This window comes from Protopterus annectens, chromosome 16.part0 (assembly GCF_019279795.1).
Source record: "Protopterus annectens isolate FY-2018-M chromosome 16.part0, PAN1.0, whole genome shotgun sequence".
Classification (NCBI taxonomy): domain Eukaryota; kingdom Metazoa; phylum Chordata; order Ceratodontiformes; family Protopteridae; genus Protopterus; species Protopterus annectens.
This window is the reverse complement of record NC_056750.1, coordinates 664657794-664801972: the sequence shown is the minus strand read 5'-3', so window position 1 is coordinate 664801972 and position 144179 is coordinate 664657794.

The window sequence follows — 144179 nt, the reverse complement described above, 5'->3', positions numbered from 1 at the left end:
GCAGATTCCTTAGTCAAGCAAACAATGCCTCTCTCCAAAGCTGTTATGGATGTCATTCTGGAGGCCAGAAGGCCTAGTACCAGGAAAGCCTATTCGGATAAATGGAAGAGATTCTGTGCCTGGAACCAGGGTCACAGCCTTGACCCTCTTGGCCCAAATATTCCTCAGATACTACAACTGACTGAGATGCTGGACAAGGGCCTCTCCTTTTCATCCATTAAGATCCATGCCTCTGCCATCTCTGCTCATTACAACACAGATCCACCAATTTTTTCTCATCCTTTGGTAAAACAGTACCTCAGAGGGGCTAAAAACATACGACCACCCCATAGAGCACCAACTCCAACTTGGGACCTCAACTTTGTCCTGGAAAAATTAACTTTACCTCCTTTTGAGCCAGCTAACTCAGCAGACTTAAAATACGTCTCTTGGAAAACTGCTCTGCTCCTGGCAATAAACTCAGCACGAAGAATTTCAGAATTACAGGCACTAAGACAGGGTGTCTTTAAGAACAAACCCTACTTTTATGCCAAAGGTGGTATCAAGTGTAGCTCTAAACCTAACTATTCACTTGCCAACTTTTTATCCAAATCCACAGAATAAAGGGGAGAGACTACTGCATTCCTTGGACATACATGAGGCAGTTACGCTTCTACTTGGACAAAACTAAAGCTTTCAGGAAAACTGAACAATTGTTTGCATCATATGCTGCAGGAACACAGGGAAAAGCCATTTCAAAACAGACCATTTCAAAATGGATAGGGCATTGCATACGTTTCTGCTATACACATCATGGGAAAACTGCACCTACCAGCATTAGGTCTCATTCCACCAGGGCAACAGCCACCTCAACTGCCTACCTCAGAGGAGTACCTGCCAAGGACATTTTGGAAGCAGCAACTTGGAGTTCTGTACATACCTTCACCAAGCATTACCATCTGCCACTTTACTCTAAATCCAGAGCTGGCTTTGCCACTGTAGTTCTGCAGGGCCTTATAGCTACCCCTAATGCCTTATAGAACCAGCCACCCTACCTCTGCTTTGGGATTCTACCCAAGTGTGATGACTGCAGCAGTGTAACATGATGAACATAGTACAGTTTTTTTGTACCTACCATAAATGTAGATGTTCGAGTGTATACACTGCTTCAGTCCACGTTACCCTCCCTCCTTCCCCTCTTACTTGCTGTTACTTACCCTGGTATTCTACCCTTGCTGCCTATGGGAAGTATTTGCTGGTAACAGAAAGTATTTGATTGCTTTTCTTATGTATGTTTTATTAGCAATTTACATTGCTTACCTTTTTGGGGGCACCTGACATCTGGGGCAAGAAAAACTGAAGAAAATGGCGTCGGGTGCATCTTATATACCCCTGGCGCACTGACATCAGGGAAGAAGTGACAGCAACCGATGCCGGACCAAGACTTTGGAACTTGAGCCGACTGCGGGACCGCCTCATGGCAGGATAACCCAAGTGTGATGACTGCAGCAGTGTATACTCTCGAACATCTACATTTATGGTAGGTACAAAACTGTACTTTTATTAACTTCCTTGATGCAGTGCTGAGTTTGGATAGCTGGCTTAGGATGGGAGAGTGAGTTTTTGAGGAGCACTTAATGTAAGCTTTTGAATAAGTATAATGTATTGGTGTTAATAATTACTGAGGTAATTATTGGGTATTTTAGGGGGGGTTGTAGTTGAGGGGCTTTTAATGTAACATTTTAAATCACTATATGTTGGATCAAATATACAAGTGGTATGTTGCTGCGTAACACAGAGTAATTAATGGTATGCTTAGGAGGATTATGGTTACCAGGGTGGGTGTGTTTTGAGACAAAGCTGGGCAGTGTTTAACTGAGTATTGATGAGAGCAGTTTGGTATTAGCAGTAGAAAAAGCATGGCATTATTTTCTTTGTGTAGTAGAGAGAATGGGGGTGATATTTGATTGGCTACTTGTGGTTATGCGTCTAAATATAAGTGTAGCAGTGAGTGGGTATAATTTTGGGGTAGAGAAGGGGAGTGATGCAGGGCTGCCCACTAAGCAGGAAATGCCAGAGGCAACAATTTTCTTGAAAAAAATAATTTGTCACTTTTATAGGGCAAGAACAGTGTTCTTTATATTTTTGTTTTCCTTAGTTCTAGGTGGTGTTTATTTTATACTTCACATAGTATGTTGTTTTTGCTGGCATCCACTAAGACCACTACAGTCTAATTACAGAGTAACTTTTCTGGCTTCCTTTCCTTAATTGCTTCAAACAGGTGAGAGTGTTTACTAAGTTTCAAGTCTTATATTTGGGAGTTATGGAAATAGTTTTTAGTCTTATTTTTACATAAAAAGGTCATGACAGTTTCTGAATGCGTAGTAGTAAGCTTTGGGGATCTAAGAAGTGGCCTGTTGGAGCAGAATGGTGCTGTGGAATAATTTTGTTCAAGGGGCTAAATCTGTGTGTGTGTGTGTGTGGGGGGTCCTCCAGCCATGATGCAGCATAAGCACTTAAGACAGTTCTCTGCCCTGCTAAATTATTACTTCAAATGCCTGCATAGACATATATATATATATATGTATGTGTGTGTGTGTGTGTGTGTGTGTGTGTGTGTGTGTGTGTGTGTGTGTGTGTGCGTATCTATCCATCCATCCATCTATATTTCAATTTGTATGTATACATGGGTTTATGTCAGAAGATTGAGTTTTTGGAAACTTGAACTTCATATGGTTGAGACCATATGTTTAAGTTTCTAAAAACTCAGAAGAAACAAAACAACAAAAATGTACATTTTTGCTGGGGAACAAACCCCCCAGAAATTATTATATACCTAGTTTGAGATCACACTAGAGTGGGGAAAAGGGTAAATTCCTCTATCTCCACTCTAAGCAATCTCCATACAAATGCTTCTAATTTTTTGTAAGTCAAACATATGATGTCTGAGTTTCCAAAAACTCATTCATGTAACATAAACCCATATTCACACAAACACACAGACATGTATATGTGTGTGTGTGTGTATATATATATATATATATATATATGTGTGTGTGTGTGTGCGTGCGGGCGCGCATGTCTATAAATATGGGTGCAGAAGATTTCATCAATGTGGCTTTTTATTAATTGTTGAAAAGTTGGTATAATTAATTTCTATCATTACCAGTGTCCCCTTTTTCTTGACCAGTATACTATCCTGCATGTGACAGTTATTTTGCATCAAGAAATGCCAGAAAACCTGTTTTAATTTGGCATCTCTTTGTTAATTGCTTTGTAGTAGCTATAAAGTGATTGCTGTCAGTTAAAATTTGACCTGTGAGTGGAAACCCTCATTTCTTATTTTGACTGCATCATTATACTCCAGCCTTTCATACTCTATTTTCTACATTCCAGAGAAAATACTAGGATAACCTAACTCTCTTCTTTTATAGAAAATACTTCTCTCCTTACCTATCATCTACCAGCTTTTAGAATCCATCATTGAATCTCCTACTGCCTGCAACTTCCTGTTTCCTTCTTCATTGCTGCTTTCCCACTATTTGACATCTATAAAGTACATATTCTTGTACTTAATTATGCTAATCTTTAGCTTAGCCTCTATTTTTCTTCTCCTCCTACTGTGCCATCTTTCATCCTACCATGATTCAATATCTCTCAGCATCTCTCCAACTCTGTCCCAACCCCCTATCCAGATTTCCTGTTTACACTCTCCACACATTGCAGTAAACCTATTTAATATTGCACCCCATCTTTATTTCACATATAGACTGATTAACTGCACTTCAACTCAAACCAAAACAAAATTAAGTGCAAGAGTCCTCTCCAAAATACAAGTATGCATAATTCTCCAATATATTAAAATCCTTCTAGGAGGAGATATACACCCTAAACCTGGCCCCGCCTATCACATTGAACAGAAAAATAATTTTCTCACGCACACTTCTCTAACCCAAAAACAGCCAGTCGCCAGCCCTGGTGATCTAAATTTTACTGCAATTATTTAGAAGCATAAGAAAACTGCTGAACTTACATGCCTGGATTACCCAACACAAATAAGCCTGATGTTCTCATTGTAACTGAAACTTTGCTTAAACCTAACATAAACTACTCCATAGTTACTGCCTATAATATCATCCATAATAACCATATAAAGAAGAAGTTGGTGATATTGCTTTAATAATTTCTCAACAACTACCACATTTCCCTTTACAGCAAACCAATACCTAAATTCATTTCAGGAGAGCATCTTAACTCTTTCCTCAAAATAATTAGAAACACATATGTATTACTGCCCTTTACAGCCCTCCTGGCAACAATACAGCAATACTGGAAGATATCCTGAATTGGATATCCATAACATTTCCAGAAGAAAAAAATACTACTAGGTGATGTGAATACCAGTTGGATGGACATAATATCTAACTCCCTTACATCTAGCATGAACTTATATGGTTTCACACAAGTAATTAATAGCCCCACACATTATAACAAAACATCAAATTCCTTATTAGATTGGATCCTAATATCAGACTCTAGCAAATACTCCACCACTAGTACAATGTCAGACTCTCTCAGTGGTTATCACCCAGTGAATATGACTAGACATCTCTCACATCCAGTTAAACAGCATCTGTATAAAATAGCATGAAACCTTTCCTAGTTTAACACAACCAATAGCATTGCATATCCTGTCTCAGTCCTTATAAATCAGACAGTCCAGGAATCCCATGTTCAGTCTCTCTGTAAAAAGTCATACATTAACCCTCTGCACAAAGGAAGAACTTCAATAGACATTAATAACTTTAGACCTGTAGCAGTCTCCCCTAGACAAAATACTTGAAAAATGTATTCAAAAACAATTGCAAGACTATCTTCTTCAAGAAAAATGCTATCCCCTACACAGCATGGCTTCTGTCCTTCCCATATTACTAGCATTGCCTTTCTAGACTATATATATTCTGTCAGCAAAGCTAGAGATAATTGCAAACTAGTCCCGTCTTTATTTCTAGACTTGTCTAAAGCCTTCAACACAGTTTGTCACAGCAAACTTCTACTTCATATGTCCTATCTAGGTCTTTCTCAGCCACCCTTCTGTGGTTCAAAAGTTACCTAATAGTTATCAGTCAGTAAAATGGCACCCCATGCGTTCTTCTTACCTCCCACTGGTGTATGACAAATCTCTATCCTTGGTCCCCCTTTTAACATATCAAACAACACCCTCTATATATCCACACATCAGGCCAACCTAATACAATACACAGATGATTCCACCCTCATTTGCACATCTGGCAACATGGTATACCTCTAAAAAAGTACTCAGAAAGCTTTAACAGCCACTGAAACATGGCTTCATAACTCACAACTCATGCTCAACCCAAAAAAGATCAAACTACCTTTTTTTCCCCCAAATCCCTCTCTAATGAAAAAACAAAATTTAAACTCCTCTCTTTTGATAATACAACCATTGAAGTCACTTCTCATAGAAAATTATTAGGGGTGATAGTGAATGATGATCTTACATTTCGACCTGCATATAGAAAATTGCATAAGAAGAACTCATCAAAAACTAGGGATGCGTTATAGATCCAAAAACTTTCTTACCGACGCAACTAAAACTAGACTTGCCACTACTTCTCTCCTCCTCACTCTTCTTTATGGTGTTTCCATCCTTACTAACCTCCAGGCTTTACAAAAATTAAAACTTGCACAATGCTGTAGCAAAGCCGCTAAATTTGCAGCAAATGCCTCTTTCAGAACCCTTAGCTTAAATTAAATTAAAGCTTAAATTGGTTAGAACTGCCTCATCAACTAACATATACACAGCTTCGTACTCCCTATAAAATTATCCAGCCTCCATCTGCCTGTCCAGCACTAAAAAATGTTCTATACAACTATATTCCCAGTCGATCACTGTGATCCAGTGACCAAAAACTCCTGTATGTCTATAAACCTATCAAATCTGCTGGGCATTTTCTGTACTTGTAGAAAGTTGCTAATGTCAGAAACTCCTTACCTGTATCTATCAGTTCAATACCCTCCCTCCCATCTTTCAAAACCACTCTGAAAGACTTCATAGCCAAAATCTGGCTCTGTTGTTGCTTAAAACCAGGATAAACTATATCCCTAAATGTGAACAAGTACCTTTTTATTCCTTATACCTCCTTACTCTCCTTTCACGTAATTCTATGAAATTCACTTCCTTGACTTTTTCTCTAAATATACCATAAGCCTGTTTTTCCCTCACTTCCTATTGCAGTTCCTTCTTGCATTATACTAACTTACCCTTAATTTCTCTACAAACTGTCTAAAATTTCTTTAAAAGATGAAATGATTGTCATGTAACTTATATCGATTCTTAACCAATGTTTTTATATTATATCTAATTTGCTATAATTTAAAACTGCAGATATAGTTTTATTTCTGAAGATTGTAAAATTATTGTTCTTAAAATGTTTTGCAATAATTTGGAGCTTTTCTCACTGGGCCTCTGCTGAAAATGGTCTTCTACCCAGTTGGAGTTTCCCGGTAATTAGATGTCAGTAAATAAATAGGAAATGAGCTAAATAAACATAACAGCTTTTCTACCATGAGGTCATGCTATAGTAGGTAATCGGGGAATATGCCCTTTCCCAAGTGTAGTGCAATCTCTGAGTTGGTATATAAAAGCAGCAGGAGGTGCAAAGGTTTTTCTTTTTTAAATCCTTTTAGAATGAATGTTTTTTGTTTTGATGGTCTCATGTTGATCATTTCCCAATTGACATTTAATGATTTGAGGGTTTGTTAGATTTCCATGTATACATCTAATATGTACAAGGGAGCCTTCTATATGAGTCCTTGCTTTTGGTTTTATATGTCTTGTCAGGAAATGGGGAAAGTAAGCTATGTCCTTGGGATTTTGTTGCTATCAGTCCGCTGTTTTGGGGCTGTTCATGTTGGTGTCCACAGTGTTGCAATATGGAGGTTATCTAAATATGAGCTCTTGTTTCTGGATGTATATTTCTTGTCAGAAAATGTGTGTCTTCATTGTCAGAAATTGAGGAAATTTTGTTCCTTTAAATACAGATATGCTTGTATGATGATGCATACAAATGTTATATATATATATATATATATATATATATATATATATATATATATATATATATATGGGTCTAAATTTGATTGAAAGCTCACTAGACTGAAACTCATTTGAAGGCGCACACTTGACTGAAAGCTCGCTTGACTGAAACTCATTTCTTTGAAAGGTATATGCCCTTTTCCCCATTGTAGTGCAATCCTTGAGTTAGTATATATAGTAAGGTGGGTGTGTGGAGGTGAAGCCCCCCACCTATTTAATACATTTTAAACCATATACATGGATACTTACAACTATAATGAATAACTCTTTTTAGAACACAATATATACCCAAACTATTTAGGGAGCTATGGCCCCCACCCCCCCAATTTGGGGAGCTGTTCCCCCCACAACCCCCCTTACAATATATACTTACTCCAGGATTGCACTACAATGGGGAAAAGGGCATATACCTTTCAACGAAATGAGTTTCAGTGAAGTGAGCTTTCAGTGAAGTGGGCTTTCAGTCAAGTGTGCTCTGTGAAATGAGTTTGTCTAGTGAGCTTTCAATCAAGTGAAGTAGACCCATATAAATATATATATATATATATATATATATATATATATATATATATATACGTTCATAGGTAGATACTAGGCTATTGGCCCTAGGGCCTATATAAGCCTAAACCAAAGTAGCTTCCTGCCTGTACGGCAACTGCACGGCTCAAACCAAAATCCAAAAAAAAAAAAAAAAAACTCAGCCAGCAGATAATGGCAAGCTGTACTCCTTTATTAGCTTATATCAAAGCACAACAAATGTACTGGTTTCGGCTCCATTACATGTTAGCCTTCTTCAGTGTTGAAATAAAATAAAGAATGTAGTGCCTTAAATAGCAAACACATAAATTAATACTAATCCATGATTGGTTCCTTACAAATGTTCATTCAGTCCGGGTGCAAATAATGCACCTAATTTAATTATCCATTTCTTTTAGTTTGAATCCAAAAGGCTATGCCATCCAGCTTTGTTTGCCCTGTTTCCCATGATTTTGTCAATTACTGTAAATCTAAATGTAGCATTGTGATGTTTAGTAGCATGCTTGTACAATGCATTGCTAGTTTTTTTTATTTCTGATCCCACTAAAATGTTCTGAAATCCAGATCCTGAGGGGTCTGGACATCTGTCCAACATAGAAGGCATGACAACTGCAGGTTGCTAAATAAATAAGCCGATATGTCCCCAAAATTTGCAAAAAAGGGAATTTGAAAAACATTACCTGTGTTGCTACTGGAAAAATCCTTGTTTTTTGTTTTGATGGTCTCATGTTGATCATTTCCCAATTGACATTTAATGATTTGAGGGTTTGTTAGATTTCCATGTATACATCTAATATGCATATACATCTAAGTATACATCTATCAATATGCTACTGGAAAAATCCTTGGTTTTATTCATAGCCTTACAGTGGGTACAGTGACCACAAGGTGCACAACCTGTTAATAAGTCCCCAACTGTAGTCTGTTGTCCAGAGGCCCCAAAAAATGGTTGGTATGTTTATAGTGGCTCAGCTGGGACCCAGTGTTTCTCCCCCTACAGAATGAGAACAAGCACCTGTCCCCCAGAAGGGTAGAGAAGTAGTCACCTGTCCCCCAGAAGGGTAGAGAAGTAGTCATCCGCTCTTAATATGTTCCAATGTCTCTGGACAATATTATGTAAAGTCTCCATATTCCTGCCATAAGTTGTCACAAGGCAGATGACAGATGGTTGGTTGGTCCCTTGTTCTTTATATTGTAAAGTATCATGCCTGTCTAGTGACGAGACCATATTGCTAGCACTCAAGACGTAACCCATTGGATACCCTCTGTCCCTAAATCTGTTGATAAGATCATCCCTATAGTGAACATAACTGTCAGGCTTGGAACAAATATAACCCTAGCCAAACAGTAACCTGGCTTTCACCATCCAAGAAATTTATTTTCCTGTGCCTTTGATGAGCAGAGCCACAGAAGTGATCCCCGTGATGAATTTCCTATCTCCTATCCAATCATCTGTTTGATATAGATAGGTAGTTTGTTCCATAGTATGGGAAGTCAGTGGGACAGGAATCTATCCCTCCAGCATGTTCTGTTTATTGTGGTGACAAGGTTTAGGTCCCTGGAGCATGTAGCTCTGAGGGATTGGGATTTCTTTAAGTGGAGCATGTCCAGCAGCTCTGGGTTGGACATAGCTTTGTATGTTAGAGATCGCCTCTGAGTAGGCAATATGCAATGGAGTAAAGCTGGAGTTTATTGAGATGGTCTGCGTAGGGCATCTGTTTGAGGCCAGTAATCCTCTTTGTGAGGTATTTCTGCGGCCTTTCCAGTTGTTTTACATGTCTTGTGAGGTACATACCAAAAGGGGCGTTGTACTCTATAATGGCTCTAATGAGTGATTAGTAGAGGGGAACAATGACCTCTGTTTTCCTGGATGAGAAACCTTTTGTGATGAAGTGTGCCATGTAGAAGGATTTCCTGACTACTGTGGCAATGTAATTATCAAAGGAGAGACTACTGTCCACCTGTGTCCCAAGGTCTCTTATCACACTTTCGGTGTTAAGTAGACTACCGCCTATGCGGTAGTTCATGGGTACAGAGTTTTTACCAAAAGGGATGACAAATGGGTCTACTTTCATTCACTGAAAACTCATTTCACTGAATGTAAGTACTGTTGGGCAAATAAAATGTATATGCCCTTTTCCCCACTGTAGTGCGATATATAGTTATGGGGAGTGTGGGGGGCACAACCTACTTAGCTTTTATATTTATGAATCTCATTTCACTGAAAGCGAACAATATAAAACCAAAGTAGGTGGGGGACTATGCCCCCAATACCCCCCAATGTGGCCCCACCACACCCCCTTAACTATATATACAAACTCTAGGATTGCACTACAGTGGGGAAAAGGGCATATAAGTTTTATTTGCCCAACAGTACTTACATACAGTGAAATGAGTTTTCACTGATTTGAGCTTTCTGCAATTTGATGTGAGAGGTTTTAGATTCAGTGAAATGAGTTTTCAGTGAATGAAAGTAGACCCATATATATATATATATATATATATATATATATATATATAAATATATAGATATATAGATATACGAATACATTGATAAAATGAAGACTATCTATGGGTACTTATAAATAGGTCCAAGTGAAAACAAAGTTCATTTTATTTATTACCCTGGTGCTTTGTATTCTTTTTTTACTACTGCACAAATACTGGAGTTTTACCTGGGGGTTTACATCTAAGGTTATTTGATCTTTAGTGCATTACTATTGTTGATCTTTGCACATGTTGTGTTCATTGGAATTGCCACTCACTTGTTAGATTTGCATTATTACACTACGAGCCACTTCTGTTGGTTATTAGTTCCTTGCCTCCATGTTCACGTGCTGTTTATAGTTTGTGACACATTTATTATCCATTCCACAATTTTCTTCATCCGTCCCCCTCTCCTTGCCTCTATTCCTTTTCTTATTGCTTTCTACCTTTTGCCACAAATATTCATTTATTTGTATTAGTTTATTTATTGCAATTTCTTTTTCACATACCCTACTTCCTAATATTTTATATGAACATAACGACAGTAAATGAACAATATATATAGTTTTTAATTCATTCCCTCTACTTCCACCTTATTATATCCTAGTCATTTTTTAACTGGGGGTCAGCCTTGTGCCGCAAATGAAACAAAAAAAAATTCCCAAAATTTCTTTCTCTGATTCACATGGACATGCCATTACAGAATCCAGATATCCTAATTTACCTGATACATAACTGTTCAACAAATACACTTTCTTTTTATAACTTAAAATACCTCCATAACTTAATCTTATCCTTTAGTTCATTTAAACCATCTTTCCATTGTTCTTTCATGTCTTCACAACTTCCAAACACTAAACCTAAATTTTCTCTCTCCCAAAGCCTTTACTTTTCTTAAAATTTTCTTTCAAACTCACACATGTTGAATTAATCTTGAAAGCAGAGAATTGTTTAATCATCCCTTAATATTCTTTGTAATAAATATATCATCATATGCATATACCATCATTAGTGGTATTTTAATTAACGTTTCATATACATATCACACTTCTTCCATATCTTTATTAACTATATTCATAACTGAATTCATGATTAATGCAAAAAATATACTACTAAAGGGACAACCTTTACACCCTCTTTAATTTTAATTTGTTGTATTATCCATGCATTTACTAAATTGTTAATCATATGCAACACTGATCACTCTTACTAGTTTCTTATTGGATACTAGAATTTCCCAAAATTATTTTTTGATAATATTGTCATGTGCTTTTTCTACATTACTACTTATAATTCTTGCTTTTTTTCTCTTATAAAAGATATTATTTTTTACCAACTTCAGCATTTCATTTATTACTTTCCCTTCTGTCCCATATAACCCACTCCCCCATTTGTTGTTAAAAAAATTCCCAGACTCATTTGTATTATTTTCATTAATATTTTATAATCTATATTCATTAATCTCTCTGCTGTTCTGTAATCTCCATCTTTTTTAGTTTTGTTTCTTTCTTCTCTCTCTTAGCCCCCCCTTCCTCTCACTCTTGTCCCTACAGCATTGGTATCTCACCATCTCCCTATTTTTTTACTTTTATTACTCTCTTGCATTTCCTCCACCTTTCCTAGGCTAACTTAGTTTTTCACCTACTTCTTGCAGTCACTCTGCATGGCCTGTACCTGCTTACTCTATTACCTGCACCCCCCTCCAACTCTATCTTTTATTACTAACTTTTATATCTCGCCAGATATAAACTTATTTTACTCTAACTTCCTGTTGAAATCCCTGTCCTGTCCCATCCAACCCATCTCCTTCCCTAATCTGGTTGTTGTTCTATAGCCATTTCTGCTTTCTGTACCGTGATTCCCCCCTCCCCCATCAAACTGGTGCTTTCCTGACTTACAGTCATTTGTGTTTTGGTAAAACTGTACCTTTCGCTGATTGTTTTTGTAGTTTCCTGGCTGTCTGAGACCTGGTTTTACCCGCTTTATTCACCCTCGCTATATTCAGGCTCACTCCGCTCCCCTACCCTACCCTCATTCCCACTCACCCCCACTTTCATTTGCTTTATACTTGTACCACTTTAGCCATATCCCTGCCTCCCCTCCACTTCCTGCAACACTCTCCAATCAACATTCAGTTCCTTCTTAACCAATTACATTATTTTTTCTGACACTCAATTACTCCCCTGTTCTCTACTGTCAAACATATTCAGTTTGAACCTATTTTTGACATATCTCCAAACATCCCACATCATGTCTCTCCCTAATCCACATGTTACTAACATATTCCTTCTCCTTATCTTAACCACACTCATTCTCTTTCTAGCTACCACTTCTACTTCTTATGAAGGCACTCCCTCTCTTAAAAACTCCATACCTACTATTAGCTCTCCCCAAGCCACCCACTCTGCCTTGCATTTCTTCCCTATTTCCCCATCTGTCTTTCTGCATGCTAACTCTAACTTACACAATTTTAAAATGTTTGTTCTCCCTAAAACTTCTCTCACAACCAAAACAAGAAATTATCCCCAGGTTAACCACTTTACTTATCTCAGAAAACTCATGTTATCCTCCTTCTATCTTGTGATATACATCCAAACCCTGGAACCAACCACTGCTCCTCTCTCTCAGCTCACCCCTCACACCTCTATAACACCCCACCCATTACCTTATCTCACATTCCGTCATCCACATCCTCTAAGAATCTAACTATAATATCTATGAATATTCAAAGTTTCAAGAACAAAATCACCCCTTTCCATGCCTGGGTGTCTTCACACATCCCTGATATTTTTTGTCTCTCTGAAACCTGGCTCAAGCCTCATATATCCAATACCAAAATACTTCCACCAAGTTATAACATCTTATGGCAAGGTCAACTCAAAAAAGGTGGAGATGTTACTATTCACTATTACAACCAGCGCTCGCTACTCCCTCTCTCTATTACTTCCTCAGACTTCTACCCAGCTGAAATTCTCTTGGCCTACTGTCAATTAAATACTCATAAGAAAATAACTATTGCCTCCATTTATATTCCTTCAGGTAACAAGATCCCCATCTTAGAACACTTTCTGTCTTGGATCTCTCAGAAAATCACCTATGAAACTGTTGTCTTGGGAGATGTAAACATTGACTGGAATGCCCTTACCACCGGTTGTCCTACCTCCTCCATTAAACTCTTTGGATTCTCTCAGCTGATCACAAATCCAACCCATTTTAACAAAAACAGCAGCTCTAGCCCCACTTTGGACTGGATCCTCCCCTCCAGTCCCAATCTGTACCACAACCCCTCCACTCTACTTGACACCCTTAGCGATCACCATCCCACCTACATAAATAGACATGCCTTTCAACTACACAAATCCCAACAATACAAAGATTGCCATAAACTCTCCAACTTTAATGCTGACATTTTTAACAGTCTGCTCTCTTCAATTGATTGTTCCTTCCTCCACAACCTCACCCTAGAAAATCCTGTCCAAGCCTTTAACATCTTCCTAGAATACTGAATTCCCTGGCCCCTATCAGAAAAATAAGGATCAAAACTAAATTTGAACCCTAGTTTACACAAACCTCCCAAACCCTTATGAGTAGGAAAGATAGTGCATGGAAAATATGGGAAGGCCAAGTCCATCACTGATCTTCACACCTGCAGAGAGTTGCGTAATTTAACCAAAAGAAAGGTTACCCTTGACAAACAAAACTTTTTTCATTTACTATTCAATAATCTGCACTCCACCCCCTCCCAAAATTCTGGCAATCTGTTAATAAGTTGTTGCATCCCAGATGCCCATCACCCCCCAACCCCTGCCCAAACAGCTCTTCTTCAGATTCTGCTATATTACTAAATTCCTTCTTCATCGACTCTATCTGTAACCTTACTAATAATACTATCACTAACCCTACACCACCTAATTCTATCAATTCTCCCATTTTCTCTCTTAAACCTGTTCCCACATCCTACATCAAATCCCTTTTTTCCAAACTTAAAGCATGTTCTGCATCAGCTGACAGCTTACCTTTACAATTCCTAAAAATGGCTGCTAATCTTATTGCTTATCCCTATCTCTATATTATTCAGTAGATCTAGTAAGGAAAACTCTGGAGCTGATATCTGGAAAATGTTTTATATTATACCCCTGTAATGCTACTGACCTCTCTAATTTCAGACCTACTACCATCCTTTCTTCCCTGTCTAAAATACTTAAAAATGTATCAATAAACAGCTCCTAGATCACCTTCTCCAAGAAAATCTCCTGACCCCCCACACAACATGATTTTCACCCAAAACACAGCACTGCTGCTGCACTAACATCCTTCACAAATAATATCGCAACAGCATGTGATAAATTAGTTTCCTGCCTGTTTCTTGATTTATTCAAAGCCTTTGATACTGTTTCACATAGCATACTTCTATTCAAACTTACTTCTCTTAATCTCTCTAACTCTGCTTATCTCTTGGTTCTCCAGCTATCTCTCAAATAGACTCCAGGCCATAAAATGGCAACCTTTCTACCAGTACAAACTGGGGTTTCCCAAGGCTCCATCCAATGTCCCCTACTTTTTAACATATTTATTAATGATCTACACACTTCTTGTCCACTCTCTTCCATTATTAAATATGCTGATGATTCAGCAATCATCTCCTGCTCTGACAATATCACACAATGTCATACCCTCACCCAAGAATCTTTAGAGTCTGTTGAAAGATTGCTTACTTTCCACCAATTACTACTAATCCCAAAGAAAACTAAACTGCTTCTATTGCTCCCTACTATCCTCCAGCATCACAAAACTTCCTTTACTGTCTCCTCCCTCAACAATACTATCTTCTCTTCTGAACCACACACTAAACTCCTAGGTGTAATTATTGATGACCATCTAAAGTTCAGTCTCCACATTTAATGTTGCATCAATAAGACCCATCAAAAACTAGGCCTCACAAATGCTTCCAGACTCTCCCTCACACAAGCCCGCCTACTCCCTACAATGCTGTATTCTATCCCTGTTCTCACACACCTCCAAACTAATCTTCTCACTAAACTAGAACTCACCTTTAACAAAATTGCCCAATTCACCTCCAGCCTTCCTTACCTCACTCATCACTGCATCACCCTAAGAAACCTAGAGTAGCTTGAATTCTGTCAACAAATCTTAGTATCCTAGTTGATCATGGCACACTCAGTCTTGCATCTACCATCTTCCTGTCCCTCTCTCTCTCTCTCTCTCCATCGTTATCCCAGCCCTATACTCACAATCACTCTCTTTGTAGCTCTCAACAGAACCTTCTGCAAGTATATAAGCTCAAAAAAGACACTGGCAAATTACTATACTTCTATTCCATAGCAAATTCTTGGAATAAACTACCTCATAATATCAGATGTATCACCTACCCTATGACCTTAAAAGTAGCTATAAAAGACTACCTCCATAAAACGTGGTCATGTCCCTGTCATGACCCAACATAAGCTATCTTCCTAATTGGCTGTAGTTATCTCAATCAGCTAATACAGTTGTCCTATCACTGATTTTCCTAACTGGGTCTTTTCTTTTGACTCCACCAGTTTTAGTACCAAGCAGTACTTCAAACCAAAGGGGGCTGCAGGAGACAGCTGAATGGGTGGGGCCAATGGGAAGGGGTGCAGCCAACTAGAAAGGGGAGGAGCTATGCTAAAAAACTACAAAAACTGTAACTTTAATTAAATACGCTGCCCTGGGTGCCAAACCATCATTATGAGAGTCCAATCAAGACAAAATAAAGTGTAGAAGAAAAAAAAATTTCAATGCATTGGCTGCATGACAGCTTGCTTAATATCTAGATGGAAACAAAAAAGTTGCAAGGCAAAAAAAAAATTATTACTTTTTAAATACATGGCTGGAATGCCAGTCAAAGTCAAGTATAATAAAAACAAGCAGCACTCAACTCAAACCACTTCTCCTTGCACTGCAGTTCTAATTATAATTTATATTCAGCTTTATAAAAGTACCAAGTGACATGCTGAATGTAGCAATCTCTGTGATACCACCACTTGTAAAAATGTTTCTTATCCAAAAAAGACCTGCTGCCTGACAACTATCTACTTGTGTCATGGGGAAAATATGATCAAAGTAAAAAATGAACAGCAAACAAGAAACACGCTCAAGATAAACTGCTTAAAGGATTATTGCACAGGTTATGGACCACACATGATAGATTGGGGTTCTGTTTAGTTTACGGGTTAAGCCTGCAAAGATGACTGCAAGTCTCCAACAAAGGTAATAAGCTTCTTAAAATACTGTAATCCTGTCCTTTATTACAAATACTGTCATATGCATTTCAGTGTCCAAGCCTTATACGTTAACTAGTTATGTAACTATTCTCTGCATGGCAAAAACAAAAAGGCTTTCAATGTTGGTAATTCTTTAACAGTATGCTTATTAAAGTTTGCTTGCATCTTACAATCTCAGACAAGCTTACCTGATGGTCATGAAAGCATTGCTACTTAAACACAGAGCAATGGGCACTTTCTGAATAATGAAAAGCATAAATCCAACAGTATAAAAATATTCTGCAAAATCAAGCAAGGACAGATGAAAAGCCACTGTAGTACTTGTGTCTACCTTGGATGGCAGGATACTCTGCACACTTACACTGCATAACTGCCCCTTGCTTTGCTTGGACACATCCAGAGTCACTACATGGGGAGTGAGGTACAACAAGTATGTCACAATTTGAAATATCTCTGGCTGACTGTGATGGCCCTGACACATTTGCCATACCTCTCAACCCCAGAGCAAGACATCTGGACAAAGGCATACATAGAAGTAGGAGAAAGGCCCAAAAATAAGGGCAATATTTAAATATTGCTCTTATAAACTTTCTAATAGAATAGTAGGTCTTGCATTAGTATGAATTTTCTGAAGGGTATGAAATCTGAAACTCAAATGTCTGTCATTATTTTCTAACTTCGGTCTTTAATGATTTGCCTCTAATTTGCCAGAAACCACAATCTTATGAAAAATGGACCAAAAATGTGATGCAGTAATATAAAGTAGCCACACAATACAGCTGGGAATCTATCAAAGAAAGGACACTTTAAAATATTAGTACTGTTAACTTGAGCAGCTGACAAAATAAATTAATCTGCATGCATTTCTGAAATAAAAGTAATCTATAATTCTGATTATTACAGTTATTTATTAATTGTAAACCCTCCACATTTTCTTCCCAAATTGCCATTTTGTGGTGGAAGGATTAGAGGGAGAGCAACATTTTGAGCCAAAATCGGGGACAGTTGAGAGATTTGGATATGCCTAATTCTGTAAAGCAATTTATTTTCACATACCTCTCAACCTGTTAATGCAGACATCTGGACAAGGCCAAATATGTTGCGGGAAACATACAAACAGTACTAAATATTGCTCTTGCATAAACCTAGTTGATAGAATAACAGGTCATGCTTTAGCATGCATTTTTCCGAAGGTAATGAAGTCTGTAACTCAATGTCTGTCATTATTTAGTGACTTAGTTCCTAAATGATTTGCTAGAAAACCATACATTTTATGAGGAACAAACCAAAAATAAGCAAAAATCTATTCATTCTATGAAAATCTGGACAGTTGAGAGGTATAGTTCAGCAAGGGCTGTCTTTGAGTTTGCCACCATTCCCTTTCAAAAAATCATGGTTGAATGGAGCCTCCCCCCTGCAACCATTCCAATGTCCCATTACTTGGCTATTTCACCTCATTTAACATAAACACTATAATGTGCATGCTGCTTTACTTCTATGATGATTTGGATTTCATTTGAAAGTTTTATTTTGCATTTTACAGCACAAACACTAAGACATCTGCTAAACAATGCAATGCAGTCTCACAATGAAAATAGACTTAGAATGCATTAAAATTTCTCTGCCTTTGAAACTCACATTTATTGAAACAGCATTGAAATCCACATTCAAAGAAAATACATTTGGCTAGTATAAAGATTAACTTTGGGCTGTTTTCAAATGAAAGACCCCTTGCACACAAGACATACATGTGTTGTGTGGTACACCTTCCTGATTGTTTTAAATTATATTCCTTGTATAATATATAACAGTTGTTAGAGGGTGTTTTAAATTTATTGTTTTGAACATTTTTCCAGTAAACAATGAAACAAAATGCATGCACCAATAATGACAAAATTGCCCAACTGAGAACATTTCCATCATAAAAGTCTACTCAAACTTCTACAATCCACCAGTATCAGTAAATATGCCAATCACTGCAGAAGTAAAAGTCATCTATAAAATTCCACATTAAAGAAATCTGTAACTAATGAAGAAGTTGCTGGTAGCAAACAACTTTATATTTCATTGTTTTATCTACAAATAAAGTGCTTGTATCTTCTCCAAAGAAGACATTCTCAGTACGGCAGCATCCACCCCCTGTGGGAGTAGAACCCACAACCTTCTGCATCAAAAGCAAGTGCACTACCTTTAGTGCTGTTAACAATGCAAGCAGACTTAGCATAAGCAGCACTAAACATTTCTTCCCCTGCAGCTCCTTGTAAAAACTGTATCTCTCAACTTCGCAGCACAAGAAATCTGGAAAAAGCCAAAATTTATTGGGAGGGGGGGGGGCAAAAGCCCAAAAACCAGGGACACATTTTAAACATTGCTTGTATAATCTTGGAAAGTTGCTAATATAAAATGCTGTGTTACCACCATACATTTCACTGCAAGTCTTGAACCCAGGACCCTGTGCAAAACAGTCAGAGCAACATACCACTATGCCAAATCATCTGTTTTTTGAAAGAGAGGAAGACTGAAACTTAAATGGCTACCATTCAGTGAATTCACTTCTCACCATAGCTGTCAACCTCTTAGCACAAAACACCTGGACAAAGCCAGTAATGGAGGAATGCAGCCCTCAAACATATTTAGTGAATTCAGTTCTCACCATAGCTATCAACCTTAGCACTAAAAACCTGGATGAAGCCAACAATGTGGGGAATACAGTCCCAAAAATAGGGACAAATTTCAAATATTTATCTTATAAACTTAGAAAATTGTTAGAATAAAAGGTTTTGTGTTACTATTTACTTTCTGAAGAATATGAAGTCTGAAATTCAAATGCCTGTCAATGTTGTTTATTTAACATTTGTTAACCAGGAAAGTCTGACTTGGAACAAAAGCCAATTTTCAGCAGAGGCCCAGGGATAAATACTGCAGACACATGCTTTGTAACATGGGAGGACACCAGAGCAAACCCACACACAAACACAGGGAGGACATGCAGACTCCACAGAGAAGGCACCCCAGCCAAGAATCAAACCAGAGAATATCTAGCTGTGAGGCAACAATGCTACCACTGCACCATCAAGGACACCAGAGCCAACCCACACACAAACACAGGGAGGACATGCAGACGCCACACAGAAGGCACCCCAGCCAATAATCAAACCAGAGAACCTCTAGCTGTGAGGCAACAATGCTACCACTGCACCATCAACTATCTAAGGAACTAAAAATTCAGGAACCACAGATTTTATTATGAACAGAAAAAAATATGAGGCAAAAAATATGCAAAAGTTTCACAGATGGTGGTGGGTAGGGAATTCAGGCTCTTGTTACCTGAACCCCAGCAGCAGGTATCCGATAGCCACCAGTTTAAATCAACTGGGGCATTCTACACACACACACACACACACACACACACACACACACACACACACACACACACACACACACACACACACACACACCTACCTGCAATGATACACAGATAATCGGCTTTGCAATAAAATCCATGTACTGCAAAATGAAGTCCAAACAGCTTCATCCTCATCTGCAAAATAAAATCCAAGTGCCTCCAAAGCGGCTCTGCAAAATAAAGTCCAAACAGCTTCACCCTCGTCAGCGGTCGTCGGAATGCACACTTCCGGTTTCCTGGTTCCTGTTTGTGAATGTTCCAGAACTGCTAACCTTGCAGTCTGATCTCCTTCCTGCCTATGCGGTTAGCACCGCATAGCCTTCTGGGGCATCAGCAGTCTGCTGCATTCTTCCTGAATCCGGACTGGTAAGAAAGCAGTCCAGATTCACTTTCTATGTGAGAAGCTATTGGATTGTACCATTGTGGTTCACAGCTGGGGGGGCTGCAGTCCTGAAGTCCGATATCATGAGCCGACACTGGTACCAAGCACTTATTTTCTCCCTTTCTCCTCTTCTCTCTACTAGACTTGCGTTTACACCATATTTTCTTTTTTTCCCTCTGTTTCCCTGTACTTTTTTGCTATTCTTATATTTGTCAGCCTCTTCATGACTGTTCACTATTTTAAGATCTCCCACAATCATCTTCCAAATCTTATTTATAACACTTCTTATTTTAATTATCAACAACATACATTCTACATGTCCGATATACTGATTTGTCCCTGACAATTCCCACTTATTTTCATGTACTGTGTATATATTATGTAGAGACTATTCACAGGTTATAACTGACTAATGAATTCCTCTGTTTTACTTTTATGCATTGTACATATGTATCCTATAACAACTATTGCACTATAAAGGAAATACTGCAAAAACACTCAAACGCCATTCTGGATAACCTTGAACTATAAAAACCCATCAACATACGGGTGTAAAAAACTTTATTGGATTGAGCACCTTCGCCCACATAACCGTGGGCTTCATCAGAATCAAAATTGCTTAATTGTAAACACTGATTTATACTGTGAACTAACCAATAGATTGTTCTCCTACATCACCTAGTTATGCTTACTGGTTTCCTTAAACAACAGTACACCAAAAAGGTACCTGATCAGAATACCTTATAAAATAATCAGTATCACACAAACATATAAATCTAGAAAATGATGTGAATATACTTATGATTATAAAAACATACATAAAACCCTTTAAAACATCTTCACCAAACTGTACTATATAAAAATGAATGCATATAATACTATTTCATGTGAAGCTGAAAAACAACTTCAGTTACTGTAATTTGAAGCTGTAAATTGTAAAACTGGGTTAATAGAGATGTTTTCTTTAATACCTGGATAATTAGTGGCATTTAGTAGCAATTGCCATCTAACTTCTTTCTCTTCTAATAAGATCTTGATATTTCCTCCCCTGGGGTTCAGATTTAAAATCTCTAAAATATCAAATTTAAATATGTTACACACCGGGCTGGCAGCAAGGTGCCTGTACTAGGCATTATTGGTGTTGGATTTTTTTATCTGGTAATTGTGTTCATAAATTCTATTCTTTAAAGCTTGATTTGTTTTTCCCACATAGACTACTGAACACAATGTACACAGCTAGATAGACCACATGTCTTGTACTACAGTTTCCTCTCCTAAAATATATTTTGGTCTTATTTATATTTTCTAGTGTGATGCTTTCAGCTTCCAGTATTGCAAAACATTGATTGCAACTTCCACATTTTTAGTACCATTATGGTTGCTCTGCATATTGAGTTTTTTTATATACTGAGTTGTACTCAAATCTATTTTTCAAATTAGTACCCATTTTAAACACAAAATTTGGTGCGTCTCCCACAAGTTTGAATACTTCACTATCACTCTTTAAAATTTCCAGTTCGTAATCACAATATCTTTAATATAATGAACAGATGGACTGCATTCAAGTACAAGTGTTCTCTTATATTCATTATTAGCCTCAGGATGTTCGGGGGTAAGCCCATTCCTAATAGTGGTTTATATTTTGAACCCCATTGAGATTTCACATAATTAATAGTATCCTCCACTATTCCCTTAGGATATCCTCTGGCTAAAAATATACAGTCTATAGTATCCATCCCATTAACCATATCATCATGACATGATGTCATACATGCTGCCCTAATGCATTGTCCTTTGATAATGCTCTTTTTCTGTGTTACTGGATGTCAGCTAGTATATTCCAAATCATTGTTGCTATGAGTGGGCTTATGATATAGTTTAGATCTAAAACCTTTCTCTGTATGGGATATATAAGTATCCAAGAAGGGTAAGCCTTGCTTTTGTACGTGTATAAACTTCAAATAATCACTTGTATTATTTAAGTATTCAATTAATTCATTTATAGTACTGCTGTTCTCCTTCCATAGAACAAATATATTGTCCACAAGTCGGACGTAACATTTAATGTTCTCTGAAAATTTTCATTTAAAGATAGATTTTGTCTTTCAATCAAGCAAAACTAGATTACCGAATATAGGGGTGCAAGAAGCTCCCATGGCTACTCCCCTTGTTTGTCGATAGTATTCACCTTCAAAATATATAAAATTATAGTTAAGTACCAAGGACATGAATTCAGTAATTAATTGGATTTTCTCCCAATCTTATCCAGAATATTCTGTTACACTATTGGTGAAACTATCTTGTCCCTCATTTCAAGGGATGCACAAAAATAAATCTATAACATCAGTTGTTAAAAATATCAGTTCCTTGTCCCATAATTGAATGGTAAAGTGACTTAAAAAATCCCATGAATCTTTTAAGATGTGATTTACTTTGCTATAAATATGTTTTAGCCACCTGTCCAAAAGAATTCCATAAGGAAAGGTTTTAGATTTGCTACGAGATATAACTGGGCGGGGGGGGGGTCAAAAATATTTTTATGTATTTTAGGAATTCCTACTATAGAAGCTATAACAGGATTATCAACTTTTAAATAATCATATATGTTCTTAGTAATTCTATTGTCTAATAAAAATTCTTCAAGAAATAAATCAATTCTTTTGTGAGCTATATTTATTTCATTTATAGACATGACCTCATAGGTATCAGTGTTATTTAAAATGATGCACATTTTGTTGTAATAGTCTATAGTATTACATAAGACTATACCCTCTCATTTATTGGGCTTCATAATTCGAATAGACTGATTACTACATATTTCTTGCATCACATTCCATTTGGCCTTAATCAAATTAAACTTACTACTCTTATTGTTCACTTTGAATCTTTCATTTAGTTTGTAGAAATCTTCTGTGATGACTTTCTCCAAAGTCATTATAGTCAGGTGTAGGGGAGGGTTAAAACAACTTTTTTCTTTATATTCTATTGTTCATCACATTTCTGTGAATTCTTAAAATAAATAGCTAGGTTTAATTTAAATAAGAAAAGCTTCAATTCCACTAACTTATCTACTAGCTAGTAATAGGGACATACTGTATTCCTTTTAACAGATGTATAATTATAAATATCAAAGTTTTCTTCAGTATAAATAACATTTTGACTGTTGGTTATCTCCTGTGTTCTTTCCATCTGTAATTGTCTCCTGTCCTGAGTCCCTGTATTCATGGTTGTTATGCCAATATCTTTGTGTTCTCATCCAATGAAAATTTTCATGGGGGGATACATGCTTAAAATTCCTAGTACTGGATGCCTTGTATGTGTTGCTTTTATCCCAACTAGGATAATAATTACCATTCTTTGTGTTTTTAACATTTTCTTTTTTCCAAGGATATGCTACCTGCCTTTTATATTGTTCTTCATCTCTTTCCATTTTTTTACACTTGTTCGTATAAATCTTATCACATTTATTATTAATATTACTAAACTCTTTCAAATATACATTTTCCCACTGGGGGAATATTAAATCATTTGTAATTTGTTAATTTAATTTATCAACCTCACATATTAATGCACTTAGTTTTAAATCATTTTATTGTATTAAGAATCAAAAAGTTGTCAAACATAATATTACATTACTTCATCACTACTTCATCTAATTCAATGCCTAGAGGAAGTCTGAAAAATCTTAACCCCTGTTGTACATTTCTACATTCAATGCAACTATTAAAATATGCATTATCCATCTGCAATGTTTTAACTTTCTCAAGTGTTCTCTCCATAGTATAAATCAAGTCTCTTAAAGTTTTTTCACCAGCTTTAATATCAGTTCTTTTTCTTACAGCATCTTTATTATTTTCGTCAGACTCATAGTTATGCGAAAGGAATATTTCAAAGTCTATATTTCTGTTGATGAGCAAGTCATTAGATACAATTCTAAAAGTATTTGTCATAGGCTCATTTATATAAGATTTAACAGTACTTTTTACATTCTCCTGGTTAACAACAGCGGTGTAAGTTTGCTTGGGGGACAGCACATTTAGGTTTGGCCCCACATCGTAGATGTTCTTCCTCTTCTGTTGTTTCTTGAACATCATTTGAATTGGTGTTAATAATAATCTGTGAATTAAGTGATGAATTAACATTCAGTGTGGAATGAGCATTTTGCTGTGAGTCCTTCCTTTCCCCTACTTCTCCGACCATTTGTGTAGGTTCCAGTACAGTTCCGCCTCCTGCTGAACATTGTGAATTGGAAAATGTCTGCGGTGATTGGCTGATCAGTTCTATGAGCCAAGTAAGTTCTACTTTTATCAAAACTTCAGAATGGAGCTGGTTCATCTCCTCCTGATGTACAGGTGAAAAGATAGATGGAATCTCGTGTAAGGAGTCCATACTGCCTATAAACCACTGCTAAAAATCATATGATGATGAGTGTTTTACACATGACAACTGATTCTGGATAACTTTGAACCATAAAGAGCCATCAACATAAGGATGTAAAAAAACTTTATTTGATTGAGTGGTTTGGCCGACATAACCATGGGCTTCATCAGAATCAAAATTGCTTAATTGCAAACACTTATTTATACTGTGAAATAACAAATAGCATGTTCTACATCATCTATTCAGGCTTACTGGTTTCCTTAAACAGTACACAAAAAAGGTACCTAATCACATAAAATACTGAACACAATGTACACTTAGCTAGATAAACCACATGTATTGTACTACAGTTTCCTCTCCTAAAATATATTTTGGGCTTATTTATATTTTCTAGTGTGATGCTATCAGCTTCCAGTATTGCAAAACATTGATTACAACTTCCACATTTTTAGTACCATTATGGTTGCTGTGCATATTGAGTTTTTTATATACTGGGTTGTACTCAAATCTATTTTTTGAATTAGTACCCATTTTAAACACAAACTTTGGCGTGTCTCCCACAAGTTTGAATACTTTACTATCACTCTTTAAAATATTCCAGTTATTAATCACATCATCTTTAATATGTTGAACAGATGGATTCTATTCAAGTACAAGTGCTCTCTTATATTTATTATTAGCCTCAGCATGTTTGGGAGGGGGGTAAGCCCATTCCTAATAGTGGTTTATATTTTGAACCCCGTAGAGATTTCACATAATTAATAGTATCCTCCATTATTCCCTTAGGCTATCCTCTGGCTAAAAACATATTGCCTATAGTATCCCTCTTGTGTAATGTTTAAATTTTATATTTTAGAGATTTTAAATTTGAATCCCATGGGAGGAAATATTAAGCTCTTATTAGAAGAGAAATAAGTTGGATGGCAATTGCTACTAAATGCCACTAACTATCCAGGTATTAATGAAAACATCTCTATTAACCCAGTTTTACAACTTAGAGCTTTAAATTATAGTAACTGAGAGTTGTTTTTCAGCTTCACATGAAATAGTATTATATGCATTAATTTTTATATAGTACAGTTTGGTGAAGATGTTTTAAATGGTTTATGTATGTTTTTATATTCATAAGTATATTCACATAATTTTTTTAGATTTATATATATGTGTGATACTGATTATTTTGTAAGGTATTCTGATCAGGTACCTTTTTGGTGTACTGTTTGTTTAAGGAAACCAGTAAGCATGACTAGGTGATGTAAGAGAACAAGCTATTGGTTATTTCACAGTATAAATAAGTGTTTACAATTAAGCAATTTTGATTTTGATGAAGCCCACGGTTATGTGGGTGAAAGTGCTCAATCCAATAAAGTTTTTTACATCTGTATATTGATAGGTATTTATGGCTCAAGGTTATCCAGAACTGCCTTTGAGTGTTTTTGCAGTATTTCCTTTGTCAATTGTCATGTGTAAAACACTCATCATTATATAATTGTGGAGCTTTTCTCATTGGGTCTCTACTGAAAAAGGGCTTTGCCTAGTCAGACTAACCCAGTTAACAAATGTCAAATAAAATAAATGAATGAAATCGGTCTCCTGTTATCTACATTTTTTCTCATCACTCCTTCACATATTTCATCTTCCTCAAGACCTTGTTCCTTCTACTTATTTAATATTTTTGTAAATATTTTATTTAGATGATACATAACCATAATATTTTCTCCTTTACAAAGCATAGCTAATCCTTCACACTTTTCATCGCTCAGATTCCACACATTTTTCTATCCCATAATATTTCCATCTATTCTCTTTTTGTTGTTTTTCAAAAATCTAGCATTTACTAATCATATTATATAAGTAGGTACTTTTTTTGCATCACTGATATACCATCATTCTTCTTATATGACTGATTATACTGTTTACATTTAAAGTAACTGCTTTAAATTCATTTATTCCTTTTTTCTGCCCTTCAAGTTGATTTCCTTAACATTTCTTTAGCAATAGTATTGTATTCATCCTTTTATCTTTGCACCATCTCATTTCATCCCCTTCATTTCCCTTGTTTATATTATTTTCTTCTTTTTATTTAACTGTCTTATTTCAGTATTTTCTCCCCTTTCTCAATGCAATATATGTTCTTTCTTTACTTATCTGCTGATTCCTTAATCTCTGTAACATTTTCATTGTGTACTTTTTTTCGTTTCATCTATTAATACTTCATCTTTTTTATTTTTTGACAATCCACCCATGAATGTCATATTTCCTCACATGTATAACATCTATGAATACATTTTCTACTGTTGCACCCTTTAACCCCCACAAATTCCACATTTTCTTTTATTAGATTTTTCAATAAGGTCATCTTCAACCTTACAAAGGAAAAAAGCAAGGTTTTGGGCTGACCAAACATACCAAAAAACATTTGTTCCATTCACCATTAATACATTTGATAAATGCTTTATTTTACTATTAATCATTTTCAAAGCAACAGAACATTCATACTCTCCAGTCCACAGTCCTGTATTATTAAAGCTCTTTTGTATGTCCATAACATTCTGACACAGTCCTTTCAAATGTTATGTAGATCTTCTTTTTTAAACATCAGTTCTAACATTTTTTTGTCTCTCTATTGAATGCATTTGTCACATACTCACTCCAAGGAAAAATATCATTTTTTAATATTTACACAAGAACTTTTCTAGACCTTCGCTATTTTCAGATATAATGTCACAAAATGTTTATTTGCAAATTGAAATAAATGCTCTTACCTCAGATGCATGCATTCTCAAAGATACAAACAATGTGTCCCTTATGGGTCTATATTACGACATTGAATGATAAAAAGAGCGAACGCTCTTTTATCGAACACTAAAAGTCAAAAGCACTGAATGCCGAACACACAGAACAGAGATTATTTTCCCCCAGGGAAAAAAATGCTGGGCCATTTTCAGGACTTTGCCATTTGCTCCACTATAGTGCGATCTCGGAGTTGATATATTTAAGTAAGGGGTGTGGGGGGCACAGCCCACTTTATTTTGTGCTTGGATTTTTTTTTTTTTGTGGAGTGTTCCATTTACTGCTTTCGGTTTTTAGTGTTCCATAAAAGAGCGTTCGCTCTTTTTATCATTCAATGTTGTGATATAGACCCTCCCTTACCTCATATTTGTCTAATAACTTTTTTTACTTTACTCTCACCAAATATTTTCTTTTGAGTGCCAATGTATTCCCTTCTTTCTTTTGTACTCTTAACTTCGACATAGTATTAGCATATTTAAGTCCACCTTCGTTTTGCATTTCCTTCTCTCCATTTACTGCTTCTTTCTCTTGGCCATTTTCTTCCTGAGATATTTTTATTATATCTCCCCACAATGCCTCTTCTTCGTTATCTGGTTCTTCCTGCAAAATAAAATCATGTAGTATTCTTGATTAGAGGGTCATAACAATAATTTCTTGCACTTCCACAATCTCCATTTCAGCATCCTCTGAAAATCTTTGCTTAAACAAGCTTTCTGAACTGATTACTTTGTTCATCTCACTCTCAGTAACATCTCCCTTATTACTGTCTGCAATATTTACTATGAGCATTGCTGACAGTAGTACGAAGGGAAATAATGCATACTATGAGCAAACTCCTCACATCCTCCACTGCCTTAGGAATGAGTGTCACTCATAAACATCTGAATGTTCCTACTTGTGATGAGAAGGGGTCCTTTATTTATATACAAAAATAACTCTGATGTCCAAAATATTTACATATTTACAAATACTTACAAATGTACAAATATATAAACATAAAAATCCTTTTACACAATCATACTAAATTTTCATTCCTGCTAGATTCTTATTCCTTTTTCCATAACTACCATCTGATTTTATTTAATATTGCTGCTATAATGCATTTATCATTAAATGTAATTTAATTTATTTCTTTCCATATAACATAAAATAACTGTCTACTGTTTTAACATATTCTTTACATCTGTTCTTATAATATCCATATTTAATCATATCAATGTTATTTTATCCACTTCTTTTATAGCTTCAAAAAAATCTTCTTTAATATTGTTTTCCCCTTAACTTTTTAATCTTTTACATTTCAAAAACACATGCATTGAAGTTTCTTCTTCTTGACAATGTAAACATTTTTCAATTTATCTATTACCAGTCTCCACAAAAAAATATTGACATTCTACTTTCTGATAACACCATTTGCTTTTTATGTTTGTAGCTTTAATTTTTTTCATCTGTTATATTTTCCCATAGTTTTGCATAGTAATGTTTTATCATTATATTCTTATACCATATTTCTTTCTGCCTTTTTTATATAATCAATTATTTTCTACAAAAAATATTTATCATACTTATATTTGTACACTTTTTCTACTAATCTCTCATCTTTTTTGTATTTATCCACTTTCTACTTTGTACAAATTTAATAAAGCAGCATATACCACTGGGTTAATTAGCAACTGTGGTGGTGGTGCTGCGGTAGGGTTGTTGCTTCACAGTAAGATGCTGTCCAGTTAGATTCTCAGCTAGAGGATCTTCTGCGTGGAGACATGCGTGAATGGGTATACTTTTGTTGAAGGTTGTGCGTCAGAGCTGGCAAAAACTCTACTGCCAATCATTAGCGGTCCGGAGTTCCGCTGTGGCGACCCCTAACTGGGAAAAGCTGAAAGGCACAACAACATATCACTGGGTTAATTAACCCTAAACCTCATTCTTTGTTTACATGCAAAGCTCTTTTTTTACTGGCATTAATCTCGAACTCCATATAAATTAAAAAATATCTGTAATAATTCCTTTTCAAATACAGTTGGCAACATAAATACACTTGCTAAGTATGCTGTTTCTCCCTTCAGTACTGAATTTCTCAAACAAGCCTTTTTTATGAATGATAATTTATATGTTCTCCAAAAAAGACAGGTTTGTTTCATTTATGTTGTTTTTCCCATTGAACTCTACTTGCATCTTTATTCACAAATTGTATACCTAACATAGACATTTAATTCTTTGTAAAATATATACCACTGATCTTTACTACATCACTTAAACCATTACTTTTCTTTTTTCTTAAAGACATCCCTATCATCTATAGACACTCATTTGTCAAATTACTTCTTTTACCAAATTTAGTTTTTTGCAATTATTATAATGTCATCTGAATATGTTAACAGAAATGGAATTCTTAACCCTTCAGGTGTTGTATACCCTGTCGCTTTAACTTTGATATTTATTTCACATACTATCACATTCATAACTAATGCAAAGAGTATACAACTCATTGGTCATCCCTGTCTTAAACCACTCTTCATATGTACCTCTTGGCTTACTTTATTTTTATTATATGCTGACATACATGCTTCCTTACATTTCTCATTTATATTATATTCTTTCATTATCACCTAGAAGATTTCATGTCCATTTGTGTCAAATACCTCATTGAGGTCTCCTATCATGATTTTTGCTTCTTTTCTGTTAATATCATCCACCATTTATTTAACTATCATTAATCATTCTTGACAACTGTTCCCCTTTACACTATATATGTTATCTTCCATAATATTTTCCATTTTAGTTTCAAATCTCTTTTTAACTATTTTCACAAAGGTCTTATTATCATTATTATTCACTAATATCAGTCTCCAGTTTTAACTGTCTTCTGTCTTCCTTCTTCCATATGAATATAAGTATTCCACTGCATTATTATTTATACATAAAATCTTCATTTAACCATTCATTCATAATCTTTAAAAATATTTCTTTTTCCAATCCCTTAATTTTTATACATTTCATACCCCATTCCATCTGGTCCTGCAGCCAAATATATATTTACTTGTCCTAATACTTTATCTAGCTCATTTAAAGAAATCTACTTTTTCAACTCTTTTATTCTCATTTGATATTGTTTTACTTTCCATATTTTTTCACTACCTTCTTTTTCTTTAAATATTTCTCATACATGTATTACAATATTTATAGTCTTTTCTTGAGTTCTATTTCTCCTTGAACATTTTTTTATTTTTCTCATTACACTACCATCTTCCTTTACTTACCTATGTATTTTTATTACTATTTTTCCTTAGGTTCATATGTAGGTACTAGGCTATCTGCCCGAAGGTATTTACAAGCCTAGCTGGAATGTGTTGGCTTTCGCCGCCCCCTTAGATTAGTTCCCTGTGCCTCTGTCCATCAGAGCCACTGAACTGATCCTCGGGGTAAACTTTCTGTTTCCCATCCACTCGTCAAGGTTTCTCTTGAAGAGTGTTAGCGAGGAGCTCTGCCTAATGTAGATTGGAATCTTGTTCCAAAGCATGGGAAGTCTCTGGGAAAGGAATCTATCCCTCCAGCACGCCCTATTTATTGTTGTGGTGAGGTTTAGATCCCTAGAGCATGTGGCTTGAGGGGATAAGGTTTTCTTTAGGTGGAGCATGTCCATCAATTCTGGGTTGGACATGGCCTTGTATGTCAGGCAGAGATCACCTCTGAGTAGGCGGTATGCAACCCGAGTACAGCTGGAGTTTCTTCAGTCGAGCTGCATATGGCATCTGTTTGAGGCCAGTGATCCTCTTGGTGAGGTACTTTTGTAGTCTTTCCAGCTGTTGCAGGTGTCTTGTAAGGTACATCCCAAATGGGGCATTGTACTCCATGATGGGTCTGATGAGTGATGAGTAGAGGGGCACAATGACCTCTTTTGATCTGGATGCAAACCCTTTTGTGATTAGGTGGGCCACATAGAAGGATTTTCTAACCATTTTGGCAATGTGATTATCAAAGGAGAGATTACTATCTACTTGGGTCCCTAGAGCCTTTATTATGTTTTCTGTATTTAGGGGACTATCACCTATGTGGTAGTTTGTGGATACTTTGTTTTTTCCAAAAGGGGTGACTATGCACTTTTTGGCATTTAGCTTGAGGCCATGATTTTGACAATAGGTATCTGTCTCAGTGAGACCCTTTTGGAGGATGTCTGTGTCAGCCAGAGAGTCAGTTAAAGCCTCTAGTTTGCAGTCATTTGTGAACTTGGTCAGCCATAGTCCTCCTGTGCTTGCCTGTACCTCTGAGAAGTATATTCTGAACAGGAGGGGTCTTAGGACTGAGCCCTGGGGAACACCACTTGTAACCGGTTTAGAGTCAAACCTAGCTCTCATAACTCTCACCATGTGAGTTCTGTCCATGAGCCAGTTGGCAACCTATCTTGAGACATAGGGGTTTATGTTCAGGCTGATGAGCTTGTCTATAATACCAGAATTGGGAATGGTGTCTAAGGCCTTTGTGAGGTCTAGGTAGGCTGTGTGTACCACCTTTCCCTTGTCTATAGCCTTGGTAACTGTCTCAAAGAAGTCCACTAGGTTTAGGAGGCATGATCTGCCCTTAACAAAGCTGAACTGGGTAGGGCCCACTGTTTGGAGGCTCCCAATGTCTCTGTTAATGAGTTCCATGACGATGTACTCCATAGCCTTGTAGACCAAGCTAGTCAGGCTTATAAGGCAATAGTTTCCGGGGTCTGTTGTGGCTCCACCTTTGTGGAGCAGAATAACCATTGCTGTGCGCCAGTCTATGGGTATGTAGCCTGTGGAGAGACTGAGTTTGAACAGTGTGTTTAGGTGATAGGTTAGTTTATCTTTGAGCTCATGTAGGACACAGCCTGGGACACCGTCCGATCCCATTGATGCTGTGTTTTTGGCTTTGGAGAGGGCTGTTTTAAGCAGAGTGTCTGTTATTTCAGGGGCTCTACATTCTTCTGATATGCTTATGGGCCCTTGAGGGGGGTGAAGTTTTCACTGAACCTGTCTGCCAGGATGTTGGCAATATCAGTTGGTTCAGTGTATTTTGTGGCATTCTGCACTAATTTCGAGCAGATCTGAGCATTGCCACTTAGATTCTTGACATAGCTAAAGAATGCCTTGTGGTTATCTTTGGAGTCCTTAGCAATTTTTCTTTTGATGCTCTCCTTGGATGATTTTATGATGAATCATTGTTTCTTGCTGATACTGATCAGGGATATATCAGCAAGAAACTACGATCCCTCATAAAATCATCCAAGGCGAGCTTCGAAAGAAAAATTGCCAAATTGCTTATAAAAAATATATTTGCTTATACAGCAATTCCTGTATTTTTTCTTGAGTTCTTTCATATAGTTCTTCTTCTTTCTTAAAGTACTTTGTATCATGTTCTAAATCTTCCACTGTATCGTTATATGTTCTTTTATATTTTTCTTTCTCTATTTTTCTCACATCATATTGCCATTGTAAAAAACATTTTTTTATATTTTATACTTTTCCTTAAATTTCATCATCTATTCAGACCATTTTTTATAAAATGTTCTCAAAGTAATATGATCTTTCCATCAGTGCATTACTAATCTATTTCCTTCTTCATTCCATGTTTTTTCAGTTATCCTTTTTGTTCCTCTGCCTATTGTATAGATTCCTTGTTTTTCTTTATCTCTAGCCATATTGCAAGATCAGAAAATCCTTTTTCAACTACCTCCCCTTTCCTAAAACATTAACCTTCTGATACTATAAAATCTATTTCAGTTCCATGCATACCCATTTTGTGAATCCACAAATTTTGTCCCAAAGTTTTAATTTATAACTTCTATTTTTCTTATATCATTTCCTTTCTTTTTACACTTGCCTCTTAAATCACAGTTAAAGTTTCCTGTTATAATATTCATATGTATAATTTACATAATCTAAAATCGGATGAACTAAGCTTTCCCTTTCTTTGCTATTAGTATAAGCATACGATGTTATAATTCTATATACGTGTTCTTTCCATGCAATGGTTAATCTTCTCGTTTTTGCTAAGGTTGTATCTAACATCTTTACTGTTTGTCTATAGAAAATGGCTATTCAGAACATCTCTTATTTCCCAAATTCCAGATTGTCTTTCTTCCCCATAGTTTCTCTGCTTGTAATCTTTCTTCATTTGTTAAACATCTTGTGTCATCTAATATAATTACATCTACATCACATAGGTTCATAGGTGTGTGCTAGGCTAATGGCCCTGGAGCCTTTTACAAGCCTATCGCATAGAAGTGCCCTGGCATTGTGCCACCTGACGTTAGTCCCCAGTGCCTCTATCAAGTGGAGCCACTGGTGTATTTCACCACTCCAAAATTCCTATTCTTCTGACTATATTCTTAATACTGTTCACATTTACAGAAAGCACTCTGAAATTTTCCTTTTCCTTTTCCTTAGACTCATGGTTTCATAAGTTTATAGCTAATTACTATGCTGGGTTTCTTAATAAGCCAATCTAAGGCTATCCACTTTCCTTCCCAAAGGTGAGAATCAAACAGTGTACCTTGTGTCTGTGAGTCTCACACCTTAACCATTATAGCAAGCCCCAATCATTAGCTGTATATATTCTTTTTCCTTTTTTTTTGCACTTAACCTTTTATATTTTATTTTTCTGTCTTTTAAACGTTTACCAATAGAACTCAATTCCCCCATTACTGCCTCCCAATTTGTCTTCATCTCTTATTTTAGAACCACCTTCTGAGTCTATTTTATTATTTTTCTCCTATAATTTTTCTTCTATTTCTACTACTTCTAAAATTTCTTCATCTTGTTCATTTTCTTCTCTTTTTCTCTTGCCTTACTTTTATTTTCATTGTTGCAATCCATCCAAACATGCCGAATTTTGTTACATTTATAACATTTCAATTCATACTTTTTACATAGTGTCCCATTCCCCCACAAGTATAACATTTTCTTTTGTCATAGTTGCTTATTAAATTTCCTTCTTTTCCAACAAAAAAAAACATGTTTTGGGTTGCCCCCCATATATTTCAACACCATTGTTTCCCTCCACATTGATCATGCTTGGTATAGGTACAATTTTTTTCTCTTTCTATTGTTAAAACAATATTATGAATGCAGCCAACAGTCCATATACCCCTTTTATCATAAATAGTTCATAGTTCATAGGTTCATAGTTTAGTACTAAGCTAACTGCCCTTGCAAGCCATTTTCAGCCTAGCCAATTATCCCTTGTGAGACTCAAACTCTGCACCTTGTGTTTGTAAGACAAGCACTTTAGCCATTAAGCCACCCTCCCAGCCACTTTTGCAATGTCCAGTACTACTTTGCATAAAGCTTTCAAAGTCTTTCTTTCTACCACTGTTTGAAATTGTACATGAGTTATTTTGTTTCCCTGTCAAATGGTTTTATAAAATAAAGATTCCATGTGTTAATAGTCTTTCTTTTTTCATATTCTCCAAGAAAAATTTCCATTGAAAAAAGTCTTAAATATAATGTCACAAAATATCTCTTTGTTAATAAGAATGAATTGTCTTACCTCATGTAAAGGAGCTTTTAATTTGTCCCACACTTCATACCTGTCCATTCCATTGTCTTCTCTACTTTGAATCATTACCACATACTTCCGTTTTTCATTTTTGTCTGCCTTCTTTTTTGCTACTGCACTTCTGCATTCTTTTGCTTTGTCTGCATATGTTTTCTTTTCCATCTCATCGCTGTTCTTTAGGATTGTCTCTGCATCCTCCTTTTGTATTTTCTCCATAATGTTCCACCACAAAATATCTCCTTCATTTTCTGTCTCAGTCTATTCCACCATTTCTTTAAGTAAATCATCCAGCAACCCTCCTGATTGGAGGGTTGCAAGTGTACATCCATCATTTACTGAGTCATCTCCATCAAACAGGATTCTCTGAAACATTTCCGCAGAATCCTGCACACATTCTCCCACCTCGATATTTGCTTTCTTCTTCAGTTCTTTCATCACTCCATCATTTCCTCCTCTCTCCATCTGCCTGCATGCTTCTCCAGGCCACCTATGCACTGGGAATGGAAATGGGAAGTGCTTTGCTAAAATGGGTCCTACTCACAACAATGATGAACAGGGGAAGTTCCCCAATGTCCTGGGCAAATTTCAGTTAGTAGTGTAAATAATGATTCTGGTCTCCCCAGAATAGAGATTTTATAGATTCATAGATTAGTACTAGGCTAACTGCTCTTGCAGGCAGTTTTAAACCTAGCCATTTACCCTATGTGAGAATCAAACCTTGCACCTTGTGTCTGTAAGGTAAGCACCTTAACCATTATGTCAACTATCTGCTTAATGACCCTTCCACAAAGTTGTAGCCTAGGGGAACTAACATGGTCAACAGAGGATAAAAAATGAATTGAAGCTGGCAATGATTATAGGAAGAAAAAGTCTATGACATGATCCTGTGGCTTACATGCATCTCTTACCTGCATGGTTTACAGAGATAGTACAGAGGAATCCTTTTACAATTATCTTGCTGTGGAAGTTGTGGGAATGCATACACAGCTCAAGACCATGTCAAACATTTCAAAATTTACATCTGAGATGGTTGGTGATATATCATAGGTCAAATATTTTATTGTTGACTTCTAAAAAGGGAAAAAAAGCTTTAAATGAAAGTGGTAGTGCCTATTTTGTCCTCGACTGTCATTGTGGCCTCTTCTATTGTAGTTATATTGTATTATTGTTATTGTTATGTATGTTTAAGCGATATATTGGACAACATATTCATGAAGTCAAATATCACTCAGATGAGACCGGTCATATAAAACTTTGTATGATTAGAAATGGATCAGCATTAAGGCTCTCCATTGTATTGTGTTATTGTTTAGCATCTCTCGTAATGGCGAATATACCTGACTGTACCTTTTGTTTTGATTCATACCACAACTGATGTCATTACATTGTATCTTACACATTGCTGTTCCTACTGAATAATAATTGTAATATGCAGGAAATCTTCACTTGAACTTGTTGCAAGTTTTGTGACTTGCACTGCATTTCTTCAATGACAATTTTTAAGCAGTCTTTTACCCTTTGCCATCCACCGCTTCCTGTTTATGAATGTGGAGTAGCTCCACCATGGTATATAAGACAGTATTCTGAAAGCCATGAAGCTATGTCTCATAGGTTATTAGCAGATGCATTATTATGGATTTTTATATGCTATGTGCAGTTCTTATTCATATATTTAAAATATTTATGTACACTTTTATGGTGACCCTGTATGATGTGCTGTTTTGGATAAAGCAACAAGTGGAGAATTTCCTTAATGTGGTCACTCTCAGTGGAGACATCAGCTTGCTCTAAGACATAACAACCAAAACTGAAACAGAGTAACTCTTCAACATTTCAAAATGTAGTAAAAATATTTAATATAACATAAAATAGCAAGACATGACAACCCTATTCAGTGTCATCCTTATTTAGCTGCAGTGCTTGTTTGACTTGCTGTTCTCTGCCTATTGTTGATCTCTGCCTGCATTCGATTTTTCTCCACCCGACCACCCACCCACCTTCTCGTACTTTTAAACTTGGTGGGTTTTGTGTTGCCCGCCCCTACTATAACTCTGATTTTGGACACTCCTCCCAGTCTAATCTCATTAGCTCATTATAATGAGCATTGAGAGATCATCCAGGAAGGCCCTCCCCCTTAGTCTCTTAAACTTGAATTATCTTCTGTTTCCTACTCTCCTACATAGTAAAAAATAAAAATAAAAAAATAAACTGCAGTTTATTCAGCTGCTTCTACTGTATTTGTGCTTCTTCCTACTTTATTTAGCTTTTTGCTGCATGTTCTTAAAAGTGTTTAGTTGCATTTAATCTGCTGCATTTATCACTGCTTGTTTAGTAGCCTGATTACACTGTAACTGCTATTCTAAGTTTTGATTTAAGCACTATGGACTTCAGACTAATTATCTTGCATAAGGAAGATTTGTGGTCTACACTCTTGTGACAGGAGAGGAAGCATTCATCCTTCTGAGTTGGGAATTGCTGGTTGAAGGCTTATTGAGTGTGTTGTTCTAAAAGAGTCTTATTTCTGGTTTAAGCACTTGGGCTCCAAATCTGTTATTTTACATTAAGGACATCTGTGGTCTACACTCATAGGAGGAGAGGGTAGCCTCCACCCTTCTGGGCTGGGAATTGCAGGTGAAGCCTTATTGTGCCTGTTATTCTCAATGTCTTTCTTCTGATTTAAGCATTTGGGCTCCAAACCAGTTATTTTACATTAGGAAGGTTTGAGATATGCACGTAAGTGGCATTACTGTCTAGACAGATTTTTTAAAAGTCTAGTTTGAGCATAGCTGAGCATTGCTTTTACAAGTTCCATTTCGTATTGACCTATTCGATATTTAAATTACCCTCATTTCTGTCTAGTAGATCAGTAGCCATTGATATGCAATTCACAGCTCTCTGTGGTCATTCTGGTGGAGACTGGTATTCTGAGGGACTGTAGCAATTGCCTTATGCACCCTAATAACCCAGTTATTCTTAATAAAACAGACAAAATATGTGAGAGGTGTAAATACACTTTAGCACTAGAGGGAAAACTCTCTCATACAACCAAAACTAATCTTATAGATGTTGCTGACACTTGTACCATGCCTACTGCACAGGGTAAAGGCCCTACACATAAAACTACTTATACTGCAGCACTTACAGGTAAGCTTCCTAAAATGCTAAGACCTCCTGCATAGTATAGTCAAAGACATTTTGAAGAAAAAATAACTTCTCAGGCAAAGGACAACGACAAGGCTTTCTACAGCTATGTGTATAACCACAGGGAAAATATGCAACAATGAGCAGAAGTTATTGTAAATGGCATCACCCACACTGAGCCAAAAGCCATTGCCAATGTTTTGGCTGATGAGCTCAGTTCAAATTTCTTCCCTCACTATCCCTTGATATTCCAAAGGAAATACTGCATACCACAATCCCCCCAACCATGACTAGGGGACAGGTCATCAATGCATTTTCCAAAAACAGAAACATGGAATCAATGGGTCCTGATAACATCCCAGAAGGTTTAATAAATAGTATGAGACATGACCTCTCTGAATCACTTTACAACTGGAGTCTTCAGTTACTTTTGTGCCCAAGGAATGGAAGATGGCTATAGTCATTCCCCCACAAAGAGGAGGTCCAAACATTGATCTGGATAACTACTGGTCCATAAGTCTTCCCAGTCTCACATGTAAGGTCATGGAAAGAATCATCATGATATAATAAATGAGGACATAGGTAACCTGCAAACATTGGACCCATCACAGCTTGCCTTTGTTAAAGGAAGGTCATGCCTATTAAACCTGGTGGACATTTTTTGAGAAAGTCACTAAAGCACTGGATGAAGGCAAGACTGTGTACATAGCTTACATCAAGCTGGCTAAGGTTTTTGATACATTGCCCCATGCAGCATTATAGACAAGCTCAGTAATTTAGGTATAAACCCTTTTATCACCCACTGGATAGCCAACTGACTCAAATAGGACCCAGGAGGTCAAAATAGGTGAGGCCAGTTCCACCAAGGGGTCAGTCACTAGTGGAGTCCCTCCAGGACTTGATACTGAGCCAGCTCCTGTTTGAAATCTGTTTCTCTGAAATGGAATCAAATGCTGAAGGTTTATGGCTGACTACGTTTGCAGATGATTGCAAGCTGGGGGTCATCATCGACTCCCCTGCAGACACTAGCATTCTTCAGGAAGGTCCATCTCTGACTAACAAATGATGCTAAAGCCATGGTCTTAAACTACATGCTAAGAAATGCATAGCCGTACCTTTTGAGAAGTCAACCATCCTGGCTAAATACCATGTTGATAATACAGCCCCTCGGAATCAATTCAGTGGTCAGGGATCTGGGTATGCACATAGACAGTAGTCTTATCTTCGACCGCCACATGACCATAGTGGTGAGAGAGACCTTTTATGTTACACAAAAGTATAAGTAAGGGCATGGCATCTAGGTCCAAAGAGGTCATTATCCCACTGTACTCTTCCCTTATCAGTCCAGTCAGGGAATACAATGCTCCCTTTAGTATGTACCTGACCAGGCTTGAGCCACCTCAGAAGTTCCTTACAAAAAGAATACAAGGCATAATAAACCTGCATTATGCAGGCACCTTAAAGCCCTTTTCCTCTACTCAATCTTCTATAGATTGTTGAGGGGTGATCTCTGCTTGGCTTACAAGGCATATGCAAACCCCTCATTTATGAATATCCTACAGATCTGTAAGTCAAGCAGTACCAGAAATACAAGGTCTATGGATCTGAATTTTGTCTGTGACTTTAACAGAACATGCTGGAGTGACAGGTATGTGTATCAGAAAATACCCCTCCTATGAAACAGGCCTCCCATCCATGTGAAGCTGAATTCCTATATTACCCAGTTTAAGTGCAAACTAGACTAGTAGATGAAGAATAGGAAATGTACACTGGGCCTGTCATCCATGTCCCTTATGGACAGAGTTAGATTATAAATCCTTGGCCTTCAATGTCCTATTTGGATACAGGACTTTTGTGAAAACTTGGCTAGGCTTAGAAAGGCCCCCTGGGTCATTAGGTAATAACAATCTATGAATCTATTATTAGTTTTAAAGTGTGGTATGGCAGACCAATAGCACTGAGGTCAAGGAGCAGGATTACCAACTTATAGACCTAGGTCTGAAACCTGGTTGGGGCACAACTGGGCAGCAAAAGTATCTGTGCAGAAGAAAGGCCTGGCAATCTATTTTCATAATATGCCACCAGAACACTATGGGGCCTACCCATAACATCATTATAAGTCTGTTTCAGATCAAGGGCATATAACTGACTGATGGTAGATACAATCTTCTGTATGATAGTTATTACTGGGAGTAGGATTTGCCTATAGGAAAATAGCTTTCAATTTTGTAATCAAATGGATCTTCTACCACATTGTTAATTTAGGTGTCATTTCTAAATCTGCATTTTTAGTGCACATGTACGAATTCATTAAAATAAGAATAATGTTTCTCACTTGATTGCTTTAGTCTATTTCTCCAATTTTCATATCTTTTCTTAGACTGTGATTTGTAATTTTTCAGTTCTACAGTCTTCTGTAAGTTCATCTTTTATTCTGATGATGTCCAAAAACTAGACTACACTCCATTTCTTTTGTCCATCTTAGGAAGAAATCTGCTAAGTTTGGATGTTCGGAATGAGGTTTTGCTTTTTGTGAATCAGTATTTTGTTGATGTAAAACAAGCCTTTTGCTCAAGGTATACTTTACTAAGCTATTATGAAATTTCTACTGCCATGTAAATTCAACCACTCGTAGATCATCCTCTACTCTCTATAAAAACATGAATATTTTGGATCTGATAATTTTAAAACTCTCATCTGCTAATTTGTTAAATACTGTCGTAACTAAATCTCTCAGCTTTCAAAGTGGATAACTGTGGGATGTAACTAAACCATCAATGCTGTCAAAGTTTTCTTTCTTGAATTTCTGATTGGCATTTATGTTCTCATTCAGGAAAGCTCTATATTTATGCATGCTACTGGAAAATTTCACTGCTGATACTAAATTTGATCTTCAGTGCTTTATATTGATGGTTTTGTCATTTGCATATGTTTTCAAAGATCTTTAAACTCAGTCTTGTTTAGAATACATTGTAAAAGTAATTGCGCAAAATGGGAGTTTTGCTATCTAAGCCATTTTCCATGAGGTATTAGTTTGCAAACGGGATGTGCTTTTAATTAAACTGTAATTCACACTTCAGAGCTTCCTTATCATATAAAATTGTAGAACACTAAAACTCTGCAGATATAAAACTGCATAAATAAAACTGGTAAGTATGATTTATATGAACTTATGTACTTTTTAACCAAACAGATGGGATGACACTGCTCCCAGGGGGAGCTCATTTCTCAGAAATGAATTTCTTCCATCACGTTGTCTAAAGCAATCATACAAGTACATGCAAACAAATTCTTGATATGACAGTTAGCTTGATATGCAATAACAACATTCTTGACAAGTTTTAGAACTAATTTCAAAAGCTGGTAATAGTGTTTAAAGTGTCTACATATAAAAAGCTAAAGTATTTTTTGACAGCAATGTAAAGGCGTACATCTAGCTCATGGAAGCATTGCAAATACTTAACTGTATTTTGCTGCCTTCAGTTATTAATTTAAATATATGTTTGTATGCATGCATATATGTTTTGGTAAACAGGATGCCTGATGAGAGTTAGGCTATTTTCAAAACAGACTCATGGTCCAAGCTCCAGGTACAGCAGATAAACATGTGTTGTGTATGAAGTCAGAGATATTAAGTCAGATGCAGCAACTGTAAAATGACAAAGAAGAAGAATTTAAATATTGAAGAGCAAGATTAATTCTTTTTAGCAACATAACAGAAAGAATAAGGAAAGAAAACAATGAATAAAAAAGATATATCGAATGCATCAAAAAATACAGCAAAAGCAGTCTGTATAAAATTGAAGCAATAGGTGCACAGAGTAAGTAAGACATTGCATCAAGAAGAATAAATTATATATTGAAGTATTAATTTCTTCATAGGTTTGCATATAAAGCTTGTGATCTGTTTCTCTGGCTTACTGTGAGACAGAAATACAAACCTGGAAGGTGTTCACATTGCGGTAAGCCTTCAGTCTCTCATTATGTTTTTCCCTAGTGGGGCCAAAGGGAAGGGGAGTGGTCTCACTGGGGAAGCTACATGCTTATTTAACAATCCAGCTGAATGGCTAATGCTAATTGGCCAGGTGATCTGACCAAGAAATGGCAGCAGCTCCACATTATCATGGCAGAGCATTTCAGAGTATCACTCCAACAAGTTAATGTCTTTTACAGGAAGAAAAAGTGAAAGCAATTTTTTGGGAGCAATCATCCCATTCACTCCTGTGGGAGTAGGTGCTGTACAGCTAAGTATAGCCATATCATGGCTTTATGTATATGGAAGAATATGGCTGAATGACTCTGTGTGCATGTGTGTGCATCTGTCTGTCTTGGTGACCAAGCAATAGGTGTTAGGTTGGGGCTGCCATGTGTTTGTGTTGGAGTGATATCTGAGTATATCAGTGAGTCTGTCTGCGAGTATGAGCATGTATGTGGGAACTTGTCTATGGATGCTGAATGTGTGTGCATGTCTAGGAGGGTGTCCATGCTAACGCAATAAGTGGGCTAATAGAGTGAACACTAATGAGGTTAGGACTGACAGTGCAGTGGTTGGGTCAGAAATATGGCAATGAACCCCTAATCGCCTATTTATTTGTGCAGTTACCTTTGTTTCTGAATCGTAAATTTTATCTGTTCCATTAACTGACCAACCTGCATTGTCCACTGGAAGCTTAACTGACATAAACTTATGCCTATATTTTTATTCCTATAAATTTATATCTTGATTTCTTAAAAGTAGACACAAACACACAATGATTAATCAGGAATGTTCAGTAATCTTAAAATCTGTTACAAACTTATGTCTATTTTCCTTCTGCGGATATTCTGTTAGCAATGTAACTTACTTAGCATTAACCCTAGTGCTATGGGGTTTTACTCAGTTTTTCATATAAAGCTGGTAGTCCTCCTGCTTTGAATAACAGAGAACACACTTCAGAAGCTTATATAACACTGAATACAATGAGAAATCTTGTAAACTGTCCACATGACATAAATGTTTGTAGTCCACTACTGTGTCAAATTTTGACGTTTCCTTTGTTGTGCAAGTTGTTTCATTAGTAAAGTTCAAAAAGATGCACTGTACTCTACAACTAGCTGAGCTAGTGTTAGAAACATTTTATAAAAGAAAATACTATTTAAACATACTTCAGAAAGAAGTACTGTGTGTGCGCGTGTGTGTATATATATCTATATATCTGTATATATATATCTATCTGTGTGTGTATGTATATATATATATATATATATATATATATATATATATATATAGATTTGTACGGATCCCCGAATGACAACATCACCGAAACAGATTCAGCTGGGCATAATTGCCCGAAAGTGCTTTTCACTGAAAAAGCACTTTCGCGTAAGTATGCCTGTTGCGGCGATCGCACTACAGTGGGAGTAAGGGAAAATCCCCTTTTCTCCACTGTAGTGCTACCTCGAAGTGAGAATATTAAAGTAGGGTGGGGTGTGGGGGTGCAGGGGGGCCTCCCCCCCCTGAAAAAACGTAAATGTAATGTATTTTTGATTTAGCACACTTTAACGAAAGTGCTTTTTCAGTGAAAGTGCTTTTGTTAAAGTGTGAGTGTGGGTTCGGACTATTGAACTTTCATTCAATAGTCCTCGATCCACATATATATATATATATATATATATATATATATATATATATATATATAAGGTTCTGTGATATTTTCCTATAAATGTACAGCTGTTCATGTACGATAAAATAATTCCATGACAAAGCAATGTGAAATGCATATTGCACTTTGCTGTTGTGCACTTTTCATTACTTAGAACAAGCTGAATGTATGAAGAAGGGCAAGGCTTCTTTTTTGCCACAGCCCTATTGACTATTAAGCCCATCTGTCTGCACTATGACTGTACCTGTTTATTATTCCCCAACCAGTGTGCTGATATAGCAGTGGGACATCCTACCTCTTTCCCCCATGCTGGGTAAACTGACATTGACTGCTTGTTCCCATGCTGCGTAAACTGACATTGACTGCTTGTTCCCATGCTGCGTAAACTGACATTGACTGCTTGTTCCCATGCTGCGTAAACTGACATTGACTGCTTGCTCCCATCCTCTGACAGCTAGTCCTTAGATCATTAGTCAACTGGTCATCTGGGTGAAAGTCAGGGCTTTATACACTTGTGCCATGAAGCCAGCTATGGCTTGCCATTTTCAGTTTTAATTCCTTACGTCATATAATATATTTTTTTAGATGTTTAATTATTTGTTTTATTTATGTATTTGTTGACTGGGAAAGTCGATTGGGCAAAGAATTCCCTTTTCAGAGGAGGGCCAAGGAAAAAAACTCCAAATGATCTCTATTAAAGTGTAGAAATAAAATCATTTTACAAGTGTATACATAGTCTAATGAATAAAGACATTTTGTAAAAGTTTAAACATGGAGTAGAAAAGTCATTCAATAATATTTTGAAAAGTCTGCATAGTAATAGAGACCTCGCAGATAGTACAATATGACTTGTTTTGAGCAAAGGAAGATGAGGAGCACAGTTCAATAAACAGACATAAATTTCAGTGGACCAGTAGCATTTTATACTTCAGTAAGCAGTGTCATAAAATAGACATAAAGGAGACATAAGGTTGAATAAATGTAGCATCCTTTTATACTTCAGTTTTTTTTCTAGTCAGCAACTGGTTTAGTAGACTAAAGATGGATGGAAGAAGGAGAAGGACTAGACGTGACTGAAAATGGGAAGCAGGAGGAGATGGGGGGGGGGATACAGGTCATTGAAAGAAAGATAAACTGAGCTGGAAAGTGGAGGAGTAATGATCAGCTATGACGAGTGAGTGAGACTATAGCGAAGGAGGGTTGTAAGAACGAGATGAGATGGAGGTAGTTGAAGGGTATGAAGAAGTGTGGAATTATTGCTTAATCTAAGGTCACTTCTCCATGGTTAGTTCAGGGGCACAGCCAGAGATTCTGCAGGTATGACTTTAGCTTCCATTTAAATTGTTTGTGATATGCTATTTTTAAAGTGAGAGAGGTATGGTGTTCCATGCTTGGTAACATAGTTTGAGAACAGACTGTTACCAGCTGTATTGCTGGATTTAATAATATAGAGGAACAGCATTTGGGTTAAGCAAAAGGGGGGTCTGTTTGGTTTGTATAGCTGGATTAGAGTTGACAGAGATGGACAGTTTATAGGTTTGCGGATGAGGTTATGAGTAGTCACAAGTTGGGAGTAAGATCATACGTAGGGTAGTTTGAGACAGTTTATTTCTTTTAGTGCTACATAGTGGTGGGATTTTTGTGGGTGATGTACTGCAAACTTTGCTACTTCGTGATAGCTTTGTTTGAGCTTTGAGGGCTGAGAGGCTTATACTTTGGTGAAAATAGGGGCTGCATAGAGAAGCAGTGGGAATAGCAGGATAGGAGCAAAGTATTTTCTGGTTTGGTCAGTAAGGACATTTTTGCCTCTATGTAAGGATCCCAGTTAAAGGTAAGTTTTCTTTATTGTATGTTGGATGTGATAGTCAAATTTTAAGTTTTTATCGATGTAGATGCCAAACAATTTAGTATGTGGGATGATTTCAATTTTAGTGTTATTTGCTGAGAGAATATTAAAGGTCAGTTTTGGGGCTGATAGGTGTCAAGGAGTAGAGAATAAGTTTCCTTTTTAGGGGTAAAGAAAAAGTTGAGTCAGTTAGCCAGTCTTACATAGATAATTGGGAGTTTTGAGTGATTTATTGCAGGTTAAGATTTTAGGCACTACATATGAGGGAGGAGCCATCAGTGTACTGAAATATTATAACTAATTTGGAGGCATCTGGGAGATTATCAATTAAGATTTGGAAATGGGATCAGTAATGGACCCTTTGAGACACCTGTAGAGGTTGGAATGAAAGTAAATAAATCTTTGTGCCATTTTATGGCCATGATCTGTTAGTATTATAGTTGTTCAACCATGTGGTAGAGGTTTCATCAAATCCTAGAGTTGAGAGTTTTTGTAGGAAAATGGGGTTTGAGACTGTGTCGCAGGCTTTGGATAGGTCCAGAAAGAGGGCAGATACTATTCTCTGTTTATTCCATTTGGGTATTTGCAGTATTAGTGAAATGTAGGCAGGCTGTAGTATTGGTACGATGGACTGAAAGCTGTACTGGGAGGGTGAGAGGGGGTTATTTTTTGGTGAGGTTTTGGGAGAGCTGGAACTGAATGCATTTTTCACAAATTTTAGATAAGGGGGACAGGATAGCAATAGCACAGTAGTTACTGTGTTCAGTATTATTTTCTCCTTTATGTTGTTGTAGGATATAACTTTTTTTCCATAGTGTTGAGATATATGCTTCTTTATGCAGTGGTTTATGAGTATGGACATGCGATAGGCTATAGTCTTGGCAGACATTTGTAGATACTTGGTGGTGAGATTGTCAGGTGCTAGGATGATGGGTTTTAGTTTTAAGAGAAGTTTTTTAATTGCTGTGGTGGATACTGATTGCAGTGAGAAAGGGACAGTGTCACGGGTCTTGCTGGGACTGGAGGTGGACTGGACTGGACTGGTGGCAGGGGTGTAGTGTTTGATTAAGGGATGTGACTGAGTTTATGAACTCAGTATTAGAGAGTGACTATTTTTCTGTGTTGTTGGGCACTGTGGGTTTGAATGGAGTGGTATGGCCTGGTTTGAGGATTTTGTTAATAATTGACCAGAATGCCTTTGGGTTTTGAAATGTTTTGTATGGCAGTTTAGTGTAATAATTTTTTAAATCTATTTTGATTTGATATTTAATGTGATTTCAGAGTTGCCAACAGATTTTGGCACCGCTGTTATGTTACTATTTACACAATTCCATCCTGCAGGAGTCTCAAACATTTTGGACTAGCACTTTATATTTTTGTGTAACATGCAATTTGTATATACAATATTTTGTACTAGGCTTTCCTTAAGTTTCATTACTGTAAACTAAATACTGCTGTTTATATTCAAAATAATATATTGTGCTGTTATGGAGCTTTTCTCCCCAGGCCTCTGCTGAAAACGGGCTTTTAGCCCAGTCGGACTTTTCCCAGTTAACAAGTGTAATAAATAAATAAATAAAATAAATTTGTAAGCTGCTTTGTGCTTTATTTTTGATCAAGGTATTCTAGGCCTTGTATCTGAGTTGCACTAGATGTTTTGTGGTTTTGTTCAGCCAAGTGTCGTTATGGCTTTAACATGTTTTGTTCTGATGGAGAGGCTACACTGCTTAGTTTGTTAAAGATGATTCTGGAGAATTCTGTAACACCATTGTCTAAGGATCTATCATTTAGATGTTGTCAGTTGCAAAGTTGTAAATTCTGGAGAAATGTTTCTTTTTGGAAGTGGGAGAGATTGCTTACTTCATTAAGGTGGTGCGCTTTGGAATTGTGTGGTTTTGAGTTCTAATGACAAAGGTAGGAAGGTTGCTACTTAGACCATCAGAGAGAGAGAGAGAGAGAGAGAGAGCCATTGGAGAATATGTTGTTAAAGGAGGAGGTGAGTATCCAATCAAATACTGAATCTTTAGTTGGTGGCGTTTATGTAGTGAGTGGGAGAGAGAATTGTTTGTGTGAGGCCATAAAGATTTATGTTATTTTGAAGATAATCACAATTGACAACCTGCTACTCAGTATTAAAATCTCTAAATAAGTAGTAGAGGAAGAGGATGAGGTGTCAGCTTATATAAGCTATAACCTATATTCATAGTGATATGGCAAAAGGTAACCATGAGCAAGTTATGACACAGAGTGTTCCCCTTTATTATCAGACAATGAGACATTAGTTACAGAGAACAGCACAATTTGTCCACAAACATTGTCTCTTTTTTTTTTAATAGTTGTACATGTTGATAAAATGCCTCATTTTGTTGCCACAAGATCACAATCATAAATTAATTAGAAATTCCACAAAATATTTTTATTTTATTGATTTCTTTTACATTTGTTTACCGAGAAAGTCCAACTGTTGCCAGGAGGGATGTATGTACCAGCTATGACTAAGTGTTTTTTAGAATTAAGTTTAAGTTTGGTGTAGAGAAGCGGTCTCCAGCCTTTTTTGCACGAAGGCCGTTTCATGTAAGAATTTTTTCTATGGACTGGCCATTGTGCATGCATAATAAAATGCATAATATTTATTTATTTATTTATTTGACATTTGTTTAACCGGGAGACCCGACCAGACTAGAAGTCCATTTTCAGCTGGGACCTGGGGAGAAAAGCTCTAAAGTACAATAAAAAGACAACTGGAGATAATTATCAAAGAAAAGTGTACATTGTGCTTAACAGCATAACATTGATCTGCTATGTTCAAGAGGTACGTAAACCTAATGGCAACCTTATTGGCGTTCGAAGTTTATAAGAGCAATATTTAAAATCTGTCTCTGTTATTTAGCTCTGTCCAGCATACCTCTCAACTGTATAGATTTTCGCAGAATGTCCAGAGTTTTGCCTAATTTTTTTGGTCTATTTCTCATAAAATTATTGTTTTCTGGCAAATCACTGGCAGATCATTGAGGTTTGAAGTCAGAAAATAATGACATTTGAGTTTCTGCCTTCATACCCTTCAGAAAATACATTCTAATGCAAAACCTGTATTTCTATCTACTTTCTAAGTTTGTAAGAACACTACTTAAACATGCCCCCCCCCACACTTTTTTCGGTTTCCTTGACTTATTTTACACTTGCTAAACAGCAAAAGTGCTGCTTAGCGAGTGTAAAATAATGGCTCGATCGATCTCACCGCTCACTCTCTCTGATACACACACAGTCTCTTCGTCTTTCACACAGACATACATTCTACTTCCATGCACACATTCACTCACACATGCAGACAGATACATAAACACACTCACGCACATACATAAATACATTAACTCTTTCGTTTTACTGGTGGTACTAAATGGGACCCCATCCACTGGCCCATGGATCATTGGGGTCCGCCCACCAGTGAAACTAAATAGTTAATGTATTTCTACATTGTTAAACTTTGGGGTGGTTTGAGTTCTTGGTTGCAATATGAGGTTATTCTTGTATAATATTGCTATTCCTCCACCTCTTTTGGATTTCCTGTCTACTCTGAGTATATTGTAGCCAGCAGGGATAATTTCTTAATCATCAATGTTTGACTTCAGCCAGGTTTCAGTTAGCAGTACTATGTCTGGGGAGTAAAGTGAGAGGGTAGTGTGATCTTCATGAATTTTGTTAAGAATGCTTCTGATATTTAAATTATAACAGATCTGATCCCTTTCTAGGTTAGGTTGTTTGTTCTGAAGCAGTGGAAATGAGGTGTTTGTTGAAGGTATAGAGGTAGTGGGGCCAGAGTTTGGATGGACATCACCATTAATAGCTAGATGAAATACTTTATGTATAACAGTATTAAAGAATATGGTTATGTATTTATCATACCTGAGGGAGATATGTGATGAGAATTGCTGGGGTTTTATGGTATAGGAGAAGTGATCAAAAAGTTTAAGCTTATAGATGTCTGGTGAAATCACAAAGTGTGTGAGATTTGGCTGCTGTGAATAAGGGGATAGAGTTCTATGTTGGAATGGCTGAAAATTTATTTGGAAGTCATAGGAAGTGAGATGAGTAGCTAGTGTGAGAATTACAATTGCTGTAATATATAGGGGTATAATTTTGTTGTGTATTACTTTTGTTGAAGAGGTTTAATTTATGCAGTGTACTTAGGTTTCTTTAAGTATTTTGCAGTGAGCTTAGTTGAATTAGGTGTTATGTTGATTTATGTGTATGTTAGTATAGGTAAGCATTCTTATTTTGTTTACTAACAGAGGTAGATTGTTCAGGAAATTTGGAGAGAGTAAGAGATCGGGTGTGTTCTAGGTGTGGTAGAGTAATTCGTGGTTAGATGGATTTGCGGAGGGGATTAAATTGAGCTGTTAGGTATGGTGGATGGAATAGGCTGTGTGTGTTATGAGGGAGTGGCTTGTTTGATGTAAATGTTCTAGTGCAGATGGGTGGCAAATTGGGGGTTGGGAAGTGGATTGTAGTCCACTAGCCATTATTTCTAATAATGAGATAGAAAAGAAAAAGGGGTTTTAGAGTGTAAGAGAGGAATGGGGTATGCTAATACAAAGAAGGCTGGAGTAATGGATTTGTGACCAGCTCTGGAACATGCCCCTGTAATATTAGCATACATTTCAGGGTAGCAGTTAGCTCCAATAGTTTACATTTACAGCATAAGGGAAAGAAACATACATCTGGTTTCCTGAGCTTTTCAAGCTATGGCACATTTCAGCAGTATGGTGTGTGCAGATAAACTTCCTATAACTAGTAGTGGAGATCTTTTGCAAGAGGAATTTAGTGCATAGCACAGCTGAAAGGAGAGAGGAAAAGTTTGTAAAACATATCGTGGAAACAAATAGGAAGCCTTGAAGTAATGCACCATATGTTGTATGTGTAACACATTTTAGGCAGTGGCAAACTTTATCAGTTATTTTATTAACCTTTTGCCATACCATGCGTTATTCAGAAAGGGGTATGCAATTGCTATAGTGAGTGCACTAACACTTATCTTTTCCACTAGCAGCAGTACCATACAGTATTCAAATATGTGCTATATAATAATTTTTATATAAATGCTAGATACATGCTAACACTGTTAAACTAGCACACCTTGGAATAAATTGCCATTACAGTCTAAAGCAATCAACCAGTTTACACCAGCGGTTAGAAGCTAAACATATTATTAAGAAGTCAGTTCATGGAAAAAGGACTTGTAATAGGCTAGAAAATAAGCAATATAGAAGACTTTTCATTGTTAATAAGTTCCTGTGTGACAAGAATACTGGTTCCAGTTTGCCACAGTTAGCAGCCTCTATGCATTTATACAGGTATTAATAGTATCTGCAAGGTCTTCTTTATAGAACAGGCTATACCATACTTTTTGCCATAGTGCTACAAAAAGATATAAAACTTATAAAAACACAAATACACAGTTGACCTGGTATAAAGTTTAAAATATTCTTAGACAAATTAGCAGCCCTAACACACCATCCATTAAGATCAATTTTAGGACACAGTGGTAAACATGCAGATTTCTAGTATTTTGCATGCAGTACACTCAGATAAACATGTAACAAAAATCAGGAGGAAGCATATAAAAGACTTCACATATTAACACAACTTAAGCAACTTATGCAGTCATGGAGATGAATAATACTGTTTCTTTTTTTTGTTACAGTTACTTTAAACAAGTACTGCATATCCCATTTTGAATCTTATAACAATGTCCATATAGTTTAAATGGTGATTTCTACAGCTTTACTAGCTGAAAACAGTACTGTGACATCTGTACAAACCAATATTTTTTTACCACAAAATGTTATTACTTTGATGATATAATTAAGAAGCTTGCAGAACTCTCTTGCCTAGATTAAAGGGAAACACAACCTTTCAATGTTGTTTAACATTATTCCAGAGTTATTTTTCTCCGTATATCCCCTAGATGTTGGTTAATGCTCATAAAGCCTTCAGTGCCTTTTTTGTGATATAAAAAATGAGATCACAATAAATCAAAACTTTTCCCACCTTTAATGTGACCAATAACATGTACAATTCAATTGAAATTCAAACAAATCTGTTAGGGGAAAAATATAAAAAATAAAAAGCATACAATAAGCAGGTTGGGTAAGTGTGCACACCCTTAAACTAATACTTTGTTGAAGCACCTTTTTATTTAATTACAGCATTCAGTCTTCTTGGGTACGCACCTGCCATCAATTAAAGAGACTCTGATTAAACCCAAATAACATTCAGCTGTCCTAATAGGATTTTTCTGACATTTATTCAGTTGCCTGCTACATCAAAAGCATCACAAAAACCTGGCATTTTAACAGGGGTGTGTAACCTTTTTATAGCCACTGTATATGTGCACTTACTGTAATCTTTCTGAGTGAAATGTGGTAGGTATGTTCCTTAATACAGATCTTACACACTAGGTGTAGGTGTTAATGAATATGGCCCCATGTTTAGATGTATGAAACAACCTTTGTTTTTTGCATAAAAAAGTGTTTGCATTTAGCTTTAGGCATGTAGACTCTTTTTATGCAAAACCCAAAGGTCATTTCACACCAGTTTAGAAATAAAATTATTTTAAGAATTGCTTTTGAACATGGAAGACTAAGCATTAATGTTAGTTGGAGGGAAGGAGGCGGTTATGTCATATTGGATTCCAGCCCTAATTATAGTAGGTTAGCATGGGTAAGTAATTGTGAATGAAGTTATATAATTGCCAAATTGTTAAACTAACACTTTGGTAAAAACCTACCTATTTGGTTACCTTTGCTTCATCAGGCTAGTTTGCAAGGGTAATTGATAAATTGATAAAAAAAGGTAATCTTTGGGTAGTTGTGTTCTGTGGAAAAAAACTAAAAAAATGGCAAGTGTCAAACTATATTATATAATTTTTCTTTAATAGTTGCATAAAACAGTTATTTTGTATCTGAAACACCTAAATGTTTTAAGAAATAGAATAAGCAACTCAAATGCTATAAGAATAAGCTTTTATGTTTTTTTCATTTATGACATAGGCAATCATACATTTATATAAACAAACCATATTGACATAATTTTAGTTGCAAACATTATACATCACTTATAAACTACCCAATCATTGTCAGTCAGTCATTACATAGCTCATTCAAATCCTGCCTTCTTTTAAACCTCATTCCTCCCCTGTATTTATTGTTCCCAAAATTCCCATTTTTCCTATGTAATTTGCTCCTACCCGTTTCTGTCGCTCTGAATTTCCATTGTTTTATCTTTTTTATTATATTCACTACTTCTAGTACAGTTGGTTTAGATTCTGATTTCCATTTTCTAGTAATTGATTTTTTTGGCTGCCACCATAATTGGACTCAGCAAAGCCTTACTATGTGTAGGAAATTCTGATTCTATATCAAAGTTCAGAAAAATAATTTCCCTAAATGCACCAATCTGCTCACCCAGTATCTCTGATAGAGTAGTCTGCAGGGAATCTTTAGTCTGTCAGTTCATTACACTCCCAGAACATATGTTCCCAATTACCTGTTTCTTCCCCATCACATCTCCAACATTTACTGTCTACCTGAGGAAAAATTCTCTGGAGTCTACTTGAGGTATAAAAAAATATCTGTTTAAACATTTCCAAACAAAAATCCTAAATCTTCTAGATTTTGCTGTATATTTGGGAGACATACATATATCCCCCAATTATTTCTTTGTGAATTGCTTATCCAGTCTCTCTTCTTAATCCTTTCTAACATCCTGTGATTGATTCTTATAGTTATCATGCAATATTTTATATGCTGTACTAATTATTCCTTTTTTTAACAGCAGATTCTGTTCTAGATTCTACTAAAAAGTCTATAAGTGCTGGTCTTTCATTTAGGACTCCCCTATTTCTTTCTCTTTGCTTATACTCCGATATCAGTCCTTGATAGGAAAGACAATCTCTAACCTGCAGTCCAAATAAATTGTCAGAGTCTTCTCATTCTATTACTTTCCCCCTCTAATTATTTGATCCCAATACTTTGGTTCCTTTACCAGTTTTCTCCAATAAATTCAGCCCCCTCTTGCCTATTGTCTGTATCCCTAATTGCAGTCATCCCTATCTTTCAAATCCCCTTTCTCCATTCCCATATTGGCTTAGTTATTAGAATACTTTCTGCTACTTTATCAATGTAATATTCTGGATGACTATTGTTATTTTCCTTAAAGATCTTCATCTAAAATCCCAGTATCTCATTGTTTCTTGAGCTTCCCCCCTGTTTCATCATCATCCCTTTCCACTTTGAATTCTGGGTTTCTGCTTGTGCAATGTATAGGAACCTTAACTGTGTAGCTCTGAAATATCCCTTCAAATTGGGGAATCCCAATCCACCTTGTTCTATTGGAAGAATCAGCTTATCACACTTAACTCTTGCCATCTTCCCCTCCCAGATAAAATCCTTAATTACTATCCACAATTCTCGTCTGGTTAATAAAAATGTCTGACCTGTGTATAAAGCGACTATAAACATTTTAACTGCTTGGATCTTACTATCCATATCAGTATAACAGAGCTCCCAATTTCTCAGTTTTTGTATTATCTTTTGTTTAGTCTCTTCTCATATATCTTTAGCTGCCACGTTGGAATCATTTTTAATCCATACTCCTGAGTACTTCACTTTATTATGTCCCCAGCTGAACCAATTTGTGTGTGGGTACATAATTTACTGCTACTGCCTTTGTTTTAACTTTTTTAATTTTGTATCCCACAAAGATTGAAAAATGTCTCAAAATGTTCCAGAACACTGAAATGTCCTTTTCTGGTTTTACCATGTATAAAATATAATCTGCAAATAGAGACAGCTTTTCTTAACTACCATATCAATTATATCCTTGCCAATTTCTAAATACAATGCAAATAAAGGGGGAAAGAATACACCTCCACCTTTTTCCTCTGCTCAAGCAGAAATTATCAGAGAGGAACCCACCCTCTGTAATTTTCACCTCTGATCCCTTATATACCCTCCTAATCAACCTGATAATTTTATCAGGGTGCCATTGCCCTGCTCATAAAGTCCCTGCTTACTCTGTCAAATGCTTTCTCTGCATCAAGACCCACCAACAACAGTGGTATTTTCTTACATTTTGCTTCCCTCTGGATCATTCTCAGCTTACTCTGTCAAATGCTTTCTCTGCATCAAGACCCACCAACAACAGTAGCATTTCCATACATTCTGCTTCCCTCTGGATCATTAGTTTTCCATTAATTTTGTCAAATGTTTGCCTCCTCTTCACCAAACCACATTGATCCATATCTATCACTTTTGGCATCACTTATGCCATTCTTTTAGCCATTATAGACATAAACTCTTTATCATCATGGTTTAGTATTGAAATGGGCCTGTGTGAAGAAGAATAAGTTTTTTTTTTTTTTTTAGCAAAAACCTGAAGCTCTGTCCTTTGCATTGACCTTGGGTAGGTTTTGTCCTGCAAACAAATTCTCACATTTGTACAAAAAGCACATTAGAAAATGTGGCAATCCTAGCTAGTAAATATACAAAGGAATAAAATAAGGCATAAAATTCACCTGAACAATCCAAACCCAAACCAACAGAAACTGGATCACAAAAATACTATCTTAAAAAAATCCACATTTATTTAATCCACATTAAACACTTTTGTCCAGCAAAGGAACTTCATCAAAATGAAAACAATGACAAAATCACTTTGCAGGACTAAAGTGCTTAATGTGGATTCCATTTCCTGTGATTTGGGTTTATATATACAATTCATTTATACAACACCTTAAATTGTATGCCCATTTATTACTAATTTACATCACACCATCAGATTGATATACAATAAAATCAGTCATATGACTGAATGATTAATATCTCATTCCTTTATCTTTTTTAAAGAAACTGTTTCATTCAGGCCCGGATATTTTTCTTTTCTAACTCTTAAACTTATCTAACTTTACTAATTGTAGTACTTGGAACTTAAATGACTGTATTTTATTAAATCCCATAATATGTCATGCTACGCCACTTGCATCCTTTTTTCATATCAGATATATGTTCACAAATCCATTCCCTTGTGGTGCGATTAGTTTTTCCTATATAATAAATTGAATATAGCCAATAAATTGCTTTATTTGATTTGATTGGTTTTGTTACTAATTTGGACTTTGATCTGGTAGATTCTTGTTTTTGATACTAGTATGATTTTTCTCCAATATTCTTTTTTTTTCTTTTAAGCAATGGTTTACTAGAGTCTCCAAAATGTAAATAATTTTCAATTATTTTTCTTTTTACTTATTGTTTAAATTGCATGGTTTTGTGCTTTACTAATTTATTAATTTCTTATCAAAACACAACAATCTATCTTTCATTCAACTTTAACTTAGTCATGAAATTAGATGGGAAAAGAATTGAAGGGCAAGGTTCAGGAATATTTGTGAACCTGTTGGGTTGTTTAATTCTGATAACTTGTTTGCAGTTAAGTTTTCTTTAGAGGCTCCTTTAGCTGTTTAAAACTTTCATTTAAAGGCTCACTGCTGCTTTTCTGCTGTGAGAATCATTTCTGCAGTTTGTTAGTTGCCCACCCCTACTGTAAATTTGATCTGGGACCCTCCTCCCAGTCTAGTGTCATTACCTCATTCTACCTAATATAGGGAGAACATTTGAGAAGGCCAATCCGCTTAGATTCTGCTCCTCCTTTCTCTCTTTCCACTTAAAAAAAAAAAATTTCTAAACTTGTTTCCTGCCTTTCCTGTGGGTAGTCTAGTCCGGATACAGATTTGCTGTGTCCAGAACTATCTGTGGGCTTCTGAGCCCCCCAAGCCTTTTGGTGTTGGAGGGAAGCCTTCTAGCTTAATTTTGTTTCTTAGAACTAGCCTGTTTTTTAGTTTCAGCACTCAAGTCTGTTTCTTTGAGCTCAGCACTTGTTCAGAACTTATTGTAAGCACTAAATAAGCTACAAATTACTATAGCACTCGACTTTCCTCACTGTCTAGAGGAAAACAGTTTCTAGTACTTAACAAATAAGCAGCTATCCAGGCATGTCTAAGGGTCAGCTCCTGATGTTTTCTCCTGTCTACCTGATGAATCTGGGCATTTTGGGGCAATGAAGCAATTGCCTCATGTACACAGACAAACCTCTCCTCCTACCACCCAACACTACAACCTGTGAGAGGTGAACTTATATAGCCAAACTGGAAGCAAAGCTCTCTTCTCTCTTCACCTAAGACTGGACTAGACAGTCAAGAGGAGAAGTTAAACTCTTGCACCACACCACACTCAGCACATAGTCCTTCAAAACTTACACCACCAAAACACAAACATAGAAACACAAAACACACACCTACATTCACGGAGGCTCTCAGTAAAAACCTGCCCAAGCAACAGGGACCTCCAAAGCAACCTCCACCCCCCAACACAACCCAAATGACACATAGCCCACAAACTCAGTGTGCCACTCAACCACAGCCCATAAGGCATAACAACGTACCCAACACTCTAGTCATAGGTGACTCTATAGTCAGGCACACTGATGTTCCACTCACCAGGGTAATCAAGGAGAAATTTACTGTCAGCTGCCTGTCAGGTGCCAGGATCTGCCACATAATGCATGCACTCAGGTCACTCCACAACAAGTGCAAATATGACTCTGTCATTGTCCATGTTGGTGTGAATGACCTGAGATGTACTTCCCTGGACTACATGAAAAGGGACATGGAAAAGCTGTTTGGTCTTGTATCCCAGGCAGGTATGACCCTAGCCATGAGAAGCATCCTGCCATCACCCATAATGATACCACAGTACAAGGACAAAATGATTGACTTCAACAATTGGCTAAGCTTCTGGTGTCATTCTAAGGGGATCCAGTATCTGTCTGCCTGTGATGACATGATCGACAAACCATGATGCTTTGCCAGATATGGCCTGCACCTGTCACCCCTGGGATTCCAGATATTGGCTAATGCTCTTGCCACCCCTATAGTGACTTTTTTAAGCAATGCTCAAATGACAAATTCACCATCATAACAGGTACAAGCAAGAAGAATCTGAGGGTATTGCAATCACTGCTAGAAGTCTAAACCTCAAAATGCACTCACTCTAGGCACTCCTTAAAATGGAGAACATCGACATCTGTGCAGTGACAGAGACCTGGTTCAAGGCTCCAGAGAGTACCCCTGCATTACCAGGCTATAATTCATGCCAAACCTTTTGGCCACCTAACCTGGATTGAAACACTAAAGGCAGAGGCGTGTCCATATTCATTAAGGACATCCACACCTCCAGGCTAGTTGCTCAGCATAATGCATCCGAGATTATCCAAGGTCAACTAACTCTGGGCAAGACCACAATCCAAATTGTGGCTTGCTGCAGATCCCCCACCATGCCCCAGGATTCCCACTCCTCATTTCTTGATACACTGGAAAATATTAGGGTACAACCTAACACCCTAATAATGGGTGATTTCAACTACCCAACCATTAACTGTGAAAACTACTCATGTACCAACTCTTGTGCTCAACGTTTTCTGGAATTCATAAATTCCAATGCCTTGGATCAACTTATCCAAACCCCCGCCAGGGTCAGCAATATCCTAGACCTGGTTATTACCAACATGGGCAACTGGTGCTCCACACCAGAGGTCAATTCCTCATCAGATCCGACCACAAGCTAATCACCCTAGACATCCACATCCCTCCCCCAGCCCCCATTAGGGAAACCACAGTAAAAAATTTCTCCAAAGCCAACTTCACGCTTTTTAAGACAGAAGTGGCAAACTTCATGACACCCATGCTGACAGACAGTAGAGGTATGAATGCTGAATCCTACACAAATGCACTTTATAAGCACTTACACGAGTGCATGGATCATGCAATCCCTAACAGAACCAAGATGCTATCCTCCAAAAAAAGGAAGCCAATCTGGTGGTCTCCTGCCATAATCAAACTCTATAACAGAAGAAAGAAACTGTTGCAAAAAAAGAGTAAAATTCCATGATTGGAGAAACTCCCTGGTCAGCCTCAGTAAGAAGCTGAGATCCCTCATAAAATTCTCCAAAGCTAGTTATGAAAATAAAATTGCCACTGACTCTAAAGACAACCACAAAGCATTCTACAGCTATGTCAAGAATCTCAATGGCAGCACTCAAATCTGCTCTGAGTTACAGCACAATGGCACTAAATATTCAGAACCAACTGATACTGCCAACTTCCTGGCAGATAGGTTCAGTGCTAACTTTACCCCCCTCTCATCCCCTAAAGGGCACATCTCTATACCAGAAGAATGCAAAGTTCCTGTAATCTCGGATGCACAGGTAAAAAACACACTCTCCAAAGCCAAGAACACAGCATCCATGGGACCTGACAACATCCCAGGCTGTGTTCTACATGAACTACAGAACGAACTGGCACCCCACCTAAGTACCATGTTTAATCATAGCCTCACCTCAGGCTATGTGCCTACTGAATGGTGCACAGTGACGGTTATCCCACTCCACAAAGGGGGAGCCACCACAGACCCTGGAAACTACCGCCCCATTAGCCTGATGAGCCTGGTCTGCAAGGCTATAGAACGTATCATCATGGAACGTATAAACAATGTCATTGGTAATCTCCAAACTCAGAACCCCACCCAGACCCAGTTTGGGTTTGTAAAAGGCAGATCATGTCTCCTAAACCTGATGGACTTCTTTGAAGCAGTCACCAAAGCCGTAGATGAGGGTAAGGTAGTTCACACAACCTATCTAGATCTCATCATGGCTTTCGACACCATCCCCCACTCTGGAATTATAGATAAACTCACTAAACTAGTTATAAATCCCTATGTCACAAGATGGGTTGCCAACTGGCTTACTGACAGAAGCCACACTGTGAAAGTAGCAGACTCCAAATCTAACTTCAGACCAGTGACAAGTGGAGTACCACAGGGTTCAGTCCTGGATCCTCTCCTGTTTGGTATCTACTTCTCTGAAGTACAGGCTACCACAAAAGGTCTTTGGCTAACGAAGGTCGCAGATGACTGCAAACTAGGAGCCATAATCAAAACTCCAAAAGATGTGGACATCCTACAAAAGGGCCTCATTGAGACAGATGCCTGTTGTCAAAGCCATGGCGTCAAGCTCAATGCCACAAAGTGCATTGTCATCCCTTTTGGTAAAAACTCTGTACCCATGAACTACCACATAGGTGGTAGTCTCCTTAACACCGAAAGTGTGATAAGAGACCTTGGGACACAAGTGGACAGTAGTCTCTCCTTTGATAATTACGTCGCCACAGTAGTCAGGAAATCCTTCTATGTGGCACACCTCATCACAAAAGGTTTATCATCCAGGAAAAAAGAGGTCATTGTTCCCCTCTACTCGTCACTCATTAGACCCATTACAGAGTGCAATGCCCCTTTTGGTATGTACACCACAAGACATCTACAACAACTGGAAAGGCCACAGAAATACCTCACAAAGAGGATTACCGGCCTCAAACAGATGCCCTATGCAGACCATCTCAAAAAAACTGCAGCTTTACTCCGTTACATATCGCCTACTCAGAGGCGATCTCTGCCTAACGAGCTTTTGGACAAGTGCCACTTAAAGAAATCCCAATCCCTATGAATTACACGCTCTAGGGACCTAAACCTTGTCACCACAATAAACAAAACATGCTGGAGGGATAGATTCCTGTCCCAGAGACTTCCCATACTCTGGAACAAACTACCTATCTATATCAAATAAAGATCCTCATTAGCACTCTTCAAGAAGAATCTTGATGATTGGATGGGAGATAGGAAATTCACCTGGGGGATCACTTCTGTGGCTCTGCTCAACAGTGGCACAGGGAAATAATTTTCTTGGGCGGCAAAAGCCAGGGTACCTTTTGGCTAGGCTTATATAGGCCCTAGGGCCAATAGCCTAGTACCTACCTATGAACTTATTTTTATCACAAGTAAATGAAGAAACTTCAAAAAGTGATCATATAGTCAGTGACATAGACAAAATATATGAAAACCTTGAAGATTAGCAGGTGGACTGCATTCCCAAATGTCTGTTCCAGAGGTGGATAGACAACTTATGTTCCATAGTTTTAGATAGTGATACACATGGAACATGTAGTAGCAGAATAAACTTTCTCATTTTGTTTCACAGTTCTGGAAATTTTGTACTAGAATCAAGTACAACTAAGCCCAAACCATATTTTAATTATAATGTAAAGACATTTCCTTAAGAAGAGCACTATACCATTCAGAGCCAACCTTTAGGAATATCAAATTATGTAGTTACCTAAGGTTCCTTTATATTTTGTATTGGAGCAGGGTACCTAAAAGGCAAATGCCTGCTTCAGTGTTGTTACGCAAATAGTCTATTTGTTGTCTGCTACAGAGAAAATAGAAGATTAAAAAAAAAAAACATTTGCCTCATGTGATAGATTGTGTTAGTGAAGTGGCACAATAAGTAGAATTGCTGCCTCACAACAACAGTTTCTCCATGACGGATATGCATTAGGTGTACTGGTGACCTTGCAAGCTGCCCATAGGTGTGCATGCAGTATGTGATTAAATAAGCATGTGTATTATGCAATAGACTGCCGCCTGCTGCAGAATAAGCTTCAAGGTATTGTACCTGCTAACTTTCTGGATCATCTCAGGTGTCTCTGATCCTGTACAGGATAAAGCACTGTATCAGAAAATGGAGGGACAGATATTAGATTATGCATATCTGGGCGGAGAACATATAGGCTAACATAATTTGACCCTTAGCTTTTCTCTTGAGTGGGCTGTTGTGTGCTTATATAGAGAGTGAAATGTTGAGCTACTGCCAGGCTTGCATGTCACTCAAGCCATCAGCATGTGTGATTCACGTTTGCAGCTTTAAGGCTTCCAAAGAGAAATAGTCAACAAAATGGAAAACCAATTAGCAAAATAAAGTGCGACCTACAAAGTTTTTTAACATTTTGTTAGAATCTGCTAAGAAATACAGATTTAAAACATTGAAGACCAAGTGCATTGCATCTTGTTAACAGCAGAAACACCAATGAGATAAGTGTTCAGTCATCACTGTTTGTCACTGAATAAACAGACCTCCTACTGCTACAGAATTGCATGAATAACTAACGTTTTGTGTTTTTCTGCTTTAATGCCATGTGTTTATGTAGAATGTATGCATGTTCTCATGGCATTTAGGCAAAAATCTGATATCCGCTCTAACAAATACAGGATGAGTAATACTGCTTCATAATCTGGAATAATAAGTATATTATTTAACAGAACTGTCATATTACAATGCTGTTGTGTAACTTACATTACCGCCAGATCATTTTTTCCTGGTGTTTATAAAAGTGTTTTGTTATGGTTGTAAATCTGTGTTTTTGCAATGGTACAGCAATTGACATTGGTGCATTGTGCCATGATGTTCTTCGTGTTTCACTGTTGCAGTCATTACATTTGGGTAATCTGCTGGCAGGTTGCCCTCAGTCAACCTGATTAACAAAGTCTTGGGTCCTGCATCAGTTGCTGTCCCTTCTTCCATGACGTCAGGTCGTCAGTGGTATAAAACATGCAGCTGACGCCATTACATCAGCCTTTCTTGCCGCGTGCTGCCCGAAGCAGTAGTAGTTTGCAAGTGCCGGTCGGCTGACTCCTGAAATTTTCATTTTCGAGTTTCAGAACCAAAGTCTTCAACTAAAAGCTAAGTACCTCGCTGGGGAAACTTTTTCTTTCTCCTTACCAATGTCAGTAAAAGTTAATAATTGTATTACTTGTGGGAAGCAAATACCTCCATAAGGATTTTTATTTGTACTGTATTCCTTGCCTAGGCCATGACCACAAAGTGCCTTGCTGTCGGTTTTGTCCTAAATTTAATCAACGCACTATTAAACGTCCGTATATTTTTGCTTCTAAATATTTTGGCTCCAGATTTAACTATCCAGAAATGTCGTCGGTTAGCAATCCGACTACTGGAATACCTAAAAAATGCAAAGAAAAAGACAGACAGACCGTAGAGGTCCAAAACCGACGACAAAGCTTCTCCTAAGAGAGTTGCCAGTTCACCAGTACTCAGTGAAGTGCTTTTGCAGCCCCTGATACCCGCTACTTTTGATTCGCAGGCCATTACTGAGATCCATTCGGAGTCTGGAATGCCACAAGATACTTTAAGTATTGAACTCGCAGATGTCTCTACCTTAGATGGGTCCAGAGCCTCTGAGCAGGCACCGGCTTCTGAGGGTATTTTCAGGCCTAAAGATTTGTATATTAAACTGACGCCATCTTCAAAACTAAGGCCAAACCGACTTCTATGTAAAAAAATGATGCTTGGGCCACATGTACAGGCCCCAATGCCTAAAAAACAAATGATCAAAATGGCTGAGGATTTAATTACCTTGATCAGGGGTACCCATCCCCCTCCTGCTAAGAGGCCTAGGCAAGGCACTGACTATGAATCTTCAGATCAGGTTTCTATTTCTTCTGATTCCTCTTCTGATCAGGAATTATCTATTCCCACTTATGAGGACTCTGATGCAGAAGATTCCATCCCTTCTGCTTCTCCTCTTGAGGATTTTTCTTTTGGAGAAACTTTGCATACCTTAAGGGAACACTTTCATTGGGAGAGTCAGGATTTCTCATAATCTAAAAAGAGACTTAGGGATTTCTTTCTTCTTCCTCAGCATAGGCCTTTGGCTATACTTCCTGTTCTAGACATTGTTGATGATGTTTTTTCAGAGTCCAGCATGACTCCTGATTCCCTGTCTTCAGCTCCTAGTAAGCCAGACATATATGACAGGGTTCCTGACTCCCAAAAATTCCTCTTTAAAAACCCTACTGCTGACTCTGAAACCATTTCTGAGGGTCCCAAGGGTGTTAAGGCTTCTACTTCTAAAAATCCTACCCCTTCTGATAGAGATTCCAGGGCGCTGGATAGATGGGGTAAGAAGGTTTACACGTCTGCAACCTTGGCAATCAGGGCTTTAAACTGTCACTTTCATATGCTTAAATATCAACAGCATGTCATGGGTTTACTTAAACAGAAAATGATGTTGATTTCTGACTGTGGAAAATAGAGTTGCAGGATTTATTGCATTCAGCTGGACAAATTGGAAAACATACTTTGCAATGTGGTTTTGATTCCTTGGAAGCCTCTTGCAGGTCTACTGTAAATGGATCTGTGATTAGAAGGCGTGCGTGGCTCAAGGAGCAAAATCTGCCTGACCATGTTAAAGCAAAATTGTTGGATGCTCCTTTACAACATGACAGTCTATTTGGTAATGAAGCTGAAGAAGTTTTGAAAAAGATGGAAGATAAAGCTAAATCTATGCAAACTGTAAAAGATTTCCTACAAGTGCAACCACCCAGGTTCAGTAGGCACTGGCCTACTAAGAACTGGTCCTTTCCAGTACCCACTAGAGCCACTCAGGTCAAACCCAAGCATTCCAAAGGCTCCAGGTTTCAGTTGCAAGGAACTTATAGAACATAGCAATGGGGTGCCTCCACCTCCAAATCTGGAAGTAACAAGGCACCTTCCTACAGAAAACAGTCTCAATGTCTTTCCACTGCAATCACCAAGCACATATATTTTGGCCACCCCTTTGGGGGGAAAACTGGCACTTCATGCATGAAACTGGCAATGGATTACCCAGGACAAATGGGTTTTAAATATAGTATCTCAGGGGTACAGATTTCATTTCCACACGTTGCCAATTCCAAACGGATGGCCAGATCTGCCTCCAAATCAGTGGGCAGAGGCCCAGAAACAAGTTATGTCCCTCATGAATATGGGGGCTATTCAACCAGTACCAGAAAAGGAAAAGGGACAAGGTTTTTATTCAAGACTTTTCCTGGTACCCAGAAAAGACAAATCATAGCATCCAATTATGGACTTATCCATTCTAAATACATTTCTGGACATCCCAAAATTCAAGATGCTGACCCTCTAACAGTTACTACCTATGCTAGACAAGGATGCCTGGTTGGTAATTCTAGACTTAAAAGAGACTTACCTGCATATACCAATCAGAGAATCTTGCAGAAGATACCTCCACTTCAAAGCAGGCTATTTGCATTACCAGTTCTCTGCACTGCCCTTTGGCTTATCTACTGCACCCAGAGTCTTCACAAAGTGCCTGGCACCAGTAATTGCATTTTGAAGGCAAAGAAATATTCAAATTTATCCATACCTGGATGATTGTCTAATTCAGGCAGAAAACATGGACACTCTTCTAAAACATCTGGCATTTGTAAAAAGGCTTCTAACTTGCCTAGGGTACACCATAAATGAAAAGAAATCACAACTGGTACTCTCTCAAATAATTACATTACTGGGTGCAAGCCTGTATACAACTGCCTTGATGACTTACCTTATGCCAGAAAAACAAATTCAATTGATGACTTACTTCAAACAGGTGGCCACAAAAACCCAGCTATCTACAAGACAAATTCTGCAGGCCTTGGGGTTCATGGCCTCCTGCATTCTTCTAATTCCATATGCAAGACTGCATATGAGGAAACTTCAATGGTACCTAAAAAACTTATGGAGTCAACATTGTCACAGCCTGGACACAATGATTCCTATCATACCTTGCCTGCAGCTAGAGTTCCTATGGTGGGCAGAGGCCTGCCACCAAAACAAGGGACTGTCATTCATTCCACCCCCTGCTGCCCAAACCCTGACTACAGTCGCATCATATTATGCTTGGGGGTGCATCTGGCAGGGAGATGCATTCAGGGCCAATGGAGCCCAAATCAAATGCACCTACATATCAATCAGAAAGAGATGCTAGCTGTACAGAATGCTCTGACAGCCTTCAATGACTATCTTCATCCAGGACAACTACTGATAAAGACAGACAACATCACAGTCATGTGGTACATAAGCAGGGGGGTACCCATTCCTACCCCCTTTGCAGACTAGCCATGGCATTGTGGAACACAGCATTGACTTATCAAATATATCTACAAGCTCAATTCCTGCCAGGAAAGCAAAATACTCTGGCAGACGACCTAAGCAGAAATCTTATGGACCCACACGAATGGAACCTGGATCCACAAATCATCAGCATGTTGACACATAAATGGGGGAGCCCAGATATAGATCTTTTTGCCTCACCCCAAAACTATCAGTTGCACAAATTCTGCACAAGAATTTATCACAAAAAAGCTTGGAAAGTGGATGCTGTATCCTTCAGTTTGAAAAATCGATCAGTTTATGCCTTTCCCCTCTGCCTCTGCTCTCCAAGGTCTTACTAAAAGTCAGACAGGAAAAAACAAAATAATTCTGATTGCTCCAGACTGGCTTCGCCAACAATGGTACCCGCTCCTACGCAATATGTTGCACCTTACTCCGTGGTACCTGCCTCAGACACCTTACCAACTGTCTCAGCAGAACTATCAAATTCTGCACACTCAGCTCCAAACTCTGAATCTTGCAGCATGGCTGTTCAACTAATTTCACCAGTTACATCTCTCAAAAAACCTGTGATGGATGTCATTTTGGAGGCTAGAAGGCCTAGTACTAGAAAATCTTATGCTGACAAATGGAAAAGATTCTGTGCCTGGAACCAAGCACAAGGAATAAACACAGCAATGCCTAATATTCCTCAGATTCTGCAATACTTAACTGAGATGCTTCACAACGGCCTATCTTTTTCTTCCATAAAAGTCCATGCCGCTGCCATTTCAGCTCATTACAACACAGAGCCTCCCCTATTTTCTCATCCTCTGCTAAAGCAGTATCTCAGAGGGGCCAACAATTTAAGACCTCCCAGGAGAGCACCAACTCCTGCATGGGACCTCAGTTTTGTTTTGGAAAAACTCACTCTACCTCTTTTTGAGCCAGCTGCTACTGCAGACCTACAATTTCTCTCTTGGAAAACAGCTTTTCTTTTAGCAGTCACTTCAGCTAGAAGGATTTCAGAACTATGTGCTCTTATGGTAGTGGAGCCTTTCATTATTTTTTACCCAGATAGGGATGCTCTCAGGACCAATCCATCCTTTATGCCTAAAGTGGTATCTAGTTTGACCCTTAATCAGACCATTCATCTGCCAACTTTCTTCCCAAATCCACAGAACAAGGGTGAGTGGATTCTGCATTCATTGGATGTGCACAGACAACTAAGATTCTACTTAAAGAGGACAAAATCTCTAAGAAAATCTGAACAATTGCTGGTGGCATTTGCTTCAAGGGCAGAGGGAAAGTCTATTTCAAAGCAGTCTATTTCCAAATGGATAAGCCATTGTATTTGTTTCTGCTATATGCACCATGGCAAACCTGTCTCCAAGGGGATCAGATCTCATTCCACCAGGGCTGCATCTACTTCTGCAGCCTTTCTCAGAGGGGTTCCTATGAGAGACATTCTAGAAGCTGCTACCTGGAGTTCATACGTTCACCAAACATTACCATTTATCTCTCCTCTAAATCCAGAGCTGGCTTTGCCACTGCTGTCCTGCAGGGCCTTATAGCTGCTCCTAATGCTGTATAAATCCATCCTCCCAACCATAGCTTTGAGATTCTACCCAAATGTAATGACTGCAACAGTGAAACACGAAGAACATAGTACAGCTGTGTACACTTACCATAAATGTAGATGTTCGAGTGTATTCACTGTTGCAGTCCTGGTTACTCTCCCTCCAGCCCCCTGTTTTTTCCTCTAACTAAAAAAACCTCTCATTTCTGTTAATATCTTTAAAAGCCTTTTTGGTGTATTTGCTTTTGTTTGGAGGTATATGTTTTGTGGTTTGTATTCTATATATATATATATATAAATATATATATATATATATATAAATATATATATATATATATATATATATATTTATATATTTTGCTCCCCATTTGGGGGGCACCTGACATCTGGGGAAAGAAAAACTGATGTAATGGCGTCGGCTGCATGTTTTATACCCCTGGCGACCTGACGTCATGGAAGAAGGGACAGCAGCTGATGCAGGACCCAAGACTTTGTTAATCAGGCCAACTGAGGGCAACCTGCCAGCAGATTACCCACATGTGATGAATGCAACAGTGAATATACTCAGACATCTAAATTTATGGTAAGTGTACACAACTGTACTTTCCTAATAGGGATGCCTTCTATTAACACTGGTGCCGCATGCAGAGCTCTCAACTTTTACTAACAGAGTTTGGAACAAAGTAAAAAATAATTAAGGAAAAGACCCCAAATCAGGGACATATTTTAAATGTTGACACTATTATCTTTGAACTTCTCAAAATCATTTTCAGTTTTAGGAGGATTGGGACAAAACTTTGAAAAGCATCTAGGGATTTCCCTACAGAAGTAGGGGTGTCTTTTAACAGTGTTGCCTCGTGGCATGCTCTTGATGGGGTGCCATTTGTTAACACTGGTGTATTGTGCTATGTTCCTGATAGGGGTGCCTTCTTTAAACACTGGTGTCTCACAGCATGTTCCTGCCAGGTGTGGCTTCTGTTAACTCTGGAACTTTGTGACATACTCCTGATAGGGGTGCCTTCTGTTAACACTGGTGCCTTGTCGGCATGTTCCTGATGGGGATGTCTTTTGTTAACAGTGGTGTTTTATGGCATGCTCCTGATAGGGGTGCCTTCTGTTTGCACAGGTGCCCTCTGGCATGTTCCTGATAGGGGTGCCTTCTTTTAACAGTGGAGCCTCATGGCATGTTCCTAATAGGGGAGTCTTCTGTTAGCAGTGGTGCCTCATGGCATGTTCCTGATAGGGGTGCCATCTGTTAACACTGGTGCTTCATGGTATGTTTCTCATAGGGGTGCCTTCTGTTAACGCTGGTGTCTCACTGCATCCCCCTCATAAGTTGCCTTCATTGTGGAGTCTGAATATCATCCTGTCTTAGTGGGGTTTTGTAGAGTTTTTCTTTATTCCAAAATATAAGACGTAGGTAAGTGAATTGAAATATTAATTTATTTGGACAAAGGGTATGGAGGAGGTCTTCCTCCCAGATAAATGTACATTTTAGTTAAGTCTGTTGAATGCATGTTTGTGTCTTTGTATTGGTTAAAACTGCATTTTTGTGAAATAGTTGTCGATTATCTGAGTTGTTTATCACTTTTTCATTTTTATCTATCTATCTATCTATCTATCTATCTATCTATCTATCTATCTATCTATCTATCTATCTATTTGTTTCTTTGCTTGTTTGTTTAGAATGTCCAGAGTTAATCCTGGTGGCTCATCAGTCCCCTGAGCTCTAAGGTACTTATCCTGCAGGGGAAGTAGAAGTTTCAGAAGGTACTACACTGCTTTGTCCACTTAAGACTCATAAGACTCACAGGCTCATAAGACGTTACTAGGCTGTTGGCCCTGAGGCCCTTACAAGCCTAGCCAAGAATTTATTCCATGTTCCGACAAGTCAGCACCTGATGCCTCTGTCCAGCAGGGACACAGGTGTATTGTTTGCCTCTATTGCTTATGTGTGTATGATGCAGTGATTCTTGTCTAATTCAGGAAAGAGAGCTCTATGGGTAAAAAATATGGAATCATTCTTTCTGAAAGGGTTGAAGGCAATGGCAACATTATAGATTTTAGACATCTTGAGTGAGATGGTAAAGGATAAAGGGCATATGTCACCTATGGAAGGGGGGGAAGACCTAATTATCTCTTTGAGCTGGGCCTGTTAGTAAGTTCTCACTCAAGACAAAAATATATCTTAAGAGTCTTGAGTGAGTCTATTCTCCTGAGAAAACAGAGCTCAACACATAAACAAGATATGACTTTGACTGGGGAGTTCAGTGCAAATTGTATGCCTTCAGGAGGCTACTTTGTGTTTCTCAATGCATTTGACAGGGGAGTTTATTAGACATATTACATATTATGGGAACTTTGGGCAGAAACATAAAGCTAGGTAGGTCTCACATTTTTCTAGTTTCCTGTAATTAGCACTCTACAATAATTCAGTGCTGGAGAAAAAGACAGATAAGTCTAGGACATGTGGATGTAGACGATGCTTTTTTAATAGAAATTATGAATAATAATATTACTTCTCTTTTACTTTTCCAAGGCAAGTCACATTTATATGATTGAAGGTATATGTCAATGTTGATGAGAGGTCAAAGCAAGAATAGTCTGTTTTATTTTTATTTATTTGCTGTCATTATTATTACCATTGATGACTGCCAATTTCTACTCCTTCAAAGGAGAGAAAGAATTTTATTTTGAGCACTATAGAAGATAAGTTGACCAAATCAGATGTCCTCATGCTGAGAACAAAACAAGACACCGATATCTTTAGCAATGTGGAACTTTTAAGAGATATTTTTACTTGCTGCCTAAATCTTCAGCAACATTTATGTTTTGGCCAAACCAAACTTTTATGAACCACTTGCAGTAAATGTATATTTAGTTCTAGTGACAGTTACATTTTAAAATACAATAAGAAGAGAAGTGGATAAATATTAAATGTGATAAAGGAGATCAATCTGATGTTGAGAGTATAATTGATAATACAACATTAAAACAGATCTAGGAACATTTTTTGTAGGAACTAACAGCTTGATTGAGGTGTGTGTTAGTTAATAATTGTTACTGCTATGACATTCTGGAATTTGAAATACAATGTTCACTTTTTGCTTTCACCCCTTTGTATGCTGCATGCATTTATTGTAAACACAAGTCCCCTAGCAACTTAACTTGTCTGCGGTTTTAACTAGCTCACTTAGTGTCGCATTTCTTACTGACCTCAGATGCTCATTCAGCAGTATTATTAATCTCTTACGAGGCAGGTCCATTTGTATGCTAATGTGTTTCAGTACATTGGGTACTGTTTACTACTAAATGGTAGTCACAGTTTCAAATTCTTATAGCAGGAGTGTACATTCAAGCATGTTTAAAATGTGCAGCCCATATAAACATTCTTACATTTATATAGTTAAGTGTTCTGATAAGTTTGTCTGATGTTAACCATGTAGATACTGAAAACCCAAGATTCAGTTTTATAACCAAAGTAGAATGGTACTTATTGTGCGATAAGATGGCTTTAGTGTAGCTCTTCTATGCAACAGTTTTATACTCTATATAATTGCCATTATAGTCAACTGCTAAGGTAGCAAGCCACAAATAAGCCGCACCTTGCATCCACTTATATTAGTGTGCAATGGTTGTGAACATATCAAATAAAAGCACCATTGGCTGAGAGTCACACATGATCATTCATCAGTAATTTGCAGGTAACAAAGAATGGAAAAAAAAGTTTTGAACTCTGTTATGTCTACAAATGGTCCAAATAACATAACTAAATTAAGATAAACTCTTTGTGAGAGAGAGAGAGCATGAGTGAGAAGAACACTTGCTCTGGGGCTGTATTTCATATAAGGCTGATCCTGATGCCATGGAAGAGAAAAACTGAACAGCTTTTTCAGCTTGCATGACAGATTTGGTCTGTAATCTATCCTGATATGCAAACATCAAACCAAAGTGATAGCTATTTAATGTATGCCTCAGTTTCCATGGAAACGGATTGAAGACATTGAATCTGTTAAATGGAAATGCCCTTTTAAAACAGTGCCATATGTTGTTTTTGTTTTCTTGTAATTTAAGCTTAGCAGTTTAGAAGCATGGCATATTTCTACAAGAAAGGGATCATAACATCCATCAATAACTTGTATATGCTAGTTTGTAAGCAGGACAGTATCTGGTGTTCTGAAACAGTTATGGTTAAGTTGTCATAATAAGTTGCATACTAGCATCCTGGATTTGAGCCTGTCAGACTCCATTTTCATGATCTATGACTCTAAGCAAGCAACTTAATTGGAGCTTGGTCTTCCAACATTGTTGTAAAAGAGTAACAGTATTGGATAAGAGTAGACTCGAAGCTTCATTTGGAAAAGAAACTTTTTTGTGCCTCAGACTTTTGTGTAGTATGATGCCAGATATGGACCATGGAAGAGAAGGAAACTGAATTGGGAAACAATAACCATTTGTTGATGAGATGCTGATTTAATTAGTTTTTAATGCACAGAAATGTTTTGACTATAACTTCAAAGTGCTTGATAGTGAATATTGTTTCTACTGAATAAACAAAGAACTAAATTTAACAGTCTGGGGTCATCTGGAAGTTTTTTTCATCTGGAAAAATCTAGTTTTAAGAAGAAGCTGATTTGAAGCTGAACTGTCTGCACAAATAAAAAAGAATTATGAGGTTTAGAATTGTGAAGTTAAGTGATCTTTTTGGCATGATAATGTACTTGCAAACTCAATGGCGAGTGCTATAAAAGAATGAAATTTAAGTTAAAGGAAACAGTAGGATTTTCTGTAAAGTACTGAGAAAAAAACTCTTCAGTTTATTTAAAGCTGTGTAACCTTTAAATTAGATCAATAAAGTAACATTTTATTTGGTAAATCTTGAAGCATTTATTTAGACACATTTGACATGCAAAGTCAATATTCAGTGGAATCCTAAGTAGAACAGCGATAGACTTACTTAAATTTAATATAATCAAACACAGTTAAGCATTTGATAAACCTACATGATTCGATGTACAAGAAAAAATAAGAATCATTTAAAAATAATTGGAAACAGACTATTAAGAGATTATCCAAAACACAAGTCTGCTCGTACGGATAGCTATAAAACACTTTAATCTCAGAAAATATAAAACATTACAAACAATAAAACAAACAAAACAGATGAGCGCTTTTGCATCACCACAGAAAGCTTCATCAGATCTAGAGAGTAACACACAGTGCAGGTATTTAAATAGCTCCACATTAGCGTCTCAGATCACGTGACCTCTAGGCTGGTTTTAAAGGGACATATTCCTTCAGTCCTTTGCCAGTAGTTGCCTGTAACAAAATAATCCACTTGGTTTCCAGATTCTCAGTACTGGTTCTCACATCCCTTCCCCTAATACTTGGTGTAAAAACCTCAAGTACAAAAAAGTTAAAAGTATGCATAGAGCCTTCTCTTTTTACATATTTTCCAAGTGCATTCCTATCATCATATTTATTCATACTATAAATATGCTCCCTAATCCTATCCCTGAAGTATCGATTTGTCTTCCCAACATAACATTTAGACATGCTTTCATAAGAGAAGTACATGTAAACATATCTAAGAAGACTGAGTATGTACCTATATATATATTTGTACAGCGTTTTTGTTTCTGAAGAAAGATTTAATCACACTCACTAGATAGTAATTCTAGCTTACCTGGGCAATCCGGAAGATTTGACTCACCAAAGTGACTTATGTAGAGTTGCACAACATAATTTGTATTTAATTGAAAACAAACTAATGTTTGTTTGTCTCTTTCGGCTTTTCCCGGTTAGGGTCGCCACAGCGGAACTCCGGTAAGCTAATGATTGGCAGTAGATTTTTACGTGCTAGCTTGCCGGGCCTAACGCACAACCTTCAATGAAGGAACGCCCATTCATGCATGTCGCCACACAAAAGACGTTCTAACTGAGAATCGAATGGGCAACGTCTAACTGTGAGGCGACAACGCTACCGCAGCACCACCACCGCAGTGTCTTATTTCATTAATCAGATGCATTTTGTGTTCCAATTATTATTATTATTATTATTTGGATTCTGATGGGATAAGACATTTTGCAAGTTTGTGATATGCAAAAATGATATGTGTATAACTTTAAAGCACTTGACAGTGAATACTGTTTCCACTGAATAATGGAAGAGAATTGTCTGCAGTATATATTGGAGTCTTTCTACTTTTTATATTGGGAATTCTTTTACATTACCTGACATTTTGGAAATAATGAAATGCAGTGCTTCAGATAATTCAAGACGTTGCATATATCTGAAGTACATAAATTATATTACATTTCCTTTAGTGAAAAGTCATCTGTGTTTGCCTACCTACCATACTGTTTAATATTTGTATTCTAAGAAAATGTTGCTAACCTTTCTTCTACTTGTAGTCTTGGATATCTTCGTTCTGTGCTGTTGTTGCTGACAAAGAACATAATTATTTCACTGCCAGTATGTACTAATAGTCCAACTCATGTAGTTATTATAGTGGGGTCTATATCACCACATCAAATGGTGATAAGTTCGAATGCCCTTTGTTCGAACTGAAAAGCCCGAATGCCCTAAACCGTAAAGTTACACAACATCAATTTTTTTCCCAGGGAAAAAAATTGGTGGGCCGTCTTCGGGGCTTTGCTATTTCCTCCACTGTAGTGTGATATCAGAGTTGGTATATTTAAGTAGGGGATGTGAGGAGCACAGCCCCCCACTTTAGTTTGTTTTAAAGTTGTGATTTTTTTTACGGAGCAGCAATTGTTTTCCCTGAGGAAAAAAAACGCTGTTCCGTGAGTTCGCTGTTTAGGGTTTTCGGACTTTTAGGTTCGAACAAAGGGCATTCGAACTTATCACCATTCGATGTGGTGATATAGACCCATTATAGTGAATATGCTACACATTGTTATAAATATTTCTGTTGAAATTACTTCATATAGGTAATGTGCAGTTAAAACTGCATCAGAACATTCAACTGAGTTATGACAATGAAAATATAGTTTGAGTCATATTTAAATATTTTATAAAAATCGACAGCAGTGTAGTTTGCATGAAAGAAAGAGAAAGATCGACTGTGGATATGAAGAGATTTGAAAAAGGGATATACATACTACGACTTAAGACTTACAGATTTGTTGAAGTATAAAGAATAAGTCTACTGAACAAATAATGTGAACTTGTTTTGTTTATGACTCGTTGTAATCCGGGCCCCTAGTAACCATTTTGCATGATCCCCAAAGCACACTGAGCTACTTGATTAGAAATGTAATGCATTTTAAGAGGCTTGTGCCGCTCCAGAGAGAAAGAATATAAATGAATGACTGCACATGTAGGTATCCAGCAATCATTTGTACAGCTGTCTTTACCCTTAAGCCATGTACATAACACATACTGTTTGATAGTACACTGATCATGGATATAGGTGACTTTTATTGACTATGTTGGCTACATTGTGTGGAAAACCATCTGTGGTATAGAGACATAATGTACTAATGACAATTTAGCTGACCTAGGTTTGATTAGTAGCTCAGGAACTTGATGGCACAGCTATGAGGATGGACATGCCCATTTTGGAAGAGATGGCCTCAGCTGTCATAGCATTCTGATTCCAGCCAAACAACTGCTGGAGGGCAGGGATGCAGTCAAAAGGGTGGGGGACAATGCAGAGAGCAAACAGTGGCATGGCCTCTCAAGTTGATGGTAGCTATTGATGGCCATGAGAAGGAGCATGTGCAGGCAGATAGAGAGGTGCATAAACAATCTCTTCAGTGAGGTATCTGCTTATAATACTGCTGGGATGAATCTTTGAATTTTCCTTCGAAGATGACTAATCCAGATGGCACTTCTGGTAATTCACTTATATGAGGCACATCTTCTTCTTGTCAAAAACAGATGCAAGATGCTCCCCATTTAACCTGTTCCAGCAGTATAGTGGGATAAAGGGGTCTATGTCACTGGGTCAGTGATGGATATTGTAAAAAACTACATGGTCAAGACCATATGATCCACAGGGATCACTACAGTATCTCGAAATTTTGGAATATCGAATTCCAAAATCTCAAAACTATATAGCCGAAACCCCTAAATACCGAAAGACCAGAAGCATGAAATTCAAAATCCCGTTGTTCGGAGATATTGAAGTAGCGTTTGTGGTATTCCAGTTTGTTGATGGGTAGGTGGAAGTTCAGGTAAGTCTCTGTGTGTGTGTGTTGGTTAGGGGCTTTAGTGTGTGTCAGTGTGTGTTGTGACTGTGATGTGTGTGTGTGAGGGACTGTAAAATATGCGGATGTGAGTTTCCCTTGGGTGACTATTTGTGCGATCTCGGAGTTAGTATACTTAAGTAGGGGGATATGGGGGGCTTGCCCCCCACATAGGGGGTGCAGGGGGTCTTGCCCCCCTGCTTATCTGTAGTGTAGGGTGATATGTTTGATTGTGGGGGGGTTGTGTGTATGTGTATGTGTGTTGTACATTCAGGATTTTGAATTTTGCACTTCTGGTCTTTCGGCATTTAGGGGTTTCAGCTGTATAGTCTCGAGATTTTGAAATTCGATATTTCAAAATTTTGAGATTATGTAGTGAAGCTGATCCACAATGCAGTTAACCTTTTTGAATGAGATCATGGTGCAGTGGGGATTGGGGAATGTACCCTTTTCCTCACCGTAGTGAGATCATGGAGTTGTTGTATATAATTTGCAGGGGGTGTGGGGGTGCATGGGGGTTGCCCTCCTGCAAAAACATTGTTTTTGTGGATTTGCATTGATTGATAAACTACAGTGTCGATCATGTGGTCTTGACCACATGAGTTTCAATAATGTCATTCGTTTGTCAGTCCAGATTAATCTTGAGTGCAGCTCAGGTGCCCCAAGTTTGATTAGCAGCTCATTTATTTGATGATGAAGGCAGGGAGGATGGGTATGCCCATCCTGTGGAGGGCATACATCCTTAGGTGCTCCTTCTCTGTGGATCCACAGTGGAGGCCACAGACAAACTGGGGGTATTGCCCACAAGGAACATGGCTGTGGGTGAGTTAGATAAGCAGACGTGGATGATATGGCAACAACACTCTGCATATCTTTTCCTGAGATGTGCTCCACACATTACAATGGCAAGACCTTAGGAGTAAAATGCTTTTTGGTGTTCTGAACAGCAGCATATGACTGTAACAGGAAATGTCAGTCTCCTCACTGGCCATAAGCATGAGTTGGAGTTAGTCTGGGGATGCCAGTCAAGTTCAGTTGACCAGGTATATGAGGGGAAGCCAGCCTTGACAGCAACTGATGGTCAAATGTGAAGAGCTAAAAATGCACAAAAATGTTCCTCATATTTTGTCTTATTTATCAAAGTCTTTTAGTTGCCTTTCTATATACTATTTTTAATGACAGTGTTATATTTTCGTATAATCTATTTTTTTTACTTAACCAATTTTGTTAATTTATCATTCCACCAAGAAGAGGAGGAATGTTTATCTCTGATATCTTTCCTTATAATACACTCAGTTAACAGGTTGTTATATATGGACTCAAAATGGTTCCATTATGAGATGTAGCTTTGTTGCGTATCTCTATCCCGTCTCTGTTTGCATATTTAGCTCTTGCCTTGGTGATAGTCAGTTATTCAGTAACTTTTAGTTAAACTCGACTTGTAGAGATAGCAAAGCATAAAGTCAGAGATTCCTAAGTGGGGGCAATGCTTTATGGTTTACAATGTCCTCAGGCTGATGGTAAAAAAGTATGTCTAGAGTATTAGAATTATATATGGGAAACTGAACCAGCTGAAAAGAACTGTTTACAGTCATATGGTCCAGAAATGTTGTTTCTATGTATGAGCCTTGCAACGCTAAAATTTTCATTTGAGTTGAATTGTTAGTCCACATTTGCTTTGAGCATCTAAAAGCTAATAATTCTAATGCTGTTGTCTTTAACTGCATTATCAGCTTCAGTTATCAAGATTTCAAATCTTAAGAGCAGATTTTCTTCTTTCTTTTCATCTAGAAACTACTATATGATCTACCCATATCTCCATACTGTTATACATGGATGAACTGTTAATTTTCCACACATACACACAAATATGCACATATATACACAAAACACACCAGGTGTGGAAGAAACGTCAGAGGCCCAAGCACACATACATATAGAATGATAACCATTTGAAATGTCAGGTCCTGCTAGAGCAAGTCCCTAAACATGGAGACTTAATGGCCAAAAAAATGGACATGACCAAATATTAAGTCTGAGATGGCCATTTCGTGGAATATCCATGTTTCTCTGAGGTATGGCAGCCTCAAAGTTGTTATATATAAGTTTGGGGGTGTGACAGCTTTTCCCCCTACAAAAAAAAGAAGTTTTAAGGAGAAGAGTGATCTCCAAGATTCGCTCTTTTCCTAAGTTTTTGGTCCTTTTTTTTTCTACTTCAATGCTCTCTTCATTTTGAGTGCGACATTTCAATAGGGTGCCATATAAAATACATGCAATGGAAAGCCTGTGCATACATATATCTGTAGCTCTGTTTTTCTATCCATATATAAGGGCAGTTAGCTTAGTACTAACCTATGAATCTATATATTGGGAAAGGTTATATTTTATTAACTGTTATTGGTCAAGATGGCTTTTTTATGATCATAAGTTTTTTTTCTTTGCCCGATGTTTGCTAGTGCATGGAAACGTTTTGAAGAAGTACATGTTTTGTGTATTTTATCACAGTTTTTTGATTAGATAGGGTAGGTTTTTATTTGTATATCTGGGACTTTATAGTAATTTTGTTTAAACTAATTTGTACTTTTTGTTGCCTTACTTTTGTTGGGGAATTGTTTTTATTAAAGTTTTATTTGTTGCTGTGTGAGGTAATAACAGTACACACACACACACACACACACACACACACACACACACACACACACACACACACACACACACACACACACACACACACACACTATCCATGGAATTCATAAAGGACCTCACTGCTCCGATTAAGGGCTGCGGTAAAAAGGCCCTGTTTACACAAAGCAGAGATGTCATATTCAGAGACAAATTACTGTAATGAGGAAAGATCCCATTATTGGCTAATTTTCATGTTTATGAAAAGCCATTATTTACTGTAAGTGCATATTAGCACTTACCTGTGATACACTGACACTCAGTAAAATACACACACACACACACACACACACACACACACACACACACACACACACACACACACACACACACACACACACATAAACATGCACACATGTACACATATACACACACATGCACACATGTACACGTATACACACACACACACACTATATATACCCCATACTTGTCCCTATTGCCAGAATTGCCCCAATGTCTCCCTTTTCCTTGCCCTGGTAAATCAGTGATAACGCATCCAGTCCTTAATGCCAGACATTCCAGTTTCATACTTTATCCTTCAGTAAATGTGACTAGTGCAAAAGCTGTTATCCTAGTGATTTCCTACATTTGTGGGAGGAATACTTAAAATTCCACCATTATTTTGTTCTGTCACTGTTAGGCTTCTGTCCAGATGCCTAGTGCTACGAGGTTGAGATGTATGCTTTTATCATTACCTGTCCCTCCCCATTATATGTTGGGGACTGTTGGTGGCATTGCATAATGCCCATGATCCTCAGTATAGATTTAAAAAGCCCCCCCCGCGCTAAGTTATCAGTTAGCACATGTGGATGAACAATGTGTTTTGTGTGCCAAGAGTGCAGGGTTCGAATTCCTTGGTACTCAATTTTTTTATTTTGTATCATTTTAACACAAGATCCCTGGAGTCTACTGGTAATGCAGAGGACTAATCTTTTCTGTGGGAGATGGGAGATTATAAGGCTGGAATCCATTTTGGTGCCTTTTAATGTATGCTACTTATCCCTGATGGATACTTGTTTCCTGCACCATGTGTTTTTTTTCTACATACATGCCTTTAAGGCATAACATATACAGTATTCCTGGTGTCTAGTGCTCCCCCAATGCACTTTGCATTTAAGTGCCTTTCAGGCATGCAATGCAGAGTAATCTTTGGTGTGTAATGTTCCCCCTCACCCTCTATGGTGCTAAGGCACATAAACATTTAGCTCTAGGAGATAGTGGTCTCCCCAAATCCTGATCCCCATTCTGCATAAGTGCTGCATGGACATGAGTCTAAAGAGGTATCCCTGTTGGTTACTGGTTACCCCCACCTCTGATCCCCTTTCTTTTTATGTGCAGCTCAGGCATAAGTTCAGAGATGTAACCTTAGTGACTCGTAGATCTCCCCACCCAGAGTTGCAGGCTCTGCTCGTTAGCCTAGAGGTGTGTGTGGAAGTATGACAGACACCCCCCCCCCGACACATGCACATACATATATATATATATATATATATATATATATATATATATATATACACATATATGTGCATATGTGTATATGTATAAACACACAAACATGCACAAAACAGCCCCCTCCCCACACAGTAGTACTCAAAGGCACATTCATTCACCCATACACACGCGCACACACATAACTCTTAACTGTCCAGATTTTCACAGAATGTCCAGGTATTTGCCTCACATTTTTGGTCTGTTCCTCTTAAGATATGTGGCTTTCTAGCAAATCACTGAGGAATGACATTACTAAATTTTGCCAAATGTTTGAGTTTAGATTTCATAGCATTTAGAAAATGCATGCTAATGCAAAACCTGCTATTCAATCAGCTTTCTAAGTTTGTAAGAGAAATTTAAAAAAAAAAACAGTCCCTATTTTTGGACCTTTGTCCCCCCTCCCCCATTTTTGACATTGTTCAGAATTCTTGGTCTATGAGTTTGAGAGCTATGAACACACATCTACATAAATTACCCCAGCCCCCTCACTATCTCCATATATGCCAGGATGACTGTGTCATGTTAGGGTTAAGGGCAGGGGTAGAGTTTGGGTTAGGGTTAGCACATATGAGTAAGGTTGTGATGGGTAGCAAAGCCTCCCTGCCCAATTTACTCATGTGCTAACCCTAACCCTCACCCTATCCATAACTCTAACCCTACCCTGCCCCTAACCTTACGCATTGTTACTAAAACCTCTTTCTGTTACAGTATCTCTACCAAGACACCACTTAATCTAGGTTTTATAGTTGGGGTGTATTATATTGAATATTTTTAGCTGGACTGAGTTTTTCAATATTTCGTGACGATATAAGTGCTAAGTGTTTTATGGCTTTGACAAAATGAAGTATCACTTTTTTATCAACAAAATGTGCTTTCATTCAAATGAACCATAGTCATATGATTATATGACTCTTTTAAAAGTGGTTATGCCTTTAAGTAGATATTAAGCTACTACCCATCAATTTAAGATACACTGCCTTTCATTCTCTTCCTTTCTGAGAAGGAATCTTCTGGCTGGGGTGCTTTGTCACTTTCTGTGAACTTTGTATTCTCTGGCTGCTGTCAACTAGTAGTCATTTGTAAGACCTGATGTTCCTTTTTCAAAACAATATTGGCTACCAAATGCATGGCATAGCAAAATCATGGATTTCTTCTCCTTTTCGGATACTAGCCTGTCTTTCTTACTCTCACAAACATTTCAATGTCTATAGAGATAAAGCAGTTTTGGCCTCACTTGCAAGACATAGTCTAACATCTTGCATGTCTCAGATTAGTCCAGAATATATTTTACATACATTTATATCCATAAATATGTCATAATCATCTTCGCCATCATCATCCCTTCTTTATATCATTTTACATGAGGTCAGTGTGTGACGTCATCTGTTGCCACAATGCTTGATTAACTCTTCTGCTGCCTTTGACAGTCATGCCTGTCTGTCACAGGTTGCGTCTAATGCGGGCTATCCATCATTTGGTTGGAAGTCTTTGTCTCCCATTGCCTTCTTCCTGTCTCTTCCAAATCTGCTTTACCAAATTGCCTTCAGCTTCCTGCTCAGTGAACAAACCACCATAATCTGTTTTTCTTTATCCTCTCTCTAATTGGCACAACTTTAGCTTCCACTGTGATTAGCTAATTTAGTCATCTGTCCCACGGTGTGTACCCTACTACCTATCTCAGGCACTTCATCTCCATGACCTCTAGCTTTCTCCACTGCTCTTCCTCCATTCCGCAGATTTCTTTACTGTACAATAGTACCAGTTGTACCACTGATTTGTACACCTTAATTTTCAGCTTCTCTGACATTCTTCTGTCATACACTACCCCTGACATTGCCAGCCCTCTAATTCTAGTTTTGACTTCCTTATTCAGACTTCCGTTCTCCTCAATCAACCCTCCATGATATTTGAAGATGTTAACCTTTTCCAGTATTTTCCTTCTGTCTCACTTCTTAGCTTCTTCAGAGATCCCCCATTTGCTGCCATGATCACTGTCATATTTGTATTTAAAATAGTTATAAACAGCAGAGGTACATTCACTCCTGACAATGGTCTCTTTAATGCCCCTGAGTTAATTTAGTTACTGTACCTGCTAAATGATATATAATTACTGGCATAATACAAATATTGAGTAATATTTTCTTCTCTACCTGCAAGATTTTAGTTTACATTTAACTTTTCTCATTAGAGTCACAGTAACGGAGTACTAAATAAAGCATACCAGACGTCCTATTCTCTATCCACAGATACTTGTACATTCAGCAGTAATCCCAACTGCTCCCAGGCCAGACAAGATGTTTGGCACTTCCTTAGTGTACTGTAGGTCTTATTCTAGTAGGCCATACCCAGATGATCTCGATGGGAGGCCACTAAGGTGGCAGATTTATGACATGTTAGAAACATCTCATTTGGCTTTCTCAATTTGAAGAAGCAGTGCCTCTACTCTGTGTATTGCCAAGATCACCGAACACCGCAGGCTGTCATGGGGCTCAAGCCTGGTGATCCTGAGGAAAATGTCAGTTTTAGTAGTATGTCTGTAGCAACATTTTTTATTTACTGCATGTGGCTCATAGTATTTGTGTAGATGGAGACTTAGATTGTGAACATAACAGGTTTGTCAGAGAAGTTAGATCCTGCTTCTCTACATCAGATCAGTTCAGTATCCACAGAAGAACAGCCATTGACCCTGTCAGATAGTTACCCCCCAAATACTTCCTATCACTTGTGCAAGACCACAAAATGTTTGCAATCCTCCTCAGAGAGCTGATGTACAGATGCATCTGCTTATGACCTCGGCAATAAATTTACTCATTTCAAGGACAGCACCGTGACTTAGGTTTAAAGGTGCCGGTTCTCATCCCAGACACATTCAACATTAAACTACTTTAGTGTATTTCAGAAGTTGTAGGAAAACATCATCTCAAAACAACAGAGGCACAACCTTTGCACTTACTAACAGCTCTATCAGTTTATCTTGCTCATCAGAACTGCACTGGGCCAGCTCTGAGCCAAAGAAGTTGTTTTTTTCTTGGCAGCATCTCAGCCAGTCAGGGCTGTCAACATGCCTGTGAGTTGAAGATCCAATCAGGGAGGGAAATGACTGAGTGTCAGATCTGGCCTGCTCATGCCACGAAAGGGAGATGGTGGGCTGGGCACTTGAGCATCACATGGTGGATGAATAGATAAAGAGCAGAAATTCGTGGCCCATACCTGCCAATTAGTGCATATGAACTTTAGGCTAGGAACCCCGATGTGAAGGAGAACACGCCAATTTCAGAATTGGTACTGTGGGCATTGCACCATGTCATGTAGTCAACAAGGCAAGGGAGGAGTCGGTGTAAAAAAGCAATTCTGTCCCTGTTAGAAATGTATAGATATATGAAAACAGTAATAGAAGTGATAGCAACCAGATGCTTCAGGATGGGAGGGTTTGTGGTCAAAATATATAAAACAGAATCATAGGCAAGAGTGCTAGCAGAACAAATGAAAAATTCAATAAAAAACGAGAAAGAATGCATTAGAAACTGTATAAACTGTTCATGTATTACTCTAAATGAACAGTTCTATATCTTGGTACATTTTCAGAGCTTTCAGTGACTTAGTAACTAGTATGCATTTAGAGTCTCTATTGTGGCTTTGAGTGCATGTCTATTGGAAGTCAGAAGGGGAGGATTTGTAATAGAGAAAGAGGCAAACCAAGAGAATTCAACACAGCTGAAACACATGCTTCAAGAAGAATAAAGACATGATTGGTTTATACTGTTACCCAGGTTACAAGATATAGACCGACTGCGCTTAGAGGTGCAGCTGTAGATAAAGATCTCCTTTTTTGTTAGGAGAACAAACTGTTAGGGAGAAAACTGACCAGAGATGCTGAACAAAACAGGGAAGAATGATGCTGCAAATTTTCCATATAAGTTTTAAGAAATCTACCTGAAACAGGATGTGCTGTCATAAATGTTTAATGAGAGGCTACTAGCTGAAAGATCTTCACTTAATTGTAGCATTTATCTTAATTAATGCAGCAGTGAATATTTTTATGGCACAGGTGTGCAGTAATGATACCATTCATAGAGGAGTGCCATCGCAGATGGAAGTTTAAAGAACCTTGGCCAAAATGAAAAGACTAATTAGACAGTAATCACAGTCTGCACGTTTTCCTGACACTGTACTGTCTTGAAGAAGGTGGAAGAGATCAGCTTCTTGCGCGTATAGTTACAACTCCAACTTTAAGCAATCTAACAGGACAGGGTGTTGATCACTGAAAGTTTTCCCAAGTTTTTCTTATGTTGCTTTTTGCATAGTTTATAGTCACATGATAAGTTCATAACCCTACCAATAACTCTCATACATTGTAATTCAGCATGCATTGTATTATGAGGCCACCATTCCTTACTGCAGAAGGCAGTAACAAAACATTCCAGAAGTAGGAAGTTCATAGGTACTGTCTGAATGTTTAAAAAGGTAAGTGATTTCTTTCTTTATTTTATTTCTTATAATAACATTATATAATAGTAGTGATCAACTGCTATATAATGGTAATGTTGGTATACCTAATGCTGGCTTAATAGTTTGATCACATGGGCTTTACTTTTGTGACCAAATATTGCCATGTGCTGGTAAACAATATGTCAAATACAGTCAGTGATCATAATACCATTATGTCCTACTGGTTATTCAAATCAGCAAGAAACACACCAAAAAGAATTATGCCTTCACTATTCAGAGATTGGGTAACAGTATAAACCTGTCATTTATACAAGCCAAGAAGATTAAATCTATGAACTGGAGTATAATTTACAATTACAGCAACCTGATTGCAACACTTACTGCACTACTAAATATTCTTACACCAATACAAAACAGAGTTTTCCTAGAAAAACATGTAAGTGCAAAAGGGACTGTATGCTTCTGCCCTTATCTAGATATCAAACAACTCCTAAAACAATGCGATGATGCCTGAAAACTTTGGAAAGCAGAGCCATCCATTTCTAATAAAAGACTATATTTTACCACCTCAAAAAAAAATAAAAAACAGACACGCATTACCACTAACACAACAAAAGCAGCTTATATAAGGCATGGACACTTGTCATGTAAAGGCTCCTGCAAGTACTTCTGTGGGGAACCTTGAAGTAATGGCAAATAACCTCAAACTCACCTGATACAGACAGACCATCCTACTGCAGAACTATGTAATAATACACAGGTACTTCTATCCACTCCTCACAATTCACCTAACACACAAGCAACAAACACCACTAAAGCAAACACACTATTGTCCATTTGTTTTCTTCCGCCGTTCTTCAAGGTTATATCATCTAAATAGGTTTTGAGGTAATCTGAAACTACAAAAACTCTCTTTAAACTACAAACTACCCCACGGAGTATCATTGCCATTGGTATTTAATTGTATCTTCCCGTCTTGCAAATGGACTGCCACACTCCTTGAAATGCACAAATAACATGCACGTAATGTTTCATTGTCATCAATATTTACCTTCCCTGAGTTACTTCGCTGATGTATACAAATGAGCTGACATGCTCTTTGAACTATACAATAACAAAGAATTGTATGTAACTGCTGAAACTTGTAAATGGCTACCTGGACCAGGTCATGGCTGAAAATTGTCTGTGGGTCAGCCCACTTACCTGGTTAACAAAATTAATTAAACAAGTAAATAAACCTAGCATTATTCTCACCTAGTCATTAATTATTGCTGACTTGCTCTATAGTGCATTAATTAGAAAGCTGTTTTAAATCTTTTAGAAAAATACCTTATGTAAGATTTTTTTCTAATGATAGAGGTCATAGCTATTATTTCAAGTGCACATTTATTATTATCTGGATGGATAAATACTTTTGAAGTTTATAAAGCAGTTTTTTTTAAGTTAAAGTATAATGTATTTTTACGAACCTTTCATTTTTTATGTTGCATTAACCATCTGAAACATTAATCATCTGTTTCTCATTGTATGACAGTTATCAAGAACTGTTGAATAGCTGCTTTTTAATATTTTTTAAGGGTACTTTATCAATATCTAGTCCTTTTAAGGTGGTTTTCATGATGTATTAGTGACTGACTACTTCCTTGTGGTTTATTTTACTACAAGAAGAAGCACGACTGAGCCAAAGATGATGTCTTGACTATTTCACAATTATCTAGATCTGCATATAGTACAGGATTCACCATCACAATCTGAGATATTTGTTATCAGCAATACAAGTGGAATTTAAACTGTTAAGTATAATTAAATGTAACATAGTTAATGCAAAAAATTAAGTCTAGGAATCCCTGGATGCCGCTGAGAATATACAGAAGAGCTGGCAGCAGGTTTGAAGCAGAACATACTATTTGTTTTAACAAAGTCCTGGTAAGGTTTGGGAGGGTGGCCTAATGGTTATGGTGTCTGCCTTATAAACACAAGGTATAGGGTTTGAATCTCACAGGGGATAATTGGCTAGGCTTAAAATGGCTTGCAAGGGCAGTTAGCCTAGCACTAATCTATGAACCTATGAATCTATAAGGCCTTGCCAGGATAATAAGCTCCACAACAGTACATATCCTAAGAAGATCAACCTTGTAGAGAAGGTATGGTAAAGGTTAAGTAGAATCATAGCTAAGTCAGTTGGTGCTATGGAGAATTCCCAGATGAGGAGGAAAAAAAAAACGTCTTCTGAAGCTGACCACTAAAAATAAAAAAATACATACATACATAACTAACTTAAAATAAAATAAGGATGACTTTCTCTAACTGTAATAACAAGCTTATATTAACTCCTTGCTACAGTTACAAACACAAACACACTACAAACAAACAAATTTCATTTAAGCAAACATATCAGCTGTGCTTCCATAAGTGAATGTCATTACTGCACTTAAACCCAGCTGGCAACTGTTTTGTGGGGCAATGTTTTCCCTAACATTTTGCAGTTAGTGAAGTTGCCCCCTTCTCTCTGTAATAGCCATGGTACTGAGATCACTGCTGTGCAGATTTCAAAGATTTTTACAATGTCACTTGTACTGCACTGCTGTTCAGTCTTTATACTTTTGGAGTGGAGGCCACAGTAAGGCTTGGTTTTTCAACTATAACCAGAATAAGAACCCAAAGGCTTGCATTAGAGCCCCTTCTGAGGCATTTCTTGGTTAACAGTTATGTACTTTAGAATTATATATTTATCCATATTCTATCTCTCTCTCTTCATTAGATTAGCATGAATTAATCTAGCTAAATTTAGCTGCTTTATTCTTTATGCAAGTGACTTACTCCTGTTTTGAGATGCTCATAAACTATTCTTCTTTAATTCTACTGAATATACAGTAAATGATGCATACAGATAGTTACTAAAATAAAAGCACACACACACACACACACACACACACACACACACACACACACACACACACACACACATGCATGCACACACTTGTGCACAGTGCATACTAGAACTCCTAGATTTGTAGAACTGTTAAGTTCTCTACTCCTATTTTCTCTAATTTGAACACTGTTATATTTAACCACCTGGGCCCAGGTCATGTCTTAAGGTCACGTATCTGTTTATCAAACATAAAATAAAATAAAAATAAACATATGGATTTTTGGAACACCATCTTGCTCTTAAATTCATCTCCTTACTAAAGGTGTTGTATTCATGGACACCGTCTAATATGCTGAAGTCAAAGCTTGACTTGAAGCTGTTTACTGATATAAGAGGTCACTTGCTTAGAAATGACTTTTAAAAATGAAACCTATTACTAAGGATATTGTTCTCCCCATATCTTAATTTCCGTATATTCTCTAATCTGTGATTTAGAGTGACGGAAATGTGCAGCACAGTCATACCTCTCAAATGTCCAGATTTTTGCCTCAGATTTTTGTTTGCTCCTCATAATTTCTGGCAAATCAGTGAGGATTGACATCACTAAATAATGACAGACATTTGAGTTTCAGACTTTGTATCCTTCAGAAAATATATGCAAAAGCAAAATCAACTATTCTAGCAAAGTTTTAAGTACTTATGAGTTATGTTTAAAATCCATCCCTATTTTGGGGTCTTTCCTCCCATTATTTGAGGCATTGTCCAGACTTTTTGACCTAACAGGTTGAGGGATACGAGTGCAGTGGTGCAGTGGATAGCACTACCATCTTACAACACTGTTTTTTGGGTTAATTTCCTGGCTTGTGTTCCCTGTGTGCAGAATATGCATGCTCTTCCTGTGTCAGTGAAGGGTTTTTTTCTTTATTGCTTTGTTTCCCAGAAGATGAACTGGTATTTCTATAATCTGTCTGTAGGTGTGGTTGTGCATGTGTGCGTGTAGTATGCATTTAAGAGAGAGACTGCGTGTGCGTGTGTGTGTGTGTGTGTGTGTGTGTGTGTGTGTGTGTGTGTGTGTGTGTGTGTGTGTCCTCCCTAGGGCTGACATCTGAGTCAGGATTAGTTCTTTGACTTAATTTCTGCTGAGTATTAGGAAAGGCTTCAGCTCCCTGTGACTCTGAAAAGATTGAAGAACAAATAAGTGAATGAATAAATGAATAAATAAATGAATGATGCCAGATCGAGCTGCAGTAAAGTGTGCATTTGCTGCTATTTTATGCATTACTGTCATACACTCAAGAGGACACCTGCTTCTGCATGTGTAGGTACTGCTTCCCATGTTTAGGTTTTAGTGGGGTGGGGGATGTGGATATTAACATAAGGAAGTTGAATTTGTTTATACTCACATACAAATTATTAATGTTCATGTGTATAGTGTGCTTGTACTTAATATGATTACTGAATTACTTTATCATACTAAAATGCAATGTAAATTAAAATTTGGCAACTAGCATTATTTTTAGTAATTTTTTTCTTTAAAATTTATAACCTACATCTTTCTTCACAGTTTCAGTCTTTAGTGGATCACCTCAAAAGCTTTGCATAGCATCTTTTGGGATTCACTGTGCTTGAGGTAGGGAGATGACTACATCCTAGAATTGAATCAGTCTCCTGCCAAAGATTCCAAAGACAACCACAAGGCATTCCATAGTTATGTCAAGAATCTAAATGGCAATGCTCAGATCTGCTCTGAGCTACAACAGAATGGCATTAAATATACTGATCCCAAGGATATTGCCATTATCCTGGCAGATCGATTTATTGCCAACTCCACCCCCCTCTCACTCCCAAAGGGCCCATCTCAATACTAAAAGATTGCCAAATTCCGATAATCACAGCCACACAAGTAGAAACAGCACTCTCCAAAGCTAAGAATACAGCATCCATGGGACCAGATGACATCCCAGGCTGTGTACTACATGAACTACAAAATGAACTGGCACCCCACCTAAGTGTCCTGTTTAATCATAGCCTCACCTCAGGCTTCGTGCCCACTGAGTGGTGCACAGCTACAATTATCCCGCTCCACAAGGGAGGATCCGCCTTGGATCGCAGGAACTACCGTCCCATCAGTCTGACAAGCCTGATCTGCAAGGGCATGGAACGCATTATCATGGAACTTATAAACAAAGACATTGGCAACTTTCAAACACTGGACCCCACCCAGTTTGGGTTTGTGAAGGGCCGATCTTGTCTCCTGAATCTGATTGACTTCTTCGAATCAGTCTCCAGAGCTGTGGACGAGGGTAAGGCGGTCCACACAGCCTATCTGGACCTCGCCAAGGCCTTCAACACCATCCCCCACTCTGGAATCATAGATAAACTTACTAAGCTGGGCATAAATCCCTACATCACTCGATGGGTTGCCAACTGGCTTACTGACAAAACCCAGACTGTAAATGTAGCAGACTCCGAATCCAGCTCCAGACAAGTGGAGTACCTCAGGGTTCAGTCCTGGGACCACTCTTGTTTGGCATCTACGTCTCTGAAGTACAAGCCAACACTAAGGGACTCTGGCTAACAAAGTTTGCAGATGACTGCAAACTGGGAGCCATTATAGAATCCCCAAATGATGTGGATATTCTACAAAAGGGCCTTACAGAAACAGATGCCTGGTGCCAGAGCCATGGGCTCAAGCTTAATGCCAAGAAATGTATAGTTATCCCTTTTGGAAAAAAACATGTACCCATGAACTACCACATAGGTGGCAGGACACTAAACATCGAAAGTGTGATGAGAGACTTAGGGACACAAGTGGACAGTGGTCTCACTTTCGATAACCACATCGCCACAACAGTCAGGAAATCCTTCTATGTGGCACACCTCATCACTAAGGGCTTTTCATCCAGAGAAAAAGAGGTCATTGTCCCACTGTACTCATCCCTCATTAGGCCCATTATAGAGTATAATGCCCCATTTGGTATGTACCTCACAAGACATCTGCAACAGCTGGAAAGGCCACAGAAATACCTCACTAAAAGAATCACAGGCCTATAGCAGATGCCATATGCTGACCGTCTAAAAAACTCCAGCTATACTCTGTGGCATATCGTCTACTCAGAGGTAATCTCTGCTTAACATACAAGGCCATGTCAAACCCTGAGCTGTTGGACATGCTCCACTTAAAGAAATCCCAATCCCTCAGAGCCACACACTCCAGGGATCTAAACCTTATCATCACAATGAACAAAACATGCTGGAGGGATAGGTTCCTGACCCAGAGACTCCCCATACTCTGGAATAGACTGCCCATACATGTCAAGCAGAGCGCCTCATTGGCCTTCTTCATAAGGAACCTTGATGATTGGATGGGAGATAGGAAATTCACCCCGGGATCATGTCAGTCACCCTGCTAGACAGGGGCCCAGAGAAGTAAATATTGTGGAAAGAAATTTCCAGGGAATTGTTATGGCTAGGCTTGCATAGGCCTTAGGGCCAATAGCCTAGTACCATCCTATGAACAGTGTCCTTCTTCTAAGTCTTTGTCAGTTCGGGACCTTTATCATATGACCTCACAGAAGTCATTTAGCCATTCATTGTACCATCTGCTACTGATCAGTTTTTCTTTCTCAGGATCCACACTGGCTCATCAGTTGTGTTCTTGACGTTAATTCTGTCATCTCTTCATTTAATGGTATGATTATACCTTTCCCTCTGGCTTGGGATATGATTGTAGTCATTCAACTTTCTATTATGGATATGGTTCTGGTCATTCCCCCTTCTTTGGATCCATCTTTTAGTGAATTATTTACCTTTGCTCATAGTATCTGCTATCCCACCTATCTCTGGATTCGGTTCTGCACCATCAGCATTCCCTTACTTTGTGGTGCCCATTGTACCTTATGGTAGGTATGCACTTTAGATACAATCTTATTCAGAAAATAAACAATCAAAATGTAAATTTTCAAATGACTGAAAAAGTAAAATTGAAATGTGTTAACACTGTTAGAAAAGAAACAGCAGACACATATTGTTTTTCTATAAATGCAAACCCATCTGAACCTTCCATGTAGTAGTGTGTGTGTGTGTGTGTGTGTGTGTGTGTGTGTGTGTGTGTGTGTGTGTGTGTGTGTGTGTGTGTGTGTGTGTTGCATGTGGGAGTCTAGCTATCCCACACACCTTAGTTCACTAATTCTGAGGTTGCACACCTCAAGCAAAGGGAATATAATTTTCTCATGGCTGCATAACTTCCAAGTTTGAATAACTGCCAACATTCTGTGTTTTGTCTATTTTTGTCTATGCAAAAATCATTATTTTGACATTGATTTCCTAGACAGAACCCCCATGGAAGATGATCTGCATGACATCTGCATCTAATGGATCCTAGTGGTGATGGCATAGCGGTGCATTGATTATTATTGCTGTCTCACAATGTTTGGTTATCTTAGTTCAGTTCCTGACAGGGGTGCTTTCTGGGCAGGGTATGGATATCCTGCTTGTGGCTGCAGGGGTTCTTAGCTGCTAATCTGTTTTCCGATTTATGTCAAAGATAAGACAGCAGGTGAACTGGTGAGACTGTTGAAACAAACTAGCCTGGTTTTCATTTGGTTGATCTGTAATCACATACAAACCCATGTTCTTTTATATGGGAAGCTGTTTTTATCTGGTCTGTCATTCCCTGTGCTGAGAGTTGCCAGTTGCTTATTTATGTACTCCATTTGTTTGTTCTTTGATGATTGTCAAAGATCAGAGTTGAATGGTATAATCCCACTTTATTTTTTTCAGTTTGTTTACTGTGGTAGAGCGCAAATCTCAGTGGATCTTTTACCAAGCCCACCAGCACACAAGTTTATTAGGTTACCATCAGGAAACTGTTTTCCTGGCCATATATAGCCATCACCTTACATTGTTTCCTGACTAAAGAATTGGATATTATTTCACAATCTGGATTAATGGCTGACAATGTTTGTGACCTTGGTCCAGTTTTCAGTGTAAAGTTAAGGTGCATCTAGTAAATTTGTAATAATGAGTCACTCCAGTTTTGGGTTGCATTGTTAATATGATTTTGCCTAGCGATAGCTATAGTCATCAGCCTATCTACTTCTTTCTATTACTATAATTATTTTATGCCTACATTTTGTTTGTCATCACTTCTCTGCTCTTAGAAAAGAAAATTTTGAGTAGAGCAAAAGCATTGACAATGGTTACATAGCACACTTAGTGGTTCTCAGTACTGACACAAGGTTAAACCAGAGAAGACATCATTCTGGGTATGATCATGGTGCTGTTTGGTGTGGGGATCTGCCAGAATGCAAGTTAAGATAATGGTTTAGGATTTTAGGGGACTGGATAGTGATAACTAAAGAAGATGCTCAAAGAGGAGAAAGGGGTGTGACAAGAAAGTGAAGGAGTAAACAAGTTTTGAGGATATGACAAGGGAAATGTGTTAACACTGTTAGAAAAGGAAACAGTGCTCAGGGCTATGGTCAAGGGTGTGAGAAAGAAGGAAATAAGAAAGTATTAGAAAAACTCAGGTTTAGTTACAAAGGCATATAAGGATAGTGATTAAGACATAAGACAGGGCATATTACAAGTTGAATGAAGAGAGTGTGGAGGCAGAACAGCTGCAGTGCAGGAAAAGAAGCAGAACTTCAGTAAAAGAGGTGATGGCATCCAAGGCAGTAGCTGAAATGGGGTTGGCAGAAGGAGTTACGAGGGTAAAACAAAGTATTTTATATACATATCTGAAAGAACGAAAGGAGTCAGATATCTATCCAGTTGTTGAATGAAGTGGAAAACATCCAGTTGTTGAATGAAGTGGAAAACATCACAGAAGAAATAACTCAGAATACTAAATAAATACTCTGCTGATGTCTTTTTTCCTTTTCTTTTTTTATGTAGTTTTGCACCCATACCTGATATCCATCAAGCCTCGCTCCAGTGGGATATAGCCCTTTTGTTTCCTTATCTAGGGATTTCACCCAGGATCAGAGCAACAGGTGTCCTGAAAGGGGCTATCATTTAGCTAGCCATGAGTGTGCTTTATGACTATGCTGGTGTGCTGCTAATGATGTTTTTGTACTGTCCTAATCTCATCCTTGTGTGGTGGAATGTATGACCCACATCACAGTGGAGACCCACAATACCTTCCCCATGTGAGCGCATGCTTCTGTACCCTGCATTGAAGGCTGCAATGAGCCAGTTGGGTAAGCTTGATGCCCAGCACCCCAAACTGCTTTTTATAGACTGTCACCCCTCTTGAGGGATTGTTGCAGTGTGCAGCTGGTTGAACCCTGCCTTCCTCACAGAATTGGTACACACATCCTCCCTTTCAGCTCACCAGGGGCCCATGTTGCTAACTGAACTTGGATCACATGGGCTGTAGTTTTATTCCACCATGTTATCAGACTGTCCAGTAGTTTGTTTGCTTCATTCTTGACAGAAGAAAGCAAAGGGAGGGTTTCATGCTAGAAGGTGGGGGGGGGGCAATGGACAGATATCAGGACAAACTGAAGGGTATGTGAGAGGGACCTGACTTTATTAAGGAAGAATAAAATGCAGCAAGCAAATGGATGCCTCCCTGTGTCATCAGGAATCTGATGAATGTTCTCCCAGATCCCCTGATAAAGCTTGTTTCTGTAAAAATGCCTGAGATCTGAAAGACTGGAGAGGAGGAGGAGGAAAAATCCAGGGAACTGCAGGCCTGTCAGACTCGTAGCAGTTTCAGGGAAATTCATGGAGAGAATCTGCAGGAAATGAGAGGTTGCTTTCCAAAGGAGAGCAATCTCCATGACAGAAGCTAACATGAGTTTGTAGCCATTAGATTCTGTCAGTTAAACCTGATCCAGTTTTGTGACTGGATTATAAATAGAAGATGACAGGTTTGTAGCAGTATATGTGGTCTTTGTGGACTTCAGCAAGTCCTTTGACTTTCCCACACAAGTGGTTGCTAGTAGAACTGGTGTGACTGACAATAAGGATGAGATTTAAGAGGTAAAATACTCTATGGTTGAATGGTGGAACACAAAGTGTTGTGATGAGAATGACAATGTCAGAAAAAAAAGTGCCACAGCGGCTGGTATTGGGTCCACTACTCCTCAAAGAGTCAAAGGATCATCCCTTTTGTGATGGTGCAGAATTAAGTGTAGGGGAGGGGTATAGAGGAGGGCTTTTCTACCTGACCAAAAGGTGACACTTGAACAAAGTTCTACACCTGTGTCAGACCAACCCTGGTGTGAAGTATTGACTTGGGGACTGGACTTGATAGCATAAAATCAGGAAAAGGATTTGGGATTCTTGACTCCATTTGCAATGGATAACCAGGATCAGAGTGAAGGGACAGTAGAAGTAGCCAGTAAAATCTCAGGATGTATCCTCAGAAGCATATATTCAAAAAGCAATGAGGCAATGCTCCTGCTATCCTGGTCCCTGGTCACCCTACAACACGAATACTGTGTGCAGGTCAAAAGATCATCCAAGTAAGGGGCTTCTGTAATGAATTCAAAGGAAAGCAGATACAGGGAAAATTATATGATCAGAAACCAAATCAGATAAAGTTCATATCACTGGAGACTGAAAGAGGAGGATGGAGGCATGATATGGGCATACAAGGTAATGTCAAGCAGACATGAAGGAGCTATTCTAAAATGATGTGGGTTGGTCTGGGTTGGGGCCAGGATGGTGTTGTAGGAACAACTACTCCTTACATTTGTAAAAGCAGTTCTACAAAGAGAGAGTTGTAGAGCCATGGGAAGAACTACCAAAAAACAGACCAGCAAAAGAGACCATGGCACAGCTGGAGGAAGACGTGAGAGGATAAGTAGAGATGGAAGGAAGTTAGAATAGCAAATTCAACTAAACAGCAAATTAGAGAGGCTTAATATGTTTGCTATCAATCAAATGTTTATGTATACATATTTATACATGCATGCATACATATTTTTACAGTTCTGGTGCATATGGCACTATGAAAATTCTCTGAAAGTTTTATCGTATTTCTTTCTATAGACAGCATACAAATGTTTACACAACTAAACTGCCAGGATACAGAAAGCACACAGGTGATGGCTGCCAGTTGTTGTTTTTATATGTTGTTTGTCACTGTGGTTTTTACACGTTTCCTGTATGTCCCCTGAAACCTACACCTTCCCTGACCATTTGGCAACTCCTAGTACTGACATGACGACATTATGAATTGTATGTTCAGTTACATTTTTGATCATGTGTCTGAGGATTTACCACTATGTATTCCTAGTATTAACAGTAAAATGTTTGCACTACCTAATATGCTAGGTGCATAGGATGAACACAGTTTTTACCTTTTTCTATTCTTTTGTACTCTTATTCACTCCCCCATACTCCTATACCCCACTCCATTTTCCTGCCTCTACTGAAGGACTGATTTCCTCCTTGTGCATTCCTCATAGTAACTATGCCACCTTGAATCTCCAAAATGAGCCAATGTTTTCCAGAGTTTACTCCTTAACAGTTTTCTCCCTTGCAGACTAAGCACCAGGTTTGTTTTTTTCACCCTCTATCAGTAAACCGGGAAAGAGGCAGTGAACAGTGAACATCCCATGCCCTTCCTCATCTTCTACCTTCCTTCCGTCCTGTGTGGTTTTCAGTCTTATTGGATAATATTTTATTTTTATTTATTTTATATTTCTTGACCAGGATAGTCCGACTGGATGCATGTCCATTTTCAGCAGAGGCCCGGGGAGAAAATCTCCAAGGGTAAGCAGATAACATCATTACATAATACCAGCATTACATATTACAAATAGACTATTTACAGTGATTACATAAGTAAGCAAGTTAAATAAATTCCAGAGGTTAGAGTTAATCCCAAGCATAAATCAGGATTAAATTAAATTACACAGTAAACTGGTTAACAGATTTTTACACATTCTAGAGAGAGTTAGCCAGGCTTGATACATAGACATAGCCAATTAAGTGCCAAATGTTGTTTGAGTCTAGTTTTAAGTTGATCTAAGGTAGAAAGTAAGGTAATATCAGCTGGAAGAGAGTTCCAGGGTCTACTTACAGAGCTTGCAAAGAGAGAGTCACCGGCGGTGTTATTAATTTTGCTAGTCTGAATTAGTAGTTTGTTAGAGGATCTAAGCGGTCTAGGATTGTTATAGGGGGTGATAATATTTTTAAGTGCAGGAGTATCGTCCGGATTATAGAGGATTTTATAGGCCATAATCAGTTGGTTATACTGGATTAGGCTGGGTAGTTCAAGCCACCCAAGCTGATTTAGATTGATGCAATGATGTGTCCTAAAAGGCAGCCCAGTGGCAAACCTGGCAATGTGGTTGTAGCAAACTGAGAGTTTAAGGGCAGTCTTGTTTAAATTTGAGAGTAGAGGGGATGCATACAGAAAGGTTGAAAGAAGGTGAGCGCGAGCTATGGCAATTTTAGCTGGAGGGGTTAGGAAGGCTTTTATTCTGTAAAGTGATCCTAGTTTTTTAATTGATGGTTTTGATAGTTTGGTTAACATATAGGTCGAATTTTAGATTATTATCTAGGATGACACCTAATAGTTTTGTAGAGGGATCAGGGGAGATTATTGTGCCATCATTTGAATTTATGGTAAAGGTGAAAGCGGTAGACCTACGTGTTGTTGAAAATAACAGCATTTTAGTTTTTTTGGGATTTAGGATCAGATGACATTCAGAAAGGCAGTTTTCTATTGTATTAAAGGTAATCTGGGTAGCTGACCATAACTGTATTGGAGATGTGGCCGAGCAAATCAGAGTAGAGTCATCAGCATATTTGATACAGCTGACTTTTGGGATGACAGCATAAAGGTCGTTAATGAAGATGGAGAACAGCAAGGGCCCTAGTATAGAGCCTTGTGGTACTCCAAGGGTGTTAGATAGAAGATTAGAGAGTTTGTTCTGCCAGAGGACAGCCTGCAGTCGACCATTCAGGTAGGATTGAAACCACTGAAGGGCTCTAGTATTTAGACAGAATGTTTGCAGGGTGTAGATTCAAAGTTGGTGATCAACCATATTGAATGCCTTGGTAAGATCCAAGACGAGGGCTGAGGATATATAATTATTGTTGCGATTATGGTTTATGGTGTTGGCAAAGGCTAGGAGGGCTGAAGTAGTGCTGCGATGAGGATGGAAGCCATGCTGAGTGTCTGCCATAAGGTGATTCTGGATTAGGTGGTGCATGAGTTGTCTATGAATACATTTTTCTATCATCTTTGCAAGTGGAGAGAGTATAGCTATTGGCCTATAATTGGAGAATTCAGTAGAGCTACGGTTTGCACATTTTGGAAGAGTTTGGAGATATTTTTATTGTTATCTACTTTTTACCTAGTTTGCTTACCTAATTGTTGCTGTATGTGATGCTATTTCAGTTTAACACAGACTGCATATTCCCACATGCTAGTAGTTGTGAGTTTGTTATAAATTAGATTTTGCTCTCTAATGCTCCTTTTCATCACACATGCTGTCCCCCACACAGATGTACACAGTTTTTACAAACCATGTGGGAGCCAGTCTCTCAGCCACATAATCTGATGAAGCCCAGTACCTAGGTCAAAACACAGTGCCTCCCCACCCTGACAATTCCACATAATTTTTCCTTTTAAAATGCAGGTACCTGAAACAGTTTCCAAGACTTCTGCCATTCCTTGCTTATCTCCCACACCCTGCCTCAGACTGATCTTGTCACCTCCCTTTCCCTGCCAAATTGATTGTCTAGTATATCAACATGTTTTAGTTTAATGGTCAGAAATTTCTTTTATTCACACTACTGGAAAGTAACTTGAACTTACCACCATTTAGTTAAGAAATACAAGAAACACTATTACTCTGGCATTAATATTGATCTCAAGAAGTATAGGTTTGTTTGAAACAGTTCAATAGATGAATGTAATTATCTTTTACTATAGTTCATAGGTAGGTACTAGGCTGTTGGCCCTAGGGCTTATATAAGCCTATCCAAAAAGTTACCCTGGCTTTCGCCACCCAAGAAAATTATTTTTCTGTGCCCCTATCGAGCAGAGCCACAGAGGTGATCCCCGGGGTGAATTTCATATTTCCCATTCAATCAGAGGAGCTTTGTTTGATATAGATAGGTAGTTTGTTCCAGTGTATGGGAAGTCTGTGGGACAGGAATCTATCCCTCCAGCATGTTCTATTTATTATAGTGACAAGGTTTAGGTCCCTAAAGCGTGTAGCTCTGAGGGATTGGGATTTCTTTAAGTGGAGCATGTCCAACAGCTCTGGGTTTGACATAGCTTTGCATGTTAGGCAGAGATTGCCTCTGACTAGATGATATGTGATGGAGTAAAGTTGGAGTTTTTTGAGATGATCTGTTTGAGGCTGGTAATCCTCTTTGTGAGGTATTTCTGTGGTCTTTCCAGTTGTTGTAGATGTCTTGTGAGATGCATACTAAGAGGGGCAATGTACTCTATAAAGGGTCTAATGAGTGATGAGTAGAAGGGAACGATGACTTCTTTTTTCCTGGATGAGAAACCTTTTGTGATGAGTTGTGCCATGTAGAAGGATTTCCTGACTACTGTGGCGATGTGATTATCAAAGGAAAGACTACTCTCCACCTGTGTCCAAAGGTTTCTTATCACACTTTCAGTGTTAAGTAGACTGCCACCAATGTGGTAGCTCATGGGTACAGAGTTTTTACCAAAGGGGATGACAATGCACTTTTTGGCATTGAGCTTGAGGCCATGGCTTTGACATCAGGCATCTGTCTCCATGAGGCCCTTTTGTAGGATGTCCACATCGTTAGGAGTTTTGATTATGGCTCCTAGTTTACAGTCATCTGCGAACTTTGTTAGCCAAAGACCTTCTGTGTTAGCCCGTACTTCAGAAAAGTAGATACTAAACAGGAGAGGACCCGGGACTGAACCCTGTGGTACTCCACTTGTCACTGGTCTGAAGTCAGATTTGGAATCTGCTATGTGGGTTCTGTCAGTGAGCCAGTTGGCAACCCATCTTGTGACATAGGGATTTATACCTAGTTTAGTGAGTTTATCTATAATTCCAGAGTGTAGAGGATGGTGTCAAAAGCCTTGGCGAGATCTAGGTAGGCTATCTGAATCACCTTATCCTCCTCTACGGCTTTGGTGACTGCTTCAAAGAAGTCTGTTGGGTTTAGGAGACATGATCTGCCTTTTACAAACCCGAACTTGGTGGGGTCCAGAGTTTGGAGATTACCAACGTCTTTGTGTATAAGATCCATGATTATATATTCCATGGCCTTGCAGACCAGGCTTGTTAGGCTAATGAGGCTGTAGTTCCCTGGGTCCGTGGTGGCTCCACCTTTGTGGAGTGGGATAACCATTGCTGTGCACCATTCAGTGGGTACAAAGCCTGAAGTGAGGCTATGATTGAACATGGTGCTTAGGTTGTGTGCCAGTTCATTCTGCAGTTCATATAGACTGTGTTTTTGTTTTTATTTATTCAGCTATATGAGAAGAGAATTGTGGAGCTCATGACTTTTGCCATGCCACCAAAATAAATATAATGTGTGTGGGTTTGTGTGCGTGCATGCGTGTGTGTGTGTGTGTGTGTGTGTGTGTGTGTGTGTGTGTGTGTGTGTGTGTGTGTGTGTGTGTGTGTGTGTGTATGTGTGTGTGTGTGCATTATGGGGTGCCGAATGAATGGAAATTGCCCTCCCCACCCAGGTTATCACTGCCATTGCATCTACTATAAAATATATCCAAGAATTCCTGCCTTCAGCAGATATTTTGCAGGGCACTTTGATCATCCTGTATTCTTTGATAAATTAATTGATGAATTGTTGCTATATCAAAGATGTGTGGTATAAAATTTACCTGGCACATCTTCCAATGTATAGTTGTATACCAACAATTTGTACAGTTACTGATCTATCAGTCAGTCTACTGAAGACTGCTCCAAAAGGATTCCAAGTGCATTAAATGCACCATCCTCTGTGGTGTATCGATGACTTCATCTTATCCCCTCCAAAAATGTATTTGAATAAGTCTGATACTGGGGAAAGGAAGAAGTAGCAAAGTACAGTCTGGTAGGACCCTCTGTTCTGTCTTTGTAATGAGTCGCTGGCCTATCACTGTTGTTTTCTGGAGTATTCTGACACTTCAGTATGCCTTGTCTTGGATTCTCCATCGGGGGTATCTAGTTAATTCAATGTATTTAATATCACTGCATTATTTTATCAAATAAGTGTTAATATTAAGTTTTTAAAGAGAAGGGGAAGTACACAACATGTCAAAGTAGGGTAAACACATAGCCCATTATGCAGTATCAAACTATGATCTGTTGATTGATTGAGTGAAATTACTGTATATATACCAGCAAAAGACTGTGTGTGTGTGTGTGTGTGTGTGTGTGTGTGTGTGTGTGTGTGTGTATCTATGATGAAGGAGCACTGCTAGAATTATGTAGTCTTCTTTGGAAATTGGGCAGAATACACATGAGCTAAGGCAGGGCAAACAATTTGTCATCCTGTATCTCTCCCTTCTGTCATTTACTGAGTATATTTTGCTAAAATTTTAGCTTTCTCCACAAATGTAAATAGCTGTTAGAGCATGTTAGGCTATATTGCAATTTCATACATGCCTGTCAACTGCTGAACAACTGCACTATGCAGAAACAAACTAATCAGAATATAACAAACTGGATCTTTCCAGACATCTTCATTGTTGTTTTGACTATTTGTATGATATTCAGCAATATTTTAGGCTACAGTATTTTGCCTTCATAGAACTAGAAAAATCCAGATAAAAGAAGACCTCTTAAGACCCACTTATTATCTTTCCCTTAAATGCCCTTTTTACTGAACACTATTAAATGCAAATGGATATCCTACAATAAAAAGGGGAATGCTTACAGTAACAGTACAATAATAGTACTTAACATAGCTCTCAACCTCTTAACAGAAAACATTTGCAGAAAGACAAAAATAACAGGGGATAAAGCCCCAAAAATTGGGACACATTTTAAATATTGCTCTTATGAACTTAGAACGTTGCTAGAATAAAAGGTATTGTGTTATATAGTTCCTGAAGGCTATGAAGCCTTAAACTCAAATGCCTGCCATTATTTAGTGAATTCAATTCTCATTGATTTGCCAAAAGAAAAAAATCTAGAAAGCCACAGGTTTTATGAGGTAAAGACCAAAAATATGGGACAAAAATCTGGACATTCTGTGAAAATCTGGGCAGTTGAGAGGTATAGTACTTCATGTTTTTGGAATGAGGGTATCCAGAATAGATGGTAAATGAACAGTTGAAGTGGGTTTCACAGCAAATAGAAGTTGTGGATATGGTCCTATATTAAAGCATGGGCTACATCAAATTGACAGAAATAAAAAAACAGCAGAATTTAAGGGGGTTGAAGGAAGGAAACAACAGATTTTTTTTTTAATTATATGATCTTGCGTTACACAGTTGATGCAGGGGATATAAAGAAAATATTTTCTAGAAACAGGGTTATACTTAGGAGTACCAACATTCCCCAGGTAAACTTTTCAGATGCCCTGCGGTTTATTTTTAAGAAAAGGAAGAATATGAAAAGGATTTAAAAAAAAAAACACTTAAAAAGGTGGCAATTTTTTCCTACCACATAGTTTGATGTGGAAGCTGTAGGCAATGTTCTTATGTTGATACAGATGAGGAGGGGGGATCTTAGACATTATCAAAAAATGGAGAACACCAGCCAGATTCAACTGTAGGACTGACAAAGTGGTATATATGGCAAAACATGTACAGCATTCTATATTGGTAAAAGTGAGAATAATTTGAACCAGAGAATATTTCAACATGTTTATAGTATTAACAAAAAGGATAGTAAGAGTGCTTTAGCTCACCATTCGTTACTTTGCAAGAATTTCATTGTGTTTAAATTTTTGATCTTGGGAAAAACAGACAATTCACATTGTGGGGGTAATTGGAAAAATTACCTACTTTATGAAGAAATGATATGGCAACTGTGGACTGATGCAGCTAATGCACCTCATATCATATATAAAGTGAAGATGAGAGTTGGCGTGATGGTATAATTACAATAGATGTATGATATTATACATAGATTGACTGACATAGCACCATATATACATGCATTATAGTGAACAGATGTCTGAATTGGCAAGTTGAAAGATTTACAATGAAAAGTAGAATCACAGCAAGGTATGCAAAGGGAAGTAGGGTAGGAACAGGTTATGTAATATGACTAAAGAGATTGCATTTTTCTTGGAGTTTTATAATATGCTTTTGGTTCTGTTGAAAAAATTAGGTAAGAGGAATCTTTTTTTTTTTTTTTTAAGAAAAGAGAGAGGGATTCCTGCAGTTTTGGACTAAGGATTAGGAAAGTATAGCCTGTGCATAGGTTAGTAGATTTATTGAGGTGGAGTCCAGCATAGCTGTATAGGAGGAAGGGGACTTTCCCATTGCAAAATGCTTTAGTTCATGTTTCTGATAAAGCTGACTTTTCCATTGTCAGCTTTATTATTGTGATGTTTTGTTTTCTAATTATAACAGCGTTGATTAGTTATTAGGAATCTTTTTAAATTCAAGAGGAAATTACATTGTCAAGGATATAACTTGAGGATGGGAGCTATTGATAAAAATTGAAGTACAATAATCTCTGCTGATCAATTGTTTTGTTTTATAGAGAATAAAAATATAATGCACTTTTGCTTTTAATTTCCCAGCCTTGAATGCTGCAGAACAGGTAGAACATGAGTGATTGACTGGTACTAGTGATATACGTTTGTTTCTGTCTTTCTATCTAAATGGGAGTAGTTCACTCTGTCAAATGCGTGCTTTGTTGAGTTTTCTGTTGTAAGAATTTATTGAAAGTACTCTTTGCCAAGTGCAAGAATTAATGAATGGAGGAACATTGATTGTTCATTTTTTACAGGGGATGTGTTTGAGGTCACAGTAAGTCAAAGTATGTGTTAATGTTAAAACTTGCTGATATACTGAAAGTTTCTGCATTCTGTGTGTGTGTGTGTGTGTGTGCGTGCTTGTGTGTGTGTGTGTGTGATTAGAGTTAAATTAAGGGTTAGGGAAGGGAATAAATCGATTCACTGTTGTGCATGTGTGCTAGAGAATGCAGAGTTTGTGTGTTGTGGTATAGTGGTACTGTCGGGGAAACGGTTTTTCATAATGTAATCTATAGGGCTGGGGATTCAGGTTTGGGTTAGAGTCATAATACTTGCATAAGGTGGTTCAGGGAGGCAAGTCATCATTATTATGCTCCTACATCTAAGCCATTGCTAGGAATCTGCCAGTGTACTTAAATCTACATACATGGCTATGTATTTCCATTTCTGATTCGGGCAACTGCAGGTTATGGGAGATGTTACTGTAAGGAGCACATGATTCTGCTGCAGCTTCAACCCCCGTATCAGTCTTTAAACTTACTGTGGTTTCTCAGTTGGGAGTGTAACTCTTATTCAGTGCTTGTTACAACAGTAACTGAAGGCAGGAACATGCTTTCTGAATGCTTTTCTCACTTTTATTCTCAGTGGCTTCTACTTTTCCTAACTTATTCTTACATACAATATCAAAATGTCCCATCGTGTTGCATTTCTTACACCTTCTTTATTTATTGGCATTTGTTTACTGGGATAGTCCACTGGCCCATTAAAAGTTCATTTTAAGTGGTGGCCCAGGAAGAAAAACTCCAAAAAATAAATGTACATAGAACAATACTGAACAATTAGAAAAATTACAAAGAACAAATTCAGTGACAAGAATATTAACAATTGGCAGAAATAGAGAGAAAAGTAACAAATGTCAATTAGTACAATTAATTCAAGCTTATAATACTGAGTGAGACTCGTTTACAGTGAGCAGGCACCATTATTTGAAGCGTCTTGCCATAGTAAGCCTATTCCAGGTAATTTTATAGGCCGATATATATAGAGGTTAAAGTGGAATTAATTGGACAAGTAAGTATATGAATATAAAGAGAGTTTGGAAATTAAACGATGGAGGCTTGGTACAATTGCAGATCCAGATAGAAGAGAAGTAATTTTTTTAAGGAAGATTTGAACGATACAATGCTTTGGTTAGAGCTGTGTTAATGGAAGCGCATTCTAGGCTCTGGCTACTGAGCATGAGTATAGAAGTTGGCCAGCAGGTAGGTTAGTCTTATGTACTTGTAGAAGGTGTTGATTTCCAGATGTAAGAGAACCCTTGGGTCATTAGTTGGTGAATAGTGAGCCAAGAGTGGGATATTCTGAAGGTTTGTGTACTATTTTATGCGCAGTTGTTAACTGCAGGTAGGAGAGAGAGCGTGATAGTTCCAGCCAGTTAAGACAGTGTAAAGCTGTACAGTGGTGGGGAGAATATAAAGCATTTGTAGCAAACCTAGTGACTTTGTTATTACACATTTCAAGTTTTGATTTTAGGATAGATAACAAATTAGTGAGTAATGAGGCACCATAGATGAGAGAGGGCAGATGCTGTGTGACTGCAAGGGTTTTTTTTTACTGCAAAGGCCAACAAAGTGTTTGTGCTTGTAAAGAATGCCTAGTTTTTGGTGGGGTATGTTAATATTGTGCTAAATGTGTAGGTCAAATTTTAGCTGTTTATCTATTGTTACCCCTAGTAATTTCGTGTAAGAAATTACTTCAATTACAAATTGCTCTGAGAGAGTATGTTAAAATGGACTTTGTGTAAGAGGGTTTTTTTTCCTTAGGGGTGAACAGAATTAGCTTAGTTTTGTTTGGATTAAGTAACAGGTGATTATTATTAAGCCGGTTTTCTATGGATGTAAAGATGAGGTGAGTGATTTGTTGGAAGGCAGATATGAAGTCAGCAGAACAAATAGTTGAATCATCGGGTTCCTATTATATACTCAAAGAGGCATTTCTTCGAATGCCTCTTCATTGACCATTAAATAATGAAGACTCAAAACAGCAAATGGTCATATAAGCGATTTCTTTCCCTGGGAAAGAAATCATTTGGCCACCTCTGTTACTTTGCCATTTTCCCCACTGTAGTGTGATCTCAGAGTTGGTATATTTAGTTAGGCAGGGTGTGGTGGGCACAGCCTCCCAAATTGGGGGGTGTGAGGGGCAAAGCCCCCCACTTTGTATTGTTTCAATTGATGTGCTTTTTTGTTTAGGGTAAGCGATTTCTTTCCCAGGGAAAGAAATCACATATGCTCGTTCGCTGTTTTGTGTTTTTGTGGTTTAAGGGTCGATGAAGAGACATTCGATGAAATGCCTCTGAGTATCTAATATAGACCCAAATCATCTACATATTATATAAGAGAGTACTGACTGAATGAAGAGTGTAAATTATTAATAAAGAGGGGTCCTAATATGGAGCCTTGGGGAACACTGGTAGAGTTGTGGAGATAAGAAAGGAGGGAGTTCCATTTAACTGCCTGTTGTCTGTCTGACAGCTGGAAAACCAGTTAAGAGAAAAGGAGGAGAGTCCAATTTGAGATAGTTGATTTAGAATTAGTGGATGAGAGACTGTACCAAAAGATTTTGAAAGATCAAGAAAAAGTGAAGAGACAATTTTGCCAGAGTATCTGGCTTTGTTGACTATGTCCATGAAAGAAATAAAAGCAGTCATTGTGCTTTGACTTGATCTAAAACCATGTTGTGCAGGTGACAGAATATGGTTATTAATGAGAAAGTCAAGAAGCTGAACCTGTATACATTTCTCTAAAATCTTGGAGGCAGGAGAAAGAATAGGAATAGGATGGTAGTTGGAGAGATGTGTGTGGATGCATCCTTTGTGGAGGGGTAGAATAAATGCCATGTTCCAGATTTTTTTGATATAGAATTTGAGGATGGATCTGTTTATAAGTATACTAATGAGGTTGTCAATTGCATCTGCAGCAAGTCTTAGATATTCAGTGGGTAGATTATTCAGGTGCATTAGAGCTAGTTTTGAGTTTGAGTAGTAGTCTTGTTATGGTAATAGTAGGAACAGGTTTAAGAGTGAAAGTCGGCATTAGACGGGTAGTAAATTCAGAAATATTGAGAGACGATGAGAAGGGGGAAGATAGGGTGAAGGGGGTGGTGTTGACAGTGTGGTAGAACTGAAGATTGTGACTAAGTGATGTTGGGGGAAGTTGGTGGTGATATTAGAAATAGTTTTGATGAAATATGAGTTAAAGAGATTTGCTATTTCTGGGAGACTTTTATCCAGAAATGGATGTAGATTGGTTTGTGTGATTTTTTACTTGATTGCGGAGTTGCCTGAATTTCTGTAGGTCAGGTTGATTTTTGTTTTTTAGCCACTGTTTTCAGATTTTGTCTGTTTTTCATTAATTATTTTGTTTGTTTAGTTAACCATGGGGCATAATTTTTATTTTTATTTGAGGGGATGTAAGATTGTTTAGGGTTTCTAGAAATAAAGTATTAAAGTAGTTGACTACATCATCTAGGGCAATAGTTTTTTAGGATATTCCAGTCCATATGTTTCAGTAAATTGATAAATGAGGTTCAGAGTTAGCCAGATTCTGTATTTGATTATATTGGTTTTCATTTTGAAGGGAGGGGCTGTTATAAGCACAAAAAGCAGGGAGATGATCATTTAGAGCATTTGGGAGAGTATTTGCTGAATAGATTTTATTCAGGTCACTGACCAGTATCCGATCCAGGATGGAGCCTTCATTGTTACCTCTATTGACTCTGGTTGGAGAAGTAATTAATTGAATGAATTTAAATAGGTTAATGCTAGAGAATGGGAACTCGGAACAAATGTTTAGCCAATTAATATTGACATCACGCAGTATGATGGTTTCATTCTTAATTGTGCTAGAGATCCAGACAAGGATATCTTCTGGAATAGGTGTATTGTTGCCTGGAGGTATATAGAGAACTACTATGCATAATTATTTGGATTTATTTATTTTTGGGAATGAAATGAGAATGTCAGGTGAGGAGAATTGGGTAATGGTATTAGAGTATATGTTTATGTAGCAGGTACTAGGGAAGAGGAGTGCAATACCGCCACCTTTCTTGTGCAGCCCATCTAACCTTATGGTGTTGAAACCAGGAGGGAGGCATTCGGAGTCTTTTATATTGGGTTTGATCCAGGTGTCTATGGTGGCAATAATGTGTGGTTGATTATGGGATACCCATGCATGGAAGTCTGCAATTTTGGAAGTTCAAAGTGACTGTGTTTAAGTTTTTGAAGGAGTTGGATTGAGAGGACAGGTTGGTGGAGGAAGGTCCAGGATTAGGATGGATATCACCACTAAGTGGTATGATTGAAAATTTGGAAGTGTAAACGTGTGGTTGTTGGTATTTTTTTTTTTGCCTGCTTAGGTATATGTTGTGAGAGGGTAAATAGCGTTTTATAGGTACATTTTTTAGTGTGGGGAAAGGCAGAGTTTTTATTTGAAATATTAGAGTAGCTCTTTAAGTGGCATGTGAGCAAGGAAGTGACTGGTGTAGGTTTGGAGAGAATAACAAATATAGAACTTAAGGTGGAGGCAACCATGCATTGATATAAAAGTGCTCAATAACGAACGAACATCATCAGCATTAAAAACTAAACACTTTAATGTGTACACCATTCAAGTGTTTTGTTTTTAATGCTGATGATGTTCGTTCGTTATTGAGCACTTTTATATCAATGCATGGTTGCCTCCACCTTAAGTTCTATATTCGTTATTTTATCTATATATCTTTTTTGACGAGAGGCATTTGCTCTACTGAGTGTTCTGATTTTCTTTTTATAGGTTTAGAGAGAACAGAGATAGGGTTAGGAGATGTGAGCTGAAATAGTACAACGAGAAGTAGGATAAGATGAAAATTGAGTCATACATGTCTGACTACTCAAGACAATATGGTAAAGATGATAGATAGTGATGTGATGACCCTGCACTGGCCCAGTAATCAAGGAGCCTCAATCTTCACCACTGGCAACATTGAGGGACGTCCACACAATGTGAGGATGACAAGAACACACACAGTAAAATACAAATTCCCTTAAGAGCACACAGAGATCACAGTCAGTCTAGGGCTGGTTTCTCCCTCTTTCTTTAGATCCTCAATAAAACTCCCCACTGGCACAGCTATTGGGTTGGGATCTCAGCTGATGGGTCTAGACAAGAACTCCAGTACCCTCCCTGTCCAATGAGTGCTTTATGTTCCTGTCCTAGTAGCAGAAACACACACACACTTTGAGATCTGATTTATATACAAACACACACACACACACACACACACACACACACACACACACACACACACACACACACACACACACACACACACAAACCTGGGGAAGGCTGGAACAGGTTTACTAGCTATGCCTCCTTCTGCCCAGACTATAAGGTAGTTACAATGCCACCAACCCCTACTTATCAGCTACTTAAGGTCTTTACAAAGGGTGACAAATCCTACAGTGTAATGCTACTATTACACTATAGGACTGGTCACCCTACAGTGTAATGCTACTATTATCCAAATGGTAAGTGTGACCAATATGTCTCACAAATATCAGCCACAAAGACAGTTTTAAATATATTTAATAATAAATAATAAAAGAACAAGACAACACTCAAACAATGCAGTAACTACAGAGTTTAGAATCAAAGGAAATATTTTAAAACAGCATTGTAGGACAGTCTCAAATACAGAAATCATCTAAACTAATCTTTACTATATTCCTATTTATATCTGAGATAAATTACTGTACCCTAGATTTACTTACAGAGCAACACACAGGCAGAAGTGCTGAATGGATGTTTCTAAGTCCAAGACAAGATACAAAATGCACAGTCTTTCTCTGAGAGAGTTCTTAAATTACTATCAGACATTACTGCTGGGTCAACTTGGGTGACATTAATCTTTGTCACCTACCTTCAGTTCCCAGGCTAATAGATACCAACAGAATTTTATCATCTCTGTGTTAGAAGTACATCTCTCTCAGATGTTTGCTCAGAACTGAAAGTCATAAAACAATTAAACACTTTTACATTTTAAACCTAGTAATTATTTCTGTTTCAAGTCAATATAAAAACCTCTAGCTCTAAGCATTGTGTCTGTTTCACTGAAACTGAGAGATAACACAACTGTAAAACAATTTCCACTTATTTTCTTGAAGTTTTGCAAGTTAACTCTGTATGTTCCAGCTTGTACTATTAAAACATATATTTTCACGGGTATATAGTTTATATACATTTTTTGTTCTTTTCTAGTAGGGTACACTGTGGACACATCCTTGACACTCAGTACATAACATACAGTTCTCTTACAGTTGCAAGACAAGCATATGAATTATATTAATATTCACAAATGACATGAGTATTTACAAAATTCCAGATAGCTGGGCTGGCAGTGTCACACCCCCCTGAAAATTCAAGCTCATTTTTCAAGTGCCCCTTGAGAAATGTTGCTTGAGAGGGTTGAGCCTATCTGCTAATACCTTACCCCATTCCCGGTCTTGATATCCCATCTGCATTGGCATTGCTAACCCCACTGCCATGCTGCACTTTCATATCATATGCTTGCAATCCTAGGCTCCACCTTAGTAACTTGGCATTTTGATGGCTGGCTTGATGTAGCCATGTTAAGGAATTATAGTCTGTAACTACAGTGAATGTCTTTCCATACAGATAAGGCTGAGGTTTTTGCAGTGTCCGCACTATGGCTAGGCATTCCTTTTCTACAGCTGCATAGCATTCCTCCCTAGGATGGAGTCTATGACTGAGATATACCACTGGGTGCTCTTCTCCCTTTGAGGAAACTTGGCTAAGTACAGCCTCCACCCCATAGTTTGAAACATCCACCTGCACAACAAATTCTTTGCTGTACGCTGGACTGGCTAATACAGGGGGTCCTCCCAAAGCTCCTTTAAGCTTCTGGAATGCCTGCTCAAATGCTGGGGTCCACACTATCTTATCTGGGCTGTTTTTCCTTGTCAGGTCTGAGAGGGGGCAGCTATGGTACCATAACTGGAAACAAACTTTCTGTAGTAACCTGCTGTCCCTGAGAATGCTCTCACTTGCTTTTAGGTATTGGGGGCAGGCCATGCCTGAAGGGCTTCCACTTTGGTGGGTTCTGGCCTGATCTTACCACTCTCCACTCTATGTCCCAGGTAGGAGACCTCTGCCATACCCACCTGACATTTTCTGGCCTTAGTGGCCAAGCCTGCCCTCTGTAGTCGGCCCAGCACCTCCCTGATATGCTGAAGGTGCTCTTGCCAGGAATGGCTGTAGATGGCAATATCATCTAGGTAAGCAAGGGCAAAATCTCCTGTTCCAGCTAGGATATGATCTACCAGCCTCTGGAAAGTTGCTGGGGCATTTTTCATCCCAAAGGGCATATTTGTGAACTCATACAAGCCAAAAGGTGTCACAAAGGCTGACCTCTTTCTAGCACTGGGAGTCAAGGTCACCTGCCAGTAACTCTTGGGTAAGATCAATGGTGGTAAGGTACTTTGCCCCACCCAGGGGCTCTATGGATTTATCTGTCTTAGGCATGGGGTAAGGATCTGACTCTGTGTGACTGTTTAATTTCCTGTAGTCCACACAGAACCTGGTGCTGCCATCCTTCTTTGGTACCAGCACCACTAGGAAGGCCCAGAGACTGCTGGAGTCCTGAACTACCACTAGTTCCAATATTTCTTGTATCTCCTCCTCTGTTTAACTCACTCAGGCATTCTATAAGGGACCTGCTTAATAGGCCTTTGGGGTCCTATAGACACATGGTGCTGCACCAGGTGGGTGCACCCTGGTTTCTCAGTGAACATGCCCCCAAACACCTGTAACACTGCTTGGATTTCTCACACCTGGGTAGGAGATAACTGCTGAGACATTGCTACCCCTTTCCACGGAGGTGTCAGTCTTAGCCTCACTGAGGAGATCAGTCATCAGATCCCCATCAGACTCCTCTTGCCATCTACTGTAAATAGTCAGCACAAGGGCCTCCCTATCATGGAAAGTCTTCATCATGTTACATGGTAGAATTTGTACCCCTGCCTCCTGCCTAGCAGTTCTACCATATAATTAACATCACTGACCTTACCACCTTGTAGGGGCCCTCCTAAGCTGCCTGCAGCTTATTGTGTTTGGCAGGAATGAGAACCATTACCTGCTGCCCTATAGCATACTCTTTAGCTCAAGCATTCCTGTCATATCAGACCCTATTCTTCTCTTGGGCTAGTGGCAGATTTTCCTGGGCCAAGCCCATGAGTTCCCTGAGCCTTGTCCTGAGGTTTAGGACATATGCCACAACAGACTCCTTGTGGGATTCACATTCACATTGAATCAAATCTAGAGGTCTTTTCACCTTACACCCATACAGCAACTCAAAGGGTGAAAAAGCTGTGGATTCATGGGGCACATCTCTGTAAGCAAACAACAGATGGGGTAGTTATTTGCCCCAGTCCCTCTTAAACTGGTCTGCAAATTCCTGTAGCATTGTCTTGAGTGTAGAGTTTAACCTCTCAACAAGACCCTTAGTCTGTGGATGGTAGAGGGTGGTTCTTATGTGCTTCAACCCACAGTGCTTCCACAGACAAGCCAGCAGGTCTGATATGAAATTGGCACCTGTGTCTGTCAGTATTTCTTTTGGGAAACCTACCCTGCTGAAAATCTCTAACAAATCATTTGCCACCTTTTCTGCCTCAATAGAGGACAGAACCACTGCCTCAGGGTATTTGGTAGCATAATCTACTACCACTGGGATATAAATTTTCCCTGTGGAACTTGAGGTACTCAGAGGTTCCACAGTATCCATAGCTGCCCTCTGAAATGGCTCCTTAATCACAGGCAAAGGCATCAAAGGAGCTTTCACCTTGTCTCCTGCCTTGCCTACCTTTTGGTACTACACACGGGTCCTGTAGTACCCTGTTACATATCTGGAAATCCCAGGCCAATAAAAGTTTTGCATAATACATCTCTTCGTATGTTTTTATGCACATATGACCTGCAAAGGGAATATCATGGGCTATGGCTAGAAGTGCCAGATGGTAGGCTCGGGGCACTACCAACTGCTGTATTCTCTCACCCTCTAGCCCTCCCTCAGGTACCCACTGTCTGCACAGTAACCCTTTGTTCCAGTATACAGATTCCCCCTTCCCTTGAGAATCAGGTGCCTCACTAGCTACCTTCCTCAGGCCTTGTAATGTAGGGTCTGAGAGCTGAGCCTGTCTCAACTCTCCGTTTGTAACCCTTCCCAGCTCCCCTTCCATAAGGAAGTCTGGAATCCTCTGACAGCAGTGCCTCACTGTCAGCCTGGGTATTACTAATCACCTCTGCCCTTGCAAGCCCTCTGTCCAAGGGAACATCAGTACCCACAAGCAGCTGTGGCTCACTACAACAGGGTAGCTCCCTCTCTGAAGTAACCACCACACCAGCCCTGGCTGCAAGTGTGCAGTCTGTCTAGGTCTCCCCCAGGCTACCAGAGCCACATGCTTGTCTCCAAGCCTGACTGTGTGTAACTGCATGCGCTCATGGTAGTGCATTCTCAAAGTCATTCCCTATCAGGACATCTGAGGGATATCGTCAAACACACCTACATGCTGGCTTCCTTTTTCATCCTCCCAGTCAATGTGAACCCTAGCCAAAAGTATTTGGAATGGGGTCCCACCTAAAGCTCTGACTGGAGTAAACTGCCCAAGCAAGTAGTGCTTCTCTATAACCATTGCAGGCTTCACAATGGTTAGGTCAGAGACTGACTCTGTCTTAGCCATGACCTCTTTCCCTTTCATTAAGATAGGAAATAACCTCTTGTAGTAGTTTGGTACCCTAGTTGTCTCGAGAATACCTACTGTTTGCATTTTGTCATTCTCACTTACTGGCTCTCCCACCTTTTGTTCCCCACCTTGCCTTTGTGGACATTTATATGCTACATGTCCCCACTGGTTGCATTTAAAACATTTAACCCTTGGTCCTGGAAGTGTACCTGGACTAGTGGCTTTCCTTACTACTGGTGGACTCTGTTGGGGAAGTCTGGGCTGCCCACCATGGGTTCCCTTATAGCCATGAGCAGCGTTGGGTATCCCTTTCCTGTGTAGTAATGCCCTTCTTGCTAGGTATAGGTCTCCCTTCTTCCCCAACTCATCTGCAGTAGTGCATGGTCTATCAGCTAACCAGATTCTTATGTCCTCAGGCAAAGTGCTAAGGGCTTGTTCCCTCACCAAAAGGTCTGCCAGACCTTCAAAAGTGGTGACCTGACATCCACTCACCCACCTATGAAAATAAGTGCTTAGTTCAGCAACATATTCACACACACATTCATCTGCTTTGTGTCTATGCTCATGAAACTTTTTCCTATAAGCTTCAGGTGTTAACATAAAGCATTTCAGCAAACACATTATGATTGTATTATAATTTAAACAATCGGTATTAGACAATTTAGAAATTGCAGTTACAGTTTGGCCTCCAACTCAAGTCTCTTTAACTCCAGATGGGTTTTTAAGTCCTCTGTGGAAAGGTTGAGCTGTCCGTTTTCAGAGAGTTGTACATCTCCATGGCCAGTCTGATTGTCTTCCTGGTTGCTATTCTGTGATGCAGCTGTGACTAAAGCTGCAATCATGTTTGCTTTATTCAGGTTTGCATGCCCCAGTCCTTTAGCCTGCCACATCTCAGCCAACTGGCTCCTTGTCAGCTTGCCATACTCTTCTGCTGCCATGCTTGCCTGCTCTCCCTGACTAACTAAGCTAACAAAAAAAAAAATAAAACAGTTGTGATATGAACTCTGAATGTTCACTGTTTGGCTGATTGAGAGTACAAACACCTTCAGTGATGACTGTACACAGGCTACAGGAATTCAATATCCACACCACTACAAGCCAGTTGATGTGTGATGTGGTTATCTCACCACTATCAACCAATTAATATGTGATGTGGATATCCCATCACTGCCACCAATTAATATGTGATGCCCCTGCACTGGCCCAGTAATAAAGGAGCCTCAGTCCTCACCACTGGCAACACTGATGGACGTCCACACAATGGGAAGGTGACAAGTACACACATAGTAAAGTACAATTTCCCTTAACACAGAGATCACAGTCAGTCTGGGCTGGTTTCTCCTTCTTTCTCCAGATCCACAATAAGAATCCCCACTGGCACAGCTATATGGTTGAGATCTCAGCTGGGGGTCAAGCAAAGATCTCCAGCACCCCCTCTATCCAACCAGTGCTTCGTGCCCCTGCCCAAGTAGCTGACACACACACACACACACACACACACACACACACACACACACACACACACACACACACACACACACACACACACATATACATACACTTTGGATTTGATTTATATGCAGTACAAACACACACACAGACCTGGTGAAGGCTGACGCAGGTTTACTCGCTATGCCCCTTCTGCTCAGACTATAAGGTAGTTATCACTACCACCAACCCCTACTTATCAGCTACTTAATGCCCTTATAAAGAGTGACCAATTCTACTGTGTAATGTTACTATTATCCAAATGGTAAGTGTGACCAAGACCAAGGCTATTTAGGAGTGGCCTCTACAGTGTCACGAAATACATATGCAAGCACTCTAAAAGCTTAAATATGAATTACAAATATCAGCCACAAAGATAAATAATAAAAAAAAAGACAATACTCAAACAATGCAGTAACTACAGAGTTCAGAATCACAGGAAACATTTTAAAATAACTTTGCCGGACAGTCTCAAATAAGTACAGAAAACATCTAAACTAATCTTTACTATATTCCTATCTATATCTAAGAGAAATTACTGTACCCTAGACTTACTTACAGAGCAACACACAGGCAGAAGTGCTGAATGGATGTTTCTAGGTCCAAGACAAATGCAAAATGCAGTCTTTTTCTGAGAGAGTTCTTAAATTACTATCAAACATTACTGCTGGGTCAACTTGGATGACATCGCTCTTTGTCACCTGCTTTCAGTTCCCAGGATAACAGACACCAACAGAATGTTATCCTTTCTGTGTGAGAAGTACATATCTCAGATTTTGCCCAGAAATGGAAGTCAGAAAACAATTTAACAATTTTACATTTTAAACCTAGTAATTATTTCTGTTTCAAAACAATAGAAAAACCTCTAGCTCTTGAAATTGTCTGTTTCACTGAACTTGAGAGATAACACAATCGTAAAACAATTTCCACTTATTTTCTTGAAGTTTTGCAAGTTAACCCTGTATGTTGCATTTATCAAGGCTTGCATTCACATTTTTCCTCAATCACATGCTTACACCGACCGGCATTATCATTCTTTTTACTAAATATATCATTTTTATTGTGCTTTACATCATGCATATCCTTTTCATTATTCATATTAGGATTTTGTCTTGTTACCAGTCCCGCCTCTCTGTATTGTTTTTTTTTTTTTTTTTTTTTCAAAGCTAAATTCCCTTCTTGCTATTACTTTTCAGACACTTCGGTATCATCTGTAAAAGCACTGAAGAGACATATCTGGAAACAAACCAATGCAATGTGTATCAAACATAATCGAATTAAACGATATTGCTGGTCTGGGAGAAGGACCACCAACATGCCCATTAAACGTTTGAGGACAATGTCCACATTCTTTAGCTTCTGAGCAGTGCCAAAGTCTGCTCTTCAATTTTTCCCTTACATCTGCTAGTTCTCTCTTCTCCTGCACTTTTACTAGCTTATAACTCTAGCATTTTACCAGATTTCTTGTAGCAATTATTGTAGTATACACAAGTGCTACCAGCACTAAATGTTCTACAAGGAAACAGCGCCAGTACTTATTAATGTCCACCCCTCCAGGCATATCTAAAGGTCAGTCCCCTGTGCTTTCTCCTATTAACCTGGTAAACTTGGGCATCCTGAGGCAATGTAGCAACTGCCTCATGTACATCGACAACCCTCTCCTTTTACCTCCCAACACTCAGACTTGTGAGACATGCACTTATATATCCAAATTGCAAGCCACGCACTCTCCAGCCAAGAAAGGAATAGCTGGTCAGGAGGAGAAGGGCAACACTTGCTCCACACCACATGGAACACATAGCCCTCCAGAACACACACCAGCACTGCCTTCACATAAAAACACAAACCACACACTCACCTTCATGGAGGCTCTCAATAAAAATCTACCCAAACAGCAGAGACCTCCAAGGCAGAAACTCACTCGACCACCACAACACAACACTAATCACGAGACACATAACTCTCCTAAACAGTGTGCCACTCAACCAAAGCCCGTAAGGCAAAACAGCATACCAAACACACTAGTCATAGGTGACTCGATAGGGAGGCACACTGATGTCCCACTCACTAGGTTGAATAAGGAGAAAGTAACAGTCAGCTGCCTGCCAGGTGCCAGGATCTGCCACATAACGCATGCACTCAGGTCCCTCAACAACCGGTACAAATATGACTCTGTCATTGTACATGTGGGTGTGAATGATCTGAGATGTACCTCCCTGGGCTACATGAAAAGAGACATGGAGGAGCTCTTGAATTATGTAGCCCAGGTGGGTATGACCCTAGCCATGAGCAGCATCCTACCATCACCCAGAATGATAACACAATACAAGTAGAAAATGATTGATTTCAACAATTGGCTAAGTTTCTGGTATCATTCTAAGGAGATCCAGTATCTGTCTGCCTGGGATGGCATGATTAACAGACCTCAATGTTTCGCCAGAGATGGCCTGCATGTGTCACCCCTGGGCTTCTGGATACTGGCCAAGGCTCTTGCTACCCCTATAGTGCCTTTTTTAGGCAGTATTCCAAAGACCAAATTACCACTGTAACAGCTACAAACAAATGCAATCTGAGGGTCATGCTGCTCAACGATAGAAGTTGAAATCTCAAAATACACTCGCTCGAAGCACTCCTTAAAATGGAGAACATAAACATTTGTGCTGTAATAGAGACCTGGTTCAGGGTAGCAGAAACAGCCCCTGCACTATCAGGCTATAACTCATTCCACACCTTTCGACCTCAGAACTTGGATCGAAGCTCCAGTGGCAGTGGTGTTTCCATATTCATAAAGGATGTGTACACCTCCACACTGGTAGCCCATCATAACACATCAGAGACACTTCAGGTGCAGCTAATATTGGGTAAGACAGTGATTCAGGTCATAGCCTGCTATAGGTTCCCAACCATGACCCAAGACTCACACTCCACATTCCTAAGTACCCTGGAGAATATTAGAGTCCAACTTAACACAATCATACTGGGCAACTTCAACTACCCCTCCATTAACTGGGAAAACTACTCATGTACCAATACACTTGCCCAACATTTCCTGGAATTCATTAATTCCATTGCCCTGGACCAGCTCGTTCTTACCCCCACTAGTGGTAGTAAGATCTCTGACCTGGTCAGTACTAACATGGGCGACCGTTGCTCTACACCAATAGTCAACTCCTCCCTGGTTAGATCTGACCACAAACTAATCACCTTGGAAATCCACTCCCCCCCCAAAGATAATCACCATGAAAAACTTCTCCAAAGCTAAGTTTGGGCTCCTAAAAACAGAGGTAGCTAACTTCATGGCACCCATGCAAATGGAGAATAGTTGAATAACTGCCAAATCATACACCAATGCACTGTATGAACATGTACACAAATGCATGGATCTCACCATACCCAACAGAACCAAGATGCTCTCATCCAAAAACAGCAAGCCAATCTGGTGATCCCCTGCCATAAATAAACTCTACAACAGAAGGTGGAACCTGATGCAGAATACAGTGAAGTCCCAAGACTGGAAAAACTCCCTTATCAGCCTCTACAAAAGGTTGAGACCCCTCATCAAATCCTCTAAAGCTAGCTATGAAAACAGAAATGCAGCAGATAGTAAAGACAACCACAAGGCCTCCTATAGTTATGTAAAGAATCTCCATGGCAATACCCAGATTTGCTCTGAGCTACTGCACAATGGTACCTCCTATACCACCGAGCCAACAGATATTGTCAATATACTTGTTTGCAGATTCAGTGCCAACTTTATCCCCCCCCCCAAGAACCAATCACAATGCCAGTAGATTGCCAGGCACTCAGTATTACTGTTGCACAGGTTAAAACAGCACTGTCCAAGGCCAAGAATACAGTTTCTTTGGGACCTGACAATATCACTGGCTGTGTTCTACATGAACTACAGAGTGAACTGGCACCTCACCTGTGTGCCCTGTACAATCACAGCCTCACCTAAGTCTTTGTCCCTACCGAATGGTGCACTGCTACAGTCATCCCTCTCTGAAAAGGAGGAGTGACTACATACCCTGAGAACTATTGCCCCATTAGCCTGACGAGTGTGATATGCAAAGCTATGGAACACATCATCATGGACCTAATAAACAAGGATATAGAGAATCTCCAAACTCTGGATTCTACACAGTTTAGTTTTGTGAAGGGTAGATCATGCCTGCTAAACTTGGTCAACTTCTTTGAGTTAGTCACCAGAGCTGTGGATGAAGGCAAGGTGGTTCATACAGCCTACCATGATCTGGCCAAGGCCTTTGATACCATTCCCCACTCAGGAATCATAGAAAAACTCACTAAGCTAGACACCAACCCCTATATCACTAGGTGGGTTGCAAACTAGCTTACAGATAGAACCCACAGTGTGAAAGTAGCTGACTAGTCATGAGTGGAGTCCCACAGGGTTTGGTTCTGGGTCCTCTCCTGTTTGGTATCTACTTCTCTGAAGTCCAGGCCAACACAAAGGGATTATGGCTGACAGAGTTTGCAGACGATTGCAAGTTGGGAGCTATTATTAACTCCCCGAGTGATGTTGACATCCTACAGAATGGCCTCACTGAGACCAATGACTGGTGTCAGAACCATGGCCTGAAGCTCAATGGCAAAAAATGTGTTGTCATCTCCTTTGAGGAAAACCCGGTTCCCATGAATTATCACATCGATGGTAGTCCACTGAACACAGAAGGTGTTATAAGAGATCTGGGAACAGAGGTTGACAGCAACCTTTCTTTTGATCACCACATTGCCACTGTGGTCAGAAAGTTCTATGTGGCACGTCTCATAACTAAAGGTTTTATATCCAGGAAGAGAGAGGTCATTGTCTCCCTCTGCTCTTCCCTCATTAGGCTAGTCATCGAGTACAATGCTCCATTTGGCATGTACCTCACTAGACACCTGCAACAACTGGAGAGGCCACAAAAGTACCTCACAAAGAGGATCCTAGGCCTTAAACACTTGTCCTATATGGACAGACTCAAAAAACTCCAACTATTCTCTGTCTCATATCACCTACTTAGAGGCGATCTCTGCTTGATTTACAAAGCCATGTCTGACCCAGCTCTGTTAGAAATGCTACATCTAAAGAAATGCTCCAAAGACCTCAACCTCATTACCACAATCGACAGAATGTACTGGAGGGACAGTTTCATAACCCAGAGACTGCCCTTGTTATGGAATAGACTTCCCATACATGTCAAGCAGTGCACCTTGTTGACCCTCTTCAAGAGAAATCTTGATGAGTGAATGGGAAATAGAAAATTCACCCCAGGGATAAGTCCAGTGCCTCTACTCAAGAGGCAGTGGGAACTAAGGTTGGGTGGCACGATGCCAGTGTAATCCTATGGCTAAGCTTGTAAAAGCCCCAGGGCCATTAGCCTACTACACACCTATGAACTAGAAAAATAATCTGGTTCCACACAGCAGTGAAAATCAACACTGACTTATTCAATTTTTTAAAGATCTATATATTCTCCAGATGTATTTTATCACATGGCTTTCAGCTATGATGCACATTTTATCTGATTTTTGATTGGATGTTATTCCGAGAAAGCGCTTACCTTACTATAATAAAGGAAATATTGATTTTCACTGCTGCGTGGAACCAGATTATGTTTCTTTTTCTTGTATTCTCTGGTTATTGCATCTGATTCCTTATTTGGTTCAAGGACTGTTTTCATTTGGTACACCTATGAACTAGTCTGAATATTGTATCTAATTTGTTTATGTTTAGTGTTATCCAACCCCTTATTTTCAGACAATATATATAAGCACCGAAAAATGCTTTCAATACACACACCTTTAACTTGAACAAATTTGTAAAAGTGTGCTTCCTTTCATGAATAATATTTTTTTTTTCACAGAATGTTCATTAAGCTGACTTATCAGTGACTCGAATGTAACATTGTGGCCCTCAGAAAATGACCTGTAAAGAGCTCCCATCTCTGCCAAATACATAAAGTATTTATTTGTATTTTACCACTTTCTTTATTCAGTTTGGCTGCAGTATGTATATGTAGGAAGCTCCGACTGCAAGATGGTGAGGTAAACATCTCTGTGAAGTTGAATGTTTCTGGTGGGTTAAGCTTGGCCATTTTTGGTAAAATTTCAGTTACTTAGTACTAAAATGCTGATATTCAATGATGCTATTTATTTCCAGATACAACAGCTATTTTCCAGTAAAAAGAGCTTACTCCAAGTTCTATGGCATTCATTTGACTGTTTGATGTGATATTCTGGTCTAAATGGCTTTTTCTAATTATTTATGTGAAAAACATCCCAGCTCTAACACCAGGTCACTAAGCACAGCTCTCATTACTCATTCACCTTATTCAGAATAATACTGTCAATAGACATTATCATTCTAAGTAGCAGAGCAACTTTAAGAACTCACAAAATGGCCGCATTGCAGAATGACAGCTAATCACTTTAGTTCAACTTGCATCTCTAGTTGAACAACCAGCATACCAGAGGCAATGCATTATGGCATAGGCAGTCTTAAAACACAGAAATATATTGTATATCTACATTATATACATGTAAAAAGTATACACACTTTTTTATCATCACAACATAGTTTATGGCAATATATATACTTCAGTAAAGAAAAAATGTGCCACCTTAAAACAAGGAATTCAAATGTTTAGTTAAATTTTAATTTAAAATGTTTAGTTATACTTTGGAAAGACTTTAATGCTACACAAACATTTGCAATCAAGAAATACAAGCTGCCCTTATTAGGAGTAATACAAAGTAATTCAGTTCGTCGGTTACAACAAAAACAGTTACACAAGACTTCAAGTTACTGCAACAACATAAGCAAAGAAAGCCCACACATTTAGCTGCTGTAAAATTACAAATAAAGTATTTGTGAGCTAAAAGAACGGTATTCAACTTGATTATGAAAATGTCAGCACAATAAACAGCCCTGCTACCATAATAATAAATGTAACTGAGGACACTAGAATTAAAGTCATCATTCTCCTCAGAACAGATGGAAACATACATTATGCATGACACTCACTTATTTAAAGGAGATAACTATTTTGATGTTAAAGCAAAGCTAACTAACTGTTTTGGGCTAAAGACAAATAAATTTGAAATCTGCATTCAAAGAAACAGTTCAGGAGATGACTGAAATAGTTTCAGATACCAGACCAGGTTAAAAATCATGACCAGTAAATGCACTACTGAATATAACAATAATGAAAGTGAATTCCAGATAATATAAAACTGTGACTCTACTACTATCTAACCTTATGGTGTTGAAACCTGGAGGGAGGAACTTGGAGACTTTTATATTGGGTTTGAACGAGAACCCTGTGGTGGCAAAGAAAGGATCTCAAAAAGTCTAATCTTAGACAAAAAGTTTATTAGTTTACAGTGGAACATTACAGCTGTCTAGGGGAAAGCCCAATGGAGCAAACTGAAACTAATGGATAATATAAATGAAGAGACATATACACAGACATTGGAAAGGACCAAAAAGTATAAAAAACATTGAAACAAGAAGAATATACACAGCCAGTTAACACATTGATTTGTAGAAATCATGAGGGCCATTATCTTTACAAAAGTAACTTCCTGGCAAGAGTAAAATATTATCAGTCTTGTGAAAAGCTTAAGCATTTTTTTGTAACTCTAACAGAAAGTCACACAATTTTAGCCATACGCATAAGGAAAGTCATAATGCCAGCCAAGTGATTAGTAGATGACAGTAAATCCCAAGAATATGTCTTGAGTTATACTACTCTACAAAACTGAATCATTCCTATTCTTACTGCAGAGAGAAATGCCATTCTAAACTTGCAGTTTGCATGACACCAGATTCATTCTTTATTGATTCTGGAGTAGCAGTGAACATTATATAAAAATGGATCTGACATGGTCTGGTGCATATTCCTCTGCCACAAGGAATAAAGCTCCAGGACTCCATCATTTTAACCAATGTAAAACTTTTGAAGGCTTTGGATCCTCCCCTTACCCATATTCCATTGCACTCCAACAGCTTACTGCAGATCTTCCTTGCTGCTTATCAAGTAAGTAAGGGCAAGGTTAGAAATGGCTCAAGGCTTCAGCACTTTTTGGCACTTCCCGTAATACTGCTTGTGTACTGGTTCTGAATAATTCTGATGATTCTTTTCACTGTGGTTTTCCATGAATATTTGTTTTGCTGTATTAATGACCAGATTTTCACAGTGAGGCTAACTGTGCCTATTTTAGTCAGAGGATATTGGATGCACTCTTTGGACTGAAAGATGCACACTTGCACAGCAGAACTGACAAGGAGTCAAAGATGTCTCTTCACTTTTGGGTAGGAGCTGGTCATTATCAGATTTGAGCCCTGCTTTTCAGACTAAAAAAATCACCAGGGTATGCATAAAGTGCATAGCCACAGTTGCAGCATATCAGAAGCTACAAAGGTTGGAAATCTTCCCTTATGTGGATGACTACCTCCTAGCCATGCTGACTATGGAGAACCTGAATACAGTATGGGAATGTCTTCTCTTTCTTTTTCAGTCATTGAGGATTACAGTAAACTTCACGAGTACCATCTGTATCCAACCAAGTGTCTAAACTTCATAGGATTCTTGCAGAATAGACACAGTTGCTTGGTCAGTCACTCAATGAAAATAATTCCTCCTCTCATCCAAGCCATATTAAATATTAATCAGTCTATCTCTGTGTTCTGGCAGTATTGTGTTCCAAAAAAACTGGACATTATGAAAGTCACATGTGAGATATAATATGCACGTTCTGAAATAGACCTTAGAGAGCCAGTGGAACCAATGCTTGGATCTGTCTAGTGTGCTGGCTCATTACACCAATCTCTCTTAGAACCTTATCTTCTTTCGTTCTGAGTTCCTAATCTCAGGTACCATAGATACTTTTCCAGGGTGTCTGGTTACAGAAGACATTCTGCACATTAATATCCTAGAATTGATTCACACCTTCTAATGTTGCAGACATTCCAGGATTCCATTCATCAAAGAGTGATCACCATATATTGTACTTCATGATACAGGTGTGCTAAATCTGAAAGCATGGTGGGAACCCATTTCTATGTTTCTGGTTGGGAGGCCATAAGACTGAGGGAATAAGCGGTCTTCAAACCACTTTCTGGTTGTAGCCTATATACCTGGAAAACCCTGTTCTGCAGCAGGCAAGCTCAGTAGGTACCCATTGATGCTACATAAATGGCATCTCAGCTAGTCAGTGGTGAGACCCTTGGCCATATATTGCAGAAGCTTTGCTGTAATCTTTTTTTGCCTAGTCAAACAATGTCAGATACAGTGATGACTTTCACTGTATCTCCATGGTGTTGATGGCCCATGGGTACCGCCCTAGAGGAGTGGCCATCAGATTGTCTTTATACCTTTCTCCTTTGTCCCTTGATCTCTAAACTGCTAAGGAAAGCATGAGTAAACAAACCAGGGCCATTCTCATAGCCTGATTCTGGCTTTGATAAGTGTGAGTCCCCCTGATGTTGTCTCACCTTCAAGGACAAACCTCTAAGATATAAACCCTTCAGAACCCTTAGAGTTTCATACTCTGAAGTTTAAAACTTCGCATTTCTATATCCAGTGATGGCCAAGGACCCTGCTTACTCAGACCGAATGGTCAAAATCTTTATTTCTGTGCAGACTTCCTAACATGAACAAAATTCACTAAGACAAACAGATACATTTCTCATTTTAAGAATTGGAAAAGGAAATGGACTCCATTTTCTGCTCTGGTTTCTGTGGTCATTGACTACATATCTCATATTTTTAACTGTATTCAGTTTTCATTTAGGCAATTAGAACTCTTCTCTGGTCTCTAATAATGTTTGCAAAACCATTCCGATGACCTTTTTGCTCTTATCCCCCACATAGAGAACATATTTCACCATAGGATATTATCTTTTTTGGAGTTTTGTATTCTACCTAATAATGAACCAATGACCAATGTGGATCTCAAGTTCCTGTCCTGTAAAACTGTTTTTCTAGAAGCTATAACATCTACAAGCTTTGTGTTTGCCTGAACTGTCTTGTTTTTCTTACGTATAGGGTTCTTTTATTTATTACTCCATTATTCATGTCTGAAGTGGCTACGGTGATGAACATTTATCAAACGTATCAACTTTCCAGTGCTCTTTCCCAATCATACTAATAAAAGAGAGCACTCGTTTCTATGGAAGTCCATTGACAGGTATAAATTTATCTCCATTATAGCAAATAATTCAGGAAGTAGTCCCAGTTACTTGTCTCTTTGCCCCTAACAGACATGGTGCTAAAGCATATAAGGATACCTCAGCCAGATGGCTGTCTGATTGTATAAGATGTGTATACAAGAAGGATGGTAAAGCCCTTATCTACTGATCTGATGGCACATTCTACTAGGGCAGAGGCTACCTATCAAATCTTCGGAAATGCCTCCATTGACAATGTGTGGTACCTCACTGGGCACCTTCCCAAAGTATAACAAGCAAAATCTAACCTCCAAATTAGTCATGGTTGGCATTTAGAGCCACCACTGACAAAGAGATTCCTTCCTAGGAACACCTAGTTAGGTTTTCTAATGACTGTTTTCTTTTGTAGTTGAGGAAGACGAACTAGATCATTCAGGATTTATAGGTTATTGTACTTGTTATTGTACCATCCTCCTCCTCCTCCTCTAAATCCTCATCCAGCTTCCACCAGCCTAGCAGGAAGGGAGTAGTATTGTGAGAAAGGGTGATTCTAGTCAACGTCTCCAGGGTGATTCGTTTAATTAGATATAGAATAAGATGGCAGGGGGATGGCCTACTGGTAAGGGGAGGAGCTGGCAGGGGGATGGCCTACTGGTAAGGGGAGGAACTGAAGTCTGGGAAAGTTGCTGAAAAGACTGAGAAATGGCACTTCTGTCTCTGCAGTAGTGGATTTATAAATTATCATTATGGCAAGTACATAACTTCTAGTTTATCCTACTAGATTCCCAAAACCACTGTACAAAACTGGCATTCAAGAAAATATTTAAAAATAGCCCCACTGATACAAATACCAAAATATCAAAATTAAGAAAGGAAATGTATATGGTATAAGGAGCTAGCAGGCCAAAATATCAATCCTTACCAAAATGCTTAATTCTTTATTGATGTACAACAGAAATCTGAGGCAGAGGAGCTGGTAGATATATTGTAAAGCAGAGGTAAATTAAAAAAATAAAATAACTGCTATGTCCATGTACTTTTAAAAATATTATTAAAATCTACATGCAGCCTCATCAAAGAGTATCATTTTACATAAGAACTAAAGGTGTGAAAGGTCTAAACCATCATAAACAAGACTGACATAATAGAAGAATTAGCTGGCCTCTATTTACAGTGGACCTATGTAAACAGTTAAGTTTGTTTTATAATTGATTTGATTATTTATTGTTTTAAAACAACAACAAAAAAAAGACAGGAACACAATAAGGCCTAATGAAGTAAAAAAGATTGATTCTCAGAGTACATTATGTAGTTGAATTCTTTCAAAATGTCATCTAACAGGTAATGGAAGTTATAAAAATGTAAGAAAGTTTAGTAATAAAATGTTATGAATTTGGAAAATATAGTTTGAACATGACAAAAGATTCAGGAAAGTATTCAAAATATTTAAAGATTATAAACTGGCATGTGAATTCAGGAAGCAGGTTTCAGAATTTTATGGATCTTTAATTTCATAAAAGGCCAAATCCTGTGACTCCAAAAGACTTAATCCATAAAAATGCAGCATCCAGTAATGATTCAGCAGCCATCAGTTATTTTCTTTGCTTGATTAAGTAAGAGATTCATTCACCTAAGACCTTTCAACAGTTACTCAGCCATTAAGAGCCATCTCAAAGAAAGATACAGCTCTGGTATGGACTTAAAATCATTACAACTTTTAATTGTGACAAAATATTAAAGCACTATTTAGTTTCTAATCAGGTTGTCATACTTTGAACCTGAACAAGAGACTGGTTTAGCTATACATTCTGCTCTAGATGGTCTGAGTGTTATTTTAACATAAAAGTAAAAAACAGAGTGATTTACACCAACAGCATATTCTAACAGATGAGTAACATTTATTAAAAATCATTATTACAAGACAGAAAAGGCAGCATTAGTTATAGTGTGCGTTTGCATCTATACTTGTATGAGAACAAGATCATCTGAATCGCAGATCACAAGCCTCTTGATGTTGCGTATGTCAACCAAAAGACTGCAGTTTTATTGTTTGTTGTTTAAAAAAAAAAAAAGAATACCATATCATGGTGTATAATGATGTACAGCAGAAAAATCTAAATTAGTTGAAGAATAAAGGTATAGATGTGTAATTAGCCAAAACGTCATCAAGTTAAAGAGCTGTGGCAGAGATGGACCATTTCAAGGTAAACGTGAAAGAAGATAATGTCGCACATTTGTATTCTTAAGAAATATGCTGTTAACAAGGACTAACTGTCTAGTAAATGATATTTTATTTTTAGGATGAACAAAACTAGTTATGCCTCAGTCTTTGTATGCAACAGCTCTACAGACTGCACAAGAAATGTATCTAGGGATAGTTAGAGCAAAAGCTTTAACAGGAGAAAAGATATGGTTTTCTAACATCGGTGATAGTAGCATAGGGACTGTAGAAATGTATAGTTTGTAGCACAAATGTGCAGAGCAAGGCAGCAATGCATATATCAGAACTGGGAACACAGTCATGGACAATATTCAGTGCTGATTTTTATGGTCCTTTCTTGACCACCTCATAATCATTTATCACACCAGAAAGAAAACTTAAAAGAATATATGCAAGCAAATTTAGACACTGCTATCAGCATAATTTAAAATGAGGACCATGTATTATCTAAGTAAGTAAGATCTTCCTAAAACATACTGTTTAATCCAGGCCGTATGATAGCTGATTTTAAAAATGGACATAGTTATAAAACACAGCTATTTTTCAAAGCATTTAACATCATCTGTCTTATTACATAGATTCTGAATGAAGACAAGGTTTTGGAAGTGGTAGTGATAATGGCTTATCCTTTCTTGTCCAGTAAAGTGAAACAACATGCTTTTTAAAACTGCTTGCAATTAAAAGTAACACTTTGCACATTAACTTACTTGTATCATTTAACATGTTTAACTTTTATGAAAAATGTATTTGATGCCATATTCATCTCACAAAATTATTTTGTCTTTTATGATGTATTTAAAATGTACTTTACTGCTTAATAAAGCACATAGTACAAAAAATGTAATATTTTGGTTAAGGCATGAAGTATTCGAAGCAGCTACTGAATGCTACTTTTCAGTTATTAAAATACGTTTATTTGCAATAATAAGAAATGCAGTGATTTCTTGTACCTTCAGAAATCGCATAAATAAATAAAATCTTAAACATTCGGTTATACAAATGCTTTCTCACAGGTGCAGACTTATTGCAGTCCTATCAGTGCAACTGAAGATGCCTGTCCAGTTCAGTTTCAGTAGTGCAGTAAATGCTCCAAGTGGGCAGCCACGGTGGTGCAGAGGTTAGTGTTGTCACCTCACAACAAGAGGTTCTCCGGTTCAATTCTAGGCTGGGGTGCCTTCTGTGTGGAGTCTGCATGTCCTTTCTATGGTCGCGTGGGTTTCCTCCGGGTACTCCGGTTTCCTCCCACATCCCAAAGACATGCTATAGGTGGATTGGACACTCTAAATTGGCCCTAGGTGTGAGTGTGTGCACGTGTGTGCCTTCTGTGGAAGTTTGGGTGCCGGGCTGGCAACTCGACACCATAAAACTCCACTGCCAATCATGAGTGGACAGGTGTTCCGCTGTGGCAACCCCTAACCGGGAAAAAGCCGAAAGAAGAAGAAGAAGAAGTAAATGCTCCAAGTGATTTCCAAAGCAGTTCAGTAGCTGCAAGTCTCGGTCTTTCAACTGACTTTCTTTTACAGGCAGGTAGCGTTCTTCTGTTTGAGGACAGCATCTTCAAAAAAGTAGCTCCAGTCCCCTCCCCCCCAGGACAACCCCCTTCTCAAACACAACTTCAGTTTATTTCCAAAGCCTGTAGACTACCTTCTTTCTCTTCATTAACATCTGTGTGAAGACTTCTTTACCAGAATTCTCACAGGATCTTAAATTACTGCAAATCTGCCTTAATTACTTACTAATAGAAGTTAACTTATACTGCTAGAGGTTATTAATGATTATAGATACCTGAGTCACTCTGACTTTGCTGCCTGAAAGGTGTGTGCTTACCATTGACTATGCTAAACTATGTTACGTATCTCATACCCCCAATCTCCCAAGAGGAACCATTGATTGCTGTGCACAGTAATGGGTTCAAGGCCTGTTACAGCCCACTGGAATTAGATTGGGTTTGACCCGGATCATGGTGAATGTGAACATCGTAGGGCTGAAGGGTCAAATGCATGTTCTGTCAGCTTGCAGTTGCAATCTTTTTTGTCGATAGAACTAGTCCAAAGGGCCATGGCCTCTGACTAAAATAAAATATCTTCCTAGCAGATAGTACATACATGTGTTAAATCCCACTTTATTGCCATGCACACTCTTTCAATGGCTGAGTGCCTTTGCTCAAGATTTCTGAGCTTCTTAATTGATAAGTTACACAGAGAGCTAATCTCTGTTAATGTCTGGGATAAAACACCAATGCCCACTTATGAGTATTATGAAAACATAACAAACTGTTTAGAGAAATCTGGGTCATTGAATTTGGCCCAGAATAGAGTATGTTTTAATCTCTGAAAGCCATGATCAGCTGTAGCTGTCTATGTAATATTCACAGGGACCAGCCCTCTAGTCGGGTCAATTGGGGCATGCAGTTGTAGCAAAGCTTGGAATTATGTTTCTGTTTTAGTTACTCAGAGCTAAGAAAGCTTTAACATGTTCTTAATAGTGGGTATGGGACAGATTTTGACTGCCTATACATTCTCAGACTTGGGTTTCACCAATCATTGGCCTACATAAAGGGTGATGATCTGCCATGCCTAATTTGCAGTTAGCTGGGCTGGCAGTTAGCTCATCTGAGTATAGGAAATTCAACATGGCTTGAAATTGCAGGGATAGCTTTACCAGTCTTCACTGAATATTATAACATCATCCAGGTTGGTTGTTGTATGGCTAGTATAGGCACTAAAAATTTTATCTATCAGTCTCTCGGAAGTTGCAGGTTTTCCATGGAAACCAAAATGTATGAGTGTATAATGAAGGAGTTCCTCTAGTGTGGAGAATGTCATAGTTTTTCTTTGCTTCTGGAGGCTGGTGTAATTTTCTAATACCCTTTGTTTAGATCCAAAATGAACAGAATGCTGTGTTTGCCCAACCTTTTTACTAGCTCATCCACGTAGAGCAGAGTAAATGAGCACCCTGGCCTGTCATCAGAGTGGTGCTCCCTTGACCTAAAACTGAAGAGCAAAAGTAAGAGTGTTTTCCTACTTCTGCTATACTCTTTTACCTGAACAATCCATTATTTCTGTATTAGAGCATTCACATTTAGACAGCAGGTAAAGAGCCACAACTGTTTAAATGAATGAGTAGAGTGAGACACACTGAATATTGCAAAGCATTGCTGGTACTCCACTTCCGGCTGAAGTTCATGATCCCTAACAACTTGTACCCATGGGAGCTGCCCCCTACTCCCCACCCTAGCTATGGGTCAGACTCAGTGCATGGGATAAGATCTCATTTGGAAATTAAATTAATCATTCTGAAATTTTTGAAAAACATAAACCCATCAGGCTTGGGACCAAATACAGTGGCTTTATTCCCCTCACATTGAGATTCTGCTATGACTCCAACCTTAAGTATTTTCTGCTTGGAATTATAGGTCCATAGGTTGGTAATAGGCTATCAGCCCTAGGGCCTACACATAGCGTATAGCCATAACAATTCCCTAGATATTTCTTCCCACAATATTTACTTCCTTGGACCCCTGTCTAGCAGAGTGACTGACATGATCCCCGGGGTGAATTTCCTATCCCCCATCCAATCATCAAGGTTCCTTTTGAAGAGGGCCAAAGAGACACTCTGCTTGACATGTATGGACAGTCTATTCCAGAGTATGGGGAGTCTCTGGATCAGGAACCTCTCTCTCCAGCATGTTTTCATTGTGATGACAAGGTTTAGATCCCTAGAGCGTGTGGCTCTGAGGGATTGGGATTTCTTTAAGTGGAGCATGTCCAACAGCTCAGGGTTTGATATGGCCTTGTATGTTAAGCAGAGATCGCCTCTGAGTAGACGATATGCCACAGAGTATAGCTGGAGTTTTTTTAGACAGTCAGCATAGGGCATCTGCTTTAGGTCTGTGATTCCTTTAGTGAGGTATTTCTGCGGCCTTTCCAGCTGTTGCAGATGTCTTGTGAGGTACATACCAAACAGGGCGTTGTACTCTATAATGGGTCTAATGAGGGATGAGTACAGTGGGACAACGACCTCCTTTTTTTCTGGATGAAAAGCCCTTAGTGATGAGGTGTGCCACATAGAAGGATTTCCTGACTGTTGTGACAATGTGGTTATCGAAGGTGAGACCACTTTTCACTTGTGTCCCTAAGTCTCTCATCACACTTTCGGTGTTTAGTGTACTGCCAACTATGTGGTAATTCATGGGTACATGTTTTTTCCCAAAGGGGATAACTATACTTTTCTTGGCATTAAGCTTTAGCACATGGCTCTGGCACCAAGCATCTGTTTCTGTAAGGCTTTTTTGTAGAATATCCACATCATTTGGGGATTCAGTAATGGCTCCCAGTTTCTAGTCATCTGCGAACTTTGTTAGCCAGAGTCCCTTAGTGTTGGCCTGTACTTCAGAGAAGTAGATGCCAAACAAGAGCGGTCCCAGGGCTGAACCCTGAGGTACTCCACTTGTCTGGAGCTGGATTTGGAGTCGGCTACTTTTACAGTCTGGGTTCTGTCAGTAAGCCAGTTGGCAACCCATCGAGTGACGTAGGGATTTATGCCCAGCTTAGTAAGTTTATCTATGATTCCAGAGTGGGGGATGGTGTCGTAGGCCTTGGCAAGGTCCAGATAGACTGTGTGGACTGCCTTACCCTTGTCCTCAGCTCTGGAGACTGATTTGAAGAAGTCAATCAGGTTCAGGAGACAAGAGATGTTTGTATTTGGTGGCATGGTTTCAGATACATTTTTCCTCCGTGTACAATTTCTGTGTTGTACTGGATTGAATTTGTTGTGCCAGGCATATCTTAAAATAAATTGTATGCTTGTTCCTCAATACAAATTCTCGTAACTGCTTGTTTCTGGAACCTAGAATGACTATTCTGAATTTTGCACAAGCTGTGGGTGGAGGTAGGGGGTGCTAAACTTTCCCTGCAAACATTCTCACTAGAGAGATTTCAGTTTCTTTCTAAGGTAGAAGAATGTTTATGTTGTATACATGTTCTGGTTTCCTTTTTCAGGTTATTTCACCCTACAGTTTATTTCCATGTTTTCTGTAATTTCAAAGGATTCTTGTCACTTTGTAGTAAACTCACTTTCAGTAAATAATACTAACACAACTACTTTATCTCTTGGTTTAAATGATTTAGATGAGGTTTTATGATATGCTTTTGTGATATCTCTTGAGTTACTTCCATGTGCTTTTTCACTATGGGCATTATGGATTCTAACCTATACTGTATGTCTGTAAAATGCTATAACACACTTTTAATATGACAGCTTTCCTCCTCCCGTGTTTTGACATATGTCCAGCAAACCTCAGGGATTTCATCTGTGTGGTAGTTCAAGTGGAGTAAACCCAACTGAATCATAAGGTACTTGGATTTGGTAGCAGTTGGTCACAACTTCTCAGATCTTGTTGTATGACCTTCTGTAATGTGGACTTTAAATTTATCAGCTAGTTTATCTGAATGTGGTCTACAGCCTCAGCCACTTCAGTTAGAGAAAATTGACAAAAGTTACTACATTACTCTGAACATGGTTGAGACTGTTTTGATCAGTAAGCATTTCTCTGGGGTGTACTGCTCTAGAAAAAAGCAGTACTCATTCCTTTTAGAGTCATCCTGAGATGCCAGAGGTTATGCATTTGTTTTCCTTACTGACAGAAGCTAACTTACATTGCCAAAGGCAGTTTATTTCTATTGTAATCACTTTGGATATCTGCCCTACTCTGATATGATAAGGTCTATACTTTCCATGTGTGATGCACCCTCTAGTATTCCCCACCACACCTTGCCATATACATGGAACTAGCTCCACATATGGCGTATTGTGTGAGAAATCCTTAATCTTAACTTAGTGTGTAACATGATTGCAGGATTTATCCGTTTGTACCAACTAGACAGCTGACCCTAAATGACAGGTTCAACTTTAGCCAGCTTTCCCATGAGCATGCTGTTCTTCAGCCAGATGCGCTTCCTACCATTTCTGACCTTGTCCTTTGATTCTACCCCCCTCAGACATCATGTGCTTCCAGTGCCTGTTTTCCTTTCCTACTACCTGAAAAGAATTGGACGTGTGGTGTCTGACAGGCCATACCCACCTTGTGCATCTCCTTGCTCAGACAAATTAGAGAACTGAGTTCCCCTTATATGCCTTCAAAGCTTCATTATCAACTCTCCTTCATATACTCCCTTCACTAAATTCATAGCTAACCTGAAAAAAAGTAGTCAGCCAAAGAAGTCTCCTGCAAATGTTATCACCGCCAAGGAATAACTTAAAATACATACCATTAAGTCTCCTCCAAGTTCATTTTTTCATGGTGCGTCCATTTCCCTAGTTATATGACTATTAAATCCCCCAGTTAATTTATGTTCAATGTATCATATTCTGATGATATTGTGCACTGTTTCTTTGCATGTCATCTGTAACCGTTCTTCAGAGTCAATTCACTTGTGTGCAATTAACCAGTGATTCAGTTTTTTGTACTTATCACAGCCAGATCAGCAGTACCATTTTTAACAGAACAAAGTAAAATAAAACAGATGCAAAACCTGCTATCTAGTAGAGCATAGTGCCAACCTACATGATCTGACTTCCTGTACTGAATATTCCATGCTGTCTCTGGGACCTCTAGGGCATTATGATTATATGGGTTCATAACTGAGTAGCTGTGCAACTGTCTGTTTAAATAATGGTGACGGCAATGGTGATGCTGCTGATAGTGATTATCTTGTGCTTAAGTATCTGTACTTGCATTTTAACATAAGTGCCTCCCTTAAAAATTGGGCCATGCACTCAGTGGGACTATAGAGTTAACGCATTTCAAATAAATAAAAGCAGTAGCCATTCACACCCATAAACAAATGTTTATGGATCCATTTTATGATATTACATACTTAATTCTTCCCTGTGTTCTACTGTGTGTCATCCTTGGCCATCATACAAACTAAATGAAAAACTGTTATCTTGCCCTCTCTCTCTCTCTCTCTCTCTCTATATATATATATATATATATATTTTTTTTTTTTTTTGCCTACTGGATCTGGTAAGCTTGACTTGTGTCAAGCTGCCTGAACTGATAAGTTTTCATCTTCTGAGCTTTTTTTCTGGTATCATTGAACCTTTATTGTTTTTCACTCTCGACCCTAAACCCCAACATATTAGCCAAATAACCGAAATTCATACCACTAGTGCCCCTTTCTTCACTACTCTAAGACCATCTACCTTTCATTACAGAGTGATGCGTGAGACAGTGGATCATAACTGTACTGTAGTGGAGGATTATTTATCTACATTCCTGCCCCTCAGGCCTATTCTCCACAAGTAATGTAACCTGATTGCACTGAAATGTGTTCATATTATCACACACACACACACACACACACACACACACACACACACACACACACACACACACACACACACACGGACACACCCATCCTAGAGATGGCATCATAGCCCCAAATATAGTTATGAATCTGTATCAACCACTGTCCCCCAACAGTTTCTAGGTGTCTTTAGTGCAGCATGATTCCTTCATTCTATCTCCGATACTGAAATGGCAGGGGAAAGTAAGTCATGACTACCATAGCTGGATAGTTGGGAATATTATCCTTCACCTTCAGACCAGCAGCCATCTTCCAGAATTTATACTTATAACCATGTTGATTTCTTGCATGGCAAAGTGTGAGTGGAAGAACCTTCCTGTTGCAGCAGAACCCACACCTCTGTCTTCCTAAAATAATCAGATGGAAGGCATTGTCAGAAGAGAACACAGGTCACTACATACATTTGTAGTGCTCTACTATAAGAAAATGTGCAAAATATGGACAGTACAACAGACTGCTATAAGGCAAAAGCTATGTCAGTGAAGTGCAGAGAGTGAATTATTGACTGGAGAGTTAGGATACTGGTTTCAGTTGGAGTGAGAGAGAGAGAAAAAAGCAAGTGAGGTCACGATATTTTTTGGGTGAGCATTAATTTTCTGTTTTCCTCAGAATGGTTTCTGATGTCATTTGGTTGTCTCACTGCACTGAAGGAAATACAGCTTGCAAGTAGTTTTCTTAGAAACAGGAAGTGACAATAAGGATGAAATTCAAGTGCTGTTGCATATTGTTTCATGGAAGTCTTGCAGGCCTGAAAGCAAAATATGTTTACTCCTTATGATGTTTTTTTTTTTCTAGTTCTGCATGTGTGTGTGTGTGTGTGTGTGTGTGTGTGTGTGTGTGTGTGTGTGTGTGTGTGTGTGTGTGTGTGAGAGAGAGCATGGAACCCATCTAGATCACTAGCTGTATGGATATTCTATGGAGCCATTGAAAATAACTGAAAATAGTGGTGGATGGCTGACTACAAATGAAAGAGAGATTCTTGTATTAGTTATTCCTGTGCTGGGATGCCATTAGTACTGTATTTGGACATTAATCCTGTATCTTCAGTGGTTTTCTTGTTCATATTTTTCTGTCTACAGACTTGTCACCTGGGAGGTATATTTCAGTAGATGGGTATTTCTGCACAGCAGAGGTGCATTAACACATGGGTGGTCTCCTTTCTGATTTAACAATTCAGTGCTACATCTTAGAGTATTGTAATCAAACCTCTGGTCATACTTAAGCTGTTATTTATTCTAGAATTGGATGTCAAGAAATTCATCTTGAGAGTGGAGTGAAGCAAAGATTGAGAAGTGAACATTTTGAGAACATCTAACTACTTAGTTGTAATCAGAGAAAATAGATCATAACTTTATTACATAAAGCTTTTGCAGCAGTATTAGAGGTTACAGGTGAAAAGGTAAAGAAGTGTAGGAGTGCTGGTGCCTTAGAACTTTGGAAGCTCTAACACACTTAGTATTGTCAAGCTATTCTTTGCAGTATAAGGAACTTTAGCTATTCAAATGTTTTATCAGATACATGGAAAAGAGTAAAAAAGGAAACTGCAGGAGCACAAACTTTACAGGTTTGTAAACCGTAATGCACTTAGCACTACCCCACATACAACAGCTATATGCAAAGTGTATCACTGATCCTCTAACAATTTCACAAGCTGTAATACACTCCATGCTAATACAAACAAGACAAGAATGTTGACATATGAAGAGTACTGCAGCTTTTAAAGCTGTTTTAGCTTTCACTGGGTGCTCAGTGAAAAGTGCTGAAAGGTGCTTAAACACTGTTTCTTATCTCTGAGAGGTGCTTAACAAACTTATCTTTTTCTAGATTTTGGAGCACAGTTGCAGCGCACCATGTACTACAATGTAGCCTGTTATTTTGTCGTTTATGTATGTGATTATGCTTGAGTTTTGTCTCGTACAGAATTAATGAAATAGCTTTAAGTAATATGTTGACTTAGTGCAGCCCACTTGATTGTTAGATTTTTCTGGTAAAGTATTCTGCCTCTTTGGGAAGTATGCTTTCTTCTGTGAAGATGCCCCTGACATGTCTTAGAAGGCTCCCTACTGAAATGTTGACGATAGAAATGCCGAGTGCCAATAAGTCGAAAACAAACTTCTGAAAATACAGCAGAAGTGTGAATCACAAAAATCACTCTTCTCATAACTATTTATTTCAAGGAGGGCAAACCTCCCCTACACACCACAAACACACATATACCTACTCTGAGCTCACCATACCTCAGAGAAAATGGAATATTCTGAAAAACGGCATCTTGGACTTAATATATACAAGTCCAGTCTTTCGGCCATTCAGTCTCCATATTTCTGGACTTGCTCTAGTGGGTCCTGACATTTCAAAAGGTTACTGTTTTAGAATTTTAGTTGTTGGTAATTTTACAGGCTGATCAGCAAAAGTCCATTATCACCTTCAGTTATCCTTGGGAGCATGACGGATTATGTCAGAATATGTTTTCAGTCTGCTTGTCTCTTTATCTGCATAACTATCCTGAAGTTAGTGTCAGCTTCATGGTACTTTTGAATGCTATGTCTGGTGGCTCGCTTTGGAATATATTTTTTCCTGGTCATTTCAGTCAGTATACTATCTTATGTTAAAACAATCTGTGCTGAACTCTTCTTCACTTTGGTGAAAATGAAGACAGATATTTAGCTTTAAAGCTGTTAGACAGCCATGACTTGTTCGAATACATTGGACCATCTTAACCTCTGAACCCTTTTCATGCTTATTTTACACTGTAGATTCTCTAGTATTTTCAAGTTAAACTGAAATTTGTATTGTGTTATTATATAAATATTTAATTTATATGATCTATTCCTGTGACTGTTTTGGCATGCTGACTGCTTTAATAGAATCTCATTATCAGTTGTTTCATTTGGTTTTATTTTGTATTTTGTCCATTTTTATGATAGCATTGAAATAAGCATGCATTACCCTTGATGTGAATCACTGAACAGCCTTTTCGAAATGCATGATGGGTGTTGCTTGTGCAGGTGGCATAGAAAGATGAAACCCTGATGCAGGCCCAGGTGATCTGAGTTAGGTTAGAGGCTTAGGCACTTGATGGCATGGGCAGAAAAGATGGATGTGCCTATGCTGGGAGTAGGGAGCATGTTGACATGGCAGATCACTTGGCAGCCCTGGAAGACACTGGGACAAGTCAAATTATTGTCCTTGAAGAGGGATGACTATCCTATTACATGGGAAGGACATGTCTTCAAGGGCATGCATCATTGTCACCCAACCACCTAAAGATACATCAGCAAACAGGATGTGTAGGCATAGGAAAACTCTGAGCATGATGATCTTGGCTCCCTCATTCTATTTCCCAAAATTACATAAGGACCAGACTAATGTTCCTGTTTAGGCTGTTGTAAACTATGAGGACATGAGTCACAATGGGACTTGTTTGGACACTCATTACTGCAGGGAACCAAGAGTGGACAAATTAGGTGAGGCAAGGAGCAGAAATTAGTAAGTGGGAGCACAAAAATGCCTACAGAGAGAAGGAAGCTGCTGTAAAGGCTATGACAGTGGTAGGCACTTAGGTTCTGCTGAGGTTTCTGGCTCCTTCTGGTGATGCCGAAACTTGAAGGAGGGATTATTTAGTTACAGGTTTAGCTTCCTATTCCTTGGGATAGGATAGGATATGATATGGCATGATGGCTGCTTCCATCTGGTGATGCAGAAATTTGAAGGAGGGATTGTTTGGTTATTGGGTTAGCTTTCCTGTTCCTTAGGATACGATAGGATAGGGTAGGTTGTGGTGCTTCTGTGCCTGATTTAGTTTTTAATTTAATATATTAATTTGCTAACTGGATAAATGAACTACTGTATTTCAGAGTATTTTTAGTCATGATATGTCAATTAACCAGAAGGAGCAACGTAAATTCCACATTCTATCTTTTTCCTGCATATGTGTAGGATTATGGAGATGGCAAGCTGAGAAGGGCAGACATGATTTCCATGTCTGTAGCAGCAGTCTATACTTATCCCACAAGATTTCTAATTATTTTTAGCAAACTGAAAGATACAATCTCACTTTTACATCCAAGTTCTGCTCGGCAGTTTCTTCTGAGTGGGTTATGCTGGGTACAGCTTTCAGTGGAGGTGTCACTCTCAAAGTGCACAACCCAACTGAGCCGCCTTTTCTCAGTCCTGAGGAACACTTGGTCTACTCCAAAATTCTCCTGGATTACTAATCTGTGTAAGTTTTCACAGGGGTGATCTCACTAACCCTTTGAAGGAACTTGAATTCCATCTCCTTCATCCATGATGTCATCTTTTTAGTTACTAAAGAAATCTCATGACCACAGATAAGGATGGGACAATAGACTGACTGCTAAACTGAGACCTCCAATCTATGACTCAAAGCTTGCATTGTTGTGAAATAGAAAGTCTTTACTACTGCCATTGCCACACCTAATCTCTAATCAGTCTCATAGCCCATCTACTCTCACTCAAGAGGAAAACTTTAAGACACTCAAACTCCTCCACTTGGGGCAATTACTCCTCCCTCACCAGCAGAAAGGGCCATCACCTGTGAAGTGGAAGCAGGAGTACCCCCCACCCTGCTAAGTCACATCCTCATATCAAACTCTCCAGTATGTGCCATTACTTATAGTCATTTGAGGTAAACAGAACAACACTCTCTCCAAACAGCAAGGATGTAAGGATGACATTCCCAAAAGAGTTGGTCCAAATTTCAGCTATGCATTTATATCGTGCTGATGAAACTCAAAATCAGGAGGGTAGACAAAACACACCCTTGATGGAATCCTGCACTCATCCTGAATGTGTTTGACTTAATATAAATGTCATAGACACACATTTGTTTTCACAAATGCAGAAACTGAATGGCATCATCAAAGTTCCCAGAATCCCACGCTCCTACTGTAACTTTCATGAGACAGTTTTGGATCATGTTTATACGTCTTTTCCTGTTTTCACAAAATGCATGTAGATTTTATAGGTAAACTTCCTTAGGCCATCCATTACTAATGCAAGGAGAAAGAATAGTTCTGGTGTTCAGTGACTTGGATGGAATTAACATTGTTTTTCTTCTTCTTTCGGCTTTTCCAGGTTAGGGGTCACCACAGTGGATCACCTGTCTGCTCATGATTGGCAGTGGAGTTTTACGGTGTCGAGTTGCCAGCCTGGCACCCAACCTTCCATGGAAGGCACACACATGCACGTACTCACGCCTAGGGCCGATTTAGAGTGTCCAATCCACCTACAGCATGTCTTTGGGATGTTGGAGGAAACAGGAGCACCCAGAGGAAACTCACGTGACCACAGGGAGGACATGCAGACTCTGCACAGAAGGCACCCCAGCCGAGGATCAAACCGGAGAACCTCTTGCTGTGAAGCGGCAACGCATTAACATTATATCTCCTGAATCAGTGCCTCACAGCTATCAAATAAAATTGCCCCTTTATCTTCCCAGATAGGTTAAAGAGTATAATTCTTCTATAATTAGAACAGATACATCTGTTCTCTTTTTGAAAATGGTGACCAGCACCAGTGTGTTCCAGTTTGGATGTACTGTTCTCACCATCAAAGCAACATCAAAAAGGCACGTTAATCATGAGAATCAATGAAAAACAATCCCTTCATGTGAAACAGTATATAAATTCCTTCTGGTTCAAATTTTTAATAGAAATATTAATATGGTGTATGTTCATAATTTTGAATGAAACCAAATCACAGTACTGATTACCCTAACTGGGTCAGGAGCTACTGCTGTGTTATTATTTAATAAATGCAGCTACCTTTCAAATGACAGAAAACTAGCAGATTTGCAAATGACAAACTGAAAAAGAAGTGGTGCAGTTGTTAAACAGGGACATGTAGTAATTAGAGAGACCCTTAACTCATAACCTTCCATCACACATCTACATGCAACTGTATTTTTATAAACACACACACACACACACACACACACACACTACACAGAACATATTATTCAGATGCACTTTTTTACTCTGATTTCTGCCTTCTTAAAAAATAAAACAAAAAGAACAAGAAATGCTGGTGCAGTTCGACAACACACATTTATGAACAATAAGAAGCAAACTGTAATGTCTGGCATTACTGATATAATGGATTACTATGAAATAAATTGTTAATTACTTATATCAGGAGCATTCTGCAAAATCATGAACAGTTAAAATGTGTTTGTCATCATTCAGAATTGCACCCATCCTTCGGGTGACAAAAAACAGCACTTTTGCAAGGGTCAGACCAAAAAATAAATACATAAAACAGCTGCAGTTAGTAAATAGGGACGTGCAGTTGTAATCAAGCCCTATACCTCACTTTTTATTCTCTAAAATGAACAAAGTGCCTTTCATAATGTAGAAGAAATGGACAAAAATGAGAATTATACCATGACCCCCCCAAAACGTGCACGCTGATTGGCCAGCGTGCACATTGTAAATCGAGTTATACTAATGGAAAAAGGTCCGGTCGCCCGGACTTTTTTCCATTAGTATAACTCTACTTTTAAAACACTGTCTCGCTATGTTAAATGGGTTTAACATGGAGACAGTTTAAAATAAGCAACGGAGATCTCCGTTGCTTATTTTAAAGCTGTCTCGCTATGCTAAACCCATTTAACATAGCGAGACAGGTTTTAAAAAAAAAGCAACGGAGAAAGCAAGATCTCCGTTGCTTTTTTTACTGTTTCACTATATTAAATGGGTTTAACATAGTGAGACAGTTTTAAAATAAGCAACGGACATCTCCGTTGCTTATTTTAAAGCTGTCTCGCTATGTTAAACTCATTTAACATAGCGAAACAATAAAAAAAAAAAGCAACGGAGATCTTGCTTTCTCCGTTGCTTTTGCCCACAGCTCTGATGTACTGCTCAGGCGCGCAGTACATCAGAACTTCCGCGGATGCCAGACATCTGCAGAAGGGCAATAAACAGGCATTATACTATGCCATTATTTAAGAAAAGTAATAGTTTCTTTTCTTAAATAATGTCATGGTATAATAGCAATAACCCACTTCTGGGTGTGGGTAATGCTGTATTTACCCACGGTTGGCTTTGTTTGGTCCCTCGGGCTTCGCTCTCGGGACCAAACCATGCCAACCGTGGGTAAATCCAGCATTACCCACACCCAGGCGTGGGTTATTGCTATAACAAACTACCATAAATTTCAACTTATGTGCTCAAGATCTGTGGACAAAACCAAAACTAATGGAGAGCAAAGGTCCAAAATCAGGGAGACTTTTGAATATTCCTCCAATTGAGTTTGAAAACGTTAGTTGAACAACAGATTTTGCATTGTTATGCATTTTTAGAGTAAGAAGCATGAAGAGCTAATGTCTGAACACAAACCTCTCTGGCGGACATCCTCTATCAACAGGCTTTACAGCAAAAGGAAGAAACTGGTGTTCAAGAGTAAAAGGGAACAAATTCCAAATTGGAAAAACTTTCCTACTTAGCCTCAACAAGCAAATTAGATAACTAGTGAAAACCTCAAAGGCTAATTATGAATCGAAACTAGCCTCCATAATAAAGGGAAACCATAAAGCCCAGCTTTGTTCCAAATTAGTACTTAACAGTATCACTTACACTAATCCTGTTGACTAAACCAACCTGATAGCAGATAGGTTTAGTGCAAACTTCAACTTCATGTCCCTGACCCCCAAAGGCCCTTTCAACATCCCCGATAATTGTCTTACACCTCGCATCTCTGTAGATCAAGTGTTACAGGCCCTATCCAAGGCAAGTAACACACCTTCCATGGGACCTGATAGTATCCCAGGATGTTTTCTGCACTATCTCCAGCAAGAAGTGGCATCTTCATTGAGCACCCTATTCAACCACAGCCTAAGTACTGGCTTCATTCCAGCAGAGTGGAGAACTGCCATTGTCATCTCCTTGCAGAAAGGTGGTGCCACTACTGACCATAGAAACTATCACCCTATTAGCTTGACAACTCTGATCTGTAAAGCCATGGAACATATTATTATGGATCTCATAAACAAGGACATAGGCAATCTCCAAACACTTGACCCCAGCCATCATCAAAAAGCTAACACAACTTGGCATAGATCCCTATCCCATCAGGTGGGTGGCCAACTGGCTCACTGACAGGACCCTCAAAGTCAAATTAGGCACCTCTACCTCTCACTAGTGGAGTTCCCCAGGGATCTGTTCTGGGGCCCATACTGTTTGGCATCTATTTCTCAGATGTCCAGGCAAAGACAAAGGGCCCGTGGCTGACCAAGTTTGCGGATGACTGTATGTTGGGTGCTCTCATTGACTCCCCAAATGACGTTATACTACAGGAGGGTCTCACAGCAACTAATAACTGGTGCCAAAGTCATGGCCTCAACCTAAATGCAAAAAAAATGTATCATCATTCCATTCAGCAAAAACATGACCCCTATTGATTACCACATCAACGGCAGCCCCCTAAGCATACAACCTATGGAGAGAGATCTGGGCATTCAGGTTGATAACCTCACATTCGACCATCATGTAGCAGCAGTGGTCAAAAAAGCCTTTTACTTGGTTCATCTCATAAATAAAGGGATTGCATCCAGAAAAAAGGAGGTTGTTACCTCTCTATACTCCTCCCTCATTAGACCAATAATTGCATATAAAGTCCCATTTGGGATGTACCTCTCCAAACATCTGCACCAACTGGAAAGACCACTGAAATACCTCACAAAGCGAATCCATGGCCTCAAACACCTGTCCTCTGCAGACAGGCTCAAATCACTATCACTCTACTCAGTACCATACAGATTGATCAGGGGAGATCTGTATCTTGCCTACAAGGCAATCTCAGACCCTGCCCTACTGGAGATGCTCCATATCTGTAAGTCTAACTCTTCGTGCACTACCCACTCAAAAGGCCTGAATCTAAAATGCAACATCAACAAAACATGGTGGAGAGACAGGTTCGTCTCCCAGAGGTTGCCCCGTCTCTGGAATAGACTTCCCATACGTGTCAAACAGAGCACCTCACTGACTGTCTTCAAGTGCAACCTTGATGAGTGAATGGGAAACCACAAATTCGTCCCAGGGGTTCCATCTGTATTCCTCAATGGCAGGGGTAACAGGTGCTGACTGAGGTTTCTTTTTGGGGATAAACTCATGGCTAGGCTTGAAAGTGCATCAGGGCCTTTAACCAATAATCTCCTATGATCATAGATTAGTGCTTGGCTAACTGCCCATGTGGGCTATTATAAGCCTAGCCAATTACCCTATGTCAGAATCAAACCCTGCACCTTGTGTCTGTAAGGTAACACTTTAACCATTATGCCAACTTCTCACCCCACTCCTCATAGATTTGCCAAAAAAGCAAAAACTTTGAGGAAGAAGGCAAAAAATTAAAAAAAAAAATGAACAAAGATTCAGGAACATTCTGCAAAATCAGGGACAGTTGAGAGTTATGCAGCACTACTAGCAAGTTGATAGCTCACTAACTTCAATTTCCAGCTTGTAGTATAGTGGCATATAATGTGAAATGGAACAAATGCACAGCATGTGGAATCAGTTCACTTTGTAACGAGGAACAAATGAGCAAAGAGGAGCTCACATGATTATTTTACAGTCCCATAGATCCTAACGTTACATCTACATTGTGGAATGCTGCATTTCAGAATGCAAAGGAATTCCAAAAAAAAAAAAAAAACCACTTATGAAGAGCTGCAAAGATGACTGCAAATACTTTACATTTGGCAAGTTACATAATAAGCAGTTAGCATGTCCAATATATAGCCATACATAGATCATGAGACAAAATAAATGCACTCACTGTGCCTGCTACAAATATAACTTTGTGTGATTATGGTTTCCACTGTTGCTGAAATGTGACTTGCTGCTTCTACACCTCTAACATTCCAGGCATTTCTGGGAAAAGAAAGAGTTATAGGAAACAGTCACACTTTTATTTCAGAAAGGGGAGGAATCTTAGAAACTGGCAGCAATCAGGTAGGTAATTTACAAGAATGACAGACTTCTGACAGACCAGTTGGTTTCTGCACTGTGATCTCAGACATCTGTTTGTTTATGACTGGACCATTATTTATATGATCTACTGCTTGGTCTTCACTAGAGACCAGACAATTGTTTAAGTACACACACACACACACACACACACACACACACACACACACACACACACACACACACACACACACACACACACACACACACACATATATAAACACCCGGCGATGTAAGCCTTGGTTCGAGATGATTGTTACTGTTGAAATGATACCCCGGCCCCATGTGCAAAATGGGAAAAAGGGGTTGAGGATGGAAGGCTATATTTGTCTGTCACTATTTAATGACTACAGTCTTTAATGACTTTGTCAGAAAAACACAGATTTCATGAGGAATACACTAAAAATCTGAATATTCTACTGACTTCTGGACAGTTGAGAGTCATGTAGTATGTTTCCCAGTGATGTCCAGGGACGTGTTCTGGTTTTATTTTGGTTTGAAAATTAGATTGCTGATTTAAAGCCTCTAGTAGTACTCAAACATTTGTGTCTGCTTCATAAAGATTCCCTTAGTGGTCCTAAGCCATATTAATACTAGTGAACATTGAATCCATTTCTGTACTGTAAATGCTTATTTGATTTGCAGTGT